Source organism: Trachurus trachurus (genome assembly GCF_905171665.1).
Source record: "Trachurus trachurus genome assembly, chromosome: 1".
Taxonomy (NCBI): domain Eukaryota; kingdom Metazoa; phylum Chordata; class Actinopteri; order Carangiformes; family Carangidae; genus Trachurus; species Trachurus trachurus.
The window spans coordinates 17571162-17707024 of NC_139891.1; the positions used below are offsets into that span (position 1 = coordinate 17571162).

Here is a 135863-nt window from a genome sequence, read left to right on the forward strand (position 1 = left end):
GCGTCCGCTGATGCAATCCTGACTTCTTCTCAAAAGCCAAAATAGAATTTTCCAGATTCTTTGGCACTTCAGGTGTGACTCACACAATGTGTCAGCACAGCAAGTCTGTGCTCTGAATGAATATTCAGGTTTAGTGCTGTAAAGTATGGACAAGTGATGTCACTTGTGCATCTGCACTTAACTCTAATCCTCCCCTTATCACTCTCCTTCACTTCTCTCTCTCATCTGCGAGTCCCTTGAGCGATATTAACATAATACTGTTTGAAGCCTTTCTCAGTCCTTCACATATTTGTCACTAAATGAAGAATAATAACTGTTACTAAACTCCTCCTAGTTAAGCCAATTGTGATCATTTCCTGTTGTCCTCACAGTGCTTAAGAGATTGTGAAGACACGTCTTCTCTAATGCACTCGCTCAGCCTGCTGTGTCTTTATTATATCAAGAATTGATTTGATTCTAATGATCAGAGAGACAAACTTCAAACTGGGACGTGACAATGGTGCCTTACTGGTGCCGGCCCAGATTAAACTTCTAAAGGCAAGGCAATCACTTCATCCTCATGATGTTCAATTTGTGCAAGTACTAGATGACAATAAAGAACTAAAAAGTCAATATAGTCTCTACAGTAAGCGTAGATAAAATAATCGCTTGTATACAAGCAAATACTTTCACACAAATGAAAATCGCCATGGCATCGCTTCATGTGAGGATCCATGTCATATGTCTGTCATATTGCTGCTCATTAACGTCATATTGAACACTCTGCCCCGTCATATCTGTGCAATTAGTCTGTGTTCAGCAAATGTCACCATGATTTTCAAGACAATTTCCCCTCTGAGTGAAATAATTTTACTCCTTTAATTTTTGACTAATGCATCTGGTAAATGGGTGCAAACTGTCATATTGCTCTGCTATGCAATTTGTCTTGTGTTGCTTGAAGTATATCCAAGTGTTGACTCTAGGGATAAAACAATGTATTAATAAAATCAATGGTTAATGTGTTTATGATCTTCTCAGGGTTTTTGATTAATTGTTCATTTTATAAAATGTCCCCACATTTTATAAAATGAACAATTAATCAAAAACCCTGAGAAGAAATAATCTGGAAAATGGGTGGTTCAATTTCACGAGTTGATTTGTTTTGACTGACCAACACAGATATTGACCATTATAGAGATCAAGTAGAGAAAATCAGCAAAGATTCACATTTGGAAAGCTGGACAGAGACAATGACAAGATGAAAGGGACTAGTAATTGGCATTTTGTCAAACATTTTGCTGATATATTTTTTGTCAATTCACCAATTCATATGAAGTTAATGTCTGGGCTTTTTTAAAGCACTCATGCCAGTACAGTATATGATCTGCCTTTGCAACACAGTCATTTGGAGTGAAGTTAATAAGATTTTATGAATGATCTTTTATGTTATCCTCTGTATTGCCATAGAGTAGACTCGAAAATGTCTAGTTTTTGTAGAAGCCATGCAATCTCAAGAAATCTGGTGGATTCTTAATATTAAAATAAAATAAAAAAATACCAATAAGATTCAGCGCTTCTCTGTTGACTTCCATATTGCTATAACTCACCTCTAGTGCATCATAAAACACTGACTTTCTTACTCACGCTGACACACATGCGTTTAGCTGCTCCCAGATAAAAAGCCAACAGTTTAGCCAATATTCCTTCCACATCCAAACACAAGACTGAACCCAGTTGGAAACATCCCTGCTCTTTCACCATGTGAAGTTCCAGTAGTTAAACAGATTCTCTCTCTCTCTCTCTCTTACACACGCACACACAGACACACACACACGTGCGTTCAGATCCTACTCACAGATGAAAACACAAACTACCTGTTCCCGTCTTCAGTATCTCCTCTCATTCATTCATTCATTCATTCATTCATTCATTCATTCATTCATTCATTCATATTGATCTTATGTAAAGACGCCCAAATTCACTGCTTGTATATGCCCACATGCAAACCATCACCAGCAGCATGGTGCTTAAAAAAACTCATACGCTCTCACACAGATACATACTTGAGCACGCGCACACACACACACACATAAAAATAGCCATATATCCACAAACACATACCCAGGGACAGTCTTCATCTGTGCCAGCACTCCATCTTGCCTGCTCTCACGTCCTCTGTCTCTCACACACTGAGGAGCATGTACACCAGCTCTGAGTCAATATATCCCTCTGTACTCTCTCTCTCTCCCTCTCTCTTTCTGTCTCTGTTCATCGTTTGCTCTCCTCTCCTCTCCTCCATCCCTCCCTCTCTCTCTCTTCCCCTTCAGCTGTGACGTATGCAGTTAAAATCCCCATCAGTCGTTCGCAGACTGTGCATATATTTCTGTCACTCACTTTCTCAGCAGCGAGGAGATTTAAGGAAACCCGGGAAAAAGAAGTGTGCGTACGTGTGCGCGGTATGTGCGTGTGTATGCTTTGGTGGTGGTGGGTGGGGTGTGTCTGGCAGGTGGAGAGAGAAAAAGAGAAAGTATATAAAGACGGACAACAGATCAAGACAGAGAGGCAGATGAGACAGACTGAATTCATACAGACACATGGACAAAAACAACGTCAGGGCAGCAAACACACCATACACAGAGGTAGCCTACACATCGCCTACTGTATGGAGAGGATGATATGTGTGAAAACAGAGAACACACGCAAAGGGAAATATTGCCCTAGGATGAAAAAACTGCACCAGCTGAAGGACAGAGAAAGGAAATTAAATTCAACACGTTGACTGAGCTAAACAAAATACACTGCCAGCCATACAATCACACTGCCAGATTACTTTGTGTTGGCTGTGGTGGCCAATATCAGCCAAGCACGTGTGTGTGTGTGTGTGTGTGTGTGTGTGTGTGTGTGTGTGTGTGTGTGTGTGTGTGTGTGTGTGATTCTATTTTGTCTTTATGCGTCCAACTGTGGCAGCCCTCATAGTAACGCCTGACACCTGCCACAGTAATAAAATGAATCAGTGACAACAGAGCATAACAGAAGAACTGTGCAGGGTGACACTGCAGTAAATTACTGATGGGGACATAAATTAATGAATGACAAGCCTAAAGTTTAAGCCATTTTAGCTTAAAGCAAAATAGGGTTATCATACACAGTAGGCATATAGCAGGGGTGGACAATATATACTGTAGATTTTTTATTTTTTTTCCAGAGGGCCATACTGACTCCGTAAGTGAAGGGCCACACAATTGAAAATCAAATTGACACATGAAATGCATAGTGCTGAATTGTGTTAGCTATAGCCTATGGCATGTTATCTCAAGGAAATTTAAATCAAATGCAACTGGACTTGGTTAGGCTATTTGTCTAGGAAGACGTTTCACCTCTCATCCAAGAGGCTTCATCAGTTCATGTACGCATCTGACCAGGACTGGTCCAACTATCTGGTGGAGATCCAGGTATTTAACCTCTGTGAGGAGGACGCCCTTACAGAGGTTAACCCTCTTCCTAGACAAATAACCAAGTCCAGTTGCATTTGATTTAAATTTCCTTGAGATAACTATGACCTGGACAAATGAGAATATTCACAGGTATATGACATGAATTTGGTAGACAAGGTTGTTACAGTAATAGCCTATTTGCCAGCCCAGAAGACCTGGGTCCTTGTTTGAAAAAACAGTAACTTTCTGTTAGACAATACAGTACTGACTTTTCTGACGCCTGGGATCCACTTGGTATTGTTGCTTTCGCCATGACACGACACGTGGGCTAGCTAGCCTACTCCCCGTTCATTTCCTATGGAATGCAGAGGTGGGTAGTAACGCGCTACATTTAGGCTACTCCGTTACATTTACTTGAGTAACTTTTTGAATAAATTGTTATTCTAAGACTGGTTTCAATGCAGCACACTTCTTACTTTTACTTGAGAACATATTTGTTTAGAAGAAGCGGTACTTTTGCTTACATTGAGTTACATTCCAGTCGCTACTCGCTAGCTAGTCCTTATCGATCCAATGCGCAATGTTTTGATGGAGACACTTCCAACAGAGGCTCTGTCACGTGACATGACTGCGTTTCACCAAATGTAGCCACGAGCGACGTTTGCCTCCGTTTAACCAATCAGACAGAGCCAGGCAGTCACATGACTGCGCACATAATCTCCGCGGTAAACAGGGGAGAAAACACACAGCGGCTATTAGCTAAATGTGTTCTGGCTGTGAATCATGGACTGTAAAGGCTGTGAATAGGATGGTACAGCGCTGTCATGTGAGGGATAATGGCCTACGAGGTGAACACTGATCAGAGATTCATGGGCGACGTGGAGACGTGAACCGTCCGACGCGAAACGTAGGCCACACACACACACACACACACACACACACACACACACACACACACACACACACACACACACACACACACACACACACACACACAGACTTAAATGGACAGTTCATAGACCTCTAGGCCTATGTAAGTTATTGTGACTTGTGAATTTGTCTCAATGTTACTTTGTAAAAATGTCATTTAGGCTATTGTCTTAGTTGTTAAATATTGTTCTTTGGCAATTTCTGAATTTTTCATTGCTATTTTATATTTTTGTGTGTTTGATTAGGCCTAGGCCTACATTCATGCGCAGATCATTAAACAAACAAATCAGTAGCTACTCAGCAGTTACTCAGTAGGCCTACTTGAGTAGCTTTTTCACCGAGTAGCCTACTTTCTTACTCTTACTCAAGTAAATGTTTGAATGGGTACTTTTTACTTTTACTCAGATAACATTATTCTAAAGTAGCCTATACTCTTTGAGTAAAGTTTTTGGCTACTCTATCCACCTCTGATGGAACGCGTCAAACCCATGGATCTACATCAACCATTGCTGACACCCCCACGCAGCATTTTGGGTAGGCCGTTTGAGCAGTCAGCACGTCCAAAATTGACTGTGATTCAACTTTATGGAAATGAATCCTTAAGATGCGAGGACACTGTCCAGTGGGGGGCAAGATGGAGAACAGCTCAAGGGAAGTCTGTCGGTGTTTTATGGTGTTTATCCACTTTTCGTGCCTCAAGTCAACTCACCCATCCCGCCTAACAAAACGTCTGTTTTGGACAGGCGCCGCACCCATCAAGAAATCTAGGTGACGCAAGTGGATCCTATAGGTTAAATGAAAAGACTAGCCTACTTACATAACACAATCCACATAGCCTAACTGTTTTATCAACTTCTAAATCAGCCTACACATCTTCCCGAGGTTACAACTAGTCTGATAGTCATTAACACTGTCAAACTGTTGAAATTTCTCACTCTCGTCAGTGATCAAACCACCAATGGCATTACGTTTTACCTGATCAGGAGAGGAGTGGGACGGGTTCTCACATAAGGGGAAGTGGGATGATGCTGAATTCAAGACGGAAATGGGCTACAGGACAAACCCCATCCCATATTGACTCAAAACAGGACGCGCCATTTAATCTTCAAATAGGCACTACAGGACGTTACCGTTACCGTAGACGGGTGACAAACCCAGTGGCAACACAGACATGAACCAGACTATATACACGGACAGGTTGCGTGAGTTCGGTTTTTTTTTTTTTTTTTTTACGTGTTATTTTTTCCAGATTAATTGAAAGCGTTAACGAGTTCTATTGGGCAGCCCTGTACAGAATTTGCTGGAGAAATACCATAATTTTATAGTCTCTGACTGAAAGTTGTTATGCAGTTTTTGTGTCACTGTCTGTTTGAGAGAATTAGAAATAGATATATAAAAAATTAGACTCTCTTGAGAAAGCGAGCTAAAAGCACTTTGCCTTTCTCAACTGTAGGCGGGGAGCTCCTTTGATACTCTGTGACAGAGCAAGCTAAGCCACACAACATCTCAGTGATGTACCACTGGAAAAACCTATTAATTGTAACTGTGTTATTTTTCATGGTTGAAAAGTAACGGATGAACAACAAGCGTGGTTAATTAAATAAATGGTCAGCTGGAGAGAGTAGGGTGTAGATCCATGTGGATCCATGTGCTTGTCTATGTGTAGCCTAAATGTTTCAATTTACTTTGTTCATCTTCTCATTAAGAGTTTCCTCATCAGTGTTGGGTTAACAGACCATTACACTGTATATTTATTAACGTGCAAAGAGAACATGGGGCTAAATGAGTTGAAATGGCACGAATGGGTTCTCAGGCTAGTGATGCTAAACTATTAGTCTATAAATAGGTGCTTTAGACATGGGCCACATGCTTTCAGTAGCCTGAAATTAAAACACAAGAGCTCCAGAAATACACCTCTAAGATTAATGGATGTCTGAGTTCTTGTCACGCACACAAGAACAGAGTCCTCTCATGTTCTTCACTGGTTTCTACAGAGATGCTCTTGCTTGTAATGAAATTGAAGGAAAAAAACATGTACAAAGGTGAACTACAGTAGCAGCCCTCAGACAACAGCTGCTGGTCCCAGCCGACCTGACAACCAACTCTCACAGCTGGACAGCCAATACACACTCTGACCAGAAGTCTCAACGTGTTTAGGTCATTGGTGATTTACAATCAATTTCTGATGTATTTCTGTAGAGGTGGTTAACCCCAAAATCCTACTCAGTTACCCTTTTTTTTTACCAGCTGGAGTCTAACTATGAGAGTATTATAGATCATATCTTTACTGGCACCTTGTGGACTTTACATTAAAACCTTATACATGGTCGAGGGCTTGGAGCCAGAGGGGCGTATGTGGCTTTTGACAAACTTTACAGGAGAGACAAAACAAAATTTTGACAACACTTCAATCAACTCTTTTCATTAACCTTAAACCACAACATTGCAACCACAGACATACATATGAATGAGTATTTAAGAAATAAACTTATGGCATATTCATTTAATGAACATGTTCTAAAACATTTTAAAATAAAAAAATATGGCAAAAAACGTCAGATACGCCTTTTTAGGACCCCTTGAAACCCCTTGAAAAAGGGTCCTATGTTCCCCAGTATGTATTTTGCCGGTTGATGGACTCTCTCTGGACTCTCTCTATCTATCTGGCCTGTCCTCTACCTGGTCTTTTTACTAAACTTTACCAACTCCTTTCTTCTTTGCCTAAACCCAACCAATGGGACAATTCCACTTCTCGCTCAAAGACAGTAAGACACAACTCAACTTCTCAGTCAGACATACAAAACAGTGAACATAGGACCCTGGGGAACGTAAGTGACCCCAGCAAGGCTCTCAATGCATGAGTATGTCTTACTGTCATCATTCTTGTGAAGACATGCATTCAAAAACAACTCTGACTCATCTTGGCTGATTTAGTCTAGCTGACGATAAGTCAAATGAATTGATAGAGGGTTCGGTTTGTCCACAAGAATGGTTTTACTGGCGGTGTGAAGAGGATTTGGAACAATTAAAATAAACTCTTACTTTACACACCAATAACCTTCTAATATCAATTTAATTTGGTTAATAATTAAACTCCAGGGTGATTTTTAAAGGAACTTAGTGGGAAACAAATCAGCACTGACATTTTAGAGTAAAATAAAGAAAATCTGAGAACTAGAAAGGAGTCTCCTCTCTCTCTCTCTCTTTCATTGAGAGGATCTCTCTTTGATGTCTGGAGGGTTTTCTACTTTCACCACAGAGGTAAGGTTTTTACCTCTGTTGATGTTGTTTGTTTGCAAGACTGTGCACCTGACTGCTAATGGGAATCTTGGGATGCACCATGGAACAATTCTGGATAATTTTTGTGCAGGTTTAAATATTTTTCAACCTTTTTGTCAATCATTCAAAAAATAATGTTTGGATCTCATGACTAGAAATATGTGTCTGCTTTCATCCAAGCTATGGCGCGTCCATCTCTGAAACTGTAAATGCCACCCCAATGAACACTCATCTGTTTAACACACTTCAGGGGTTTTCATTAGAGCTATGCACTTTTAATCAAGGAAGTTGATGAATTATGTTTTTTTTCTAATTGTTTAGTGTAAATCAATTATGTGGGACTAACGGTAGCAGCTAGGAGGAAGGAGGAAAAGGAGATTTCATCCAGAAACGATTGGTGAGCAGCTACTAACAGCAGATTTTAGAGACTATATCAATATGTTCACATTTCCAAACAAAATGAAAGCAAGAAAGCTTAAATCAAAATTTATCCTTGCATCGCCACCCTGCCTTTAGACAATATTTTCAAAATTAAAATGAACGGGTCACAGGGATGGGCCCCTTTAAACAGGTAATAAGTAGCCTATATTTGACAGGCTTAATTGACACTGTTCTCCAATCACATTGACATCAAACCACATGGATTTGTCTAGTTTTCCCGTGTCCATGCCAGTTCAGCGGAAGAAATGCAATCAATAGCGCATGAGGAATGAAGTCTGGACGGTGGCGCTGTGGTATTGATCTTTCTCAGGGATAAACATTAGGTAGCCTGTCAGATGGATATTTAACATAGTGGCATTGCCCATGAGCTGACAAAAGTAAAGAATAATCAGCTTCAACTGAAGAGATGAAAGATATGAGATTTAAACCAGAGGAAATAGATTAAGAAGATACACACTCATATAAAACATTATGACTGCCTCAAAACTCCATGCTTGATCACCAGGCATCTGTCCCACTGTCGGCATGATTAAAGCATTCACACCACACACGTGTATTATATACTGTAAGTAATAAACATCTACAATGAGAGAGAGAGGATGACTGTTGGGAAGGAGGGAGAGTGTATGAGCAATTTGTGGAGCAGCATTCATCCAGTCCTTCTGCATAGCAAGATAATCTCCTCCCATTACTCCAGCACAAAGCAGTGCAGGCTTTCCATTAAGTATACAAGCACAACCTCCCCTGCCTCTCTGCCAGCTATTAGCTCTAAGATTACCAAGCAAACTCGTAGCCGTAGCACATGCTGAATTTTTCAACATTTGGCAGCACACAGGATGGGAAATTGCATACATTTTCTGATGAAGATCAAAGGAGCTGCTCGCCATTGCCCTGAAAGTATCTGCTGTTACTCCTCAGCATTTTTTGACCATCTACTATTTTTTTTCTTGTGTTATTTACATGAATGCAATGGTGTAAAAACTGAAACTGAATCTAAATATACATACTGTACATACACACTCGACGAGCACTTTATTAGGAACACCAGTAAAACCGTTAATTCACACAATTACCCAATCATATGATTAGTTTAAATAATAAAGGCACATGGGCAGCATCATATAAAACAACACAGAATACAATTATAATAAGTCACAGTGTAGTGCAAAGCACAAGCAACAGACGATTATTAAAGCAGAAGTAAGCGATCTGGTCGTTTTGGCTAACTTTCTGTCAGCCGATGGAGTTAGCAGTCCCCGCCCTCGTCCCTACGTCACCACATGCACGCGCGTCCCTTGGCTGCACACAGAGAGGACCGCCCCTTTATGCCATTCTCTCTCCTCATTGGATAAAGGTTGTAGGATACAAGGAAAGTTTTCTCCTCGGCTTACAGCAGAGCAGAGTGACTGACAGACCCGTGTTTCAGACCAAACACTCTATATAAGTGATTGCTGTCGGAAGATATAACTATTTAAGACTTATATTAACACAAACATCCGCTTACTTCTGCTTTAAATAGAGAATTGAAGAAACTATAAAAGGAGAATAAAACTGTAGCGCTCAACTTGTTATAAATTGTAATACATAATAATAATAATACTAATAGGAGATTGCAAATGGCTTCAAGTTAATGTTAAACAAGATGGGGGGAGGGGGCTGTGTGGGGTGTACCTGTAGCAATACAGAGTCCAGTGCATAGTTCTTGTTGTGGGTGTGTTTGAGAGTGGTTGGGAGTAGTTATGCACGTATGGGTAGTGGGGGTTAAAGTGCTAAAGTTTGAGAATAAAGGGGGGGTTGAGGTTACCATGTAGTATAGCAGCTATCAAATGGATTGCTCCGTGGTCGGGTGATAGCCCAAGCAGTAAACAAAACACAACCAAGATGAAGAAGAAGAAAAAAAGAACAAACTAAATGAATAAGTGAATTACCATGCAGAAGCTATCAGATACACATACTACATGATCGGGAGGTAACCCATAAACAGAACACAACCAAAACGAAGATAACAAGCAAACCAAAAAGGAGGTCAAAGTCATGTATCTTCAGTTAGTCGTGGTTAGTTGGTGGTTGGTGCCAATGGAGGAGAAAGGGGGAGGGTGGAGGAGGAAAAAAACACAAGTTGGCAGAAAGGTAAATTACGGTTGATAAAGCAGTCCATGTTTCTCACGAGACGAGATCTAGGACACCAGTTGGAGGTGTTGATCTTACAAGGTTTGTTTTCAGTCCAGAGACTCTAGGTGGAAGGCAGAGAGCCTACATCATTCCCCATAACAAGTAATTTAACCATCACAATTACACTGTTTAATTAAGGGGCAAATCTTGCATAGTTCCTCTTCAATGTTCACATTAAATGTGACTGTTTCAGACCAGAAGGTCAATGGAAACGTTCCAACTTCTTGTGGTGGCCATGTCACATAGACCCGAGTCTGTTCTGAGAGATCAGAGAGGCCCTGACTTTTATTCATTTAGTTTTTATTTTTTGCACTGACTCCACCCCTGGCATTAGTGACCTTTGTGCCACTGATAATTTGTCTAAAATGTGTTGGTGAGTACAAAACACAGTCTATATTCTCACTTCACTTTTTTCTTTTAATGAGCCCTGCAGTAACGTCTTAAAAGCATGCTGAGTTATAAATATGTGATATTTTAGGCACATGTGGCTGAAGCTCCCCAGACTGTCTGTGTTCAGCAACTGCAGAGCAGCAGCGAGTTCAGTCAACCAATCATCAGCCAGATGGAAACATCAGCTCTGATTGTACATACCTACACTAATCACTAGGTATCTTTCCATCCACCTGCTTTTAAGCACAATTTCACACAACACAAAACCTTGTGAATGTTTTTGAATGAATTTGTAGAGGATCACACAACTTACTAAAATGCTGATGTTAGGCTGCCTAAACAACACTGTCCCCATTGCTCTTGGATCAGTGTTGAAAGGCTTTGCAGTACATCAGGCTCCAGTCAGTGGTACACAGACAGTTGACAGCTTTTCTGCTAGCAACAAACATCAGTCATTCACTGCCCTGGGAAATGCACCTGCCTAGTAGCTGACTTTTAAGGAGAAAAAATGGAAAAACATGCACAATAGCTGCAGTGTCACAAACTAATAATTTATATTCCCTTCCAAAGAATAGTGAGATGAATTACAATTTCAGTAAAGTGAGACTGCATAAACTCTGTGCCAAGACAGCTGCTCTGTGCACAAGTTAAGACGGTTGGATAATGTCAAAGTTACTTTTTCTTTGTTTCCTAGTCTTCTCTTCAGCGTGTTTTAAATCCTTTATCATTGTTCAACCTGATTGATTGCGAGAAGCCACTGAACTCAGTCAGTAACGTCAGTTGCACTATGCTATCTAGCTAACATTTAAAGGCGAACTAGGCAAACTTTTCTTATTAATAAGCACAAATAGGCTACAAATGTACACACATTGGACTGTAGTATTTGTCAATGTCTGTGTTTTATTTTGAAAATTGTTTTAATTTTGTGTTTCTTTGTTTGACTTCCTGCCAGGATTGACGCGCACAAAATAGACCAGATGGCGAAACGATCGCTTTAAGGGCGCGAGCCGCCCACGGAGGTGCGCGCCACGGTACATCTGGTGTGAACGACACAATCGGTTAACATGGGCGCCTTTAACCCTCCTCCTCCCCCCGGCCATGTGCATTTGTTTTCAACAAAGCAGGTGAGTAGGCAATCCATGGAGCGATGTACCGAGGTGGGTAATGTTATCATATAATCATATATATCATGTATCATCATACAAGTTTTACGATGTGTATACTTTGTACTAGACTTATCTGTCATAAACAAGATATTATGGATTACGGGGCACATTTGTGTAATAGTGGCATGAAGCTGTCCATGTTTCTCGCGAGACAGATCAGAGGTAGGCCTACTCTACTACCAGATCTGGGACAGCGGGTCAGAGGTGCTGATCTTGCAAGGTTGGTTTTCAGCCAAAAGACGCTACTGTAGGTGGAAGGCAGAGAGCCTCCATTCTCCCCATAACAATACATTTAACCATCACGATTAGGCCTACCCTGAAGCTGTTTAATTAAAGCAGAAGTGAGTGATCCGGTCGTTTTCGCTAATGCTGCGTTCCAGGCAGGCTTTCGAAATCGTAAATTACAGCTTCAAGTCACGACTTACGACTTTGTAGCGTTCCAGGCAACCCACTCGTGTTTTTCCGACCTGTTTTACCGGTGAAAGTCACTATAACGGCCACTCGTAACTTCTGACCGGTGAACTCGTACCAGATCGAACTGGTACCACTTCACGGTCGGAAAAATACGAGTTGCCTTGAACGCACCGTAACAGTCCTCGTCGCTACGTCACCACATTCACGGCGTTCCTTGGCTGCACACACAGCCCTGCATGCCGTTCTCTCTCCTCATTGGATAAAAACTGTAGGATACGATAAATGTTTTCTCTTCGGCTCAGAGCAGAGCAGAGGGACTGAGAGACCCGTGTTTCAGTCCAAACACTCTATGTAAGTGATTGCTGTCGGAAGATATAACTATTTAAGACTTATATTAACACAAATATATCACTCACTTCTGCTTTAAGGGGCAAATCTCGCAAAGTTCCCCTATGTTTTTGACCAACGTTAGCTTGTTGTCATATCAAACAAAGTAAGCCAGAGAGTGTGGGTGTGTTTTATTGCTTGTGAAATTAATTAATTTTTCAAATAAGGTTATTTAATATCGTTTTGATGTTTAAATAAGACACAGTCATTACATCCCAAAACGAACTCAGTCTCATCAAACGTATTTTATTTCATAGCCAGTGTGTAGTTTTTAACAGGTGGCTAGTTGCTGATATTCCCACAGGGTGGCATTTGGTGTCAAAGGTGCTGCTCGCACTACACATCACTCTGCTTCGGGGAGAATCATTGGTCGCATTGTCAGAGAGTGCTGTTCTGTCAAGGTGCATTATTCTTTTCACCGCATCACATTCCTAACTTTATCCCTGTGTGGCTCTTGGTCTTGCATGTACAGTAAAGGAGCTCCCTCTGTCTTTTCCCTTTTTTTCCCCTGAGCCCCACGTCCCCATTGCTCTGCCACCACTGTCAACTTCCACTTTCACCTTTCCCTCATTTTATCAGTTTTTCTTCCTGTTGCTCTTTCTCTTTGAGGGCTGTTCTGACACAGACAGACCCCATTAACCCCACCTGTGATTTGTCCTTAACTCTGACAAGCAGGGGCGCACATGAAAAGAACAGATGTGGGCTTTTTTAATCTAAATTCATAGACACTGCCACAGAACAAGTTTTCATTTTTCTAATGTTTTGTGACAGGCCCGGCCAGCAATGCAAAAGAAAGAATGGCCCCTGTCAAATAAAATGACAGATTGTCAGAATGACATTCCCTCAGGTGAAATGTGTTATTTCATTCTTTGTTTATTTTATACTTCTATTGCTCTTTTGTTGGGTTTATGTGTAGCTACTCTTGGAGAAAAAAACAATAGTTCCCCGTGGCATTTAGATGATGTTGTTTTGGACTCAAACTGAAGGTTTTCAGGTAGAAACGTGCAGCTGAACTTGAGGGCGTATAGAGTTTATCTTATTTTGTGTTTTATCTCTGTTTTATCTGAGACTGAATTACTCTCCTGCTGATGCCGATCTCCGACCGCTCTGTTCCAATGCCAAAGCGAAGCTCAGCACTACCACAACCACATTATTTGCCACTCACTGACCCAATTTTGTTCCTGCATAGATGCTGTGATATTTCTCGCTCTCCTCTGTTTTTCCTCTCCGTTTTCAGCCTATTCATATTTTTTCCTCTGCTCCTTTTGATGAATGGCTTTGCTTTTTAGGACAAATGACAGCTCTGTGATTAATTGTGGGTGCTCTTTCACTCTTCCACCCTCTCACTTCTTTTTCGATTTCGATTTCTGTTTCTCAACCTTTAACTAGAAAGAAAAATACTATTTTTACCTAGGTTTGCCCCATCAGCATATTCCCATAAATAAAGGGGGGGGGGGGGGGGGGGGGTGTTGAGGTGGTGTGGAGATGGAGGGAGGGAAGTGTGGCCCAGAGGCGGGTCAGTGGGCATGTGCGAAATGGAGGGGTGAATGGACGGAGAGGAAAGGGGAAAGACGAGCCAACTGCTCCAGATCATGAGTGTGAAGGTGACTGCGGTGAATCGGAAAGAGAGACGGAGATGAGAATGGTAAAGAGTTAAAAAAAACAACAACAGTCAAATGAAGAGATAGAGAAAATATATAATAAAATAAAAAAATATATAAATAAAAGCAGCGCAAAGCTGAGATGGAAATTGACTGGACCGTTGAATAAAAGGTGGACCGCAGGAGGACGTCTGACCGATTTCCACACCGAGAAATGAAATCCGTGAACAAACCTCAGATCTCCATGTCTTTTTAAAACTGAAAGAAAAAGGGCTCTCCTATCGAACAATGAAAAAGCAGCATAAATGCTTTATCATGGCAGAAGAATGAACGGAAAAGCAGGAGAAGGAGGAAAATGGGGTCACACTGAGATAGCAGTGATCGTAGTGAGGTGTGCAGCCATTGCCCCGTGGCAGGATGTCATGCTGTGCTAAATGAAGCAACAGTAGAGGCAATTAGTTCCTCATGTGACATTATCAGCCACCGATAACTGAACACATCATTAACCAAAGACCCCAATAACCTCTCTCTTTACCTCTCTTGGTGACATAACCTGCAGGTTATGCATGTGTTTCAACATGGAGTGCAATTTTATTATCAATCAAATTAACTTTATATAATGCTTTATTTGTTTTCAGCTGTTGTGATTATGTTCACAGAAAGCACTTTTTTCAGTCAGTAAAGCGCAACATGCACTGCAATTAAGTGGTTGAGACTTGGTTTGTTACAAAGAGCCACTTGTGAATTCTTTGTTGGAAACTGTTTGGGACAGTGCTGGTACTCTCAGATAACCGTTGTAAGGCCACTGGATGAACCATCTGTTTGTCATAGAGCATAGTAGAAGAAACTCAGCAGTTAGCCATAGCATCTTTGTGGGCAATTGGTGTTTTAGGAAAATTAATCTCTTCAAATATCAAAACAGCTGCTTTGCCTTAGCTCTTTCTTCTCTCAAGGAAACACTGTGGTTCAGCCACAAGCATATAGCTTGGGTCCTCGCAAGATGGAACCAGCTGCTTTCTGGTGAATTGAGAAGGTGGGCTTACAAGGTGTCAGACCTCGACATACAGCAGGGTTCACATTTTGACATCAAGAGAACAGTGAGTGCCTAAACAAAATTTGACCCTTAAATGTGTTCATTTCCTCATCATGTTATGACCTGCAGTAGAAACCATATGGCTGCATTCATAACAATTACAGTATTACTCTTGTGTCCATTCACACATACTGATACTGTTTGCTCAGTATGTATTGTGCCAATTTCTGTAATATTGAAAATGTCAGACGTTACTTGATGCTGAAGCACGTTACATTTTATTAATGTGTAATTAACACCATAGTGCTTTGTCTGACCTTTGCCTAAAGGTAGGATGTGAGTGTCTTCAGTATTTAACTCGTTGTATGGTCACATTTACCAAAAGATGCTACTGGTAAAACTAATGAGAAAAATATGAATGTAATTGCAGGATTGACACATGTTGAAAATGTCCTTATACCACCGCACCTTATCAATGACCAAATAAGCAGCATTTCCCAGATCTGGCATCTGGTCAAAACTGCAACACTGCCTCCAGCCAAAACGGGCTGACTGCAAAAGTTTATTTCTACTGAAGTAAACAATTCAAAGGTCCACACTCCATTGGGAGCTGACTGGTGCATGAAATGCACAACATTATTGCTCTCCCTTGTCTTTTTCTGAGAAGGTAGGGGGTGAAATAAGTTACCACTTCAAAAAAAAAAGAAAAAGAAAAAAGCAAAGTGCTAAATAAGGGCTTTGGTTGGATTCACTAAGCATATTTGAGCATGGCGAGAGTCTGATCACACGGGGGAATTGGTTCCTCAACAGGCACCCAGCGCAGCACTGCCTCACTGGGCAGAGGGAGGGAAACAGGGAGACAAAGCATAAAAGAATAGATTATGCCTCACCTGCAGTTTTTTGTTTTCTCATGAGCACAACAAAGTTGTTTGCTCTACTTAGTGGACTATCATCTACCTGATTAAAATATAGTACACTGCTTAAGTAGATCTGCTGGGTCAGACATCTGCAAAATAACAGCATATTTTCACTGATATGACGAGGCAGAAAAGATTTAACAACTTTAACGTGAGGTGTGACATTACTGTGAGTAATGGGTCATCCATTGAATCGAGACAAAGATAAACTATTGACCAGAGAAAAGAAAATGTCAAGGAGAGGAACAAAAGAGAGTTTGTATGGACAGTTAGACATCTCTTTGCTGAAGGTTTATCAATTATATTGCATTAATGCAAGGTCATTGATATCCACTCCGAGGCTTTATGTACCGTTTTATCATAGACTGCAACAAAGGAGAGGACCGTCCTGACTTTGTTCACAGGTTAAATTTGCAGTGTCCTTTCAGCAAGAATAGTAAGCATGTTTGGGGAACATCAGCAGTCAATCAACAGTGTAACGTTCAATAGGAAATGGTCCAAGGGACCTGAAAACCCTCTACTCAACCAACAAACAGCAGTCAATCAGTGAACTGAGGAAAGGTTGGACAGTACAAACAGGAAAAGCTGATCACTCAAAACATGTGTAGCGCGCGCGCACACACACACACACACACACACACACACACACACACACACACACACACACACACACACACACACACACACACACACACACACACACACACACACACACACACACACACACACACACACACACCTGACTGTGGAGACAACTTTACAAAGCACCATTAACTTAAACCTCAAGAGCAAGTCCACTGTCATTATACTGCCAACATTTAACACCCCACTATGGGGACTTGTCACAAGATTAAAAGGACATCGACATCGTTTGAGCTGTGAGTTAATTAACCTTTTGAATCTCTTGAATTGTCTGTGTGTATGCCCTCTTCATCGACTTATATAACACTTATTCATACTTACTGCCATTATACAGTATATTCCTTATCTTCCTCTAATAGCCAGTGAACATCTAGAGATGGCTGCAACATGACACCAGACTTTCTCTGAAGTCAAATGTCAAATGACTCAACATGACATCTTTGGGGTCTTGGTGTGAAGACTTTCAGAGCTGTGCTTCTCTGATATTTGATACACATTATTATTAAATCAGTGCACACACTAATTGTATTATGTACTTCCTGCTGCTGGTATTAAATGCCAACAACCAGATCATAAACAATACGAAATGTCTGCCAAAGCAAGGCGGGTTTGGGGGGAGGACCCCCTTCATTAATTGCAGTTAGTTTGCAACGGTTTTTATTGAAGTTTTGCTGGTTTATTGTTGTTTACTTAGTGGCTTGTTTGTCTGGTATTTATTTTTATTTATTGGTTATTTGCACATTTTGTCCTTCATCTGTGTGAACTTATTTGGATATATACACTAATATGCCAGTATCTTATTATACTGAGTTTTTGAAATGTCAGCTCTGTATGCTATAGTTTTTTTTCTTTGTTTTTTTGGTTAGTGTTCACTTTTGCCCTTTTCCCTCTCATTCTACGAGTGAATAAACATGCACCCTCTTAAATAATATTAAACCTGCTCCTGTCTCTCTGCCTACAACACACAATGGATGTCATGTAAAAATCGGCCATACATTAGGATATTAGAGAATTTGTACGACTCATCAGAGAGGCCTTTTGGAGGTGCACTTTAGGAAGCATATGGCCTTTCCAGCTATTTTAGACCACGAAGGCCAAAATGAAATGAGATGGTCTGACCAACAGAGGATTTTCGCTTCACGTAACCATCTGTGCCATTCTGTACAAATGCACCACTCCTGTCACCTAGCAACATGGCCAACACCTACGTTTGTTGTACAACAATTCTAAGATTTTAAGGCTAGTCCTTGAAGTCTGAACTGTTCTCTGCTTTCTGTATTATTTTGTATTACCAGCACACAGTTAATCTTGGGATAAGTTGGGCCACTAAGAAGCAGTAACAGGAAAAAAGGCCATGTTTTCAACTGCATTTGAAGGAGCCTTCAAAATGAGGCAGCCTTGTCACACTGCTGGTCTTCAAATGCAGCTTCAATGGATGCAGACATTGATTTGGGACACAGTCATATAGCCTTTCTTCACAAAGGGGAAATACACTTATTTGATTTAATAAGTTGAATCATGGCTTCATATGAATGACTTTGGAATGTGAATATGATACCAAAATCAATTAAATAATATCTACAACAAACTTAATGCAAAACCAATATTCTGTTCACCATATCTTAATTGGTTTGTGTCTTATATTATGTACTCTGCTACTTGTGAGACTTTTGCTTGTTATTTCAGCAGACTTGAAAGTCTGCAGTGTGAAACTCTTTTACTCTTTGTTTGTGAATGAAACTCTGACACAGACGAAGCAGAACAGGCAGCCTTAAGTGGCAGCTCTACGTTGGTTATGCTAATGATCAAATATCTCACGAGTGAGCACCTCCTCATTAACAGGTGGTATCCATCTGTTGAAAAACAACAACACATTTACAACAAATTTGTGCAGCTGAGAAAAGAGACATTGCAACAGTAGGAACACTTACCTGCATGAGACCCATTGTTTTAAGTGCTGATGTTCCAGCTGCTTTAGTTTCTCTCCCACTTGTGTAAAGAGCATATAGACACTTTCTTAACTCTGAATTGGTAACTCGCATGAGTTGTTATGTGTTTGCTTTCAAATTCAACGTTTTTCTCTGGATACTGACATTTGGATGTTTGTTGGCGTTGTAACTGTCATGTGACTGTTTGTTGTGTGAGTGTGTTATTTGCTGCCTTATGAGAATGAGTTTCCCTATACCTGTGTTTTGATTTTGTCTTTCTGTCTCTCTGCTTGTCCCCCCTTCCTCCCCCATTCGCTGTCACTTGCCCATCATTGGGAATCAACACATCAGCCCGCCATCAAGCCACTTTAAGTACCTTGCACCGACAGGCAGTCCCCATTATGTGCTATCTGGTTTGTTGATGTGCCATGCTTCTAGCTCTTACTAGAGAGTATCTACCTGCCTGGCATGTTTGTTAGTTTGTTTGCCTGCCTGCCAGCTTTATCTTGCACCTGGCCTCCCTGTCTTCAGGCCAGTTCCCCTCTGCTAAGCCCCCTCTCCCCTTCGGCCTCAACTTCATCATCACCGCCTGTCTGTGGTAGAATAAAAGACAACATTGGTGTTTGGATTCTTTTGAAAATCTGTAGCAGAAACTTTGAATCATTGACTAGAATTGTAAATGAACATATAAAGGTTTTGACAGTGCTTAATGGATCCATGAGTCATTCAATAATGATATTGTGTCTTGAGGCTGAAGACATTCAAACCAAAATAAAACGAACAGAATGAAATATGTTAATCCAGCTGCCTTCACATCATATCTGCAGTAAGACAATACTATTGCCCTTTTTGTTCTTGAGGACGGGGGCAGCCAGTTACATCTCTAATCCAGACATGTTTAGCTGGATAATCACCTTTCGTTGTATAATCCTCAGGTTAGGTTAGGCTCCATACAGGTACACCTCATTCGCATCTGTCATTTGAAACAAACAACCATAGCAATCTGATTAACCAGAATAAACACAGAGTAAAACCATCTTTTTCTTCCCTTTCTTTTGGTGGCAGAAGAAGGTAAGCTTGTGTTTAGGTGTTACTCATGATTTATAGTCGAGCGTCAACTTGTTTTCTCTGAAATGTTAAATAATTCAAAACAACTGGAGTTGCTATGGTTCATTTGTGATATGTCTGGCGCTGAGCATTTTGAGGCAGCCCACTTAATGAGATCGACAGGCGTCTCTTCTCTGCTTTATCATTTTTGATATATCTGGATCTTGAGTGTATTTTTCTGTACAAGCCAACAGATGGCCAGCCCACTGTTTGTATTTGTTTTGGTGCAATATTAGCGTCCCTGTTGCTTAAGTTGCTACAATGCAATTACATCAACAGGCTTACTCAAATGAACTCCACTGTGTCATTATGGGGCAGCCTTCTAGAAATAAAAAGCAGGAAGGGGTTGTAATTAGACAATAATTATACAAATGCAATATACAGATTTTCCCAAATGAAGAGACAAGATGTCAGTGAATGAGAAAATGTATCTCATTGTTGCCCTATGTTCCTTTATATCTGTACCCATAGTAAAGGCGACAGTCTAATTTCAGAGCTGTGACATGAAATCAGTGCTGGGTGGGGGTTGAGGTGGAGGAAGTGGTGGAGAGGTGTTAAAATAGGTGACGATAAGATGGAGTGCCAGACCAGATTGCATTACCATCGGTTGTTTATGGATCAGACACAGGCTTGTCGGGCCCTCTGGGATTGATTGTCTTCTGACTGGACAGCAAGCGAATAGAAAGATAATACGAAGACAAAGAGAAAATAGAGGGAGAAGAGAGAGAGGGGTGCAGCCACACCTGACCCCGTGGCCAATCTGAGCAGAGAATTGCAAAATGCATTTTTCTTCATGTAATTCTGTGTTGGTTTTTTGTTTTGTTTTTTACACTAACTGAGAAGGTGATTTTGTTGTTGTAATTAAATTGGCATCTCCCAAACATCTCAGTGACATTTTTTGAAATAGGCATTTATCAGATTTTTTACAATTATGAAAAATGCAATGCTTAAAGAGACCCCGAGGAGTTTGTTTTTGGTTATAAAAGAGTCTCATATTAATGTGGATGGATGTATGTTACCCACACTTGTTAAAGGGATAGTTCACCCTAGAATGATATTTCGCTCATTATCTACTCACCCTCATGTTGACTAAGGGCTGGAAGAATTGTCAGAGTCCACCGTCCCTTCTCTGAGTTACAGGGGGTCTTGGCGTAGCAGTGCATTTCAATGCAACGGTTGCAAAGGGACACCAGAGCTCTTCGTAAAAAAACACACACAAAAAAACATCCAAATACCTCCATGATGCTCGTATGTAATGTCCGTCTTGTGCTGAAGCCCCACATTGCGTAATTGTCCCGAAAAAATTAAATAAGTCTATATTTTAAGCTTGTTTGTAGCGGAAGCTTCTCGAAGCTCCTCTTCCTGGTCCGTCCAAATCTCGCGTGATTTGCGCCGGCGTCAGTGCGGTTACTGCGAATCACGCGAGATTTGGACGGACCAGGAAGAGGAGCTTCGAGAAGCTTCCGCTACAAACAAGCTTAAAATATAGACTTATTTAATTTTTTTCGGGACAATTACGCAATTTGGGGCTTCAGCACAAGACGGACATTACATACGAGCATCATGGAGGTATTTGGATGTTTTTTTGTGTGTGTTTTTTTACGAAGAGCTCTGGTGTCCCTTTGCAACCGTTGCATTGAAATGCACTGCTACGCCGAGACCCCCTGTAACTCAGAGAAGGGACGGTGGACTCTGACAATTCTTCCAGCCCTTAGTCAACATGAGGGTGAGTAGATAATGAGCGAAATATCATTCTAGGGTGAACTATCCCTTTAATGGGTCCATTTTCGATAAATATATCATTTTGTCTTCATAGTTATTTTGATATTATTATGTAGCGGTTGACTTGCCCAGCATCTTTTCGGTTTCCCGGATGCTGCCGCGGGTCATGGGAATAATGCCGCCAGATCGCTAGTTAGTAGGCCTATCGTTTATGGTCGGAACTACGACGGTATCTGATTGTCTTCGAACCTCCGACTTTCATTCTTGATTAATGAAAACATTCTTAGCAAATATTTTCGCTTTCGTCCGTCTTGCGCCGGTCCAAAAATTTCACAGTGCACGCAGAGGCTCATGGGAAATGTAGTGTGAAAACACTTCGCTTTCCTAAACTCTTCGTAGTCCCTTTAAAGGGAAACACCAATGAATTTGTACATTAAACTTGTTTCCAGGTGCTCGTGTGAGCTCTGTGAAGCTGTATAAAACCTCAAATGATGTCACGAGGCAAAAAAAATAAAGAAAAGTGTGTGCAGTCGCTGCTTGAAATGAGAAATTTGAGGATGTGAGTTCTTGTATTGCATTGTGGGTAATGTAGACAGGACGTTCTGAAATATGAATGTATGGAGAAGATCTGTGGCTCTCCTACATAATATTTCTGTTTTTCTTTTTATCTGTCTGATGTAAATCCAACAATTTTATAGCAGTGCAATAAGTCACTAGAATATTTATTTAATTAACAGATTAATTGATTGATTCATTAGCAAATTCTCTGGCCATTTCTAACAACTATTTACTTTTTTGTGACCTAAAATATAGTCAGATTTCTTATGTGGTGCTACAGCAACATCACAAATTTAAACTATCCTTCCACCCTCATTCAAAGCCTTCATATTCCCCACTGGGACTGAGGTATGCTCCGGAAATCTGGATCACTATCATCCAATCAGAATGATGCCTGTCACTGCATATATTTAGATGCAGATTTCACATTGAGATGCAACCCCCCCCCCCAAAAAAAAAACAAAAACAAAAACAGTTTCTGTCGCTTTTCATTCCATCTGAAAAACCTTAAAATAACAGATCAAAAGAATGGTGCAGTGCCTTGGTGAAGTAATCACCTCTCTGAGTGCTTTCTATTTTCTGCCTGTTGTGTGTGTGTGTGTGTGTGTGTGTGTACACTGTATGTGGGTCTTGTTTGTTTGACATACAATAAATCTCGGCACCCTTCACTCCAGTGGCTCTTGTGAAATATATTTAGAATTTCTTTTTGGTGTTTAACCCCTAATGCTCCAACCTGCTCTCCATCATCAGCTGTGTTTGTTTTGGCCCGGTCCACCTGGCCCTCCATTTCATTACTTCAATTAGCGTGATTAGGATCTAAAATTGCTCGTGTTGGCTTGATGATTGACAGCAATTGGCCACTTAGGGAGGAGACACACAAAGTGCTGCTCAGCGGCTTGTGTGGTGTGCAGCATGCATGTGTACATTCTGTGCGTGTGAGCGTGCGTGTGTTTGTTTACCCTGATGGGAGTTGTGTGCTCACTGAAGACGAGAGCAATTCTTGAGGCAAACAATGTGAAACCACCACTACAAAGTCCAGATATCTCGCCTAAACCACATGTGCAACGTGAATGCATTTTGGGGAAGTGAAAGACACGTGCGTGTGTCTATGTGAGAAACAGTGTCTGCTTGTGTGTGCATACTTGTAAATCCAAGACTTTGTAAACATTTGAAGTATCAGAGCCTGGATGTATGGATAAACTATTCCTGTACCATGGACATAACAGTGTAGCAGCGAGGGATTATATAAATACCGTACAATTTGAAATGAATGCCATGAGTGTAATCATACGTGGACATGAAAATGTCTTCCTTCTCCACCCTTATGGCTTAACATGCTCGAAGCGTGTTGCAATCAGCATGCATCACATGCTCGCTGATTGCGTGAAAGTGTGACAGACAGGCAATCACTACTCAGTCATGGCACGTTTCGTTCGGCCCAGTGGGAGTTAGGGAATGCGGTTCGTTTGGCGGAGGCACATTAAACGGTCAGGCGTAATTTAGAGGACTGGCTGGTCTTCATGTCTCTTCTCATTATGGCCCTCGTGGTCTGCCCTGACTAGCGGCCGCAGGAGAAGCTCTTCAGTATCCGTCTTCGCACCATTTTTGTGGCATGTGAGACAGTGGAGTGAGGCATTATGTTTATAGCACATCAGTGCCAAGTATGGCCGTTCATCATAAGGCGCTGATAGCCAGAACAGCAGAGGTCCATGACAGAAGATTAATCTGCCTCCGAAACAGACAGCCATAAATCTCTCCTTCTCCTCCCCCTGCTCCTCCTCTGCAAGTCCAACACATGTGATTGTCTTTCACTCCCTTTTTCTTAATCTTTCTCTTCTCCATCTTCTTCCATCTCACAGTCCTGTGTTTCTATTTTTTGGACTCACTGTGCCCAGCTCATGTTCCATTCATCTTGGCTGAATTGAGCTTTCCTCCCACTCGTTTGCTTTGTGTATCATTTAGATTTTATTGTTTGGGTGTGTGTCCTCTTACAAATTAATCTGTCTCTCATCTGGGAAGTGATTTCTCCTCCCCCAAGATGTACCAGTCATGCTTTATCAAAGTCGAAGTCCATATTTGTTTTTTGTTTTTTTTTGTTCTTTAGCACATTGTGAGAACTGTGAACATAATTTTGGATTATGTAAAGGACGTCAGTCATTTTTTGGTTTGGCTAAAATCCCACACTACCCAGCACAAAATGACAGAGGTAAAGTTAGAAACTAAAGCCAGATACAGTTAGTATGACTGAACTCAAAAATGAAAGTTATTCCTGCTGCGTGTCTGCTGGGTCATTCATAGGCAATTGTTTTGTCTGCCATAACAAATTTACAAGGTGATAATACATAAGTGTTGTGTATAGCGTTTTCCAAATGGCCAACAATGTTGAACATTATGGTTCTTTCTGCCCATAATCCATATGTGGCTTTTTGGAAGGACACTCTCTCTTTGCTTGTCTGTTTTTCATCTCTTTTTATGTGCTCACATTCCTCTCCATCTCTTCCAAACAGGATGTCATTGAAAAGTTCAAAGAGTGGCTCAGACAGTAGACCATCATCTGCTGCCAGGTCAGTGACAGCATGCAGCAACCATGGTGAAGAAAAATGTGTAGTACATTGATGAATAAATTCATACATTGTAACAAAAAGCTTGGTCAGGGGTTGGTGAAGTTGTGTAAACTCACAATGTCGGACTGCTACATAATCAGTAGATCCATCTCTACATTTTTCTTGTACAATAGCAAGAGATGAGAAAGACAAACTTCCTAGATACAGTATTGTCTACCAGCTTTGGGAAGTTGTTTTTGTAGTAGTCTTTGAGAAATATAACCTTTAGATAACAAACAATCTTAATCCTATTGCTATCAGCTGTCTATCAATGCAAATCTCCTCCACAGGATGCTCTATCTAAATGGCAATCCACAGAGTTCAGTTGATTTAGGCTATATTATTGGTTATAACAAAAAAAAAGTATTCATTTCACTTGCATGACATTTAATGCACTAAACTGAATACTCTGTCTTTCTCTCCTAGCATGTCTCCACGAGGAGGGAGGGGTCCGTCAGCTGGAAGATCATCGCCTGCTGCTGGGAGATTCAAAAACAAGGCACTTCAGCTGAGCCTCTCCAAGAAATTCTGGTTATTATCATTCTCTGTTTCTAATCAACATTGACTAGAATGAGGGGAGTGGGTTGTACTATAGCGCTGTGTATCCAATTACTGTCATCGATTAGTAGACCTTAGTAGCCTTTAGAATTTCAAAATTGTCCTTAAAATAAAAAAAGGCTGACTGATGTAACCTCTGATGTCAGCTAATTGGTCTGTTGACGTTTTCTTTTTAATCATTTCACTCAGGCTAAGCAATTACTTTAGAGGAAGCTTGACAGAGTACCTTTCTAAGAATATCACCCAAAAGGCACTTAAGTGTGTTTGTTAAAGTAAATTAGGAGGGGAAATTATAGACCTTGCGTTGATGATGACTGTTCTCAACACTTCACGCAAATGCACACTTCACAGCTCAAAGTCACAGTCCCCCAAAGGGAAGGGCCCTGATGAAGACGAGACTCGTCGGCGCGGTAGAAGGAGCCTCAGCAACAGTTCAGCAGTGGCAGCTGCCTACATCTCTTTCCTCAATAAACTCTTTGGACAGGTCAGTTCATATACTCATTGTTTGCACCAAAAGAGGACAGAGTTGCAGTTTCAAACTTTTGGTTTCATAAAAATCTAGTTGGAGTATGGTTTCACTGCATCCACTATCATCTTGCAATGAGGGAAAATCTCTCTGGCTTGTTTGCATTTCTTTAAACCAATCATCACCATCTCAAAGCAGCAGTGAACCCAGTATGCAGCTACTGTACGGTCCCACTGCAAAACGTTATTTGGTGGAACACTTGCCCAAGCTTTTTGTAGTTGGTTGACTGCATTCATTGTATCTGGGATAAACAAGTCCATGTAAATCTTTTCTTTGCCACGTGTATCCTATAGCATTGCCCTGAGAGCAACTCAAACATGGAGCCGGTGTGTTTTATCATTGAAGATTGTTAGAATCTCCTGTGTGCACAGCTGTGCTGTAGAGGCACGGCTGTTGTTGGCCGCGTACCACAGTTTCCTGCATGTCTTAATCATGGTCAGCATGTTTTTATGTCCTACAGTCAATGCCCAGACAAGACAGAATCAAAAACAAGGATACTCTCAGTCAGGCTGGCACTACTTTTTTCCAAAACATCACATGAAATTACATATAAAGTCAACTTTGTCTCTGTGGCATGTCTCCGTATTCCCTGATTTCGCAAAATTAAAATGGTTGACAGCTTCCACTGTTCGGTCATATTATCAGTTGTGAGTATGGATCTGCTTGGTTTGCTTTATTTTTCCAACATTAATCAACAATGAACTGGGTCTACATAATAGTCTTGTCTTGGAAACCTGAGTAAAATACTCGAAGATCATGATCTTTATAAAGAGCAATGACATCAACACATGCAATACAAGCTTAAAATTGCAGTTGTGCAGCAATATTGGAGATTAAACAGCCCTATGTGACCCCGTGTGTTAAAAAACAAACACATCAGCGTGTCTTTAATAGGCTGTTGGTGGGCAGTCAGCTCAAAAACCCTTGACCCGGTGCAAGACCTGCCCTACATCCAGAGGCTGTTGCAGGAGTCGCTTACATGAATTTGCTATGTTAAAAGCTGGGTTAAATCAACAATAAAATCTGTCTATTATTTTTTTTAAATTCTTCATTTCACATTTAATCAGGTCTTTGTTTGTCAATCAAAAAATAAAGGCAAGAGCTAGTTATGTGATTGGCTGTCAGATCCACAAGACCAAAGCAACAGCTTGATAGAAACTGATAAAACACTGCTAAATGGTTGCTATTGTGATTGTGAAAAGAAAGATACTGAAATGATGTTTCATAAGGAATTAGTTTTTTTTTTTAAATTATCTTATTCCACAATTTCATGGTCAATTAATACATTTGCTCAGGTTAGAGATGTGCAAACACACAGGTTGGTAAAATAGAGGTTTGTAGACTTAAGGTAAACAGAATTGAGTTGGAAAATAGATCCGTTTGTTCAACAGATTTTAAGTGGTAACTATTGATTGGAAATATAAACAATGATTGTAGCTGTGGCGCCTGAATAAGCAGTGAACCATGAGAATCTAAAAATGAATGCACTGTCTGTAAACCAGTAATTGCTGATGTCAAAGGCAACAGGAAGTCAATAACATCATCCACCTCTTTCCATTCAAGATGAAGCCCTCTGATCAGGACTGCAGGCTGTTACCTCATCCTCTAAATCTGAAAAGACATCCTTTTAAGGAAGTCACTCCCATAATTCCACTTGACAAACGATTTACTGCCCGGACACTGGGCTGCCGTCCACTGATGCACTGTGTGGCTGAAGTTAAGTATTGGCTCTGTTCATGCCTGATACCATGATCCCAGATTCCTGTAGGACCTCAGAGTATTTGGGAACATGACAACTGGACATTAGCCAATAAATGATCCATCTCCGTGTCACCTTCCATGTCCCTGTTAAAACCATTAGCTGATTTATGTATCTCATACCACAACAGTATAGGTTTAATATAGGCTACTATAAAATAATCTAAATGACAACTCAACTACGCAATTTCAAGGGCTTCTTCTATTTTCTGAAATTAAAACTTCCCATGTGGATGATCACATTCTTATTTCTTGCATAATAAATTATACATTTCAATCAATAATACCTAAAATCTAAGAAGAACAATATTAAACATTTCCAGTCAGCTGAAAAACATACAGCTGATGAATGGGCCAGTGTTGCATGAGTGAATTAGTTTGATGTGCTCCATTATGGCACACCAAAGCCCCGGAAAACATGCTCTATTACTACAGGAAAAGTATCTTTTACCTTGGCTACAAAGTAAATTCATAATCTAGTTTCTAGATTTTACAGAGTTGGCTCCTGGAATATCTATTGTATCTATAGTATATTGCTCATATGCATAGGATATTATTACTAATACTAATTTAATCTGTGATCTCATTGGTTAAATCAGATGCCATTTGTTTTAGTGTTAATTGTGTAAGTTACGTTTAGAGTGGTCCTTGTATCATATTATTGCTAATGTCATTACTATTGTTATTCACTATTACTATTATCACTATTGTGCTGAGACCCTGGTACAAAGCAGAGCCAAAGGGTTTTCCATAAATGCCTTCATCAGAGGGATTTACTGTAAAAGATAACAAAAAGAAATCTGTGCCAAAGGCTGTTGCGCGTCCATGAACCTTTTAATGATGTTTCATAACTAGATTTCTTAATACCTAGTGGGACCGTTTCATTGTTTTAAAGCAATTTATGGAAAATGAAAACCATTTCGCAATGACCTTGGGCTACTGTGGACTGCTTCTCTGTATCCCTCCGTGAGTTACTACCTCACCTGCCATGACTGATCTGCCTTGTTTTACTGTGACAGTCCTTGGTTTGAATTTAGTAACCAGGGAGAGAGCTCTGCATTGTTTTCACAGGAAAGGGGACACACCGTTTTGGTTTCTTCCCCAACACTTGCACAGGGAGACCATCCACCCTGCAGCATTCCTAATCCCTGCCTTAACACACAAGTATTAATAACCCCCTCAGCAAGGTTCACTGTCAACACTCATTATATCCAACAGGAACTGAGAGAGACAAATAGCTAAAGAAGGACAACTGATGCATTTACATGTCAGACAGAGCCACAGAGGATGCTTGGCAAAATAAACTGCCCCTATCAGTGATTACTTTCTATGTGTATGCAACACTGTAACTATACGGTGACATGAAGTGCCCTTACAGTCTAAGGACCATATGCGTTAATGTGAAGTAACCACATGCTTGTGTTCATGCGTCATGCTTACAAAGCTGTAGACTGCTCAATGGGCCATGTGAAGGCAGGCAGAATGAAATTAACTGTTAATGGGCTCGTTCTGACAAATGAATTGAGAGCATGCATGGCATGCCGTCTAATCCTTTTTGGATGAAAAAAAAAATCCAATTAATGTGTTGACCTTGCTATCTAAATATGCCCTTGTAGGATGACGGATCCTGTGCAGGGTAAACAGTGGTGCTGCACTCTGGGCAACAGTCTTGCTCTTCATGCAGAGGCATAAAAAAACACATCACATGATTTTAAGGGCTTATATGAATCATGACTTGAGTGTTTAATAACAGTAAGAAAACTTTTGATGCAATTTCTTCTTCATTGCATTTGTGTATAGACTGTGCTGGCAATATTGTACAGCGAATAATGATTTGAACGCCTGCCATGCGGCGCAGCTTCCAAATAAACCACGGTGCCTCTTCTTTCCTGCAGCTATACTGCACTTGAACAGGATGACCTTGCATGATTTATGTATTAGCCACCCTGAGTGCCAACATGTATTAGGATGTATTAGGAGGAAAATATTGCAGTTCTCTTTGCATTTCAGTTTCACTGCTGCTCTGATTTCCCTTTTTATCTCTCATTTTTTCAGCAGTAAAAAGAACTGAAGGTTGGAAATTCATTGTGTTTAATAAAAGTAACAATTAAGTAATGGAAATGGACACCTGATTAAAAGTGCAGTCCTACATAAAAATGTAAAAGCACAAAAGTAAGCCAGGCATTAAATAGACTTTAAGATCAAAGGAAAAACACTATTCTTTCAGAATCTGAAGTGGATGCAGTCAAACTATCTGAACAGCAAAGGCTGTCCATCTCCTCTACTTGCTTGTGTTCCGCGCTTGGGTGCTCTGTTGTAAGTTTTTCTGTTTCATATTTTTATTGATGTGTATACAAGAATAAGGGCGCATTGGTGTCAGCTTTAACAAGTTTGTATACACCCTTAAATTTAGATTTGCACATTTTGCAACGATTACAAAAAATAAAACCAAATAGACAATAGGTCTACAATGAAAAAAATATTTAGACATGATAGATAAATAATAGTAAAAGAAAGAGAAAAAAAGGTGTGTGTGTGTGTGTGGGGGGGGGGGGGGGGGGGGGGGGTACATTGTTGCATAAACGGTTGCAAGAATTTGTTCAAGTTCACTTGAGCTACTGAAAGCTATTACTTCCAATTCTTACAGAATATTGGGTATACTCTACTGGAAAACCAAAAATGCCAATGTGTGGTGAAGTGTGAATAATCTTTGAGAAAACCTTAGACATGGTGTTGAAGTAAATTTGCCAAAAGTTCGTCAGAGCTGGACAAGAGAAAAACATATCTCTGTTGTAAGTTTTTAATAAAAAGCCACAAAGCCGTAATTCCACTGAAATACAGCGGAAGAAAGGAAACGTCTAACATATCAGAAATATGCCAATATGAAATAGATGCAATTTGTTTCTTTCAGCTAAGCAGATCTTCTACTCAGTTTCAATACTTTCCTTACTGGATGACAGTGAGGAAAAATAAGCCCATAGCAAAGTTGTCCACATTTGTGCGAGCAATAGTCAGAGCTTTCAAATGCTTGTATGTCATTCTTGTTTCTTTGAACTTATAGATATCCTCGGGCTTATGCCATCTTTATGATGAGTGATATTTCCATATGCAAGGCTCAGTTGCTCTACGCCAAGACAACAGAGTTTCCATGTCTCTTGTTTTCCCTGTGGATGTGATAATGTTTCTGTGCAGAACGGCACATCGTTACTAAGCCTTGGAGTTGGGATGCTGCAGGCACAACCACAATTTAAATGAATCAAACAGCAGGCAGCTTGCTAAAGATACATTGTCATATTGCTTTTAAAGGACAATTCATTTCAGGATTGTATTTCAATATTGACTGCTCTACATATGCAAATTTAAGTCAGTACAAGTTTACAGATATGCTAATTAGAATATAGTTTCAAGGCAGACAAACCACATGATGGATTAATGTGAATCTCTCAGACCTCTAATCTAGTCCTTTTAATAGGCTACTGAGTGCTTTTCTTGCCCGAGGATGCACTTACAGTTCAGAGCAACAGATGGCCAAATTACAGTGTGTTTTTATCAAAATTGTCAGTTGCAACCAATGGAATACATTATCGTATAACTTCTTTGAGCCCTCAGCACACCTAAGTCTGACTGCCATCCATTATGCTAAACAGCAATGTGGAGACTTTGTTCCTAGCTTCTAGCGCTGCCTCAACTTCCCTGAAAATGCATGAAAAGATGAGGGAAAGAGAGACACAGAGAGCAACAGAGATCACCCTGAGCAAATGTCAAAATAAGGCAGAGAATTCTGAATGTTCCACACACAAGGCTATATATGCAAATTACATGTCTTGTGTCTGTGCAGGCAAGCGTATATGTGCATGTATCTGTGTGTTAGTTTTTGCAACACTGCAAGGTTTGTGAAACTCACCATCACATGGCCGTGCATGGGTATGTGTGTGCATGCACATACGGAATGAGCTTATGCAGCATCTCCCTTGGGATTCTGCAGATGTAGTGTGTGTGTGTGTGTGTGTGGTATTGTGTCATTTTGCAAATTAGAAAAGACATGTCGCTGGGTGAAATCCCATTAGAATTTACTGTCAGCATGTACCAGTGTTGACATGATATGCATGTTATTCTAATTTGCTAGTCAAAACCAGATTATCACTGGGGTATTTCTCAAGAGAATTTTCTGTTTTAAAACCCACCCTGATTTTACATCCCATCCTCCAATGATGTCTTGTGTTTACTCCCAATGTCTTTCTTTTCTTTTCTTCTGTGCACTGCAGGAGAGGGAGCTGATGCCTGAGGAGTTAGATGGTAAGATGTTGCATGTGTAATTACGATGCAAACATGATAAATGACTAGTAAATTCCAGAGCTTCGTCAATGGCATCGATATTTCCTCTTGTTACGTAAACTGGCACCTAGATTGAATGTTTCTCTCTTTTCGCTGTGAAACGCTCTTTACCAATTACTCAGAGCTACAAAAATCAATTAAAAACAACATAACTCACTGTTCTTAAGAGCTGGCTGTACTTCTGTCTGCTGAAGTTAGCAACTTACTGATAAGTTTACTTTGCTGAGAGCGCAACTATTCAGTGTCTACGCGCAATGTGTTTCACTCTTGGGAAAAAAATATTTTACCCTATTTAATGGTTTGTTGCAACTGCTGTGATTTGTGTGTTTGTCAGAGCTGCAGGTGGCCTTTAAGGAATTTGACTATGATGCGGATGGCTTCATCCATTACAAAGACATCGCAGACTGCATGAGGACTATGGGCTACATGCCTACAGAGATGGAGCTCATCGAGATCATCCAGCAAATCAAAATGAAATGTGTGTATTTATCTGTCTGGTGGCATGTGTGTGCATGGTTTTCATTTCTACTTCAGTGGTTAAAGCATGAGAGCATGACTGATGAGTCTTTCTGAAGAGAGCAGGAGTGAATGTGTGAGTAATGTGTCTGTCTGTGTTGCACAAACACCTGTGCTGGTATTTGTGCATGTTCCTTCCTAAGAGTCAGCGAGGAACTGATGTTTGTCTTTGAAGTTGGGGACATTAGAGACGATTTAGCAGACTGATTAATGGGCCTCACACTGCAGGTGCAGGGGTCTATGAGTGTGAGTCTGCATGTAGAGGTGTGAATTTGGTGAGACCTAACTTTCCTCTCCTCTTAATGAGTTTGTTTATTTTTGCCTTCTTTTTGAACGATCAAGTATAGATCTACTGTTTAGTGTTTTTCTGGATTTCTGCCACGAGGCTGTGTCTGCAACTCCTACATGGTGTCAGTGCAAAGGTCTGCAAATCTAAACAAACAGAAGTTTCTGCCAAACTTTACATAAATCTCATGGGGCAAAGACACGTGGAGCACGCTCAGAGTGTGATGTTTTGTAATATATCCTGATTCATAATATTTATTGACGATGGCTATATATGTACTCAGTAGGTACAGTATATTGGTTCATTCAGTAATCACTAGGTTGGATAGCTCCTAGCGACAGGTTGACGTGTCCTTGGGCAAGACACTGAACCCCAAATCGCTTGCGATGGTCTGGATGGTACTTCACATGCCTCACTGTCACTGGTATGCGTGAGTGGGTCAATCATAGTTAAATTGTAAAGCACTAATGTTATCTAATGTCAGTAAAATTTACACAGATAGTGTAGAGCTAACCGGGGGTCTCCTAACTTACACACAAGTCTTCCTGCACCTTAGCTCATTGAACAGGCAACCAAACAAACATTTAAACTGCATAAATATGTGCAAACATCACTTTGGTCCGTTTCAGTCAGTATACGTATGTATATATTTGAAGTTCTCTGCCATTGCTATCTTGGCACTGCATGAGTCTGCCTGGCAAACAAGTGCTCAATCTCCTATTACTCAAGGCAACACAACCTCAATTATGCTAAATTTAAATTAAGCCTTATTAATATTTATTTATTTGAAATTTACCCCAAAATTTTCTATGAAGGGGCAAATCAGCCATTAAGACTGAAACCATTTTCTGTGCACAGTACATCTTTGCTGTACTGTTCAACATTTTTTACATGGCAGTCTATGGGGATTGACTCCATGATGGAGCCAGCCTCATTTCTCAAACCTGGTGCCTCTTAGTTGAGATGTTACTCAACATCGACACAATTTATGCATGTTTGTTAACTACCGGCTCTGTAAAAAAATACTGAACTAAATCAGTTTACACATACAGTACAAGTGCATGCTAGCATTGAGCCCCTAGGATAATAACACTGATAATGAGAAAAATATTGGATGGGTCCACAGTGCAATTGTTTGGCCCAAAACAGTTACATCACACTAGGTACAGTAAGTCAGTGTTTATCAGCTGTGATCCACAAGGTCAGGGTGCAGCTGGTTTCTCTCTTAGCAGCTTGTTAATTAGATTCACTTGGTGTCCCATGTGTAAATAATCTCCTGATTAGATGGTTCGAATGACAACAGCAACAAATGTTGAAAACCAGGCCCACACATCAAAATCTGACACAATGTTTCACACAGATTTATGAAGCACAAGTAAGCGTTAAAGCCTACAGAGGTGTATTTTAAACTCTTTTCAAGATGCTAAGAATCCCAAAAGTAACAACTGCATCATCCTGAATCTCACTGTACAAAAAGTAACTCATACCATTCTGACTTTACCAGAAATTATACGTTTCATACACTATAACTTAGTTGAACAAAACAAACTAAAAACAGACACTCAGTATGTGATGCTTCAAACAGGCTTTGGTGACTGCGACAATTCATGGTTGATGCTAGTTTCATATACTGTATATATGTATAGGAATTATCCATCTGTTCATTGATGGTTTAATTTGAGGTATCACGTATTCCAAGTTTATTATGAAATTCCATCTTCCTTCTATTGCACTTTCAATTAAAAAAATAATAATAATCTCCTAGGACCTCAGGGAGAATTTCTCTACACTGTGATTATACACTGACCCACTTAAGGCACAGAAAGTCTTAAAGGCGGTGGCAAGAACCCTCCAGACTGTTGTTCCACAAGGGTAAAGCCAGTTAGCCAAAAAATATACCTTACCTTGAGGCCAGTATGGAAATCCTTAGAATGAATTTGCCGGGAGTGGTCCTTTATTGCAGAGTCCTAGCCCTGACGTAGACTGGTAGATGACAGTCTGAGACATTAGCTTAACGATTCAGCGCCATTAAAAGTGTTTTCCGTACAGACCCACTTCTGATTCTTATTCTCGACAGTGCTGAGACTGAGAGCACTGATTAAATTTTTGAACCACAAAATGACCACATGGCTTTATTGAGTCGTGTTTCACATCCACCAAGGCCCAGATAATGAAAACAGACCCAGCCTACTGGTCTACACTATCAAATAAGCCTGTCTTTTGTCAGACAAATAACATAAGCCTTCCCAATTGTATCAGTCTGTTTTGATAATTACCATAGCGATCAAACAAAACAAAAGTTGTTCAAACTGGGTTGAAGGTAGCGTGATGAGCACAGCTCCACTCACTGAGCACATCACAAACTTTTCACAGACAAGCATGACGTCAACAAGGCTGGCACTGCTACCAACTTTACCTACTTCTCCTGGTTTTGACAAAATATTTTAGGGAGGGACATATTGTATGTTATTATATTTATTTATTACTATGTATTATTTATTTGACACCTACAGTATCGTTTAGTGCAGTGCAGTATCAAAGACAGATGGTGTACATAAATTGCTTACACTTTGAGCTGTGCTACAGGTGTTCTAAGGACAGAGAGATTTGTTTTATTGGCCAAAAAGAGAGCTATCGCTCCAAACCCCTTATGACAGGGTGAGTTGGCACCAGCATGAGCTTTGACCATAGGAACAGCCAGATTTCTGTGTAGTGTAGTAGTTGGAGGAAAGGCATGATGTGGAAAGAGGCCGATGGAGCTGCCTGGCCCTGAATAGTGTGTAAATGTGGGAGATAAAACTAGCTCCAAAAGCGAAGCCCAAAGGCGCTGCTGTATCACAGGAAAAGCATGGAACAAACTATCCACCTGTGATAGTCTGTCTGGCGACCAATTGAGCTCCATAGGGTCTCCTCAGCTAAATCATTGTGGAAAACCATGATGTACTTGCACACTCTGGATCACTGAAACATAATTTCTTCTGCAAAGAGGCCAGGTATAAGGAAAACGTAGAAGAGTGTCTTGCTGACCTATTCCAGTATGCTTTTAGGTGAGCCTCAGTATGTTAGATTTGTTGAAGGGAGACAAAGCGTGCGCTGCTTCCCATTTTCTGTGGGATCTTTATGAAATGAGAATAATAACCCTCAACAATGGCTTGTTCAACTAAGCAGTCTCTCCCTGTGATGACATTACTGTCTCCATATTCCTACAACTGCTCATGGAAAACAAACCTTGCCACTTTGAGTAACACTCAAGAGAGAAGAGCCTTTTGCTCAACATTGCCAATGGGAAAGCAGAGCCAAAGGGGCCAAGGCAGAGTATGTCAGTAAGAACATGAAGCTCTTAACCTAAACCATATCATGAGGAGAGACTGCCACAGACAGACACTGAAGGTTCAGTGGTGTGGGGGACCGCCACTGTTATCCTTCTCTTAGACAAGAGGCCAGATTTGGTTGTGACTGTGAGACAGAGGACAGTGGCTCTCCAGCTGACACAAAATGCACACAAAACATGTGTGAAGGGAGGATGGATGTTAATGGCTGCAAAATGCTCAGAAAAGAAAACCAAACTGGGTGTTCTGAAGCTGCTTGTTCATTTCCTCCAGACAGACATATGTTCCCCGTGTCCCATCATTTCTGGCTCAGGAGGAGGGTCAGACCATGTGTAGGCTGGACACTAGCTCTTGGCACCGGTGTGGTGAGAAACAAGCTGTGTGGTTTCTGCAGGAGGTGGTGGACACCAGGCGGGATGTTACTGTAAAGCAATAGAGTGGGGCTTCATGATTCGTGACCCTGATGCTGGACTGTGTCACCATGTGGCCATCAAGAAAGCCAGAATCATTGCCGTGGCCATTTCTAGTCTCCTCAGCACAGAGAGGAAAGCCCTAAACTGAGATGCGAAGGAGAGAGACAAGGAGGACAATACAATGTTGATTGCCATCCATCATTATCATCATCTTCTTGCTCCCGAAGTGCCACAAAGTCATCTACTCCGATGTTTCTCTGCTACTGGCAAGTGTGCACAATGCTGTGCACGTGGCCTTGAGAGTTAGGGCTTGTAGCCAAGGGTTTGATGCAGTGGTCGAAGTCCATGATGTCACCAGCATGGCAGCAGGGGCAAAGACAGGCGCCACTGGTCAAAAATTGGGTTGACGTAACTCACACACTGAATAAATAGGGGAGCAAGGGTCAGGTCATACAGGTGATATACACTACTCACAAAAAATTAGGGATATCTGGCTTTCAGGTGAAATTTACAGTATGGAAAATGTGAAAAGTTCACACTACAGTGATATTATATCATGAACGTAGAGCATTTCAGTAGAAGCATGCACTGGTTATTTCCTCATCTCAAACAATTTATTGAAACAAAAGCCAGCAACAGTGGTGGTTACAGTACACCACAACAAAAAGATTCTCAATAACTTGTCATGTGCCCTTGAGCTTCAATTACAGCTTGACAACGACGTCTCATGCTGTTCACAGGTGGACTTCTTGTCTGCTGAGACATCCCACTCTTCTTGAAGGGCAACCAAAGGTCATTCAGGTTCTGGGTTACAGAGTTACCAGCCTCTACACGGCTGATTGATTGAACAGTTGATCAATTGTTAGGTGTCGTCTTGGTCTCATGATGTCAAAATGTGGACAGCTTGATGAGGATGAGTGTTTAAACCAATTGGATCAAAAACCTGTTGTGAATTTTGCCGTTAAGTTTCTTGTCAGAGAACAGCAACTCGTGCAAAAAGTATTGAAACATTGAACAGTTGGACATGTGCATTCAAAAGTTTAGAGAAGGTCACATTAAGTTCACCTGTAAAGGTTAGAATGCATTTTAGCTTCACCCTGAAATTTCACCTGAAAGCCGAATATCCCTAACTTTTTGTGAGTAGTGTATATAGCAGATACGTGAGAAACAAACCCTACAGCAACAGCTCTCAAAAGGGAGAAGCCTATTCACAGTAACATTAGAATTTATTTGGCTTCACATTTGTCTACCTAATAATAATATAGCTTTTTACAGCTTCCTGTTGTTGTCGAAAACAGCCCAATGACAATGGTGACAATGAATCAAAACAGCCAGCCAAACAATGAGGTGGAAATTGCCCAAAGCTGTGCAAGACAAGGGGGGCCCCAGATCCTCTGTAGGTTCATCACTTCGAATGACAATTGTCACACAGTCAGCCAGGTTATGAATAGGATTTAAATACTTCTGCCACCATTGTCACTTAGTAGGTAATTATACATGCTATATTTGCCAGTACCCCTGACACCTTAATGCTTAATGCATGAATCCATATGTGTAGCACAGCAACACAACACTCCAGGAGGCAGAGAAGTTATTGTTTTGTAGTCAACTTGTGCATCTGCATATACTACGTATGAGCTGCATCCATTTGTGTGTCTTTTTGCAGGGGGTGGTCACGTAGACTTTGATGATTTCTGCGAGCTTATGGGGCCGAGGATGCTGGCGGAGACGGCTCATATGGTTGGGCTGAAGGAACTCCGCTGTGCCTTCAAACAGGTAAGAGGTTGCCAGTTAGAAACTCCACAGAGGTCTGAATTCAAGCAACTGTACTTTGCACAGCGGGACATGTATTTAGAGAATGCCAAGTGTGAATGGCTCTTACTTTAAATAAATGTGAAGAAAGAGTGCTGACTGAATATGAATGCGCAAAGGGGTTTAAGGGGAAAAGAAAATATTCATATTAGGTTTTTATATAGACCATCCAAAGATCCAACATTTACACTGCATTCTATTCCTCATTTGTGCTCATTCGCCATACCCACTTTTCATGGTGCCTCACTGGTCTGGAGGAAATGTTTGAGTTGCTCACTTGTGACGTCATTACAGAAGCAGGTACACAAGCAGTGATTTGATTGTTCCCGTGAGCCAAGCCCCAGTGTGCTGTAGTCTCTAACCAGGCAAAACAAATGTGGTGATGATGTTATTTATAAACGCAGCTTCACACACACCTGGGTTCAGCCATTTAACACAGCATAGCATGATAGGTTTTCAATGGTTGCTGCAAAACAACTGACAACACTGATCATGTGGTCTTATTTATTACAAAGAACATATCGGAGTGCACAGCAATTTAATGCAGTTTGTTTAACTACTTTTTTTTATTTATTTTTTATTTTTACATAACAGTCTTTAGATTAAGCTTTCATGAAAGCCTGTAGGCAAGATATCAAAAGAACCATTCACCTGCATTTAATGGTTTTAAAAGTGGACGCTTTCTCCTTCACACATGAGTCATCATCAGGTTGTGCGTGATGTTGTCAGAGGCCACAAATTTACATATTCTGATGTTTGATTCTTTGTTGAGAGTAATAAATTGCCTCTCGATTCTACCACATCTGAATAGAAACCTCTGGAAGCCTCATAGTCTATGTCCTGAATTAATGAAAATACAGGTTTAACTCATCCCCATTCAGCCTTATAGTCACTTCAAATTTAAATTTGCATGTGAGCATTAACACCTCCTGATTCACCATCTATCTAAAGACTAAACTTGTTTTCACACTTCCAGGGAAGTTTTTCCCCCCCTCTGGTTAAAATAATTATCTTGATAGCTTTCTCTCTCTCCCTCCCTCCCTTTTCCCACCATCATCATGTACTCAATGTGTCGACTCCATATTAGCCCAAAAACATGTATTGTCCTCGTGTCACCTTGTCTTCACCTCTGAACTATTTATTACTCACTACATCTTCATGTCCACAACTTGTTGTTCTCCACTAACCCTGCATGCTGTAGTTTGACTGTGATGGCGATGGGAAGATCACATCTGATGAGCTGAAAGAGGGCATGAAGACCCTCCTGGGGGAGAAGCTGAAGAAAGGCGAGCTGGAGGAGATCCTCGGTGACATTGACCTCAACAAAGATGGCAACATTGACTTTGATGGTGAGCCTTTATGGACTTATGTAAGTGAAGAAATGTATAGGGGGAATGGATGGACATCATTTCTAGAGAAAGAGATAGAGAAGACTATAAATTACGGACTAAATTCAACTAAGAATATAAATGCATATTGAGTACATTAGCTCAAAAATAGGAAGGAATTGTACGATCTGTGTTAAATCATTAAATTTGGTACACAAATTGTTTTGGTTATCTGCCACACTAAATAGATCAACACCAAAATCTGCATTACCTTGGCTTGTCATGCCATTGCATTTCCAGCTCTTGCTGTGTGCAGAACTCCTCGGTTCAGAGAAAGGGTTAACCCTAACCTAACCTACCACGCCCTCAAAGCAGAGCCTATCCTTGCAATATGAATTTTGATATCTTACCTGTGACGGCAATGTTACCAATCCCTTGTAAGAGGCCTGATGAAGCTCATTGTGCAAACATTCATTCATCAAACATTTGAATTATGACCCTAAACCTAAAACGTGCAAGTTTGTGTTATATCATTAATATCTGATACTTTTAACAAAGAATGGTAAAAGATAAAGCTGATTGGCAATACTTTTTGGAAATTTAAATCTATTCACAAGCCACCTATTGATGGATTCAGGTCATTAATCATAGGCTAGTTGGCTACATTAGATGTAACAATAATACAAATTAAAAAAAAAAAGAAAATTTGAAAAAGGCTAAATTCTGATATTGAGTTTAATTAACGAAAAATGGGTATGTCATTAAATAAATTAATATTGTAAAAAGAATAAACATAGTTATTACAAATATCATTCGTTTGCATATTTGGACGTCTGATTCTGATAGAACTGTGACTAAAAATGTTGGGAGGGACCAGTGCACATGAGGGAAGAGAGACCAAGAGGAAGGACAAAGCAGAGGGGTCAGTAAATGGCTTTAAAATGAAGGGGACAGAAGGGGATAATTAGTAAAAAAAAAAAAAAAAAAAAGAGGCAAGGAACAGGTTAGATGGGAAAGGAGAGATGGTTAAGTCAAGGTGGGTTGGTTGGAAGGGCCAATCCAATCTAATCAGTAGTGCATTAAGCCAATCAATACACAAGCCTGGACACCTGTCACGTTACACACAAAGAACACACGGCCGTTGGACAGCTCAAGGACTTTGCAGAAATTACATTACCATCTTAACTCACAAGCAAATAAACAATACAATGGAACACAACCACACACACACACACAGGCGTTGATGTGCACATGTGAAAGCTCCGTCTGCACCGCATGGATGTTAGAGATATGGGCTGCAACACACAAAGGGCTTAGAGGTGTGATCCTGTTTGTCTTGTTTCAGCAGTCCAATCAATTACAATTATTGGGAACATATGAATGAGGTGTTTCAGTCTTAGAGAGGATCAATGAGCAGGTGCTTCTCATTTTCATCAATTAGCCCCTAGGGCAGCATTTGGGCATGGCTGTGCAGAATAGCCCAGAATGCACCTGGCCAACAGGCATCCACAGAAACTGCTGTGAAAACCTTCCACTGGCAGGTCAGGCGATTGGGACAGGATTGCTGCTCCGCTTAGTTTACTTCTTCTTTTTTTTAATATAGTGGTTAGAGGAGAAGCACAAGGGGATAATGTTAATGGGTTAATCTGGAATTAAGCTTTAGTACTCAGTAAATCAATAGAATCACACCTACAGTTAGAAGTCTTTCAGAGCAAAGTGCTTCAGGAAGACAATAGGAAATGGAAGACATGATGATTGACTGGATGGATTCAGAGAAACCTGCCTCAAGCTGTCAGCCACCACGTTTCATTGACACACGCACATCAATAGTTGTCTTGATTGACAAGTGAATCCATGATAATAGATACAGCGAACTGGAACAAGTGGTAATCAAGGTGATTACTAGTTTCGGGAAGAGATAAACACAGCCTGGGAACAGGCAGTTATCACATTGGAGTTGTTAACCTTTTAAATCCACCTTTTTAATTCCAGCCCGGAAAACCAGACAAAATAAAACTGACATATTAAATGCTTCTCCCCTTGATTTTTTATATTTTATTTACTCATCAACCTATTACCTCACCAGATTTTCATTAACGTAGTTATAATGGAAACATTTTGCCATTACATCACACTGAGCTTCTACCACAACAATGAGGATGTGGCTCTATCACATGCTGTCCTTTATGATATCAGTGTCATTAGCCCTTATCAGTGGATCTGCTGTCCCTGTCTCCCTCCACAGAGTTTGTTATGATGCTTTCTGCACGATGACCTCTGATGGAAGAAGATGGAGCAAACAACACTGGATTCATGAGCTGTGTACCAACTCGTGACGGCTGTCTCGTTCCTGCTATTCTAATGCTTTCCCTGTATATTTGAAATGTCTGACTGTAAAAAAAAAAAAAAAAAGACATACACATAATGGAGTTAAAGAAGATATCTGTTTATATTTTCATAATAAAAGTTGAGGTTGAATAAGTGCTTGGGGTAAGGAGTGAGTTATGAAACACTCAACTGGGTGTAACAAGAATGCTGCACTGTTGCCTCCTTGTGGCCCGGACGTGTACAGACTTTTAAAGCCTACTAAATGAAGCTATTTTGTTTTCCAGACTGACTTTGGACTCAACATGGAAAAACAGGTTAAAGGCTCATGAGAGCACCTTCTAAAAATGCATCTTGAGTGATAGCGTTCTTCATTAATATGTTATTTTCTACCTAAATCATACCAGTTCTTTTGAGTTACAATTCTCTATTTTTCTTTATTTCTTTATTGAGCCAGACTCTGGTATTGGTATTTGGAGGAGTGAACTTCAAGCCAAGAGTAGAAGCTCTGTACTAATACTGAATAAGGCCTTTGTCTGCTCTCCAAACAACCTCAATTTCTTGTGGTCTGGATTCCTCAAGATGTTGAAAACATTCCTTTGAGATTCTGCTCCATGTTGACATGATATCATCACACATTTGTTTTTGCAGATTTGTCATACATGTTGCCAATCACCCGTTCTGTCACATCCTCAAGGTGTCCTACTGGATTTGGCCCTGGTGACTGTGGAGCCCTATACTCTGAACATATCATTGTGTGAATGAAATCAGTTTGAGACGAGCTCATTGTCATGCTGGAAGTAGCCGTTATGAGATAAATGTAAATTATGGCTGTCAAAAGATGCGCATGGTTGGCAATAAAACTCTGGTGACTGGTGTGCCAGGAAAACATTCCCCATGCATAATTGCATGAATGGGTAGATTAACAGATGTACAGTACAGTGCATACAGCAACAGGGCTTCAGACTAACTTTTATAGGAGCACAGTGGCCCCTAACTTAAAATTTTAGGAGCGCACGCAGCAAATTTAGGCACGCAGTTAATATTCACATTTCCTTTTCCTCACACATTGCCCTGCCACCTGTAATGACAGATTCTAAACTCTCTGAGTCATCTCTTGCACAAAACAACCTCATTTAGGGCAATCTGGAGCCCTGAGCTACTTATACTGTGAAACAATGAACACAGACACAAAAGTTGAAAAAAGAGGTGCATTTTCTTTTATTGAAAATTGATAACTTAAAACATCTGCGCAAAAAGCAAATCTGTTCAAAAAGCCTTTTTACAAATGATTTACATATAACAGCTTTGACTTGAATTTTGTTTTCATGTTGTTTTGTTTGTTTTTTTACACACATTGTGAACACAAGGTGTCAAACAGAGAGGAGAAAAATACAATGAAAACATACTTCATACAATGGCAAAAAGGAATGGTAACCAAGCCAATGCATTGTGTTACTCAAAACACAATGCAAAATGGTATAAGGCAAACGCAGTCCCCTGACTGAAGCACTGCAGGTTATCTCTCTTCTCCAAGCAGACAGAGCAGCTTTGGATGAATAATAATGCAAACCCACTGATGTTATACATGCTGTTTTTTTGTTTGTTTGTTTGTTTGTTTGTTTGTAATCTTGCACTGATTTGTCATAATATTGCCAAGACCCCCTCAGAATATCTCTTACAAACACATGGTCAGAATGTACAAATATATTCTATCTTATAAATTAATTCAGTTTAATTTAATTAACCGGGAATCTGAATCATAAGGTTTTGAGGAGAGACAGACAATATAATAACAGAACCACTGAAGTCTTAACACTCTCATTTCAAAACCTCACACTCCAGGTGGTTCTCCAAAGGTCCATGACAAACAAAACTTTTGGAAGATAGGGCTGACTAACTGTGAGAGCAAGAAAAGTGTTTACAAATCACAGACCCAAGATGAGACTTCAAAGCCACGACTGTTCCTTCAATATCATGTTAGGAGAGAAGGCACACAACAGCCCATCTCTGCATGACAATGTGGAAGAAACTCAATGGTGAAAAATGGAAGAAACACTTTCTTTGGACAGAGAATGTCCTCCGGCAGCGTAGGAAGCTGTGCATGGTTGTCATGTAAGGGAGGCGATTAAGAAGGAAAACTGATGCTCGGAAGAGATGGATTAACACTTTCATCATGTGTTGAGACACATACGCAAGCCTTTAGTCATGTGTGGTTGTTCAAGTTTAAAGTTAACAAGTTACAGCTTGCTTTCACTTTTTGGACTTCAGCATTTAGGATTTTGCCGCCTCATCTCTTCTCCATATGAACAGAAATCTTACAGCCAAGAGACAAACTTAAGAAAAACCTCCTTTTCACAACACAAACCATAATAGATACTCTCTTCACCTCAACTCCGTACTGTAAGTGCTATCTATAAAAGAGGCACGCTCAAAGGTGGTCCGTCAGTGTACTACTGTTTTCCTCAACAGTACCAAAAAATATTAACCAAGAGGAATAATAACTGCTCTGCTCATTTTGACAAGATGCCTTACGAAGTTCTTTAATTGAAATAGATCTACATGACAAAAAAGAGCAGATGAAAATATGATATGTCATTCATTTCTGAAAATCACACACAAATAGTGCATGTGCGCGTGCCATGGAAGTCTCCCTGAGGTGGTTTGGCCATATCTCTGGTTTCAGAGATCCACAGTTCAAGGACGTTTCAGCTTTGTGCTGCTCTTGTGTAAGCATAATATGAACGGAGAGAGTAATGAGAGTGCTTTATAGCTGTAGAAATGAAGGTTTCAAGGATCACATGGTTGTGGAGACTAAAGGTGGTGAGATATTGATACAAGGTTGCTTCAATGTTGTTGAATAGTCCAAAAGGAAGTTTATTGTGGTGAGTAGAGGAAGCTCTAGTTGTTGGGGATGCTCTGCAGATATGTGAGGATCTGCTGGATCTTAACCAGGCGTTCTTTGAGGCTGGTCATGGAGAGGACAGAGAGCTGGTACCGAGGGTCGATGGGCAGGACCGCCAGCAGCCACCAGCAGCAGGCTGGACCGTCAGGAGTTGCCTAGAAGATAGAAGGAAAACAAAATTATAAGGCTGTTGCTTTCACTACTGCTTGTTTTTCAAGATCACATAAATCTTTCTGTGATCATCACTGAGGCAAATGAAGCTTCATGTTACCGCTGTAAAGGTTTCTGGAAACGACGAGGTGATAAAATTATTTTAAATTTCTGTCAAAATGTATTTCTAAATATTTGAAATAGTTTGGTTGAAGAGACAGAGTTTTGTTTCCCTATTAAACCAGCCAAGAAATAAACGACTGAGCCTGTGTTAGAACCTAAATCTGTACAGTATATTGTGTTTCATGTATAATGAGTATCCCACAGCAGAAGAGTCTGGATCTTAAACATATTAAATGAATCAACAATCAATACTTTTGTATAACCTGAACAGCTATCAATACGAGTTTTGTGTTACGATTCTTGGTCATGCAAATCATCTAACAGACAGAAGATAAAGAGAAATCCATTCATCCCAGACACTGTTTGAAACTAATCTGCTGATATAACCCTAACCCTTTTTTACTGCACTTTGAACACACATAAGGTAACCGGTGGCTGAATGAAGGACCCACTTTGTGTTGATGGCATTTCAAATGTGATGTACTGTATATACTCAGCCCTGAGACCATGTAACGAGTGTTCAACCATAAATGACAATTAACAGTAATCTGCCAGAAGAATGCATGTCTGGGAGTTACTGTATATAGCTGAAAAAGGTCCCTGTTTCTTGGAGATAGAGAGTCTGAGCCAGTTACAAAATGTGCTTAACACTTACGAGGATTTTAGGTGACTGGTGTTTACTACGTGTGTGCTACATTTTAATTCAAGATAAACGCACAACCAATTAACTTAAGTAACGCTGTGTTTCTCCCTGGAACAAAAATTTTATAAATTACATAACTGCACTGAACCTGTGGTTTGGATGCTTTACTTTCTCTGAGCATGTGCACGTGGTTGAATTGGGGATTCTCCTCATGACACTCCTCTGACGCAACACGGCCAGTGGGATTAAGTATGAAGCACCCATAAAGCTCTTTAGCCTATATTGTCAATAGACTCCACCCCGTGGTTGTCCTAAGAGCAGAGCTGTAATCCCTCTCAGCGCTGCAGAGTGCAGGCTGCAGCCAGGACTCAGCTCAGATAACAATTGTGTTCCGGTATTAAAACCTCTGTGGCAGGTGAATCCATGGTAATGTGGGTTTCCCCAAAGACAGGCATGTCATGAGATGATCCAGTTTCAGGTTAGGAATTTACAGTGTCTAGCCAAGTCAAAGAAAGTAATAAACGTTTTGCTTAGCTGCCAACTCACTGCTGCAGAGAATCTTTCGAATGGATCACAAACATCATAAATACTGTTTTGCATTAGTTGAAATTCTGGGGACTCAACACAAGCTCTGCATAATATTCTTGTATATTAGTCATACAGCTTGGTGCCTAACCTGACAGATACGAAGCTGTATTGCTCTGTATCTGTCAGTGTGTTGGTGTACTGACAGAAGCACACTAAATGTATTTCATTTGCTTAACTATCTCAGATATCAGTGCAAATATTTGCGCTTATTAACTTGTTCTGACTCAAACATCTACAGAGCTGCTTTGAGACTAATGCAGCGATTTTAATTCAGCACCATGTGACACTGTGAAGTGAAGACTCCTACTGTGTTTTAGATATAGTCCTCAACGAGGCTAAAGTGGGAAGGGATTGGTTTATTCTACAAGATGGCAGCAGGGGGACACTGGATGTTTACCTGGATATCGGCTTCTGGTTCTGGCATGGGTCCAAAGTGCTGCAGGATCTGGTTGTGGAAGCGGATCTTGAGGTTCTGGAACCAGACGCGGGCCTGCTCGTACACTGCATCATGCAGCTCTTGTAGTCTCTGTAGCTCATCGCTGTCCTCCACCTATGAAGCACGAGTCAGTTAATGAACACACCAGTCACTTTAACATGATCTGAAATTAAAAATTAAAGCAATTTGCTGTGACGCCCAAGCAAAACCTGAGTGGTTCCAGTTTCTAATTATGAATGGAGATTGGGGAATGCTTGTGAAAGCAAAACATATTATTGATTATTGATCAAATAATAGCCACGGTGGTTCTTACCCTGGTATCCTCCAAATGTTCGATGTCAGCAGTGCTATAACCATCCTTCATTCCCCGGGACAGGACACGGAAGCGTTTTCCTCCAATGGTGTCCACTACTGATCTTCCATCAGGGAGGAAATGGACGCTCCTGATGATCAGCATGCAGCCATAATCTACAAACCTGCATTGATAGACATTAGGGTTAATTTTTGATTTCGACAAAATTTTCAAGACACATCGATTAGGATGTACAGTGGAATTTGACTGTAATAAAGAAGCAATTGATTGCCTCGTTGATTTCATAACTGATGTTGTATAAGGAAACTCTAATCTAGATGTACATGTATGTACATATGCCCAGTTCAATCAAATATAAACCATGTTTGTGCTTGCAAGCTTACCCGGTCTGGGGATCATTGATGCACATCCCGAACTGCCGCGTGCCTGTGTCCATGCAGCGGCGAATCATGAGGCGGTATCGTGGCTCAAAGACATGCAGGGGGCAAGGCACGGTGGGGTAAGCCATGGTGCACACAAAGATAGGCACATTCTTCGTCAGACTGCACAGAGGAAGGAAAAGAAGATAACTAGTTTAGATCATTGATGATGAACACTGAACACTGAAAACAACCCCCAAAAAAGAAAGTAGAAGAAAATGTTGATGAATGGAAAGGCTGCTTACTCAGAAAGTTCTCTGGTCTCTTCTAGATGAGTTTTCGTCCTCTCTGCGTACTCCTGACTCAAATACTGTTTGATCAGCGTGTCCAGGATAGTTGTCACCATGTACTTCCTACATGCTAGATACTGGAGGGGGCAGGATGCAAGTTAATAATTAATACAGAAAGCAGGGAATACACATATCTACTTGTAAAGCTACAAAAGAAGGTTAAAATCCATATGCAACAGACTGGTCTCTTACCTCTTTCAAACTCTCTTTACAGAGGGGACACTGGGGTGTGTGGTCTAAGCAGCGTTCCAGGCAGTTTTTACAGAAGGTATGGCCACAGGGTGTAGTCACAGGCTCATAAAACAGCCTGTATTGATCACAGAGATGCAACTTTTAACTTATTGTTTAAAAAGTGCACTCGTTTACAAGGGTAAATTGAGAGCTGTTATGTTATATCACACAGCATTATATGTTTTCTTACCTCATGCAGAGAGAGCACTCTAAGTCATTGGGGTCCAGCAGACCTTCAGGAACACTTCTGCAGGTTTTAGCTTTGGTAGCCAGCTGTTTGGAGCCTTTCACATTACCTTAAGTAAAAAAAAAAGAAAAAGAAAGATACTTTAAAATGTACAGATATGGTGCATCAAGTGAAACTGAGTGTAAATGTATTAGAGTGACAGAGTAGGATAGAGAAGAACATGGGTGTTAAGCTTTTTATTATGCCCCATTACTACAATTATATGATCTGAGCTCTTATATAAGACATTATCATGACAACAGAATTTGATTTGGAAATTATAGTATAATATAATACACCGGGTAGACTGGAGAACAATACAACAAAGGGCTTAACAACTGACCTTGCTTTTTATGTTTGCTACTTCCACTGTCCACGACACAGGGCTCTGTGTCCGACACTGACAACTTCCTCTTCAGCAGACTCCCTTTCTCCTGGTCCCCCAGCTGAGGAGCAGAGCAAACTCTCTTCAGACCCTCCTCACCACAACTGGAGCCATGCGTCCGAAGCGAATGAGCTCGGCTCAGGCCAGGCCGCTCCAGACTTTCCCACCGTCTCTGGAGGATGACAAAAGGTCAAGGGTAAGAAGATGATCATGTGTAATCAACTGCACACAAATCCATGAATTGCTATTCAATATCAGCATCGTTATTCAGTGGTAGTACCTCCTGGCTGTCCGTGCGGGGGTGTGCAGAGGCAGCTCGGACCGGGTGTTGTCTTTGGATTGGGCTCTGTGGTTGAGCTTGGGAATCGTCCACGAGGGTTTTGCTGCGCAAATGTGGCGAAGTGTTGTGCGTTGTTTCCCTCAGGCCGACCTTGACATTCTCATCAGCTGGTGAGAGCAGGTCACACAAGATCTGTAAAAAGAACCCCAGTTTGTCAGCAAAGCAGAGCTACTGAACAGGCAAATATTTAAAGTTTCCACTAAAGTCAATGCAATTCTGACCACTGAAAATGAGTCTACACAGAAAAGTATACATGGGCAGTCAGTTGGTGCAAGCATGTTGCCCATTTCATGATATATTACTTAAATGATCATAAAGGTGGAGTTCCCTGGGAGCCTAATGGATCTGGAGCATACCAAATAACCACAACAGCTTTTCTTCTAAAATAGTATCTTGTAGCATTCAGCAGTCACTGTGTTTGAGAAGGTGTTGGTTTGTGTTAAAAAATGCTTTGACATGTTTTAAAGCAATACATCTTGGAAGTTTGAAACAGTGTGTGATTAACAAAAACTTTCTATAACACAGAGGTTATTGATGATTTAACTGCACAATACTGTAAATATTTACTGTTGGTCTATAACCATGGTCAAAAGCCAGTTTTGTTAAAATACACATGGAGATGTGAGATGAAAAGAGAAGGTGAAGTCTGCACAGCTGTGTTCTGTGTTCACAACAGATATCAGGATGACCTCAGTTTAACCTCAATACACGAAGCAGCACCAGAGAACATCAACCTTACTTTGCAGTTCACTTGAACCTTAAGGCCCTCAACTTTGACCTCTCAGCTACGGATCATTCTTAACACATGGTATGTATAACTCGTGCTGTACTGAAACCAAATCAAAAAGACTCATTCATTAATCCTCACACAACTCTTTCCTCCCTGTACTTGCATAATTTTCCTAGAATTTCATCTTAAAACGACTGAGTTTTCTATCTCTGAAATTTGTTCATAATTCAATTAAAATGTTTTGTAATAGTTTGCAAAGCATTTCATTTTACTTTTAAGATTCTAGTATGTTTATTCTCACTAACTCTCAGTGAAAGCAAAAAGAGCGGGGGCTGTCATTTTCATTAATTAGCTGTTTTCATTACCGTTTCATTTTCATTACATGGGTACTGGGAAGTCCTTTGAGGCTGTAAGCGTGATTACAGGCTGCACAAACATGATCTGACATTCTACTGATGCACACTGTCTGGCTCCCACACTATTTTTTTAGACTAAGGTCTCGTCTGAGTAGTGTCTCCCTCAGGATCTGAAGAATGAAGACTCCAGTCAAGATGCCCACGCAAGCCAACAACATTAAATAACAGGCGCAATCAATTTCACACACTTTTTTTTTTTACAGAAAGAAAACTGAACTGAACTGAACTAAAACCTAGAGCTGAGCTGACTAATGTGATTATGCATGCTTCTTATACAATAATGATTCACAGATGATGATTACACAAAACTTGACCAGCATTAGCGACTGTTTTCTAGCTAGAGTTTTACCCTGAAACGGCAACAAATTGTCATGTTATTCTGAGAGTGTATGTCGTTCTGTTCTGATCAAAATAACAACTTTGTGGTCCTTATGTAACTTGTGATGCCGTGGTCGGCCTATCCAGCGGTACTAATGTCATTACAGACAGTCACAGGACCAGATTCTCAAACAACTTATGCAATTTTATGAGAGATGATCATGATAGAGAGAATGGACAATGTTCATGGCTGAGAATGTAGATGTACACATTATATTTGTCTTAACACACATTTATTCGTTTACTTGGCAATTCTCATACGTAATCGCGATGTAAGGGTGTGGCATAGTAAGCAACAAGTAGAAGTAGTCTTCAGCTCCGGAAAGCCACTTTTCATATGGTGTTTGAGTCATGGCCATCGATCATTATATCTTTCGGAGCATTTCAGAAACAAACTGAACTGAATGTAAAGCCTATTAATGAACGAGATGCTTTCATCTGGATGAGTATAAAACACAACATCACTACCTTACTTTAACTTTAAGCAACAAACACCACTTTACACTCAAGGCTATCCAATCAAAGAGCTGAAGTAATGATGCATTGAATTCCCTGACGTCAGGCTGAAGCAGTAAAAGTTCCACTTAAATCTGTAGCTCACATAATATTGAGTCTAACTCCACAGGCCTGCGTGCATAACCGCCGTGTGACCTCAGCTCAACTGACAACAATTTTGTCTCTTTCTTATCTCATACTGCCAGCAGATTAACCCCAGCCCTTTGGTTTTCTCACCTTTTCCACTTGTCTTTTAGCACAGGGGAAGTCCTCATCCACAGCCAGGCAGTGGAGAAAGACTTGGAGCGACTCATCCACCTCGCCCATCTGATGTAGCACCATGGCTTTCCTAAACAAAGTCTGAAAATGAAGAGAAGAGCGACAGAAAAAGGATCAACTATACTTCTGTGCCAGCATTTAGGGTGTCCATTTAACTGTGCACATACATACAATCCATTTTAAACAGCCAGCAGATCACATACATGCTGTATTTCTATGCTTGTCAATAAATCAATATGAACGAACCAATTATGCAAGTGTTATACATGATCTACTGACATACACCATTGAATAGCTGAGCCAGACATTCGGTCTCTTGTAGTAACTGATGTATTAGTCGCTAATGGCTTTGACCTTAATCACTGCATACTCTGTTGTGGTCAAGAAAACCTTCTGATTCTCTGCATGATACTCTTTTGCAGCCTGTCTATTTTAAGAGTAAAGGCTTTTATTCAGTAGTAAAACAGCAGTAAAAAAAAAAAAAAAGCCTTGTAAACAAACAAACAACAAAAATCACATTTGTGCACCCAGAGGTTAGTTGTAAACCAGTGTTATGTTCGTATAAGACAAATTAATGAATAAATATGATGATGATGTGAACTGGTCCACAACTATTTTTACAGGTCATTAACTTGTAACTATAATCCAATGAGACGACCAATGAGGTGCACCCTGACCATGGCTTCGAGGGCAGCAGTCTTAAAATACTCCTTTTCTTAGTAATGGCCTGTTGACCAATATATCAGCACTGAGTGACTGACAGATTAAACAAATGCCAGACTCTGATGAACAAAGGCAGGTGTGTGAGTGTATGTAAACAACCCTTCAATGCCACTATCCTCCTGGAGGCAAATGTTGTTTGTTTGACCAATAACAACCAAATGCTTGTGCAATAGGAATTTACCATACAAGCTTGATTTTTACATAATATTGTTTCCTGTTTTAACAGTGATCTAATAAATGACTGCAGTATCGTTGACCTACTTCAGCAGAGCTGTTGGACCCTTGACAAAACTCTGTGTCCTCCAAAGCAAGATGGTACTGTTTCAGAGCCATGTACGCCTCTGCTCGAGACAGTCGCGCCACCACTGTCGGCTCTGGCTCTAAAAAAAACAAACAAAGGAGATAGAGAAACAAAGCAGGGAATGTAAGGTTAAAATCTTTGTGGTATACTTTCAAGCCAAACAAATATCATATTGTTAATAACACTTAACTAGGCAATTGTACGGCCTTCATTATGTGCATGCATATGTAGTATTAACCTCACCACATGTGTTACAAAATCTGTCATTTCCTGCAAGGCGTACATTGCATAATCACATGATATATTACCTAAATTCTGTATAAACAGAGAGATCAGTGCATTTCCTATGTTTGCTCCCCACCGCCCCCTGAGGGGCAGCAGACAACATTTGGGAACCAAACATCTGAAGTCTTCACACTTTCAGTAATACTCAATTATAACTATTAAAAACAGTAAACTGAAGATGGCCATATACTTAGATATGCAGCATTCCCCCCACGACCAAACAATATCAATCTTCTGGTCTCAGCCTTTTGATACAGCATCCTGCCAGCAGATACCACTGAATAATGAATTTAGTTAACCTGCATTTCATCAAAATGTTCAATCAGTTTCACTTTCCTCATGGACTGATTTGTATTTTTTCTGCACATGGCATGTCATCAATCCCAGTGATGTGTTACCTTTCAGTGAGACACATGGGATTTAGCTCATTTTTCTGATGGCAGATGCTAATGTGAACAGGGCCACAGGTAGTTTGTCTAGTCATCTGTCCCTAATTATCTGGACGTGTCTGCCCTGCGTCATCAGTTGTCTGCGGCGCTGCTGAGGGACTTTGCTGTCAAAAGCAGGTGGTATGACGGTATCAGTCCCATTCCTCACAGTGGGAACAATCTGCACCCACAACCCAATGTCAAATGACAGTTGTCCTTTAAGAAAGTGATATGAAGCTCATATGTCCTTGCTTTCCTTCATCTGAGATCCACAGCACAGAAACAGAGCGATCTGTTTTGTTTTTGTCAGCAACCGATGTCCTAAAGCAAGACAAGTTATTCTACTTTAATGCCTCCTTTGGCTAGAGGGTATGTTAGTGCTGCAACTAGCCTTCATTATCATAACAAATTAACCTAATGATTATTTATTTTCATGTGTAATTTAGTTTATTTGAAAGTCAGAGAAAAGTTTAAAATATTCACTATAGTTCCCCAGAGTCCAAAGTACTGGATTGCTTGTTTTGTTCATTCAGCAGTCCAAGACACAGGGACATTAACTTTACTTTCATTAAATGATATGATGATAGGACAACTAGTAAGTATTAACATTTGTATATTCAAAAACATGTGTAAGGCAGTAATTTAGGTCATGTCTTTCACAATGCTGTTTAGATGGAGGAGATGCATAACAGGTCAGCAGGGATATACCATGGTTACATATATTATTACTACATCACTTGACCCAAATACCATGGATGTCTCCCTCCATAAGCTGAACTCTCATAACCCAAGAGAAGCCAAGGAACAATTATCGAGCCATATTCCAAGCAAAGTACATTATGACTTCAATGTTATTCTAAACCGGTGCACACTGAGATATTTGAGGTATTTTTTTATCTTTAGGGACAGTGTCTTATCCACAATGTATCATTCTTTTATTGTTTATATAGATACGTTTGTCATTGGGGTGGGCATTACTTTATACCCCCTTACTAAACCAACACCTGCACAGTGGACTGACTGAGGCAGGTGGGCGCTGAATGATTTGCTCAAGGGCATAATAAACCATAGATGTTATAAAGGCTGCAACTAAGAAGTATTTAATTATCTTCACATTTAGGTAATAAGCTTATTATTAATTTATTTAAGGTGACAGGGCTGCACTTTTAAGCGTCACCTTGATATATTTTGTTTTGCTCAATCAAAAGTAAATGCCAGATCCACAGCCCTCCAGAATAAAACAAATATTAAGAGTTAACAAAAAGTTTATAATTCTACAAGAAAAGTGATCTTTGGGAGTGAAATCTACAAGCATATTAAATAAATCAGCTGATTGTTTTAGGTATAGTACTGATTTTTCTACATAAGAAGCTGAAACTATCTAATATTTTGACTTTTTTTCTTTCTTTTTTTTTAAACAGAGATAAAAGATTTACCCAAAATTCAAACCCAAAATGTTTTTCTGTCTATGAGTTATCAGAATAACTGAAGCTTCAGGTCTACCTATTGTATTCACTTTATCAATACAAACTTGTACAGTAAATGCAGTTATTTGAACCAGCAGCCTTTCCTGCCACAAACCTCTTTTATCACAAGTTTTCTATCGAAAATATCATCTGCCACTTAACTACCATATCTTTCTTCTCAATTGCATAATGTATATTGCCTGTTACAGAAGCAGAGGCCATGGGCCTTACAGTAGTGTCTGTCTATGTGGACCACCAGTCTGTGCCCCTTACTCTTACACTGACCCACAAACGGTGCATTCAACCCTTCTTTTGAAACATCAATTAAACACTGGGTCGTAGCAGCCATAATAATTACAAAATACAAATGCCTTCCCTCCCCCCAGTTACAAAACTGCCCCGATGTGTGTCACGACCTGCCTTATGCAACTTGCACCAGACGCGCATGCGCACTTGGTGTGAAACTTTCGTAAGCAGGACCTGCCGGTTACGCAGCCGTCGGTGGGAGGAGACACCGGGGACAACACATGTGCTACTGAGGACACACAGTTATCCCAAAAAAATGTTGGTCAGTGGAACTCAGGACACACTGCCAATAAACAATAATGGTGTTGTAACGTAGATAGCATCTTATATCAAGTCCACACGACGTCTCGGTTGCACGTTGACGCAGCAGGAAACACATTTGTGGTGTTCTCAACATGGTTGTGTTGTTCAGAGTAAGATGCTAACACTCACCATTGTTGATAATATCGGTTGCTAGCGACACAGCCTCTTGGTATCTCTTCCCCTGACACAGCTCGTCCACTTCACATAGTGTTTTCGACCTTTTCAGCTCCTCCGGGAACCATTTGTCTAAAAGTCCGCACAGGGTGACATTAACTTTCTCCCCTTCGCCCCTCACGGCTTCACTGCACAGTTTGCACTTGGAGAGCAGCCGCCGTTGTAAACACCTCTTACAGTACGAGTGTCCGCAGGCGATGGTCACAGGCTCACCCAGGAAGCCCTGACAGCTGGGGCAGGCAAACGCATCGTCGCCAAGGCTGTGCCGACCCCGGCCCGGGGGTGAGTCTGGCCCAGCGGCCGCCGCTTTCCTCTTGAAGTTTCGGAGGATACAATCCACGAAAGTGCTCAGTTGCTCAGGTCGCACCGGGCCGTACCGCATGGCCACTGAAAACCAGCCTATGGCTTCTTTGAGGCAGTTTTCCGAGGCCAGCGCGTTGGCTTTCTGTAGTATTATTTGATGGTGGTCCTCCTCTGCCGAGACGTGGTCCGGGTCTGCAGCAGTGCCAATGAAGAAGGAGCTCCTCTCCTCCGCGGCGGCCTCCAGCGACATTATAGCGTCTATTAAAAAATAATAATAAGAAGAAATAAGTGTTATGATTTATGAAGATCTTGTTTGTCTTCTGTTAACCTGTCTATGCATTTCTGTAGCTGCCGCGGTCCATCACAGTGCAGAGACCGGACTTTCCCATAGACACCCATTTGTTACATAAAAAAAGCACAGTCACGTGATGGGTGAACTCGGGCTCTGATTGGTCAGAACGTTTCTGTTACAAAACCTGCGTCGGGAAGTTTCATAACTACGGAAAGGACGTAAGACGGGACGGAGCTGAGTTCAGACAGCCTGTAACATAAAACAACAAGATAATACACTTGAAAAAAAGAAAAAGTAGAACATAATTTCTTTTTCATGTATCTAGCAGTAAACAGTCTGAAAACTTGCTCAGAAACCCCTTTTTATAACTGGTTGTGTAATAACATTTTATAGCACCTCCCGAGTTTCTTGTTTAGCCTATTTGTTTTATCTTACCTGGCTGTGCTCAGCCACTGAGATATTACATTACTACTTTATTTTGTAACCCCCTTTTGTAAATCACTTCTTCACTGTTTTCATGTAAAATGTTTTTTTTTTAATCTCACTTCTCACTTTCAACTTATATTCATATTTAAACAATTTTATTTTCTTATTACATCTACCTTACTATGGTTCCTCCTGGTCTCAGTTGATGTTGTGAGTTTCTCATACTGCAAAGGACTCTTATGGATTTTATGTCACTGTTGGGTTCTTCTGCCATCGGTCATGTGTGTTTCTACCGTTTTGTCAAAGCACTTTGTAATACCTATATATAATATATTGACTGTTCTCTTGTGTATGTGAATGTGTGGCTGCAAGTTCAGACATAACTGTTCAGACCTGTTATGTCATTTTAACTTGCACTTCCACAGTCTCAGCAGAGATTTGGTCCAACCCACCCACCTTTTCAAACCCAGTGTTGCTTAACAGAGAAAGCTGCGTGCTGCAGATCTGTGATGATGTCAGCCTGTCTGTCACCTCCTGTTATCACCTGTCATCTCCTGAGGCCATGGGCCACTGCTCCAACCACAGTGCTTCTTTTTACAACACAGAGGCTTAAGTAAACATGTAAAATAAAAAGTGGAAAAACCTTATACAGCTTCTCAATAAACAAATAGCCCCACACAAAATTGATTTTTTTTTCTTTATTAATAGTGCTCATTTGAATGGCACTACTCTATGACCTAAAATAGGCAGTAGGACTTACACAGGCATTTTATCACAGACTTGATGGCATTAAAACAACCCTTTCTATGGAAACACATCATTTTTAAGAATTTTGGGCTAATCAACTGGAAAAGAAAGTATAAAAATGAAGTGCCACAATACATCACATCAGTCAGAAGAAAAAAAACAAAAATAATCTTATGCAGCATTAAAATCTTTGCCATAAACACGATGTTCATCTGACATGTTAAATTATTAGAGTTATTTGGAGTGTAGTTGGTTAATTTATGAATCAAAGCACTTGTTCCTATAATTATCTATACATTAAATAATGTATGAAGTGCAATAATTGTTTGGAGACACTTTAGAAACACATTTGCATAATGTTTTTGGGGTTGTGTGAAGCCAAACGGGGTGTGAACGTAAAGGAATTTTGATTATTGTGGAGTGACACTTCCCTCCAGTGGTCGAAGTGAACAATTACATACAGTCACACAGACACCTGCACCATATGGCAAGAAAGGCAGAACTACTATTACTACTACTAGTACTATTTTGCCCCCTCACTTTCTTCCAACTCTTTTTAGGTCAAAAACATAAATAGTATCTAATCTTCTGCAAATATAATTACAGTGAAAATAAATACATTTAATTTGCATTAAAATACTCGTATTGGAATCATTCTGTACTTTCAAACCAAGTGGTGTAGTATAGGCTATTACTGACGTAATAGTGCACCATGGTTGCCATTATGAGTGAGTTTGGATTGTTTTGTCTTTCTGTAAATTTGCTTACAAATATTGGTAGTTAGCTTGTCTGTTTTAGTTATGTGTTGTTGCCATTGTAGTTTGAGATATTAATGAAAAAAATGTTTAAAAAGGAAAACAGATACATACAGACAAAACGCAATTCAGAATATCTCAAAGGAGGTTAAATCGAAAGCAACTGGACTTAGTTATTCCATTATTATTATATTATTAGTCCAGTTGCTTTCGATTTAACCTCCTTTGAGATACTATGACCTGGACAAATGAGAATATGCACAGGCCAATTCAGAATAAAATTTACAAATAGGGAAACAAAGTCAACTAAATATATTCAGTTCTTTACAGATGTCCATTGTTTTGTTTTGCTTGGCTTTACAATCTTTTACACCATCTAGTGTCTTAAAATAGTATTGCAATTGTATTTAAAATTGTTGGATTCTGGGTATCATATGTGTCCAACAGTATATGAATGTAATGTTTACCATATAAAATGAAGAGATTTAAGATGTCTTAATTGAATTTATTTCACTTCAATTTGAGATGAGAGGACAGTCCAACTGTTTGGCCATTTGTTTGTCCGTTCACATTGGCCTCACACACTTCTTAGGGGTGAACAGAAAATTGACAATAAAGATTTTAAAGTGGCTCTCAGCGTATTGTGTCATTAAAACTGATTACTGCACAAGAAAACAAAAAAGATTTTTGCACAAGCATGTGTACAGGTTTTAGGGCATCAGAAGCATTTGACCCAGTGAATAAATCACCTCATCACTTGGACAAATACTGTCATATAGGAACAGTGTTTTCCACTAAAACGTAGAGTTTTCACTGAGGTCTCACTGTGAGTTAATCTGCCAGTGCAATATGATTATTAAGATATTAAAGTTAGCAGCTAATTATTTACATTAGCCTATGGTAAGAGCGTTTAAAGACTGATTTCAAAAGGGAACTTCCAAACTAGTAAATGTTCTCATTTTTAAGTAGTATAATTAAAATTGCACAATTTGCAAGTTGATCTAGAATTTCAAAGTAAAAGCAGACTGTGTTCCATGTAAATTCAGATAGATATTAAAAACAAAATTCCACTTCAGACTGATAGTAGGACTCCACCTCAGGGTGTCACGCAGAAAATCAGGTCAATCACATGTAGAATTTCAAAATAAAACCCCTCCATATATTCATATTTAACTGTGCCTCGTCTAAATTCATATTGATATTGAATGGAAACTATATGTGTTTATTACCTAACAATTTCCCGTCAGACTGATCAAGTCAATCAGAGGTAGCATTTAAGCCCTCCAAATATTCAGATTTCCCTGGGCTTCATGTAAATTCAGATTAATATTAAAAGCAAACTACTTCTTATTGCTGAACAGTTCCACTTCAGACTGACAGTAGCTCCACTTCCATTTAGCTACTTGTCATTTTCTGACTTGCCATCGGAGGCAGTGAGGAAGTCCTCCACCACATTTGTGTACTTGTATAATAAGGGTGTCACAGTCTGTATATATGTCTATGGTCACAGTCCTTGTGGTGAAATCAAGAAGCAATTCAATACAAATCCACTAGTTCCACTACCTCCACAGCTGGCAAAGGAAATGATCAGTGTGTTAATGTATTGTGTGTAGGAGATTGGATTGAATCTGTTTAACCAGGAAACCACAGGTCAGACATTGGAGGAGCTTCGTTGTACGTGCATGTTATTGAGTCTGTTGTGTTAAATTTGATACATTCTTGTTATTTGAGTTGGAGGGGTCTTGTAAGGACAGTTTTGCTATTGGTTATATGATATCCACTATCAGTGGCATCCACTAGTTCCCAGTACTCCTCATTATCACAGCTAACTTCAGTAAGCATATTAAAGTTGCTCTCTGCTTCCTAATTATTAAAAAAAACACAGATGCTCCCAGTACCATGGATATATCATTTGTTTATTATTATCAAAACAAATAAATGATGCTATCATCTTCACAATAATAATTACATACATGAATCACTCTGCTGCAGATAACACATAAAGCCATGATCAACATTCAGAAGCGATGGGTAGGAGCACATTTCTGATCCTGAGGCCCTCAGGCAGCTCATTAAATGGTGTTTTAGTTCATAGAGGAGAAACACAGAGCTGTGCATGTCATCATCTCCTTAGACTGAACTCCCTCTCATCCTCATCTGGCATCATCAGGTTGTCCACAGGGTGATGGGCGTCGTCTCCCACAGCCTGGAAGAAATACTCTTCACTCTCGCAACTCTGAGTGCCATTCACACAGTCTGTGGTTTTTATTTGCTGCAGCTCCGTGCTGTCACTGGCATTACTGTCCTCTGTGCTCTTGCTGTCCTCGCTGCTCTCGCTGCTCTCGCTGCTCTCGCTGCTCTCACTGGTTTCACTGGTCTCGTTGCTTTCGCTGCTGGAGCTGTCACTGGTGTCTGCGCTGTCGCTGGTGGTGTCACCGCTGTCGGCCTTGTTCTCCACTACCAGCAGGTCCGGTTGGCCTTGAGTGGTGTTGGTCTTCTGTTTGAGGGTCGTGCTGGTGGTCAGGTGGTCTGTTTGACCTTCGACCTCTGTGCTGTTGTCCTCCACGCTCAGGGCTTTGCTGACACTTGCAAACACTTGAACCCAACTCTGAGCAGACAAGCGAATGGGATGTGAGTGTTTCTCATTTTTAATCTCAGTTGTGTGTATGTTTGAAACCAAGTGAGTGTTTAAAATGTTTTCTCACCTTACGGACATTCTCCTCGCTGCCCATGCTGTTATCACTGGTCTCAGCCATAGAGTCAGCCTGTGGAAATACGGTGAACAAGATGAGCAAAGTGCAGAAATATGCAATATTATATGGTAATACTTGGATAATTAAATTGTTTTTGGTAACAGCATTTCATCTTACCCCATCATCCTCATCTGACTGGCTGTCGCTCTCCTCTGAAGTCTGTAATGTGTAAACTTTCTGTTAGAGTCAAACAAACAGGGCACAATAGTAGGCTACTTGTTTGGTTTCAGTAATATATTTAATACTGGCCTAATCTATTCAAAGGGCTCGTGTTTTCTTTCTTTCCTTTCTTTTATATTTCACAGTTCTACTTTATCAGGATTATCGTCATTTTCACGCACTGTTTACAAAAAAAGGACTCTGATTCAACTTACCGTCTCTTCTGATGAGGATTCTGATGACTGAGACTCTGAACTCTGGAAACAAAGAAAAACATACAAATTAACACCATTAGATCAATAACTCAGAATTATCATTTTTTCTTCTGGAGTTCTGCTGCTGACAGACAAACAAAATGACTCACTTGATCTGAGGCATTTTCTTCAGAACTCTGAAAAAAAGATGAAAGAAAGACAAAGACACGTCCATTTAGATGAAGCTCAGCACTTGAGATCAGAGTCTTCCACATCAGAAAACAACATTTACTCATTACGGGAGTATATGTATATACAATACCTGAAGCTCTGAGGTGCTATTTTCAGATGATTGTGAAAGAGACAAACTTTCAGTCTGGGAAAGAAAAACAAAGTGAACACACAGTACATTTAATTACACCCTTTCAGTGCTATGATCACATTCATTTAAAATCCATTCACACATGCATGGCTGCAGAACTACAGTGCAGTAAACAATAGTCTCTGAAATGAGAATTGTCTGAAGAACGTTTGAGTAACCACACATATTGTTAGATTTTATGCTGACGTGTATGTGTAAACTTTGTGGAAGGTTAAAGAATGGCAGTGTCACCAAAAATGAAATTAGACAGAGTTTGATGAGAAGAGTTAAATTCTCACTCACCGTGTTTGATTCAAGCTCACTTGAGTCCAAAACAACATTGTATGAAATCTGGCAGAAAGGAAAGATAAGGCTTTAGGAAAATATGATACATCTGATGGTAGTACAGATGGGTGCATCACCTCTATGTGGATTTGTAGGAATTCAATGGGAGGCAAACTAGAACACTGGAGGACAAAGGCAATATTTTGCACTCATTTGCTATAACTACGATTGTAGTAATGACTGTATGCATCTCATTTGACCATATACAGTATAACCATATATGACCATCCTATTTGACCAATAAGTCTGCAGATATTTTATATTAAATGTGCATAAAAATACAAAAATGTTTAAAGAGTTTTATTTACAGAGCTTTGTACTTACTGGGTTGGCAAAAACTGCTCCCAGCAGGCAAAACATTATGATGGTGAACTTCATTCTGCAACAAACACATACATTGTTTATTCTTTTTGATTTGACGCAAACTGGTTTGAAAACATAAAACACATCTGAAATATGCATTAACTGTCCAAAATGAATAAACGAAAATAGAAACATAGAGCAACTATTGTGTTGTAATAGCAAAGGTACATTACACTTTAGCTGCTAAATATGTTTTGTAAAAATAAATAAATAAAAAAACTAGACAAATTAATTGATCATTAAAATACGTGTTTTTTTTTTTTTAAAGAACAAAGCATTAGAAACATGTACTGAAACTACACAGAAATTGTTATAATGAGTAAATAGATGATCATTTACCTGTTGTTTTGTCTCTTAGATTCAGAGCTGTGAGAGATGTTGTCAACAAACCGGAGTCTCTATTCTGAGCCACGTATGGAAGCTGGCAGTTGAGGCAGTTGAGGCAGTAGAAGCACGATGTGTGGAAATGCTGGAGGAAACTCCAACGACCTCTTTATATAGGCTAAGTCACTTCCATTAAGGTGGTTGCATCACTTCCTTCCGGACGTCTGCTCTCCTGTCGGCACGCGAAGGTGTGTTCGTTTCCGGAGAGAAAAGTCAAAACAAGTATACGTTGGCATGATGATGACTGCAAATGCACACATACACACAAACTCTCTCACACACACACATACAGTAGTCACACACACAGTTATTTCATTCAGTCACTAAATTTTCTCCACCCCCTCTCTAGTCCTTAGTGAAATATAGCTGAGCAGACCAAACCATAGGGTTTGTGGGCTGCTGAAAAAACAAACTCACCCACTCACAGTAGAAAGGATAGCCAGACAGGGTCGTGCTTGTTTCCGGTGAAGTGGATGTTTTTTATTTACTATCTACTGTAGTCACTCATTTGATTGATAAGTTTTATTGTTGCTTCATAAAAGAGTACATAGATCAGGTGAGAAGTAGTGCCTTGCTCAAGGGTAGATTAAAAAAAACACGCTTGGACAAAGAAAAAGTAATGATTTTGACATCTTTGAAATAAGAGGGTTAAATGTGTGACAGCCTCACATACCTGGAGTTACATCACACCTGCACATACAGGCTTAATTCACTTGTGATATTCTTAACTGAAAAACAAAAGCATGTTTTATAACCATGGTGTCCTCACTATTACATGATGTTGGAGCCAGACCTCGTTCGTGGAAATAGGGCACGTACAGTAGAAAGCCTAAATAAAGATTTCTATATTTCCTTCCTGAGGCTCATAATTGTTTCCTGGATATCCTTATATGGCCAGGCCCAAAATAAGATTAGAGAATTCCTTGTTTAACCTCACTCTGGATTCAGACCATGCAAAAGAAACGTGTAATTAGACTGGATGTTCAGCAGTCTGGAGCTGTTTGCCAAAACCACAGCTACCAGTTGTTGTACGGCCCAGCTTTGGTGAGGGGAGGAGGAGGAGACATGATTGATGCTTGCTGGCACAGATACCGTCAGTTAGCGCTGTCCGCACATTCACCCTGAGGTTACTTAAGTTTTTATGATGCGTTAACCCTTTCAGCCAGGCATCTCACGCATCTGTGGCCTTGATTCTCCTGAACGTCAATAGATTTACAGCAGCTCAACTGATAAGGCAGAACTGGTTCTCAGATTAGTCCTCAGTGTGTGCTTCTCTCTGTGCTCTAAGTATTTTTGCTTGTATATAAACTATGTCAGTAAAGCCCAAAGTTTCTGCACTAATAATAATGCAGACCTTCTGATGTTACTAAAAGCAACATCACTGACCAATGACCTTGAGTTCTGGCATCACAGGCATCTATTGAAACCTGATGAGCAGAACAATGCGGAGTTCTCAATATGTCTTGATATGTGTTTATAATCCCAGGTATCAGTTGGTTGCTATACAACACCTTACTTCATTAGGTGAAATTTTATCCTGAACAATAATGGGTGAGATGCCGTATGTCACTAAACTCTGTGCACTTGTTCCCACCTTCGAGATGTCACGTTTCCTGTTCTTTTCTCCACTTAGCTCGTCCTTGAAAACAACTCATAGTTTGTGCTTCCCCTACTACATCCTTATCTACAAGGCCTTGGTAACTGGTTACAGAAATTAATGGTTTTAATAGAATAAAATACTATTTTGAAGCTGAAATTATCGATTTGTCAAATATGAATCAAGTTTTTCTCAAATATTACTTTGAAAGGGGATATAAATGGTGAGAAATACACACAATGCATTTGCTTCTCATCCCTTTTTTTCTCCAAGTTTATTTCCCACTTGTCCGCACCATTGCATCATTATAATGTATATATGAGAAAAAAAACTAAATATATAATGCTAAATAAATGTCCAAATATGTATGCCTGTTGATGATGGATTATGAGTTAAGTTGAACTCTTTTGGTTTGGTTAAGACTTGGTCGACTGTCTCCAGCTGCTGTTGATAATCATTTTATTCAACTGAAAGCTCCTGAACTCATGGACTTTGAATGGCCCCTAGGGTGTAACGTTTTCATCAAATGAGCAATTTAAAAATACAAACACATTAAACTAAGTGGCCAATGGATAAAAATATGTAAAATATTTTTGTCTGATTGCAGTGGTGGACAAATATTATTTGACATGCTTCACTACACTGAGTCATTTAGCCGATGAGGGAGGGAAGTTGTGAACTTGTGAGTCTTAGTGGATTTGGAAACAAAGATCTGCAACAGAGAGACATCTAGTGGCTGAAACTATGCATTATTTCTGTCATGAAACCTCGTTTGATTCAGTCATACAACAACCTGCAAAAAAATGAACACATCCAAAAACAACAAAAAAGAGAGGATTTCATACACAAACATATTAAGTGTTCATGTGATATAATCACTTTATCTTTAACAATGAAACAAATGACTTACATGATTCTGTCTTTGTGAAAAACATGGACAGTTTTGAGGCAGAGCATGAAGACCCTCCCTGAGTTAGAAAAACAACTCTGTGTGTGTGTGTGTGTGTGCCTGTGTGTGCGTGTGTGTGCGTGTGTGTGTGTGTGTGTGTGCGTGTGTGTGTGTGTGTGTGTGTGTGTGTGTGTGTGTGTGTGTGTGTGTGCGTGTGTGTGTGTGTGTGTGCAGCATGCCAGTTTGTGTGGACAGTGTGAGCGCTGTCTTGAATACAAAAGGACATCTTCACAGGTTCACCACAGGCACAGACTGGTGTTTGTGCTGGATTTTTCTTTCTCTTGCAACTGCCAACCTCAGGTAAATATCCCAATTACTGAGACTTTTGTATAGTTTGGACCTGTGGAGGTGTATGTGTGTGTTTCTGATATCTTATCAACCAATTTAAGTTGCAGTTTAAATTGTTTTATGGTCCATGCAGCATCTCCTGCTTTGGTTTTACTGTTGGGCTTCTTTAAAGATGATGATGTTTTTGCTTTAATGCTCTGAAGTAACAGTGATATGTGGGTTATTTTTAATACAGAGATAGTGTATATCATAGTAATGTCAAGTAAAGGAAAATTTAAGTTTTTTTATCTACCTTTGTCATTTTTATGGAAATATTTAATGGAATTTTAAAATAACCTCAAATAAATCTGTTTAAATTGTGTAGTTACATTGAAGACTGTCATGTAACCTGGGTAGTGCATTAACAATGAAAAGTATTTGTATGGATTTTGCAACATCGTCTCATAATTATCAGATGAAATTAAATCAAAGTTTATTGCCCTTAGTGAGTTTTCCTGCATGCACCCCTCCTGGGGTATTTGGGCTGAACCAGGGGGCTATTGTTCCCCTGGACAGGCCCTGTAATGTCTGTTTTGTTTCCGTCCACAGAGACAAAAAGTTTGTGGACTTAGTCAACTTTTTCCAGTCTGGTAGCTTCTGATGTTTACTTTAGCTCTGAATGTGACTTTTGAGAGAGAGGCGCATCTCACAGGACTGTTGCCGTGACAACAGCGGAGACCAATTCGGCAGCTCGGCTCGTCGTGAACGTGCTGGCAGCATACAGATGCACTCATGTGTTTTAACTTTTCACATCTTTGCTGTGACCAGTTAGAAGTCGAGAGATAATGTATTGATTGTTTACTATTGTGCTTTTTCCCTTTAGATATTCAGTTCTGTAGTGCTTCACAATAACATAAACTACATTCAATCAATTTCCATTTCTGACCAGCCTACTTTAAGTATTGATTTCAATGTTTCAGGTATGAGGGCCTGCTTGGTTTTCCTTTGCTTACTGGCAGCAACACTTGCCCTGTCTGTGAGTAGCAAAGCTCCTATTATTATGTATTTTATTGCAGTTTTGGCAACTTAATTAAACAGGTGATGATTGTTAACAATTCCTGTGGTGTCCAGGTTAAAAGTAAACCTCATGGAAAACATCATGGATTGCGCAAGACTTCACACACAGCCAAAGAAAAGGTAAGACGTGACTTTATTTTAAAACATTTTTTTAGATGTTTCATTTGTATTTGATCATTTCATACTGTCTTTTCTCTCTGTTGGTTCAGGATGTTATCACAGAGGAGGCCAACAAGCCACAGGTTTCACCCACTTTGGTCTCGCTTGAAGCCAGCAGCCAGGAGCAGGAAGATGAAGAGCTGAGCTCTGAGGGTAATGCTAATGCTAACAAGGAGGACGGAGGGATTGCGGTGGCTGAAAGGAGAGATAAAAGCACTGCAGTCCTGCTGAGTGAGGAGGAGCTGGTCGACCTGTTGAAGAAGGAGGCAGAGGAGGAAGAAGTGGAAGAAAGAGACCTGGAAGAAGAAGAAGAAGAAGAAGTTGCGTTGGACAAAGTCAAGGTAGAGTCCAGTGAAGCTGGTGAGATCAGTGAGGATGATGAAGCTGAGGTGGAGGAAAAGAAGTTGGAGGACAACTTGGAATTGGATCACGATTTGAAAGAAGAGGGAGAGATGCTGGAGGAGAGTGTGGAAGATAAAGTAGAGGAGGTGGTGGAGAAGATGTCCCATAAGGCCAAGAAGGAAGAATCTGCTGCCAAAATGACTGCCAAAGAAGAGCAAGTTGCACTGCTGGAGGAAACAGAAGGCAGCACAGAGTCAGAGATCCCAGTGGATCTCGACTACGCTGCTGATAGTGGCATCTTACAACCGCTTCAGATGATTTCAGCCAAGCTAAAACCCCACACCAATGACGACCAGCCTCTTTCCAAAGCAGATCTCCCCACCAAAGACGAGGACTATGACCACGACATGCAAAACACTGAGGCAGCAGACAGTCAGGAGCTGTCTGATCGTGACAGGCTGCAAGAAGATAAAAACAACAAAGATTCAGAAGCTAAATCTAAAGAGATGGATCAGGATGTGGACCCTCAAGAACCAAGGACCAGTGGGGAGCTTGAATCGGGGTCCCGACAAGGTGGGAAGGAGGAGGAGAAAAGTAAGAACAACAGTGGAAGCCACAGCAAGGGAAAGACAAGGAAGCAGAAGAAGAACCAGAGGTCAAGGAAGCACTCCCCACCGAGAGAGGAAACACAATCTGGACAAGAGCTGAGCCAACAGGAGCCTCAGGAGTCTGAGAGCAGCAGCGTCGACAACACAGTGCACAAGGCAAAGAGGAGAAGGGCAGGAAAATGGGTAAATTATACATCATTTGCACACATGTTTTATTTACAAAGCATAGTCTGTACTTCCCAATGTCATTCACGCCCGTGTCACTTTTCCAGGGTCCTTTGGTTGGAATGAATCCAGTTCAGATAAGAGCCACGGTGGATCTCTACCCCAGCTCCAGGCCCTCTCTTGGTGGAAGCATACATCACCCAGAAGCGCCTGCTGGTTGGTTGATTCATTAGCTGTGCCGTTCACTATTCTCAACTAATTCACTATCCCAACAGTCTCAAACGGGAATCTGCTGACTGGGTCATTTTGCTAAAACTTCCACATGAATAGTGCTACGGTCACAACCAAAACAGAGCTCTGCAGGCTTAAGGAGTGAATAAGAGAGATCAAGTCGAATTTAATCACTGTACAAACTCAAACGACAGAGGAATGTAGGGCATGATGTGGTTGTTGCCTTCATGTCCTCACACTGACATAAAACGAGAGCAGCCGGGCAACAGATGATTTATAACCCTGGCTTTAAAAAATTCAGATGAAGTGTAGCTTAAAGGTTATTACAGGCTTTGTTTTTTTCTTCTTAGACCCATGTGATGATTTCCGCTGCAAGCGTGGGAAAACATGTAAACTTGATGCTGACAATAAACCAGGCTGTGTGTGTCAAGAACCGTCACAGTGTCCTCCCAGTGTGACTGAGTTTGATCACGTGAGTACGAGTAAACTGTTCATCATGGCTGATCTGGAAGGTTTTGTCACTGTTTTGCATTTAATTGTCAAAATAACATCAAAATTAGGTTTGTGGGACAGACAACAAAACATACGACACATCGTGTGAACTCTTTGCTACCAAATGCAACCTGGAGGGCACCAAGAAAGGCCACAGACTTCATCTGGACTACACAGGCCCATGCAAATGTGAGTGTTAACCACTCTACACACTGGCAGTTTTGGCATTTTATAATGTTTAAAGCAATTTATGGTGCAAGAGAAAACAATTTGACCTTGCTCCTTCTCTGTCCATGCTCTTCTGTCTCTCAGTGATACCTACATGCGTGGACACTGAGCTGGTCCAGTTTCCTCTGCGAATGAGGGATTGGCTGAAAAATGTGCTGCTGCAGCTCTATGAGCATGACTCCATGACCCCAGGCTTCCTCACTCCAAAACAGCGTTTTAGAGTAAGACACAGTGCTGTTTCTCTTTCTGCTTCAGTCTTCATAGACGTTAAATGAATACTATACTCATTTCTGTTGTTTTATTTGTATCAAATCAGTTGGTTACTCCAAATAACAAATCTAATTTGGGATGTTCTGTAGGTGAAGAAAATCTTTGAGAGTGAGCGACGTCTTCATGCTGGTGATCACTCTGTTGAGCTTCTGGCACAAGACTTTGAGAAGAACTACAACATGTACATTTACCCTGTGCACTGGCAGTTTGCTCAACTGGACCAACACCCTTCAGACAGGTTTAACGTCTTCTTCTTTGACTGTATTTGCAGTTTTATCTAGTGAACCATACATTTTATATCTCAAGGAGAAATATATGCATAATTTAATTATAATGTAATATATCAAAATATTACACATCTGACGTGTTAATGAGACAGAGAAACGTATTACAATAATTGTAGTGGCTGGTGGGATTAGTAACCTCTTTATTCATGACCTTTATAGTGCTAAAATTAAGAAAAATAAATAAATAAATAAAAACTCAGCAGATATGTGGTGACACCAACCTTTGAGGTGAAACTCCTGAGTATAATTTGTGGATGAGATTTTTTTTCATCCCAGTGTTCATCTTGTTTTCATTAACCTCACCTGTTTTCCTGGAGCACAGTGACCTCCGCTGTGTTATACAGGGAGTAATTGTTTTGATGCTGTTATGACTAATAATGAACATCCAGAGACATATCTCTCCTCTGTTTTGTTAGGGTAACCAAGGTCTTGTAGATAGGGGAGTGGGAGGAAAATACAAACTTAGAGAGTGTTGCACAAATCTAGTCAGAGTCAAGGATGAGTTAAGTAGGGAATAGAGCAGGAGACATGCTTGTCTGATTATAATGCATAAAGCAGAAATAAAAAAACAGCACGCACATCCAAAAAACCCATGTCGGGTGGGTGCTGGACCAACACAAGCAAAGCATGAAAACAAAAAGAAGGGGTCCGCAACACCATATGGCTCCAGTGCAAAAAACTTTGAGTATTTAATACATTTTTTTGCACTGGAGCCATATGGTGTCGCGGACCCCTTCTTTTTGTTTTCTTGATTATAATGCATACACATCGGATTCACATAAAATGCTCTTTTATATTTTGATGGTGGTCCATTCTGCGCAGGTTGTTGTCCCACTCAGAGCTGGCCCCACTGAGGGTCCCTCTGGTACCAATGGAGCACTGCACCTCTCGCTTCTTCCAGGAATGTGACGCTGATAAGGACAAGCAGGTGTCCTTTAAGGAGTGGACTTCCTGTTTTGGAATCAAGAACGGTGAGAGCAGCAGCACAGACACAGACACAAACACTGATAACTCAGATATGTAACAAATACAAGGCTGTTCACTGAATTTAAGAGGAAGTTCCAAGAGATGTTTCAACACTTTATCCTTTATAATACATTGATAATATAATATACCTTTTATACTTTATAAACATGAACTTGATGATTTCACATGGAGTTAGAGAAAGAGAAATTGGTATGTTTGTATGCAAATCCAATTTTCCATTATTACACTTTAAATTCCATGTATTTGTTTTATTCTCTCCACAGAGGATATGGATGTCAACCTGCTTTTCTGAGCTTCATTTCACGCCTCATCTTCTACTAAAGGTTGTGGAAGCTGCTCCAACAGTGCAGCTTGAGACAGAGGCCTCCGTCAACCGTTTGGCTACTGTTACTTTGTCATATCTGACAAGTACAGGTGTAAGAAACTCATTTTACCTCCTGCTATATAAAGGACATGTGTTGGTGGTCAGTGCTGTTATATTTTGTGTCTGGCTAAGCTTGGACTTTTGGATCTTTGTTCTGTAATTTAGACTAAGCTGCTAGAATTGTTTTATTAGAAAATAAGAAAGAGTTACGTTTAACCAGTTTTATCCAGACACTTCTTTCTAATGCATTCCAACCTGGGGAAAAGTTTACAACAGCTCCACAGTAGAAACGGCCCCAGAACAACTGTGGGTTGTATGTTAGAGTCGTTTTAGTGCAGGTTTACACTATAAATCAAAATAAATGTAGTAAATGTAAATCAATAAATGTTTTGCTTAATTTAGTAGAAAATTCTGTAAACGTTTGTCTGTGTATCTTATGTTTCATCACAGCTCTAATTAAAGCTTTTTGGATGGCAACGGTCTTCACAATATCACCCTGTTGTTAACGACGACTTGTGTTTCTTTATAGTCCTGAAATAAAGTTATAGGATCGTGTTGGTGCATCGCAGATGACCTCAACAAACCCCTGGATGCATATCTAATATCATGTCTGTATCTGTAGGGTCATTTTTCCTGATGCAACTATGACCTCTGTAACAATGGCTATGAGAATGCAAGTCACTGATACCTGGTTTGCGTTTGCCACATAAGCCTGAATAATGGCCCTGCAGGGAAACAAAGCAAAAAATAGCTTGCAGCTTGGTCATGATGATTATAGTGACTTGTTGTTTTGAGATCAAGTGCAGGACTCTGATTGGACCTTTCTTGGTGAGCACGGATTCTGACGCTGTCCATATAAGTGAAGTGAGAACGAGCTCCTCACCTGTTGACTGTCTGCTGCTGCCACTGAGATAAATCATGTTCTGTACACTGTGGGTCATCTTTCAGACCTTGGCTGTTGTGGTGGAGGGTGGTGCAGCTTCAGAGAGTGCTGAGGCACTTGCCAATGGGGGAGTAAATAATAATGGAAGAGCGGCAGCAGCAGGCAACAACGCCAACACTGGAGCTCAAAATTCAGTCCCGCTAAATGGTGAACCGCTTTTGGCACAGGTAGTCCAACTTGGTGGGTCATTTTTTATCCAGCCAGTCGGTCAGGTTCCCCTACAGCAGCTCATTCCCATTGGTGCTCTCCAACCTGCTGGGGCACTTCTTACAAGGCAGGCAGGTGGAGCTAATGTGAATCCACAGGGGCAGAATCCTCAGGCTGTCAGAGGTGGGCCGGTCACGCTGTTTGCTGTGCTGTCCCAGAGGAACGCCGGAGGAGACCCACAGGGAGCCGTCATGACTCCAGGCCAAGTGCAGCTCGTCTCCAGGGCCGGGCTGACCAATCAGCAACAGCTCGGAGCTGCTGGTGGGAATGCAGCCGGCAGAGGGAGGTTTCTGCGCTCAGTGGCAGCTCGTCTCAGGGGGACTCAGTCTACAGTGACGAAGGTGATGGCAGATGAAGATGATGAAGACTGCTCTGGGATGGAGGTGGAGGAGAAGCAATGAGACCACGCAGCTGTCAGACGACACACACTCATCTTACAGTGATTCATCCTTATGTCTCACTACAATCTGATCATGCTTCATTGTTAACTAATCAGTGTCCGAATAAATAAATGATTGAAGTGACTTTTTGACTCTTTGTTTAATTTTTATCCCAAAATATTAACATTTGACGCACATTTGAATTTTCACTACACCTGAATGCCTGTTTGTGCAAAACAGGTGTCACATGTGGCTCCTATGATAGCTGGTACGGATATACATAAACAACTATGGTTGTAACATGGTCATTCAAGTCTCTAAATATGAAAACATCCCAAATACTTACATCATAGCAATGCCCCTGGTTTAATGTTTTTTCTTTATTTTGTAAAGCTTGTGACAAAATGAAAAAAAGCCTCCTCTACAGAATCTTAATCTGACACAAAAGATAGCAAATACAATGAAATAATCTACACAAATTTACCTTTAAACATTAAACTGCAAAACAGGATGAAAATGTGTCCTAATTAGACATGCATGACAGTGTGTAATTAGTATGAAGCTCCAGACCAGACTTCAGAGGCTGTTTACCTGCTCTGCCCTGTCAGCAGCAAAAAGCCTTTTCCCAGACAGACTCACTATGTGACAACACACCCAGCCAACCACAGTGGGAATCAATGCAAGGGCTGTAAACAACATGGGAAAATGTGCTGATGAAATATGAGACACACAGAGTCTGTTCCTGTTCATCAGTAACCTCTGAGGATTATACAAATGAAGAGCGGTTTGGTCTCATGGTCACTGGGTTGGTTGAGTTGGTTGTATGATATAAGAGGTTATTTTAGGGCTGGGACAAGTAAAAAAAAACAGTTTGAGAAAAATCATCATAAATTACAGTCGGACCTCAAACTTTGACTTAAATTTACCCTTAATTGCAGCAGCAGGAAACACGGCATTTACACTTCTCACATAAATCAAATTATGAGTTCCCATTTGTACGCAGCTGTTTTCCTGAAGTCGTTAACAGTGTGCTATTTGCTCTGTCAAATCTTTTAGTAGATTTAAGTGTAGGCATATATGAATAAAAGCTCTTGATGATGACGTCAGCTGTTTGGCTCTTGTGACCACAACCCACAGCATTTAGATGATTCTTACTGGTTCTTTAGTTTCCACAAAGCTGCACAAACTCAAGACACTGAATCACTGTGTTATTGTTGGTGGTCACTCAGCTGCATTGAGAACAATGCCGGACAGCTGAGTTGGGTCGGGGTCGGGGGTGTCCTTTGAAAACCGACAGCTCACAGCATCACACTTCTTTTGAGTTCATATTTTAGAAAAAGACGATGACATGATCCACAGGTGACAAATATAGTTTGTCAACAAGTCGCTGTTCTCCTCTCTAATTGGCTCATAATAATCTCTGGGACTGATAAAATGTCCCAACAATCACAGAGCAACTGTAGTTGAGTCCTCCTTGGCACATATTACATTTGAAGGAAGCTCAAAGAGACAAGGTATGATATATTCTGGATTTTTTTTAGACAGAAATAGAGTAGATGTGTAAAAACTGATCTATCCTGGTCTTTTTTATATGTTTTAGGCCACAAAATGAAGCTGCTCCTTGCCACACTTCTAGCCACGATCTGCTATGTGAGTATCTATCTATCTATCTATCTATCTATCTATCTATCTATCTATCTATCTATCTATCTATCTATCTATCTATCTATCTATCTATCTATCTATCTATCTATCTATCTATCTATCTATCTATGTAATTAACAGTATATTTAACTTTTGGTCTCTTTGCACACTGCAGGTCAGTGCAGGCAAGGTACGTTACATTCATAATTACGTAATCCGTACAATACAATTCAAATGAGACGATGGTTACTGTGATAACTGACACTATTCTTCCCTCCATGCAGACAGCGAAGATGATAGCAGCCATGAATGCAGCAATGATGAATGGTATGGTCGGAGTTAACCCTGGGATGGTCGGAGTTAACCCTGGGATGGTCGGAGTTAACGCTGGGATGGTCGGAGTTAACCCTGGGTTGATGGCTGGAGGCCTGAACCCACGCATGGTAGCTGGTGGTGGGGCAGGGCTCGCTGGGCAGCCACTGTTTGCACAGGTTAGTTCACCAGGCTGTCATTTTGATGAGGTCGGTTTAAAGTTATGGTGAGGGAAAATTATTTTTGTAAATGACATAAATTCGCCATGCAATAGGAAAATAGGAGAGGCGGAGATGAGATTCCATGGTGGCTTCGCATACATGACCATGTTTATAATCAGGTTTATGATGATAAATCAAAAGTTTATGTAAATAAAACCAAGACATGTCATGGAAACCAATGTGAGAAAAGGGGAAAAAATGTATGCATATAAAGGAATGAATGGATATAAAGATTGTCTGGTTATTTCCATTACTGTTACCAACCACAAGATGGTGCTCTCCTGTTGGCTAATCGGTTTGTTCTTGACAACTTCAGTATTTCACATTCTGTTTATCAAACTGTCTAAATTATGGTTGCTGTTTCTCTTGGTCACATTTTGACTATCTGCATTCCCCTGATCTCTTCTTTCATGTTAGCAATTTCACAGAAATGGTACACTATAATGAAACTCATATGAAAATTTACTGTTATTCTTGTTAAAGTTTGTCCCTGGAGTTCCTGCTTTTGCTGCACCGGGCCCCGTTCCCAATCTGTACCCTGTCCCTGTGGCCAATGCGGTAAGTGTGGCTGTTAGTGCTAATGTGATATTACATCATGTTTTAGAGCACCAGACCAAAACGTTTCTCTTCCTCACATAGTATCAGCCTCCTTTCATGGGACTCCCTCAGATGGCACAAATGAATCCTCCTCAGCAGCCTCTCATGGTAACCTGCATATTTTCATTTTAGGTTATGTTATATGTAGAAATTGAAGAAAACACTAGAATAACTGAATCTTGCTGCCTGTTTTCAGGGGATTGTAGGTGGTGCTGTGCCACAACAACTTCCCCTTCAGCCTGATCCACTCCGAAGATTCAGGGTAAAACACAATAACTATATTAGTGGTGTCCTATGAATGAAAACTGCAGTGACTCACTGTTCTTTGACTTTCCAGCGTCAGGTTATGAAACAGGGCAACACCATGAAGACCACTGTGGACACTCAGGTAGGACTGAGTTAAAGCAAAGCAAAGAAGCAGGCCGCCGTGAAGTGAATGAGACCTTTAGTTTTATCTGACTCATTGTGAATTCTCCTTAATTTCTCAGATTCCAGCTCCGACCGACACAGTGACAACAACTATGTGTGATGAAGGTGACCATCATCATGAGAATGATATATAACAATAAAACATGACTTGTATCACTTGTATCACCAATCACAAATAATCATGGAAATTGTGTGAATAATGTTTTGAAACCAGTGGTGGTGAATCTCCGGATGGTTGACTGTACATGTTCACCTTTCAATAAAAATAAAGCCTAATTAAAATGAAAGGTTTTCCATATGGCTCTGATTTCACACCAGAACACAAGACAACCAGAAAAGTATAAATTAACTACAGTTTGAATAAAATCTACGCAATGTCTGCTGCCATCTAAAGGATAAGAAGTATAAAAACAAAGGTAATAGGAAACCACATTATAATATAATAAAAACATTTTTTTAGTTTATTTCGCACCAATAAAGAATACATTGACAAAAAAACAATAGGTGCAAGCCGAGACAAGAGACCCAAAGGGCCTGTATAAGGCCTCAGCATATAATATAATATAATATAATATAATATAATATAATATAATATAATATAATATAATGAATTCATATCATGCTGTAATTGTGATGATTAACACCTGTATTTTCCCAAATATAAGTTACTGTGCAGCATGTGATAACTATGCAGAAAAAGCATAAACTCTGCATTTAAAATAGATTACAACATAACATGACTTTGTGTTTAAATATTGTAACTTTCTGCCATAGTCAGTAGTTTTTTAATTGATGTCTAAATTTTCCAGACAGGCAGACTCAAAAAACATGCTTTTCTTTTTCTTTTTTTTTCTGTGTGTCCTCAACTTAAATCCCAAGACAGTCACCAGTAAAAAAGGCAACATCAGACTGAACACAATGAATAACTGTGACAAATGTCTGATCATAAGCTCATGAGATGCTGAAGCCCAAACTGTCAAATTTAACATCTGTAATCACACACTTAAACATGTACACGTGAACTCAGTGAAGGCTCAAACCATTATTGAAGAACTGGTGCTTTGCATGTGAACGGTGCCGGTAAAATACTGTTTCAGGGACTTGTTAGAGTAACAACTTGACACAGACCATGTCACGGCACTTAGAGACATGACTTACACCTAATAACATACTTACCTGTCCCATGTTGTGAGTGTCTGAGTCTGATGCCATGAGAAATGTCTACCACACTGACCACACATCGTCGGGACAGGTTGGTGATGGACTACAACAGCTCACATGCAGAGAATTTAAAAGGGGCCTGGACAAGGTGAGGAGACACGAGCTCAGAAAGGAGAAACAGAAGCAGAAAAACGGTAAGAGGAGCTTGGAGCACTCACTTTACAACTTCCCTGTCCTGGTAAAAACACATTAGATATTTCATAAAGCTTGAGGATAACATTGGTAGAACTTGGTAACTCTTTTACAGTAGACCCTCACTCTTGTTTTTGCACACTGTAGGACATCATGGAGCTGCAAAGTGCCCTTCTGTTGGTCTGTCTATTGAAGACAAGCGTTGCTCTGCCAGTGAGTTCCATCTTTATGCTGCTGTATTATGCATTGCTCACATGGCAGCACCTAAAATGACTGGTAAAATGTGACTGTTTGTTTTACAGCTGCAAATTGGAATCATTGCAAGCAACAGCAATGAGGTAAAAAGCATTTTATGCATTGATGTCTCCTGGAGATAAATTATTTCTCTCATTTGAGAAAATTGGTTGATCTAATTCAACCCTTTGTGTGTATTCAGATCCTGAGACTGAATGGACTAACTCTTGCAGCTCTTGGACAAGCTCAGGTACAGTCTATAAATACATGTGCTATACTCTGATACTACTGTACCTCTACAACTGCGTGTTTCCATCTTTGCTCTGGAAAATAATATGCTCAGCTGAAGCACTTCCCCTTTTCCTCCAGGCGTCTTCAATATTACCCCAGTATGTGCTTCAGCAGCAGCAGCCCGAGGTGCTACTCACTCCACAGGTGGTGAACTTGAACCCTCAAATGACAGGACCTTTCGGCCCCCAGGGGCCTCAGCTGTTGTTCCCCACCCAGGGCAACCAGCTCACACCCATGTTCATCCCCAACGGCCAGCAGGAACAGCTCGGGCCTCCACAGGACCCCAATGCTCCTAATGTCCCTCAGCAGGCCCAAAACCCTATGCAGGTACAACGACGTGTCGTTATTGGCTTTACTGTACAAAACTCCTAACAGTCACAAATTAACACTTGTAAATCTTCTTTAGATGTATCCACAGTTTCAGTACCCTGCCTATGGATTTCCTCAGTTTCCCAGACACCAGGTACAATGTCAAACACACTGACTTGTTTGCATAGGTACTGTATGTCAGTATCGTCTTTTATATGCTTGCTTCAGATTTCAATTCATTTGATTAACTGAACCATCCACAGGGCTTCCCCTACTTTGTGCCTTCCTACGGCTACCCCCAGCAGAGGAACACTATGCTGCCGCAGCCAAACAATCGTCAGCAGAACCTGGAGAGAACCACCCAGAGACCACAGCTCCCCCTGCAGGTCAGACATTCAAAGCAAGATTTCACACAAGTAGGGAAAAATATCGACTTAACAACAGAGAAAAAGAAAGCACCGTTTTACTTTAGCACTTTGAATTGTGTCTCAACTTATGGAGATGATGATGACAAAGACAAGATGTACTGTAATAATAACATCAGAGCTGCAGGTCTTGAGTCATGGCAGTGTAGATTTAGTGACTGTGATGCAACGGCAGCTGTTTGTCATGCAAACCACACTGTCTGTCTGGCTGCTGGAAACAAGTCATCTCAGTCTTACTTGAGTGTTCAGAGAAAACTCATTTTTTGTAGTTTATGCATACTCATTTTTTGTTATCTAATTTTCCTGCATATCATATCATTTCAGCAGGGTTCCCAGCCCAAGGTGCAGACAGAAAAAGTGAGCATACTACATAACCTCTTCATTTTCATAATTCCGCTGTTAAAATGAAGATGGAGACAGTTAAAGTCTAACTGCTGTTTTGATGTTTGTCTCTCTCAGATATGGCCCAGTGGGGCACAGAAAGAGTCCACTACAACTACTCCTGATCTTCGTGGTGACACTTCAGGCCCTGGGATCGATGAGGTTCGATTTCACACAATGACACTCATCATTTAAAGTTTTCATACATTCAAATGTGTTTGTGACACAGGAAAAACTGGTTCCCATTACACATCGCTTTCATTAACTGTGCAACTTTTAAATTTGAATGACTGAAACAGTTGCTTTTCTGTTGTTTCTCCAGGGTCACTCCAACTTCCCCTTTCTGTTTGAGCCTTAGACGTCATCTGGGAAATAATAACAATCTGATTTGATGTTTGGCTGCATTCACTGCAAACACATGCTGTTGCAGTATACACTGAAGTATGTTGTTCTTTTAAATGGATTTTATTTGTATTCAGTTATTTGTCTAATAAATTGAAAGTGTCTAGCTTGTTTCGGGGATATGGTCCTCTCTCTTTCAAACCCTTCTAAATCAAATAAAGATATTTGCCAGAAGATAATTGATTCAGATTTTTATTGGTGAGCACAGAGATTTGGGTTTAACAGGAAAAAGGAATTATATTTCTGCAGGATGTGCCACAGAAAATGAGCCATCATCTCCAGACTTGATCAGACTTGAAGAATCAAATTTAGAGTTTTTGCTTCTTCCCTGAGTGGGAGACAAAATAAGTATCAGTCATCACATGGATATTAAGGTGATTACACAGGGTGCCACTGTAACATATATTACCTTCACCTTTTACAAGTCAGCTTCCTCTGGATCATCTTCTTCTCCAAAAAGCTCACCAAGGTTCATCTTGAAATAAGAATGTTGTTCAAATTAATCACACAAACCTAATGTTTACCAGTGTTAGAGACATTTTAGTGAACAAAATACCTTAATATCTTAATATATGTTAATACCCCACACCACCACCACTACCAAAAGAAAAAGAAAAAAACAAAACAACAACAAAAAAAACAATCTACATGAAATATACAGTAGTTCAAGACAAAAGCACATGCTCTGTCTAGAGTCGATGACCATGTAAGTAGTGCTCAAATAGATTAAGGAATTACATGCAATTTGGTATTGAAGCATTAACGTGACTTTCATAATACTGAATTGAGAAAATGGAACAAGACAAACACATGGTGCAACATTATGTGAACAAACAGTCTGTACTTACAGGTTTCACAACACCATACTCAATGGAGACTTTGTTCTTCATGAGGTAGGAAAAAAAATGATGATAATTGTTAAGAAGATAATAATAAACAAAAAAATATTCCCACATAATAATTTTATACAGCATAAAAAGATTACCAGCTGCGTGGCGTTGTAGATGAGCTTCACGTATTGCTGAATTATGAGGGGATACAAATATCACAATTTGGTTGTATTAAATATTTAAAAAGAAATGTTAAACTGAAGCCAAAACAAACAAATAGATAAAGTTATTTTATACATATTTGACTGTTAATATACCACATTCTCTGGAGGCCCATGTCTTCCTCCCTGTAAAACAAGTAACAACAAAAGTCAAACTTATTATTCCAAAGTGTCTTTGTTTTTATATAACCATGAATAATGAAACGGCTCATCTACCCTGTGATGGTGAGGTCCTCTTCCACGATGCTGTGAATGTTCAATCATTGACAATGATGACAATTATTTCTATGATCATAACTGTGATTATACTGTAAGTGTGGATTTATTTTTTGCTATATTTTCAGTCACGTACCTTTGGCATCACAAATACACTCTCCCCCTGTAAGACGTTGACAGTGAGTGTTAATGGAAATTTAAACATTGATGTAGTTTGGAAAAGCAGCTCAAAAAGTTACCAAATTACACTGTTTACCTCCTTCAGAGGCACACTGGTGATGTTCTAGGGATGAAAAACACAGATTTGTTGAAAAATATAAATATTCAGCGATACTTCTAAACACTGAAAGTTTCATTTTCCTGTATAATAACTTTATACTGTAACATTTTCAACCTCTGGTCTCACCTGAAATGTCACATTGTCAACCTGAAAAGGATTATAAGAAATTATAAGAAAGTCTACTTTTTGGACAGCAAAATGTTAAATGTATGAATATTATAATAAGCCTACTGTACCTTGAATGCAGGGGAAAATGCAATATTACCCTAAAACAAGAAAGACAGTATTGTAAATCATATTTTATCCTGACACAAAACCAATTATAATGCCAGTTCCCAATAGATGTCAAACAGCACTTCACAATAAAAGACAAACGCAACAGCAAGAACATTTCAACACATCACAAGAGTAAAAATGAAAAGGTATAAAAACCCAACAAAAGCAAGTTTAAAGAGGGGAGGGGGGCCTAAAGCTGCTGTTATAAATTATTACATTGTCAGGGCTCAGTGGGTGCTCTCTCAAAGAGAGACGCCTCCAAACAGAGATTTTCTCACCTCTGTTAAGGGTTCAGGAAAGACCTGCTTTAATAAGATTAATTTTTCTTTTCTTTTTTCATTCCAGTGTTGCTGTAGTGTCAGTGTGTTTCACTATGGTCTTACCGTAACACCGGGGTTTCTCATGTTAGGCCGTCCGCCTCTCTGAGGCACCCTGGGTCTCCCAAAACGTCTGCTTGCCCCAAGCCCAAAACCTGGAGCCTTGGTGAAGCAAAGATAAAGAGCTCTGTAGAGTTAATTATTGCCTCAATAACTGTCACAGAGAAAAATAGAAGTATGGAAATGTACTCAAAAGGGTACAAACCCTTGTTGCTCCAGGCGTACCTTTTTTAGAGACAATTTTGTAACCATTGGTGCCGGTACATTTTTGTACCTTTTCAAAATGTACCAGTTTAAGTACAAGCATCTAAAGGGTTTTATACCCTTTAGATCTAAAGGGTTTCTATCTACTACTATCTAAAGGGTTTTATACCCTTTAGATGCTAGGTGCACAATTGTACAGTAACTTGTACATTATATACTTGTACTACTTGTACTTGTAACTAGTGTGTGTGTTTGCTCTGCGACCTGCCCTGAGCGAGGATCAATCCCACGACCTCCTGCACTGGAGGTGACGATGCTAACCGCTTCGCCAAGAACTTCTCCTTACTAGTACCTCATGACTGTGGCACACCTGCGGACTTCCGTTACATACAGTATATTTTAAAAAAAAATTACTAGTTGAATGTTAAATTATTATCCCTATGTTAAATTATATTAATAGTCGCCTCATAGGTTACCAGACTCCTACTTAAGCTACTAAGTCTCTGATAATGTACCTTTAGGGGGTAAATACCTGTACCGTAAGAGTCATATATGTACCTTTTGCCATTCTGGAACATTTATGTGCCTTTTCTACCCCCAAAAGGTACACATAGGTACTCTAGAGTACAATAATTGGCCCTATTAGGCTACAGTAGGACAGAACTGTACCTTTAAGTACAGAAATGTCCCCCTTCTGTACCCCTATTTTTCTCTGTGGTTGCAGTATTTCAGCAGCTCTTTGTGTAACCTCTACTGTATATTTCAAATGTTAAAACAATATTCTGACATATATTCAGATTTTCCTGAAATTTACATCGGCACCACTCATTCAACTGTGTGTTAAGTTTAAAGTTTATGTGGCAGTACAGTTACCTATTGTTAAAATAAATTACAAAATCAGTCAAAATACAGTTGTTAGAAGAAGGCATCTGAAGTGAATGTGTGAATGTGTGAGGTTTAAGTACAACGCTGTCCTGCATCACATTCAGTTCCACAAACTCCTTTTGTGTTGTTCTGAGCAATGTCCTCACATCATCATCACCCGTACATGTACACATTTCACTTCCCTGCCACTTGTAATGTTTTTTGTTGGTTTGTTTTAGGCCTGTAGATAGCTAAACTGACAGAGGGAGAGAGAACATGATCAGTACTGAGGACAGAGCTGAAGCTATTCTCACTGTTATCTCACAAAGATAATGGAGCATCCAATTTGTAGACGTATCCCATCATGCAATGAGTGTGCAGTCACAGTGGCTCATTGCGATAACAATAATAAAGATGATAACAAAAATTTTGCATTTGCCAATACTACGTCATGCTTTGTGATACGTTAATCAGTGACTGGTCGTTGTGATGCTGCTGCTGACTGATCTGTCTTCATAACTATGACCTCAGATTGCTGTGCAGTTATTTCTAAGCAGGTTTCAGTTCATGTGCCATGTGTCTATTAAGGCAACATGATGTCTATCTGTTATTTTTGATATGCATGAACATATATTTCTGCATGCAACATGGCTGTTAGAGTCAGTTTGATGGTCCAAATAATAACTGACAATAGGTTTTCAATCTGCCTGTCCTGCAGAAATAACACACTATAACTGGTGAATTGATAGGAGTTGACTGACTTTTTCCCTGACCTCTCTTTTTCCCAAAGTAGGAAGCTGCTGAGATTTCACCAGCTGCTGGTTGGTCCTATCACCCACCTGCATGGGTCCCTGTGGATTTCCATTTCCTGGTCTTGCAGGTGGTCTGTTTTGTAGCCAAGGCGGCAGGTCATGTGGCTGCCCCCAAACAAGAACAGAGCCTGTGTATTACTGAATCAGTGACGCTGGGATCAGTTAACCAGTGACCACAAGATGTAACACGTACCCGTACTGGATGTCCAGAGTCTCCTTCTCCACCTGATACTCCATCTCTATCCTCCGGGGCTCGTGTCACTGACTGCTCCCTGTCACCACGCTAAACAATAGGAAAATTCAATAAGAGCAAACGGACACAGATTGTAGATGCAAGTTATAGGACCTGTGTGAATTCATGTCTATTCCATGTTACGTTAGGCTCAGCATCCAGTTTGGGTCTTCCTGCAGGTGGAGACTTCCCATCCTGCCGTGGTCTCCAGGAATCTGGCTGAAAGATGAAATTAAACAAAACTCAAATTTGAAAGTGACTGATATCAAGCACAATTTTTTTTCTTTGTAATTTTACAGCACTAAATAAATGAACTTTATACAATACTCACACGAGCAGCTACTGCTGACACAAGTAAGGCGGCGATAAACAAAAACTGCATTGCTTATGAAGAATCTGCCAAATAGATGAATAATAATAAAATTAAAAAATTAAAAAAACTAAAATCAAAAGATTAAGTTCAAAATGAATCCAACTGAATTCTTCCCTATGTGTTGTTTGTCACTTGTACGTACTATAGGGTAAGCATCTACTCTACGTTCCCACTTACCTGCACTGTGCGAGTACAGGTATGTGTGACCTTTCAAGCATTGATACTTATATCAGACATCAGATATTGAGACACAGATGTTTCTCAAAACAAAACATCTGACTCATGCTAAGTTGTTTTCAAAACAAGTATGACTTTACACATTGGATTATGAATTAAAATCATTGTATCTACATATGTGAGTGACTAAAAGCAGAGGGGCCTCCAATATCCTGAAATGAGCAAGCAGACAAAGTGCTTGCTTCACTGGGTGTTGCCTGTAAACAGTCTAAGCCACTAAGTCACTTGATTTGTAATCTTAAGACCAGGTATTTCCAGGTATTTCCATGTGTGGTATCTGTTGACTAATTTGCCAATACGGAAGGGTGGAGAACAAAGAGACTGGTGTGACATAATTGTTTTAATATTGAAAACATTGTCAGACTCAACTTAAACTAAATTCAGATTCAACTTTTAGATCAATCAGTAAATGGTTTAATTGTAAAATATTATTTATGGTATGACTTATTGAATTAATATATATATATATCACAAACACATATCACGTGGTCCAGGCTCTGTAAGTTCAGTAGACACACCTTGGCACGTGGAGGTGGAAGATTTCCTAATAACTGCAAACTACTCCTGGAGCTGTATATAAGGGAAGTAGCATCCAGAGCATCACTACAACAACCTCCTCAACCATCTGTCTGCTACTCCTGTAAAGACTTGACGGTAACTATATCATTAGAATTTATTTTCCTTTATTTCATTCATTCATTGCCATCTTGTTTGTATTTCTGAATGTTTTTATTTTTCAGTTTCTGATGGACTTAATATTAATGTATTTGTTGTTTTCAATAGGCGTGATCACTGAAACCATGCTGAAGGTAGTGCTTGTGCTTGGATGCCTCCTGAGCCTGACTCTGGCCAATCCTGTACGAGATATAACTCTATATTCAATACTCTCATTTTTTTTATGTTATTACTTTTACTGTAATAGTATAGAGTTAATCTTATTTTTTTTTTGTTGTTGTTGTTTTTATAGGTGGATACGATCCACCAACGACTTGTCCGCTCAAGCTCAAACTCTGGCTCTGACTCCAATGAGGTGCGTATCGTCTTTCTCTAAAAAATAAATATCGAACACAATTGACTTTCTGTAACTTTAACTCCTCTGCTGTGGAACTGATAATCAATGTTTCTGTTTTTCTTGAAGGGTTCATTGGGTTTGTCTTCACAACAATTACTCCAGCTCCTTCTTGCCCTCATCCAGCAGCAACAACCTGTTACTGCTGCACCAGCAGCAACTACAACAGCTGCACCTACAACAACTACAGCAGCCCCCACCACCACAGTCGCACCCACCCCGGCTCCTGGCACATAAAAAAGAATAAGATCAGCAAGAGATTGATGAATGATCAATGCATCAATGCTATTTTGTGTCAGTTGCCTCGTTCATCTTTTCAGTTCATGTAAACATGTGGATCAAAATCCTTTTACTGTCTGTAGTAGTCTCTTCTGAATAAAAGTCATTAATGGAAAAAATGTGCACTTAATTCGTTTTGTCTTAATGAAACCTTTGTGTCACTTTGTATATGGAACAAGTGCTGATACTTTATCTCATGTAAAAAAAAAAAGTAATAACTGGGGATGTTCCCATAGCTGTGAAGCATAAAGCTGTGGTACATAAGTGATGTCCAGCGACCACCACTTTTTTGTTTCCCAGCACCAGTGAAATTAGCTCTCTAGTCTAGCACAGAAAGCAAACAACAAGTTTTACAGATCATCCCCTGAAATATGTCAAAAATCCCAAAGCTTTCCAACAAGAAGAGAATAAACATCTTTGACATGTGATTGGATGACTGGGGGCAGAATCTGCTTAAAAGGTTAATACAAACATCTCAGGTCAATTCACCACTGAACTGAACTGTATTTGTGTCAACATTAGTATTGATTTTGAAGATTAGACTTTCATGTCTGGGGACTGTTCGTAGATTTACAAGTACAGCCTGCAGCAGTTTTATTTTTTCCTTTTCTGCTTCTGCTTTGAACAGTTTTGTATTTTCAAGTGATGAGGCTGTGCCTATGTCTAACACATGGAAATCTGAAAACATTAAGAAGAAGATGTAGGCACTCCTCAAACTAGTTTTGTGAGAAATCCAGTCTGAAAGATTTTGAAAGAGTCTCACCTACCAGCCAGGTAACAGTGGCTGCTCATTTGCGTCACACTTAGGCTACATAAGTCCTGGTCCAGCTGTCAGTGACATCTGTTAGTCCACAGGACAGAAATTATTGTAGTAATGTGAGAAGGTGAGCAACCTTCCCCCCTTCTCACATCTCCGGTGGTGAACGCCATTGTGTGGTGTGGCCCATGGGGGAGCGAAGAGAGACTTTGGTCGGAAATTTGTGTGCACACGCACACACACTTATACACCCACACACACTCACACATATTATTCAAAGGGACTCAATAAGGACGCTATTACGATTATTTTTATTAAGTGCATGTTGTCTGCTTTGTAACATGTGTGGCTTCCACTTGGCAATCGAATTATCTAAATATCGATAAAATTATAAATGCGAATAACGCTGGTGCAAAAAAGCCGTGCGTAATGAAGTCATGTGCTGTTTTGCAATCATATTGGTGTCGAATTGTTTTCTTGCAATTTAAGGTGTGTCTATTTATTTTGGTACTAATGTGACTGACGTTGTCTGGCCTGCCCTGAGTGAGTTTCAAACCCGGGTCTCCTGCACCGCGGGCGACGATGCAAACTGGTTCGCCAAGAGGTCAATGACCACTTGGCAAGTGGGTTTGCACGTCTTTTATGGGCGAGTGAGTTTAACTTCAGTACCGCTAACCGCTGCACGTCGTCACTTCTCCTCACTGGCACCTCGTGACTGTGGCTACACCCGCGGACCTCCGACTTTCTAAACCTGATGAGTCATTCAGCTACATAGGTTCTCCAACTCTCATCATTATCAGCAAAGTAACCACCTTTTTTCTAAAACTTACTATAGGCAATATTTATGCCTAAAGCCTTTCTCGTTGTTACCAGTCAACATTTTCACAGCTGTTCCTTCACCTATTGTTTATCAGTGTTGTTCCCACAGTTCATGGTGTTGTTTTCCTCTCTTTCTCTGTATGAACAGAAGATCAGTTCTGCTTCAGCATCCCTGTGAAGTTGTAAATGCTGGCATCCACTTTAACACAAGAGTGTGTTAATAATCTTGGCAAATTCAACTTTGAATTGCACATTTAGCTGTAAAGTTCAGTTTAGATTTGTCAGTGGGACATTTTGTAGACTATCGGTGCGCTATCATTAGTGATCTGAGCCATGTTATTAATATGTAGGCTACCATTGTATGTTATTGTTATTTTTTTAATGTAAAGCACCTTGGTCAACCAAGTTGTTTAAATAAAGATGACCTTGACCTTGACCTTGAATTCATTATCTTTCACCATCAGCCATCTATATAAATGACATTAAATTCATAATAATGCGAAAAATGCTAATTTTCTTCGTGGGAGTTGTTGGGTTTTCTATGCATAGGATCATGTTGGTGTATGGCAATGACCATGTGTGTATAGCAAAACACATAGTACTGTTTCATGAACTAGTAATTAATTATCTGTATGCGGCTAATTCAATTAATTTAAAGTGATTTCATTCATGTTTATGAAACTGTATTTCAAGAAATATTAATTCAAAACATATGAAGTCCATGTTGGTTCAATTGATTTTTATTCAGCAGATGATACACATCGTAAAGTGATATTCACCCACATGTTTCCTTGAACTGGAAAGATCATTGTGGGAACAGACAAAAATTGCATTGATTTCAATTTTTCATTTACTGGTTCATCTCTGGTTGAATTGCTGCTTTAACCTGCAGCAGCTGGTGCAGCGGTGACAGGTTGACGTAGCTGGATGAGAGCTAGAATCAGCTGCAAGAGCTGTTGTGTAGATAAGTTAGACGTCGTCGTGGTCGTGGAAGCCTTCAAGAAAATCAGAAACATTTAGAGTCAATTAAAGAGCAGAAGATTTGACAGTGACAGACAGTCTGAGATGAATGTTTGATTTCTGGAGAGACGACTCTCACCTCATTGGAGCCAGAGCCAGAGTTTGAGCGAGCAACTCGTTCATGAGCCATGTCCACCTGAGGCAATCCAAAGGTTGAAACAACACTATATTATATTACAGCTGATTGATTCAGAATTTATTTTTTCCGACAACCTTCTCTATTGTCTGAGACACAGACTCTACAATACTATTGCAATTATAGTCATACCGTTATATTATTTCATTAACTGATATTGACTATAGGGATGTTCGACTCACAGGATTGGCCAGAATGAGGCTCAGGAGGCATCCAAGCACAAGAGCTACCTTCAGCATGGTGATCACACCTGTTGAAAACAATAAGAACAAGAAGACTTGTACATTCTGCCAAAATTATTGATTAAAAACACTAAGATTACAAATAGTTTACAAAATATTACAATAATAATCAAATAAATGTCTAACAATATAATTACAGTCAAGTCTTCTCCGCTGTAGCAGACTGTCTCGCAGGTGGTAAAAGAGGTTATTGTAGTGTTGTTCTGGTTGTAGCTTCTCTTATATACAGCTCCAGGAGAAGATGTTGTGTCATTGATGAACAGTGTTTTGTTGGGAAATTTGATTTATTCAGGAATCATCCACCTCCACATCATCAGGGTGTGACCACTGATTAGAAAAATAAACCACACCTGTTATAATTTAAATCTAGATATTAGTTTTGATATAGTTAGATAGATTTTTGTATCACCACAGATAAGTTGGCACAGTCTATTTCCACCTATTGGTACTGGCAAATTAGTCAACAAATGCCAAATATAAATAACACCTGATCTTATGATTATAATTCATTAACTTAGTGGCTTAGGCAACACCCAGTGAAGCAAGCATTTCTGTCTGCCTCCTCGTTTTAGGAAACTGAAGGCTCTGGTATAAGTTCAATAAATTCACATCACAGGAAATGTTCCATTTCATTATATATTTCATAGTTGTTAATAATTGCTCCCTGCATGGAGCCAGTTTCATGGGGCCCTTAACTGCTTCTGTGTCTTATCAATGTATCACATTTCACTCTATTAGTAATACACAGCCATGTCTTTAATGAAAATAATCGAACCCACTGTAAGTTATCAATGTAAACGCTTCACAACATTGAGTTTGAAGTGATGCTAACAAAGATGCAAGCAAAGTAAAAAAAAAAAGTGCCATCAGTGAGTATGAAGCTGATGTTTGACAGTTGTATTGTATCACTGATGCCCTAAAATGACAGTTTAATTCAGATGTATACAAATATTTCTAATAAACATGTGAGAGAGCATTATAAAGTCCTGATTCTTCGTTTTGTGAGACCAAACGTCCTTGATTAAATTGTGCAATTATTGCTTTCTAAGCGTGCATGAGGAACTTAAAGTTGTTCCAGTTCAGTGGGCACCACTTCACCATCTCTCAACAGCAATAACATTAACTATGTCTCGCACCAACAGTGGATGACATACTTTTAAGATAAACCTCCCTATACAACACCACAACCAATTTATTTAACTTTTTATACTTTATTCTGTATTGACATTACTTTTGACTTTAAAATATTTTTTTTATCAAGCATTGGCTTACTTGGTAAATGTATCTGTGTGGCAGTAAGTGATAATGAAATTTGTTTTTTTAAATCGTATGTTGAAAATATCTTCTGATCATTGCATTCGTTTTCTACTCTACTGAGTGACTTCATCCAGAATTGCCACAAGTTTCCTAAATTGAGGAAGCAGACAGAGGTGCATGCTTCACTGGGTGTTGCCTGTTACCAGCCTACGCCACTAAGTTACTCGATTTGTAATCATAAGCCTGAGTAGGCTTACTATTTCAGCTTGGCATCTGGTCACCAATGTATCAAGGTGGATGATTTCCCAATGATTGCAAATTCTCAATGACAATGTGCTTTTTTATCTACATGACACATCATCTTCTCCTGAAGGTGTATATAAGAGAAGCTGCATCCAGAACAACATTACAATAACCACTTCACCCATCTGCAGGACAGTCCGCTACAGCTGATAAGCCTTGACTGTAATTATATCATTAGAAATCTTTTTAATTGTAACATTTTGTAAATAATTTGTGATCATAGTGTTTTTTTTATCAATACTTTGGACAGAATGTCTTTAAAATTTCATTTTTTATTGTTTTCAACAGGTGTGATCACCATGCTGAAGGTAGCTCTTGTGCTTGGATGCCTCCTGAGCCTCATTCTGGCCAGTCCTGTGAGTTGAACATGCCTATCATGAAATAATATAACGATATGAGTATAATTGTGTCTCAGGCAATAGAGAAGGTTGTCTGAAAAATATAATCTGAATCAATCAGTTGTAATATAATATACAGTAGTGTTGTTTCAACCTTTGGATTTTCCTCAGGAGGACATGGCTCATGAACGAGTTGCTCGCTCAAACTCTGGCTCTGGCTCCAATGAGGTGAGAGTCGTCTCTCCAGAAATCAAACATTCAGCTCAGACTGTCTGTCACTGTCAAATCTTCTGCTCTTTAATTGACTCTGAATGTTTCTGATTTTCTTGAAGGGTTCCACGGCCACAACGTCCACCTTATCTACACAACAGTTGCTGCAGCTGCTCCTTGCCCTTTTACAGCAACCTGTCACCGCTGCACCAGCTGCTGCAGGTTAAAGCAGAAATTCAACCAGAGATGAACCAGTAAATGAAAAATTGAAATCAATGCAATTTTTGTCTGTTCCCACAATGATCTTTCCTGTTCAAGGAAACATGTGGGTGAACATCACTTTACTATGTGTATCATCTGCTGAATAAAAATCAATTGAACCAACATGGACTTCATATGTTGTGAATTCATATTTCTTGAAATACAGTTTCATAAACATGAATGAAACTACTTCAAGTTACGTGAATTAGCCACATACAGATCATTAATAACTAGTTCACGAAACAGTAGCCTACAATGTGTTTTGCTATACACACATGGACATTGCCATACCAACATGATCTTATGCATATAAGTCTTATTTAAAATAAGTGCAGTTTATACTTTCTGTTCAATTTCATCTGTTTTTTTGTCAACTCATTATCAACTAACAGGGTGAAGTCAAGACCTCACTTTATAATAGAGGAGAACCCAACAGCTCCCAAGGGCAAACACATCGAGACATGAAATCATGACCAACTGATCACTGGGACTTCATCACATGTAAATAAAAATTAGCATTTTTAGGATTGTTATGAAATTTATATAGATGGCCGATGGTTAAAAATGATGAATTAATAACATGGCTCAGATAATGACTAGATAGCCTGCCCTGAACACCAATATCACAAATAGTCTCTACAAAATGTCCCACTGACAAATACTGAACTTTACAGCTAAATGTGCAATTCAAAGTTGAATTTGCCAAGATTAATTACTGCTGCTGGGTTTTTTCAATGTATCACATTTCACTCTATTAGTAATACACAGCCATGTCTTTAATGAAAATAATCGAACCCACTGTAAGTTATCAATGTAAATGCTTCACAACATTGAGTTTGAAGTGATGCTAACAAAGATGCAAGCAAAGTAAAAAAAAAAGTGCCATCAGTGAGTATGAAGCTGACAGTTGTATTGTATCACTGATGCCCTAAAATGACAGTTTAATTCAGATGTATACAAATATTTCTAATTAACATGTGGCAGAGAGCATTATAAAGTCCTGATTCTTCGTTTTGTGAGACCAAACCTATATGTCCTTGATTAAATCATGCAATTATTGCTTTCTAAGCATGCACAAGGAACTTAAAGTTGTTCCAGTTCAGTGGGCACCACTTCACCATCTCTCAACAGCAATAACATTAACTCCAAATGTCTCGCACCAACTGAATGACACACTTTTAAAGCAGAAGTAAGTGATATATTTGTGTTAATATAAGTCTTAAATAGTTATATCTTCCGACAGCAATCACTTACATAGAGTGTTAGGGTTAGAACCGAAACACGGGTCTGTCAGTCCCTCTGCTCTGCTCTGAGCCGAGGAGAAAACATTCATCGTATCCTACAGTTTTTATCCAATGAGGAGAGAGAACGGCATGCAGGGCTGTGTGTGCAGCCAAGGGACGCCGTGAATGTGGCGACGTAGGGACGAGGACTGTTATGGTGCGTTCAAGGAAACTCGTATTTTTCCGACCGTGAAGTCGTACCAGTTCGATCTGGTACGAGTTCACGGGTCGGAAGTTACAAGTGGCCGTTATAGTGACTTTCACCGGTAAAACAGGTCGGAAAAACACGAGTGGGTTGCCTGGAACGCTACAAAGTCGTAAGTTGTGACTTGAAGCTGTAATTTACGATTTCAAAAGCCGGCCTGGAACGCAGCATTAGCGAAAACGACCGGACCACTTACTTCTGCTTTAAGATAAATCTCCCTATACAACACCACAACCAATTTATTTTACTTTTTATACTTTATTCTGTATTGACATTACTTTTGACTTCAAAATATTTTTTTATCAAGCATTGGCTTACTTTGTAAATGTATCTGTGTGGCAGTAAGTGATAATGACATTTGTTTTTTTAAATCGTATGTTGAAAATATCTTCTGATCATTGCATTCGTTTTCTACTCTACTGAGTGACTTCATCCAGAATCGCCACAAGTTTCCTAAATTGAGGAAGCAGACAGAGGTGCATGCTTCACTGGGTGTTGCCTGTTACCAGCCTACGCCACTAAGTTACTCGATTTGTAATCATAAGCCTGAGTAGGCTTACTATTTCAGCTTGGCATCTGGTCACCAGTGTATCAAGGTGGATGATTTCCCAATGATTGCAAATTCTCAATGATAATGTGCTTTTTTTCCTACATGACACATCATCAGCTCCTGAAGGTGTATATAAGAGAAGCTGCATCCAGAACAACATTACGATAACCTCTTCACCCATCTGCAAGTCTGCTACAGCTGATAAGCCTTGACTGTAATTATATCATTAGAAATCTTTTTAATTGTAACATTTTGTAAATAATTTGTGATCATAGTGTTATTTTTATCAATAATTTGGACAGAATGTCTTTAAAATTTATTTTTTTATTGTTTTCAACAGGTGTGATCACCATGCTGAAGGTAGCTCTTGTGCTTGGATGCCTCCTGAGCCTCATTCTGGCCAATCCTGTGAGTTGAACATCCCTATATTTAATCTCAGTTAATTATATGTTATAACAGACGATAATTGCTATAGTATTGTAGAGTCTGTGGCCCAGGCGGTAGAGAGAATCGACAGAAAAACATATTCTGAATCAATCAGCAGTGACAGGAAGAAACCAACAGGGGATATACAGTATTATTAGTAGGCCTATAATATCAAACCTGCAACTTTTAGTTTAGGAAGAACATGATCTGAATTGAATTTTAATATAATTATGAAAATATAGTAATATTAATATGACAATAATGCAATGATATTGTAATAGTATAATGTTGTAACTTTTGGATTTCCTCAGGTGGACATGGCACATGAACGAGTTGCCCGCTCAAACTCTGGCTCTGGCTCCAATGAGGTTAAAGTTGTCTCTCTGTCCTAGAAATTAAACATTCAACACAGATGACTGTCTGTCACTGTCAAATCTTCTGCTCTTTAATTGACTCTGAATGTTTCTGATTTTCTTGAAGGGTTCCACGGCCACAACGTCCACCTTATCTACACAACAGTTGCTGCAGCTGCTCCTTGCCCTTTTACAGCAACCTGTCACCGCTGCACCAGCTGCTGCAGGTTAAAGCAGCAATTCAACCAGAGATGAACCAGTAAATGAGAAATTGAAATCAATGCAATTTTTGTCTGTTCCCACAATGATCTTTCCTGTTCAAGGAAACATGGGTAAACATCACTTTACTATGTGTATCATCTGCTGAATAAAAATCAATTGAACCAACATGGACTTCATATGTTGTGAATTCATATTTCTTGAAATACAGTTTCATAAACATGAATGAAACCACTTTAAGTTAATTGAATTAGCCGCATACAGATCATTAATAACTAGTTCACGAAACAGTAGCCTACTATGTGTTTAGCTATACACACATGGTCATTGCCATACACCAACATGATCTTATGCATATAAGTCTTATTTAAAATAAGTGCAGTTTTTTCTGTTCAATTTCGTCTGTCTATTGTCAAATCATTGTATACATGTCAACTAACGGGGTAAAGTCAAGACCTCACTTTATAATAGAGGAAAACCCAACAGCTCCCACCAAGGAAATTAGCATTTTTAGGATTATTATGAATTTAATGTCATTTATATAGATGGCTGATGGTGAAAGATGATGAATTCAAGTTCAAGGTCAAGGTCAAGGTCACGTTTATTTATAGAGCACCTTATAAACAACCTAGGTTGACCATGGTGCTTTACATAAAATGAATAAAAATCACATACACTGGTACATAGTAATAACATGGCTCAGATAATGACTAGATAGCCTGCCCTGAACACCAATATTACAAATAGTCTACACAATGTCCCACTGACAAATCTAAAATGAACTTTACAGCTAAATGTGCAATTCAAAATTGAATTTGCCAAGATTATTAACTGCTTCTTATCAATGTATCACATTTCACTGTGTTAGTAATACACAGCCATGTTTTTAATGAAAATAACCTAACCCACCATAAATTATCAATGCAAACATTTCACAACATTGAGTTTGAAGCGATGCTCACGAAGATGCAAGCAAAGTAAAAGTGCCATCAGTGAGTATGAAGCTGATGTTTGACAGTTGTATTGTATCACTGATGCCCTAAAATGACAGTTTAATTAAGATGTATACAAATATTTCTAATAAATGTGACAGAGAGCATTATAAAGTCCAGATTCTTGATTAAGATTTTGTCCTTGATTCAACTGTGCAATTATTGCTTTCTAAGCGTGCATGAGGAACTCAAAGTTGTTCCAGTTCAGTGAGCACCACTTCACCCTCTCTCAACAGCAATAAAATGTCTTGCACCAACAGTGGATGACATACTTTTAAGATAAACCCCCCTATACAACACCACAACCAATTTATTTTACTTTTTATACTTAAATCTGTATTGACATTACTTTTGACTTTTTTTTATCAAGCAGTGGCTTAGTTTGTAAATGTGTCTGGTTGGCAGTAAGTGACAATGAATTTTTTTTTTTTTTAAATGTACGTTGAAAATATCCTCTGATCATTGCATTCATTTTCTGCATGTACTCTACTGAGTGACTTCAACCAGAATTGCCACCAGTTTCCTAAATTGAGGAAGCAGACAGAGGTGCATGCTTCACTGGGTGTTGCCTGTTTCCAGCCTACGCCACTAAGTTACTCGATTTGTAATCATAAGCCTGAGTAGGCTTACTATTTCAGCTTGGCATCTGGTCACCAATGTATCAAGGTGGATGATTTCCCAATGATTGCAAATTCTCAATGACAATGTGCTTTTTTATCTACATGACACATCATCTTCTCCTGAAGGTGTATATAAGAGAAGCTGCATCCAGAACAACATTACAATAACCTCTTCACCCATCTGCAGGACAGTCCGCTACAGCTGATAAGCCTTGACTGTAATTATATTATTATAAACTTATGATAACTTAATTTCTGTTTTCTGATAGTGAAGAATAGTGATCTTAGTGTTTTAATTGATAATTTGGACAAATTGTCCCTAAATCTTCTTGTTCTTATTGTTTTCAACAGGTGTGATCACCATGCTGAAGGTAGCTCTTGTGCTTGGATGCCTCCTGAGCCTCATTCTGGCCAATCCTGTGAGTTGAACATCCCTATGTTCAATATCAGTTAATGAAATAATATAACAGTGTGACTATAAATGTGTCTCAGGCAATAGAGCAGGTTGTCAGAAAAAGATACTCTGAATCAAGCTGTAATATAATATAGTGTTGTTTCAACCTGTGGATTTTCCTCAGGTGGACATGGCTCATGAACGAGTTGCTCGCTCAAACTCTGGCTCTGGCTCCAATGAGGTGAGAGTCGTCTCTCCAGAAATCAAACATTCAGCTCAGACTGTCTGTCACTGTCAAATCTTCTGCTCCTTAACTGACTCTGAATGTTTCTGATTTTCTTGAAGGCTTCCACGACCACGACAACGTCTAACTTATCTACACAACAGCTCTTGCAGCTGATTCTAGCTCTCATCCAGCTACGTCAACCTGTCACCGCTGCACCAGCTGCTGCAGGTTAAAGCAGCAATTCAACCAGAGATGAACCAGTAAATGAAAAATTGAAATCAATGCAATTTTTGTCTGTTCCCACAATGACCTTTCCTGTTCAAGGAAACATGTGGGTGAATATCACTTTACGATGTGTATCATCTGCTGAATAAAAATCAATTGAACCAACATGGACTTCATATGTTGTGAATTCATATTTCTTGAAATACAGTTTCACATAAATGAAACCATTTTAAGTTAATTGAATTAGCGGCATACAGATCATTAATATCTTGTTCATGAAACAGTAGCCTACTATGTGTTTTGCTATACACACATGGTCATTTGCCATACACCAACATGATCCTATGCATATAAGTTTTATTTAAAAATGACTGCAGTATATACTTTCTGTTCAATTTTGTCTGTCTATTGTCAACTAACAGGGTAAAGTCAAGACCTCACTTTATAATAGAGGAAAACCCAACAGCTCCCACCAAGAAAATTAGCATTTTTAGGATTATTATGAATTTAATGTCATTTATACAGATAGCTGATGGTGAAAGATGATGAATTCAAGGTCAAGGTCAAGGTCAGGGTCACGTTTATTTATAGAGCACATTATAAACAACCTAGGTTGACTAGATAGCCTGCCCTGAACACCAATATCACAAATATTCTACAAAATGTCCCACTGACAAATCTAAACTGAACTTTACAGCTAAATGTGCAATTCAAAGTTGAATTTGCCAAGATTATTTACTGCTTCTGTCTTATCAATGCATCACATTTCACTCTATTAGTAATACACAGCCATGTCTTTAATGAAAATAACCTAACCCACCATAAATTATCAATGCAAACAACATTGAGTTTGAAGCAATGCTAACAAAGATGCAAGCAAAGTAAAAAATGACAGTGAGTATGAAGCTGATGTTTGACAGTTGTATTGTATCACTGATGCCCTAAAATGACAGTTTAATTCAGATGTATACAAATATTTCTAATAAACATGTGGCAGAGAGCATTATAAAGTCCTGATTCTTCGTTTTGTGAGACCAAACCTATATGTCCTTGATTAAATCATGCAATTATTGCTTTCTAAGCATGCACAAGGAACTTAAAGTTGTTCCAGTTCAGTGGGCACCACTTCACCATCTCTCAACAGCAATAACATTACCTCAATGTCTCGCACCAACTGAATGACACAATTTTAAGAAAAACCTCCCTATACAACACCACAACCAATTTATTTTACTTTTTATAGTATATTGACACTACTTTTGACTTTAAAATATTTTTTTTTCAAGCAGTGGCTTACTTTTTAAATGTATCTGGGTAGCAGTAAGTGATAATAAAATAAGTTTTTTTAAAACGTATGTTGAAAATATCTTCTGATCATTGCATTCGCTTTCTGCATGTACTCTACTGAGTGACTTCATCCAGAATCGCCACCAGTTTCCTAAATTGAGGAAGCAGACAGAGGTGCATGCTATGGGTGTTGCCTGTTACCAGCCTACGCCACTAAGTTACTCGTTTTGTAATCATAAGCCTGAGTAGGCTTACTATTTCAGCTTGGCATCTGGTCACCAATGTATCAAGGTATTTCCAAATGATTGCAAATTCTCAATGACAATGTGCTTTTTTATCTACATGACACATCATCAGCTCCTGGAGCTGTATATAAGAGAAGCTGCATCCAGAACAACATTACAATAACCTCTTCACCCATCTGCAAGACAGTCTGCTACAGCTGAGAACTTGACTGTAATTATATTATTATAAACTTATAATGATAACTTAATTTCTGTTTTCTGATAGTGATCATAGTGTTTTAATTGATCATTTGGACAAAATGTCCCTAAATCTTCTTGTTCTTATTGTTTTCAACAGGTGTGATCACCATGCTGAAGGTAGCTCTTGTGCTTGGATGCCTCCTGAGCCTCATTCTGGCCAATCCTGTGAGTTGAACATCCATATGTTCAATATCAGTTAATGAAATAATATAACGGTACTATAATTGTGTCTCAGGCAATAGAGCAGGTTGTCGTAAAAAGATACTCTGAATCAAGTTGTAATATACTGTAATATAGTGTTGTTTCAACCTTTGGATTTTCCTCAGGTGGACATGGCTCATGAACGAGTTGCCCGCTCAAACTCTGGCTCTGGCTCCAATGAGGTGAGAGTCGTCTCTCCAGAAATCAAACATTCAGCTCAGACTGTCTGTCACTGTCAAATCTTCTGCTCCTTAACTGACTCTGAATGTTTCTGATTTTCTTGAAGGCTTCCACGACCACGACGACGTCTAACTTATCTACACAACAGTTGCTGCAGCTGATTCTAGCTCTCATCCAGCTACGTCAACCTGTCACCGCTGCACCAGCTGCTGCAGGTTAAAGCAGCAATTCAACCAGAGATGAAACAATAAATGAAAAATTGTTCCTTTAATCTTTCCAGTTGAAGGAAACATGTGGATCAATATCACTTACTCTCTGTTTTATCTGCTGAATAAAAATCTACAATAGAAGAAATCTGGGCTGAATATGTTTTTTCTTAAATATCCAGTTTCATAAACATAATTATAATAAATAATGGTGTGTTTTGCTATATTGTTATTCATGAGGTGTTCACAACTGACTCTCAACTTATAGGTGCAAACAATGGAGCTATGGTAGTTCGAAAGCCACATGATATGTGTCTGAAAAGAGGGACCTGAGGTTAGGTTTTGCTTTTTGCTTTTTCTCGTGAATATTATTAAACAGATAGATTTCCGATAATATTATAACCAAGAGCTTTGTAGCTTCAGGCTTCCTGGATCTACATATTGCTCACATACAAAACACAAATAGTATGCATATTTAGAAAACATCTTAATCAACATCACACCAAATGCACTGCAAGAAATAAAAAACTGGGTTGGACTCGAACTGCTGCGGTCAGGATTGTGTCTTCCTGTGGTTTAAAATCCCCAAATTTGTTTTAACACCAACAAATCCATCGGTGTGAAATAGTGAGTGGCCAGGAACAAACAAACCACCTCCCCCTGACCTACATCGCACATCAACTGTGAAGGAACAAGTCATGACCATCACCTTGGAAATCATCAAAAACTTGCTAGGACTTCTAAGACTGCTATGTCTTTCTTGCGGGTGAATGTGTTGAAATTGATCGTGGAGCTTTTGTGTTCAGTTTGTTTTTCTTTAGTTTTTAAACCTGTGGACCTGAGTTATACAATAAAAGTGTACAGTTACACAAGATACTGTTTGGAGGGTTAGACCACGAAATATTGACTCATTTCCACCTTGTCTTTAATCTCCAATCAGTTTAATCCTTGTTACTAATACAGGTGGGTGTTTTCTGTGCTTGAACATTGAGCAACAGCATGAAGAGCTTTAGCCAGAAATTATGCAGTTTTAGGCAGCAGTGGAAAAAATGCTGTGAAGTAGGAATGCTTTAAAAATATATAAAAAATAAAGGGTGGTCACAGCAAATATTGATTTCTCTTCCGTTTATTCACTGCATTTTGTTAATTGATTAAACTAAATTATTAACACTTCCATTTTTGAGAGCATTCTTATAGTTTACAGCATTTTTTGTTTTACACCTGCCTAAAACTGCCTAAAACTTTTGCACAATACTTCAACTTCATTTATGTCTGTAAAGGGCAATTAGTTGTGTAACAAGACAAGAAGAGACAGACACAGTTACACATATTCCAGTCAACAACAAGGATGATGAATGACATTGAATGCAATGAATACAATAAATGCAATTAAATATAAAAGATAACACTACATGCTTAAGGGTTTATCTCCTCCCCTGGCAGAGCTGTATACATAATTTTTCTTTTGAATATGAAAATAATACAGTGACCTCAATGTGCTAAAACAGATGAGAAACAGATATCAGTGTCTGATTAAAAACTGAAAAATGAGGGGTGCTCGAGTGGTTAAAGGAGCATTATCGCAAATACAGCAGTAATAGCATAAAATAAGCTGAAATATGCAAAAAGATGGGTCGGGGGGAGCCATAACTAAATTTACAAAAAAAATCGCCAACAGTGTAGTGTCCATGGGGCAAATGCAGCATTTGTCTTTGTTATGATCCAAGCCGGCCCGGCGCTTGCTGCGTTCAATTGCACTCGGAACTCGCAAATCCGACCTCCGAACCGGAAAAATGCAACAGTAAATAGTAATGTAGCAGTGTTAGGCTGCTTACAGTCACTGAATCGGTCGGTAGAACACTTTGTCTCCACGTCCCGTGTCTTTCTTCAGCTGTCCTCTCAGCGTTATTAAGGAGGAGGAAGTTGCAGTTGCTGTTGTTGTCGTTGTTGTGGTTGTGTGTGACGTAGAGCTGCCGCTTCCACTAGCGAGTTTTCTTTTTCCCGCGATTGCACGTTCATTCAGCCTGGTGAGGGAGGAGGAGGGGGGAGGAGGGAGGAGGAGGAGGGGGGGGGGGGACTAAACGAGGCTGCTCTCTCTCTCTGACAGCTGCCCACTTGTTTATATCTGATAAGCTCCGCCTGGCTCCATCTAGTGGCCGAATTAAGAATTTGGATTTGCGATAATGCTCCTTTAAGACTTAAGAGCATATCCTGTGTTCGCAATGATCAAGTATATCCTGAGGTCAAATTGTTTATATAATGCTTATTCATTTACAAATTTTAATTTTGTCCACAGAACATCAGGGCATGACTTATAAGTAAATGTCAAAACAGCTTTAATTTCACTTCAGCCCCATACAATTGATTTGAAATAAGAAAGCTTACTGAATTATTGTATTTCTATTTTATTTTCCCTCAAATAACATATACAACTGTGGAAAATGATAATGCTCTTAGGGAAGTAACATTTACATTTTCATTTCTTTCAGAAACTGTGTTGTTTTTATATGTCTAAATAAGTATGCATGTTGTGTTAAGGTCGGACATGAGTTAAACATGAACTGCATGTTTCTACTGTATGTTTCAGTCCTTCAGGTCACAACAGTTTGTATGGTGTTTAATTAGTCGTGCATGTAAAAACAGTGCACATACTACGTTAGGCAATAATAATGTCTAGGAGAAAGGACTGACTAAAGCATGAAATATTTCACCTTAACAAATACTTAATACTTTAATAATGTTGATGCATTGTACTATGCTGTAATAATCTCAACAATCACTTCTGTGTGCTCAAAGCCGGTATCGGTCTCCACACCTCTGCCCACCATTGGGAAATAAAAGCTTTTTAAATCTCTACAGTCACATCTCTGTGTCTAGATGACACGTGCAACAGGTCATTAGATGCAATGACTGCTGTAGAGGACATACACGAGGTCCACCATGGGTAAACAAGAAGATTACAGTCTTTTGAAAAGATTGGGCAAGTATTATTTTGCAGGAGGAAACATAGCTCCAGGCAACAGATATTACAGTTTTGCAAGTAAGATGTGCTTGAGCAACAGTACATCAGTCTTCCCTGAATTTAACAAATATTTGAAAATCTTTATAATTGTATTGTGTTATAACATGTTGATTCTCTGCAGATTATTCAGAATTCAAATAATCATCCGTGTGCATGTGTGTGTGTCTGTTTCTGTGTGTGTGTGGGTACAAACTGGGGTTACTCTACTTAATGACTATCAGGATTATAAACAGGCTGTGAACCTTAATGTTACAAAAACACAACACTGGTTGTGTAACTGAATTGTGTTCACGCCTATTTAGGTTTTGTGTCCGGAGGCTGCCAGGAGACCGACCACGTCTGAGATTAAGTAACGCACCTTTAAAGTGTGAGACCAGCGTGTGCTGTTTTAAAAGCTAATGGAGTTTCATAAAGGTACCAGCGGGAAGGTAGAGAACAGACGCCTGCTATTTAATTCTGTTCAATAAGCCGTGTACACTCACACTCTGCAGTTGCACGCAGGCAGCGACAACTTTCAAGGGATTTGAATTGCTCCTTGAATTGCAAGATGAAATTTTTTCCTTTATTGATTTTCTACTTGATCCATTCCCCTCTGGCAGTAAGTACAAAAAACCTGTGCTTTTCATGTTGTAATTCCTGTGACTTATAACTGATTTTCAGCTAATTCAAAAAAAGAAAAAAAAGAAATGTATTCTATTTGATTAGATTTATTTATTTATCTATTTATTTTTGCAGAATTGTCATCACTCTAGCAGTGAGTCTGACAGTGATGAGGTAAGAATTAAATTGATCCTATTGGTAGTGAGCATGTAACAAAACATATATGTTAATATAAGTTTTAATATTCTATTGTGTTTATTGCTGTAGGGGGGGCATCGCTGGCCCAAACCACTTCCCCCCTGGTTCACCCTCCTGTTTTCTGCTCTGTGTCCACGGCCACCACCTGCTACTGTCCCACCTCCACCTCCCTCGACACCAAATCCACCCACAACTACAGTTACAGGCCCCCAGACCACAGTCATTACTACAACTGAGGCAAGAGGAGACAGTGGGTGAACTGTGCTGATCTGAGAGAGTGAATAGCTGATTTTACTTTCATTTTCAATCAACAGAAAGGTTACTCACTGATAAAGAAATGTTTTTGTTTTTGTTTTTTGCATTTATATACTGTATGAAAAGGTAATTTGTGCTTCCTTTGATGCCATGTTTGAAACAGATTTCACAGACTTTAAAAAATATATATATACATACCTGCAATTGCTTCCACATTTCACTGTCGGTTGAGCAACACAATCTCAGTTATCTCTTTTATGACTATCACTTTTCATATCATTTCAACCATTTCAATCAGTCATCTCATGTCATGCAATCAATCCAAAAATGTAAAAAAAAAAATTAAAAAAAATAAAGTTTAATTACGATTTGTAAGATATAGTAGTAGAGACAGGTATTAGGTCGGGGTGCAATTATGAGTTTTGCAGGACGTTGGTGTTGGCGACAGCTGTGTGAAGATGCTGATGACACACCACTGTAATATCCACTCACTGTGTGCACTCATCACCCTGCCAGGATCAACACGGCTTAAGAAAGGGATGAGTGCTGATCCTGTAAATACCCAACTCTCTGCTTCATCAGTGAAGTCTGCTGCTCCACTATTCTTTTTTTTTAATCATGACTCAGCCTTTTTCCTATACACTGCTCTGTCTACTCTTTAATTTCCAGAGTTTTTGACAAAAATATGATGAGAGTGTTCAGATGTTCAGTAATATATCACACTTATATATCATACTTCTTCAATATGTTATATTTGTGCCCTAACAGGGTTTTGCACAGCTACTGATTATGAATGTAATCAAGTTTGTTTTTCCATTTTAACTTTGTTGAATAATGTCAGACAACAGAGACGTGGATGGTTTATGAATTCTGCACTGAATAATGTTTTTCAATTTGTGTGGTTGATATCAAGAGTGTGAGGGTTTTGAAAAATAAACTTAAATTTTAAACAAGTTGCTTGTGGAGGTGATATTTTTGTCATAAAATGTAAATGCATAATGGATCTTGGTGTTCAGCCATTACATCAGTCATCAATGTCGTGCTTTCCTACAAAAACATTATGGCAGAATTATTCATATGTTATAGAATACAATGAGTGGATGCACCTGCGTATGGACATTATATACATGTGAGCTGATAAGTCTTTTGAACCAATGTTGTTTCATCACTCACATCAGGTTAAATGTTCATTAACTGCAATAAAAAAGCAGGGAGGGACATTGTGAAATATTTCATGCCATGTAACATCTTGAGCACAGTGTGTGAATGTGTTGCGATCTCTAAACAAAACACAACTCCGCCCACACCATGTACATCTTTCCCAGAATGAGGAAATAAATTAGCTCAACAAAATGCTTCTTTATAAAAGAAAAATATATATTTATATAACACACAGCATAAAGACACATGCGTAGCTGAGCATTTGTGATGTGTTTGTGAAATTATCCTTTATGTTATCCTTTACGTCCTGCAGCATGTGTGTTTTATTATTAAGGTTCATGCCTTAACCGAAATTTATATTAACTGAATGTCTAACTTTTTACAGGTTTTAGTAGCATTAACAATGGTTATTTTAAGTGCTTTTCTAATGCACACCTGATTTTGAGGAAGGGAAATCAAGTAAGAGAATTTTTTTTTCAATTTTTACAGATGTGCTTCAGTCAAGGACCCTAGCTGTCATTTGATTGGCTTATCTAAAATAACATATTACTGAACTAAATGATCTTTTGTATTATTTGAAGTTGTGAATTTGATACCTGAGGACGACATTACAGTATGTGACCAAAACACTCTTTTCTCCCATTTCCTTATTCATCTTTTTTTCTCCTCTCATTTCAGTTGCACATTACACACATTTGGTTTGACCATAATTACAAGACTGTGTCTCTTGACACATCAGCCGCACCCGAAGGTGATGAGACGAACAGGAAACCCACAAGTCCTCAGTCCTTGTGTGTTTGCTTATCCATTTCTGTTGAGACATTACAGCATCGCAACTCAAGGAAAACAAGCAGTTTGGAGCTTCCAGTGGATTTTCTTTGGTTTCTACCTCACTGCTTCATTCACATGGAAAGATTGGGTTAAATAAGTCTTTTTTTCTGTCATGTGATTGGTCGTTTGAGTCTGTGAGTTGCACATAAGTCAATGCTCCCCTCCACACATTTTCATTGAATTTTGCTCTAAGCAGAGACTCTTGGACAGCTTCCATAGACTCCATTGGGACAAATTCAAAACAATATTGATTTTGTTTAGTTTCTGGAAATGATTACTGTGGCCCTGTTGTCATGTTTCACCATAATAGTGTCTGCAGCACCAGTAAGTACAGTACACTCAGTCACAGTTATGACTTTATGTATTTTTCATAGCAACATTTGTTACTTGTTGATATTACTTTGATGTTTTCAGGTGACGCAAAGAGCCCAACCTGGTGAAGCCACAAACCAGAACCCTGAGCTTCAGACTCAAGTGCCACTTTCCCCGCAAGTGGTTCAACCACAGGCTGGCGTCCTTCAGCAGGGTGGCCCCCAGCTACATCCTTCACTGCAACACTACACCTGGCCTCCGTTTGGGAACAGTCTGATGATCGTACCCCTACAGCCGAGCGTCCATGGAGCTCAACCTGCCCTCCAGCCGGCACTCTCACAGCAGCCTCTGGTATAGGACCTGAGCCAAATAAAACATTGTATGGAGAGAAAATGCAACACTTTTTCCCCTAATTTCTGGCTGATTTTACGTTGTGTTGCTGTTTTTAGGTGGTCCCTCCTTATGGATACTTCCCTCTGTTTTCATCACCATACAGAAATCAGCTGGTAATATATTATTAAGGAACACACGGTCTATGTTTTGTGAGACAGAGCTTTGTTCTATACAGCGCAGACAGTTGAAACACAAATATTTTCCAACCACAGTCGAGCTGACAGCTGTCACCTGGGGGGTCTTTAACATATTTCTATAGTACAGTGCAGGATCATTTCCCCCCTCCTTACTTGTGCTGTCAACATGTACGTATATGAAAACTGAAACAACCTGAAACTATTTCGTAACAGACAGTGTTGTGGAAATAAAGACTCTGTAGTTTTCCTGACAGTTGATTTACAACTCTCAGATGGAAACCTAGATGCTGTTATGTTTTGCACGTGATTTTCCACCACAGGTGATGTTGTAATCCTGATCTCTTGTTTTGAGTATAGAGGATTTAAATTGAAGTATTGTCTGCTCTCTCAGTGCAAAAATTTAAAAGGTAAAAGCTCTGTTTCTCTCCACCAGTTCTCCCCCTATGGATTCCCAAGGATTCTTGAAGCACCTCTCTCCCAACCCACAGCTAATCTCCCTCCCAACAGCCCAGTCTTACCTGCAGAGACGCTCTCTGTAGCTGCTCCTTCGGGAGATGTCCCTCAGCCCATTCAGCAACAGCAGGTGTCTGGTTTGCCTTCATAAAGTCTGACAGCAGAAATCATACTGTGTAACATTTTCTAATGGAAATATAGCAAAACCCAAGGGAAAGTAAAAACTGCATTATAACCAGTGTTATTTTCTTGCACAGAATCCCCAAATCCTATATATGCTCCAGCAGCCCATGGTGAATACAGATTTTTTTTTTGTGTGTAACCATGAACTTAATCACCAGCCTTTGTGGTTTCTTTCTAATGGTGTTTTATTTAATTGTTTGTATTTTCTTTTCTTTAATAGAGCTCTCCACTTGGCAGTGTCAGCTCAGAGGAGCTTCAGGTATCGTAACACAGCCAAGATTTTTATCTGTCTCTCAGCTTGTTCAAACAATCCACTCAGTGAACTCAGTGATCCCCCCTGATGATATAACCGTCCTCTCTCTGCTGCATCTTCCCTCCTTTCTCTGCTTCAGATGGCTGCTAGGGTGGGACAGCTGGGTATGTACGTGCCCTCTGTGCTCACAAACCTGCCTACAGGAGGAGGACAAGGAGGAGGAGTTGGAGTTCAACCTGTGAGCCAAGCCTCCGGGCTCACAAACCGAGCAGAGGCAGTGTCGACTGTGGTGACCCCGTCAGCTGGAGTGCCACAGGCAGAGGGGTGGGCCAGCACCAGACCGCAGCCACAGGACACTCACACTCTCCCTGTGGGTTTGGAGCAAGCAGCGCAGGAGGCAGCCACCGTCCAGTCGTCTGTTCAACCCGAACCTCAACCCACACAGGGAAACCTGGTCTGAGCGTTCGAGACAAAGAGAAAAGATAAAAACTTTACCGATAAAAAACAAAAGCTATTCATTTTCTCAACTTTTATATTTTAGTTTAGTTTACTAGGTGTTGAAACTATATTGTCTTACTGAATGAATCTTATCTAATAAAATTAACAGATTTATTCCACCTGAACTGTTTCTCTCTTGTTTACTTTTTTTAAACCACGTCCAGCTCTGCAACAGTCTACAAGGCAAGAAAGTAAATGCATGATCTTTAAGTTGAACTTTTTTAAGCTTTATAAAACTGGACCTCTTCCCACGCCTATACCTACTGTGTGAGTGAACCTGAAATAACATAAAGTACACTGTAAAAAAAATTCCGTAGAATTTACGGTAAAATACTGGCAGCTGTGGTTGCCAGAATTTTACCGTAGAAAATACGGTCACAATGTATGAGACATTACGGTATGCTGTTTTGGCAACTGTAAATTTCACAGTAGAAAACTGTTATTTGTTTACGGTAATTTTCTGTAAAAATAACGGTTGTAGAAGAAAACTGTTTACGGTAATTTTCTGTAAAAATAATACAATTACACCCGGTGCCACAAATTATACTCAACCAAGTGTTGTTTCTGCCCAGTAAGAACATAATGTAAGGGGAGTGGACACAGCGGTTCACTAATCATCATGCTGAGGCATTTTCAGTTAATGGAGTTTGGCCCAAGTGTGGCACTTAAATGTCCCCACAGGCTAAAATGTATAGTGAGTAGTTGAGTAAAGCATTTTCAAGCTGTCAGCTAAACATTAGCCAGCTTACAAAACTGTGGGTTTATGATGAGATGAGATTTATTAATATTTATGCACAACCATGCTGACCTTTCTTTGTGTTAAAGATGTTGCAAGAGGCTGTAAAACACATAATTTATGGTTCAAATGACTGATGTGTGTATTCAAGCCAAAAATGAATTATGAGATTTCTCACAGGAATACAGCTGCCAATTTGCAATCACACAAAAATGAAGATACTGGGCATGTCATCAATATCCGTCAATGGTTCGCTCATCCTTTGTTTTCTCAGCAAATAAATAGGAGTAGATTTCCCTCCGCTAATCACATCACTCCTCAACAATCCTTCAGTACTCGTGTGCTGCGAGAAACGACAGGTAATGTAGACGACTAATATCATACAATATTTCTTAAAGGAAAGCTGTTGAACTCAATGATGTGAAGTATAACAACCCAAATTCTCTTTGACAGCACTAGCCAAAATGAAAATCCTCCTTGCTGCGTGCATCCTTGGGATGGCTGTCTGTGCTCCAGTAAGGAAAACACTACTTCTAAATATTTCATAATAATATATTTATTTTCATTCTTTCTCACATACAGTGCATTTCACAACTGAATCCCACAAACTGACAAATATATGTAAATTTAAGGTCAGTGTGTTTTGGGACAAAATGGGGGGGAAAGGGGAAAAAAAGAAATATTAATGTATTCTGAGCATTACAAGGAATTCTTGACCATGTTGGTGACTGACTACAAACTTTAAAGAGTAAAGGTTTTCCTGGATATTTTGTTTGACTCAGGCTACCTTAAATCCACTAAGGCTGCAGTATTTTCTCTGAATCCTCTTTTACAGCAGCAGATGTTCATGGAGTTTGACATCCATCGTGCTCCAGCTCAGGTACAGTGAGGCACAGCTTACATTCAACACTGTAAATCATGACATAACCCAATAAAAGATACATTTTCAACCATCACTGAATAAGCTCCGTACGCAGGTCTGCTATTTATCTGTTCACCGCTTATGGTCACGTCTGCAGCTGAGACTTTTGACAGCTATTTTATTTGGAATTTGCTACTTACACTCATGAAAATGTTAACATAATGATCCTTACAGGCAGCCCAGGCTATCCCTGCTGGAGCCGCTGTTGAAAGTCTGGATGTTGTAAGGACTGCATTATATTCTGTTTTTTGCTTTTTTCTTTGTTGCCTTTTACATGCTAAAATTTGGTCAAGTTGTGTTGAGAAGCACCAGGTGCTGAGAAGTAAACACAGATGTCCACAAATCTTACCGTATACATGTGTATATTAGTCAGATTTTTGGAAACAAAAAATGATCTTTTTCACATGTTAATGTACTGTTACTTTTTATGTCACGTATGTAACTTAAGGTGCATGTGGGTTTGGGAATTGCACACAGGCTGCAACAGGCTGAAAAAGAAATGAAGCACTTTTATTGTTATGTGACCTAAATCCAGTTGTCCTCATCCAGGATTTAAAAGTGGTTATAATTTTGACTGTTTTCATTTCCCAGCTGCTCCCGGTTGATGCCCAGAGACAGCCTGTGGGAGGACCTGTGAGTGTCACATTATCAGAATGATATTCATATCAATATTGAGCGTGCATATAGTTGCCACATGATTCATTCAAAATTGCAATAAAAGCAGTTAAGTGTGTGTGTGTGTTCACATGTATTTTCACTGAAAGGTCCGTGGCTTCATCAAACAAGAGGTCCTCATGCCAAATGGCATAGACACCGAGGATCTGGTGAGAGTCTGTAGATTTCAATTTATCTGACATCAGAAATCATGTGAGATCCTAATAACTTAATGATCCTCTCTCTCTCATCTTGTTGCAGTACTTCCCCTTCGGTTTTGACAGTCCAGATGCTGCGGCTGCTGCCGCTGCTGCTGCTGGTGTTCCTGCTGCCCCTGTCGCTGCTGCTGCTGCCCCTGACGCCGCTGCAGCCCCGGCTGTTCCTGCTGCTCCTGCTGCTCCTGCTGCTCCCATACAGCCTATCATTGTTGCTGTGGCTGCTGTGAGAATGATTATGATTATAATTATTTGCACTTTAAGCCATTCAAGTCTCTTGAACCAGTATGACTCAGTAACCACCACTGAATAGGCTTTGATATGAAAGAACATTATATGCCTCTGACACCAGCTGGCAAGAAACTGAAGTTGAACTGAAGTGTAGTAGAGAGCAACGAGTTCAAGCTAAAAAAAAATAATTATTGCGTCAGAGAAACAGTTTTTTTTTTGCTGAGCTGTTGGGAAACATCCCGTCATTGGCAGACTGTCCTCACTCCTGATAGGCTCATCAGAAACCTCTGTCATTTCAGGCTGCCAAACCCAGCACTGCTGATGATGATGATGACGATGACTAAAACAAACTGAGGCAGCAGGATGTGAAGGTGTGTGCTGGTAAATATACACACAGTGAGGTGTATAACTGCGTAATTCTGACTTTCAGGTTCTAACAAAAATAACTTCTAAAAAATATATATTTTATGTATTTATTCTTCTGTCTTTCAAAATAAGAAGGTTTTGTCAGGGCAGGAACAGATGTGTTTACTTCTCTCTCCACTTTAGGTGACCAGTGCTACAAGACCTGCAGCTCCAGTATAAGATGAGCAAACAACACTGGTGTTCAAGGAAAGTCTGAGAAATGTGGTGTCACGCTTTTTAAAAGACAATGGTGCTGTGCATTTTAAGAGGGCACTAGTGCTCTGCTGCTTTATGTTGCTGTGCTTTTCTGTGGAATAAAAATTCTGGAAATGTGCTTTGTCTCATACAATAAAATAATAATAAAAAGGTACAATGCAACATGAGTGTGTTTTATTTTCATCCCACGTCACTCCCTCTAAACTGATACACTGTTCAAGAGACAAAATCAACATGCAACAAATTCACTGTCTGCAGAACTTATTAATTCTTGTTACTTTGATATTGTTGAAAACAAATAGTCAAGTCCATTATTGTGTAAAGCTTTTTTAAAGAGCTATAAGCACTAACTTCTGACTGAGGCTCTTAATCAACTCTTCCCAGTGTTTTGTCTAGGAAATAAAGACAATTGTGTAAGATTGTTATTGTTCTCAATTTCACCATTTGAGTGATGCTTGTTCTGGTTATTCTGTATACATTGACTGTTACACAAAACACTGAGATGTTTATTGTACAGAGCTGAGCTCTAACTACTGGGTAAGAGTATAAGATATAGTAGTAGTAGTAGTATAAGTAGTGGTAGATGTTGTAGTATGTCATCAAAATGAAATTTCATATTACATCACATTACAATTAAAGTTATATTCTCCATATTGAATAGTTAATGAAGAAAGCACACATCCAATAAGATTTGAAGACTAATACATGAAGACATTTCCACTGCTCTCAGTTGGTTTATCTAATTTTCTCCTCTGTGTTGCTAGACTTATAGGTGAAGTTGTTCTCCTATAGCAACTATAAACCAAACAACATTAATTTAAATTTTATATGAGCAATCGACAGGATGTTATCATGCTGCCATTAGTGCAGCAGTATAGATGCAATGACACTGTTGTTATGGCAGGATGAGGAGCGAGCAGAGTGAAGGTGGGCTCTGCTCTAGACAGTGTCATCAAACAGATGCTGCAATTACACAGAAAGTGGATTTGACCACTGGTCATTTAGTAAAGCTGAAGACTAGACACTTGGACTGTACCTACTCATTGGGTAGCATCACAACCGTGGACTGTGATTGGCTGCCAGGTGAGCTGGAGCCCTATAAAAGCCAAAGTAACTCAGTGGAAGATACAACTGGCATCACCTCCAACATTGAGCCACCTCTCCACTGCTGGTCTCTTCTTACTTTTCCTCTATTTGAAAAAGGTGAGTTGAAAATGATGCCATGGTCACTCTTAGCTTCAAGTTTGCGATTGATTTGATTTTTAAGATTTGTAATGATTCATGTCTGTAGGGCTTGGACTCTCTGCAAAAATGAAACTGGCCCTCCTCTGCCTCTGTCTGGCCAGTACGGCCTCAGCTGCACCGGTAAGTTTGGTTGGGTTACTCTCACTCAGTGGGAACTTTCTGTCACTTCAGGAAAAGTTCTGTTTGATATCAGTATTGTTTAAATTTTGTTATCTAACTGTGTCTGTTTTGTCTTTGTTTTCAGTCGCCCTTTCATTACCTGCCTCATTACACGGGATCCAGACAACAGCTGCCATCTTCACAGGTAACAGGTTGCTGTTTTGTGGACTGTGGAAAAATGACTAACACAGTCCTGTGGATACAGATCTGAGTGGAATGAACTGACTGTGCATCATGTTGACTATCTTACATCCACTCAGATGCCGAATCCCTTTGCAGCTGCTCCACCCCCACAAACTGCAATGCCTGGTGCTTACAGTGTGGAATTAGTATGTCACAGCTTTATTTACTTACATTTTTTTTGTAATTAAAATATTTATCTTGTTGTGATTATGAATTATGCTCACAGTAAACTCATGCCTGTTTGTGTTTTTCCAAAGCTTTATCCCCACAATTATGGTGTAGCTGGTGGCATGGTGAGCAAACACATATTTCTGAACCATATCTTCCTGTGGTAAAACATTACACAACTGTTCACTATTTTTTACTGCTTTTCTTACAGACCCATGGTTTTGTCAAATACTCCATTCCTCAGCCGCCTGGCAGACAAAGTGTGGAACTTGTAAGTTGTATTATTATTACTATTTGGCCAACAGTTGACATCGGGGACATGTTTGGTACAATAAATTCACTTAAACAAATATTTTCATTAATATTGCTTGTGTCTTGTGTTGCTCCATTTGCAGTACTACCCCTATGACTTCTCTCAGCAAAAGGTAAAGATCTTTTTCACATTCACAATGTGAAATGACTTCTGTATGTTTTTACATGGTACACTACTAAATAAATGTATTAACTTTTGTTTCAGATTATAACAAGCATCTCACCAGTTTCAAACATGCCTCAGGTGAAAACTATGAGATATTATCTATCCATAATCACAGCTATGACTTAAACTGTCTCAATTTCTGTGTGAAAGCATTATATTAATCACCTGTGTTTGTTTCATACCTGTAGATCTTCCAGGCTGAATATCCTCCTCCTCCTCCTCATCCCTCTATTCCTCATATTCCCCAGCAAACCCTGAATGTGAGAAAATCAGGAAAAACAGAAAGATATTATCTGATTTTACATTTAATAATCATATTTTATTTAGTTGAATTCCTGTGAGTCTTTCTTCACTTTTCTCTCATTAAGTTATTTTTTTTCTTCTTTTTTTTCCAGATTCCATCATTTGATGCCAACCCTCTCCCATCCCAGGATCCCCTGCAGCCAGTCCAGCTGGACCAGCCCGCTCAAATACAGAACCAGGCAATTCTAAATCTAGATCTATCACTAAAATAAGAGATGTATTGCAAATAAATGCACATATCAAAAATGACCTGGGAATAATGACATACTGTATCTATTTTTTCTTTGCAGATGCCAGCGCATGTGTGAAGTAGATGAGCAGCAACATTCGTCCTGATACCTGTGACCTTCAATGATTTTATTCAGATGAATGAATATCTGCTGCATATGTTCTCACTAAAGTGGAATTAAAATGCTAGGATGATAGTTGAATAACCGCCACTGTAAACTGTTACAACATTGTCATTTGTTTAGAATGAAACATTTCTGAGGACTGATGTGCCTTACTTTGTAGTTGTCATAGATTAACAAGAACCTATTGACCTGTAGATCATCTGTAAACCCCTTCAGCAGCCTTCAAGTCCAAAATTAGTTTTTGACTGTATTGTGGAAATGGAGAACTTTGCACTGCTGTCTAATTTTTATGTTTCATATCTTAATCCATTCTCACTTCCCTTTAAATGTAATTCCCTTTTTAGAAATAAAGTTGACTTTTTCAAGCAAACCTTTGTTTTATTTAGAATTACAGCAGCCTGTAGTGAATACATTTGTGAAGTGATTTAATTATGCATTTTTAGTCAGAGGAGACAGATTTGGGGACAAACTTAGGCTAAGATATCTCCTCTTTCTCCTCTAATTGGGAGGATGCTGACCTGAAGCTATGGCAGGAAATGTACCAATGTACTGTACCACCATGGGGGCTGATGGGGGAAAGTCGCCATATTGTGATGCCACACTATCATAGTAGACGGTTATAGACAAGTGCAAGGAAACTAATTAACCTAGACTCAGGGAAATTGTTTCAACTGTTGTGCTCTTGCCCATAGCCTACTGAGTATGTTCTGACTAGATACATGAAAATGTCCGGAAAAGCGAGGGGAGGTAAAGCATCAGGGTCGCAGATCCACTGCTCCTTTGGGATCTCATAAGGATCCAAATTTCCAACCTGATTTTTTCAATATAGCATTTCTTGGCCTTAGCATAGGATTAAGAAATATGGCATTTCTTAATCCATAGTGTTTTGAGATATTTTTTAGCATAACTGAATCATTTGGCCATCAGGCCATTGCCTTAATAAGAATATATTCTTAGCAATTCTTGCCTGGTAAAATAAAGGTTTACTACTACTACTACTATTTGGCTAACTGGAAAACTCCATAAAGGTTGCTCTGTATATCTATGAGGAAATGTTAAACAGTTTCCATGGCATCACAATATGTCGCCCCCTCCCCACAATGCACTGCACAGTGACGTCGGTTGCCAAGCTCTAATTGTCTACCTAGTGAAGAACATAGTACCTATGTGGATTTAAGCTGCATGCCTCACTGTCTCTGCATGTAACTCCAGACTGATGCTTTCCATTAGAATTGGGAAATCAGATTTTCATGTTCCCAGTGCAACCCAACGCCCAGTCAGCTCTGTCATCAGAAATTCCCCCTGACATCAACATTTCAAACTGGAAACATGGCATGAAAAAACTTGGCTGATAGGTCGCTAATTCAAGACAGTTGTATGGATGGACTAAACAGAAATCTGCTTTGGTGTCATGTCTCATGTGCAGTGAGTTTTATCACTTCTCAGCGTGAGAAATGTCATGTTTGGCATGTGAGCGTGTGAACTTATTGAAATTCACGACTTGAGAGCCCTGCTATCATGTATTGTTGTTATCCGCTGGTATTAGCTGAGGATGCTAAGAAGAACACATTTTCCAACTTGTTACTAATGTGTAAACCTTGAAACTGTCCTGTATGTACGCACACCCCATAATACCAACGATTGTAACATTAGGATCATTTCAACTTTCCGTTCTTGTCATAAAACACCCCAGAAACTTAGATGTAACTGATGTGTGTCTCCCTCCTTGTTCTGCTGCTGAGCTGCTGGAGTTGGCTCCAACAGGTGCAGAGCGTCAGTCTATTTGGAGAACATGTCAACATCTAATTAAAGAGATGGCTGACGTTTCCAGGCAACTGTTCCTGATTGAGCAAAGTTCAGTCTGCACAACGCTCTGTAGCATCATGATGCTGGATAAAACTAAGACTGGCAATGGGGTTAGAAGTTTGTTTCGTTGGGTTTATTCACATTGTCTAAGTCAATTCTACAGAAGCACGGAAGACCTGCTTATTTTAATATTTTAAATTGAAAGCATAGTGACAGGACCGTCAACTGTCACATCTCCCCCCCTCTTTTCACAAGCACGTCCTTGTGCGCCACGCAGGCTGCCACCCATCAGGAATCCATGGACCCACCACTACACCACTAGTGCTACATGGATCCTGCCAACAACGCCAGAATGTGGCAGGACGAGGTTTGAACCCTAGTCTCCTGGGTAAGAGTAGTTCACGCTGATCATTCGACCAAAGGGATATCCGTGTGGCCAAGTAGCCAGGACACATGATCAATTGGAGGCATAGTGACAGGACCGTCAACTGTCACAGCTGCATGCAGGATTTTCTCAGGTTGAGCTGTCAGTAACTTTGAACTCAGCATGTCTCCACCAGATCAAGTCAAGCAAACCAAATCAGAGAAGCATGGAAATGATTTAATCCCTGTTGTAATGGCACCATTTAAATCTGACAAAGTGGCACAACAGAGATTTACAGATAAAAGACATGCTCATATGTAATCTTAGGATAATGGCTAATGGCTATTATATACATCAAGTATAGAAGAGAAGGAATAGAACTGATGGGGGTTTGGACATACATATGTGTGAAATGACAATAAAGAGTCTTAAGTCTTGAGTCTTGAGTCTTGAGTCTTGAGTCTTGAGTCTTGAGCCAGCAGCCCACGGACATCAGTGTTGTAGGACAGTAGGGATGTAGGAGACACAATAGCCAGAACCTGCTGTGCTTTAGATGTCAAACTGCTGAAATAGCATAGCAAGAAGCCTTGACAGATGTTTTTTTTTTTTGCAGTACTGGTATTGGCTGCAAGAAATTGTTTGACATTTCACATTCCACATTTCCAATGTTAGATTTTACCTTGCAGAATGACAATGAAAAATGTTCAGAATAGAAATAGAAAACAGCAGAGGACCTGACTGACCTCTGTGGAACACCACAGGACAGAGGGCAAGGGGGGGAGAGGAGCTGCAGAATGAAAATGATAGAAAACCATGCTTCTTTTGATTGCTGGTATCAGATACAGTATCAGTATTGAGTGCTTAGATATTTGTGATAATTAAAAGCACAGTTTATACGACACAGGCACAGTCTTTCATATTGCATAGATAGACTATTATGGTACATAAATCCATCACACAGTGGTTGAGCACATTTCCTCACAGTGAAATGCAACTGTCTTAGAAAGATAAATACCACAAAGGGAAAAGATCATCCTGATCCTCATGCCCCTGGGGACAAAGTCCTGTCACAACATGACTTAATTTTTATCTCTTCAAAGAAACTTAAAATGCACAGGCGCCATCCTCTCACGCTATGACTGTCTCCTCTTCAGAAGCTGTCTTTCCTGGAGCTTTAGATTGCACATGTTCATAACTTCTATCACCCACTGCTGAGGACATGTTGACAGCAGGTTGAAAAACCTTAATTTGACTTGTCACAGCTTCAGCATGACTGTCTGACTCTTGTAAATGTAGTTAACCACAAAACATCTGTAGGTCTGCAAGTCATATTTAAACATTTGGGAACAAAACTCATATGCATTATCCAACGTTGAGGTACAGTAATTACTTCATTCAGTAATAAGCAAACAACTTACTGCATCATATCTTTTCTTCATATAGCCCATATCTTACAGTATTTCAGCTGGTTGTGTCTCTCTGAGCAGGCGGTGCATGGTGGCTGTCGTTCAGAGATTTTCAACTGTGGCCTTGACACTGATACAAAGCATGAATTGGCTCATAGCAGAGCCAACTTCAGTTTGGCCTTGTCTCTGCACTGCACATTTTAATTTCATGGAACAGTTTTCAGAAAAATAATACTTTTTTGTGACATAATTATTGTAAATATGGGGGTTTTAAAAATGTTGACTTCATACTGTATGTAGTCTTTGCTGCTGAGCAACCAATCTGAGCCTTTAAAGACTGTTAAAAGACAAACAAACTTTCCACAATCCATAAATCAGCAGTCAAAAACTAATTTCATAGTCACAGAGGTCAATGTGAGTACAGTATGTGTCTGTGTGAGTGAAACAGACTTGGGGAAATAAAGGATTCCTACTGTATTCTTCCTCTTCTTCTTCCACATCTGCCATGTCAAGGCAAGTCAATCTGCTCATTCCCATGTTCACTCTTTAAAGAGGAACTAAGCAGGATTGCTCCCGTGGCTATGCTCCATTTTTACCCTAATTAAAAAGCTCCGGAGTAATTGTGATAGTTGAATACATGACTTCAGAAAACCAACCTTGCAACATCAGTGTAGTCTCGGCCGCCGCCACAGTGTCCCAACTCTCCTCTCTGCTCGCTGCGACAGCAGCCCACAATCTTTTGTTTATGACAGTTACTGTAAGACTACACAATATTAGGGGGTTAGCAAAACAGAGGAAAAGTGACCAGAGTTGCATAGTTCCTCTGAACCTTCACCTTGAAATGAAAGTTGCTGGTAAGATATGAATACCGTAATTCCCATTCTACTAGAATTCAGTCCTCTTTACTTTGCACGAACAAAACACTTTTCATTTACATAAGTTGTCAAAAGCCTTGCATTTTTGATTCCACATTAAAAAAATATTTTTTTTTGTAATCCCAATCCCCCTCCCCAACACACACACACACACACACACACACACACACACACACACACACACACACACACACACACACACACACACACACACGCACACACACGTCATAGCAAACAGAGATAGTATGTGCCAAGATGGCAACAGTAAAAGTTCTGGAAGACAAATAAAGAGATTGTTATCTTAGTTGAACTCATTAGCTCAGCAGGTTTGAGGAAAGAAAGCCCAGAATAGTGGAGCAAGTCTTTCATTATCTGATTTGGAACCACAAAAAACAAACATAAGAAACCCACAATGTTGTGCAGGCACGGCAGCTAAAACAAACAAGGATCAGTGAAAACTTAGACGCCTTAAAAGAGGTGTGTGTGTGTGTGGTCTGGAATTTGAAACCAAATAGTGTGCAGTGGCAAAAGAAATATTCAACATACAACTATGCATGTAAAAGTCCTTTATTTAAAAATTGTTCTTAAAGTACAGAAGTACCATTGGTATCAAAAGTATCAAAGTAAAGTCAGAATATGATATTACAGTAACAGACTGTTTTAATAACCTGTCAGGATTTCACTGTTGCAGCCAGCTACAGTGATGGATCAACCCAGAGGCACCTGAAAGATGATGAGGGGCCCCATAAACACGCTTTTCTCACATTTTCCTCAAGGGATATGAGCAAAAATGTGTAGAAACCAATGGTGTAATCTTTATAGTAACAGTGCATTGTAGCTGATGATGATGCTAACCTGAGAAATTAAAGAGTGAAAAGTACTGTATCTAGGCTACTGTAATAAGTAGTGCTGAATATACTTCCCTAAGCACATACTATAGCCATCACACAGTCTGTATCTGCTGCTAATGTCCAGCTGGTGTTTGTTAAATAGGAGGCAAATACATTGTAGTATTTGTAGTATGATCAGTAGACCTTCCTAAATCTGAGAACTACATGCTTTTCATACAATAAAGATTTGACTTATACAAACCAAATGATTTCTTGTGTGTTTTCCGTGTGTGTGTGTGTGTGTGTGTGTGTGTGTGTGTGTGCGTGCGTGCGTGCGTGCTTTACGTTTGGTTTCGGGCAATAAAGACAAGGGCATGTGTGTTTCACCAACTCACAGTATGTAATTAACTGTAAGAGGGGCCTTAACTCTTTTTGAAGTGTAGGTAGATTTCCTCAAACACACGGCTCTCTGTGTTTTACTGGATGTGATTGGCTGACAGGGGATGTTCCAGCATATAAATGTCATCCATGTTGGTGATGAAGTAGATTAGTTTTCATCCTTGAGGAGACACATATTCAGCCGTTCTTTGCTCCAGGAAAAAAAAGGTGATGGATTTTCATATGGAAGATATTTTTTTTTACCTGTTAAGATACATAGGATTCCATAGCCAATTATCTATATTTTTCATTGTTTAGTATTTTAAATTTCTGTATACTGTATATCAAATGTAATTAAGGGAAACATCATTTTATCTGCTAAATCATATGTTTTTCTCTATGAAGAGTCATCATGAAGCTGCTGGTGGTGATGATGTGCCTGCTGGTTACAGCCTTGGCTGCTCCTGTAAGTTTAATATGCATCTGGTCTGTTCACCGATTCCTTAAAAAAGGAGAAAAAAAAACATTTAAAAACCGCACTGCACACTATTGCTCACTGTCTAAATTTTAATTTACAGGTCCCAGACAGTGGAAGTAAAGAGGTAAGAAAGTGTTTGTATGTTTTTTCCATGAAGTTTTGTATGTGTGTGTTGCAGCGTGTCATACCATGTTTTTGTCATGTCATCAAATGTACAGACTGATAGATGTCTGACAGAGAGAGGATAATTGGCTTAATTGCAGAGCATGTCTCGAGATGTCTGGTATTTCTTCAGCAGGTTGCAGCACATGCTAATGAGGCCCTGAGGTGGATGGAGATGTACAGGCTGTACCAGCAGCAGGTAGTGGGGGTTCACTGTAGTTTCGCAAAAAAAAAAAAAAAGAAAGAAATACTAAAAAACATATGAATTCAGGTAGTTTGGCTTTAGTCATAATCACAAATCTGTATTTTTTCAGGGAGTAGTTGGAAACCCCTTCCTCCCTGCTGCTGATGCTCCTGTAAGTTTATTTATACAGTCCACTGTTAGACTTTGGCATTCGAGACTTTGTTTGTTGCCTAATCGTGAATTATTTGTTCATTTATCCAGGCTGATCCAGCTGTGGCAGCAGTGGTAAGCACACATACAACACCATGACATCTAATCCAACACAATGCAGTGTGACTGAGTTTAAAGGGTTTTGTTTACACAGGTGGATACTGCACCAGCGCAGCCAGCTGACGTCCCCCCTCCAGCTCCTGTTGCCGGTGGAGATGCATCAGAGGAGGAGGAGGAGGTACGGTTAGGAGAGATGTACTTGATTGTAAAGTGTATTTCAGTGCAGTACTTTATGTGATGTTTACTTCCACACACTATTACTCCCACTGAGTGAGCCAAGCTAAAATAGGCACCCAGTGATAATTATGATTAGCTTGAAGACTTGAAATGAGTAGAGAAAACATAGGTGGAGCCTGGGTCAGCAGACACTGTAAAAACAGCACACAGGCAGTGAAGTAGCATTCAGGTATTCAAAGACGAGACAGGTGAGTCTCCTGTTGTCAGGAGTTAAAACCAGACCTGTGGTGTGTTTCTTTCCCCAAAATAAAATGCAGGACCAACAGCAGAACTCCCGTGGTGTGAGACTGTGTGGAAAATTCAGCCGATGCTGCTTTTGTTACGTGTACTGTTTTTGTTTTGTTGATTGCAAAAAAAGCTCTGTCAAGAGCTGCTTCACTGACAGTGACAGAAGAATTGAAAAGAAATCAGCAAAATTGAATGAATTGAATGTTTAAAAAGTGGTCCTACTTTAGTAGTGCACCTTCATTAAAATGGGAGTCCCAATAGAGAAGCCTTTCGAGAAATGTTAGAAACTGAAGAGTTCAGGATATCCTGAGCTTTAGAGTCTGTGTGGGTAAAGCTGCAATAATACTGGATCCTACACTGTGGGATTTTTCATTACACCCTGTCTGCCTAGTAAATGTCCTCTGTGCCTACTAAACACCACGCCACCAGTTTCACCCAGCCTCGCTGTTGAATTATGTATAATCTCCACAAACAAGCTTAGAAGAGTCACTTGAGTAATTTTCTCACTCTTAACAAAGCTTCTAAGGAACCACAAAGGACTTTATACAATTGAGTCCATTTCCCATGCATACTAATCTAAACTTTTGTCAGCAGAATAAAATGAAATGAAAATCAACTCTAAACCAGTTCCTTATTTTCCCCTGCACAGGACGGGAATCCTGCCCCGAAGGCTGCAGCTCCTGCTGATGCTGCCGCCCCCCTGAACTCTGATGAGGTAGAGGAGGCTGAGGAGGCGGAGGCAGCTGAGGCTGAGCCAGCTGTGGTTGAAGCAGCACCAGCAGAGCCGGCAGCAGACCCCGCAGCTGCTGTTGAGCCAGCTGTGGTTGACGTCCCTGTAGATGCTGCACCAGTTGATGCTGCAGCTGTTGATGCTGCTGCTGCGCCCCCCGTGGATGTAGCTCCTGCTGATGTGGCCCCGGCGGCCCCTGAGGTGGCTGTTGATGCGGCCGTTCCTGCCGCAGCCGATGTCCCTGCTGCTGCTGATGTTGCTGCTGCTGATGCTGCTGCTGCTGATGCTGCTGCTGCCCCACTGGCAGCTGAGGCTGACACAACTGGACTGGTGGAAGATCCTGCTGTTGTTTAGTTACCTCCGTCTTGTTACCAGCCCCAGAATGCTTCTTTATAAGTAATTAAGACCACAGTGGGAGCTGTACTGTAGTTGAAACAAATGGTGAAAAACTGTGGCATGCTGAAACATGACTACCGTATGTAAATGTGAAATAAAAAGCAGCTTGTCATAATCTTTGTAAAACAAAAACAGTTAAGTGTGTTTGGATAATAAAAGCATTAATTTGTGATCATTTTCCTGTCTTTATTCAAAATAATTTTTGCAATAAAGAACTCAGTTGTAGTTTAGTAATCACTGACTTGACTAACTTTGTTGATACTGATATTCATTTTTGACATTGTAGGGGGTCATGTAGAAAATAGAATAGAATACCAGTACACTAAAACAGCTGAATGGAGTTCATCCATCCATCACCTATATCAATTTTCCATAGGGTCCTGGGAGCTGGAGTCAGTCCCAGTGGTTCGGCCTGGAAAGGTCACCTGGCTGCCACAGGGCACATAACCAGTGGGGACCTAATGAACCTTCTCCCTGTGAGGCAACAGTGCTAACCACTGAACCACCTGGCCGCACTTACATGCTGTTTAACCATCAAATAATTTCAGGCACAGACAGTGAAAGTGTATAACCCCACACCAGCCAACAGGGAGAGCCACAGAATCACAGGATATCTATAACACCACAGGGGAGGAGGATGCTTTTAGGACACAACACTCAGGACTGACAGAGGGTCAGATTCAATCTCACTGTCACGATTCTTATTCATATAAAAGAGACCAGATCCAGCTGATCTGGAATCTGTAATACCCGGCATGATCTAATAGGATCAGAGCTGGATATGGCTGAGAGTGCTGACTGAGCAGGAGATGCTGTGTGCAACACAGACTAAATCCTCCACTGGTCCACACTCAGGGGAATTACAGTCTGTCAGATAAAAGAAAAGAAAAAATAAATATATAAAAGAGATGTCAACAAAAAATGGTTTTCATTGTTGTGGATCCTTGCCGACAAGTTAACTGAGCGTTGTACAAACTTCACTTGGATGTTTGTTATCTCCCCCTGCAGTGGACAAATAAGGCGGATGAGTGACTTTGCCTCTCCTCTCCTCAGCCAACTCTAATCCACAAATCCTTATCAGGGTCACTGAGACTTTATGACACACTTAGTTAGACTCCAATGCCTATAGGTGTCCAGCAACATTTTGATATTATTCTATTATAATTATTAGCATACAATAGCATCCGATGATTGATACAAGAAACCTGCTGCTATTGTGAGTGGCCACATTCCTTAAAAGACCTTAAAAAACTAGAAAGGAATCAAAGGAAAATGGACTTCACATTACACTGACAAGTTGAAAAGGTAGGTCTCTATATAGCCAACTATTTATGCATTATTCAATTCAACTGTTCTGCATTTTTAAAATATAAGTCTGTGTATTACTGTCAGGGCGAGTCTATTACTTGATGTGAATAGCATGGCACAAGGTTATGAGTTTGTTAATTTTATCCTCTGTTTTGTGTATCATCATTAAATTGGAGCAGATGTGAACACATGATTTTAATGACAGGTTTGAAAGAGGTTGAAGGAGCTTTTTGTTACAGTACAGAAGAATTCCAGTGCTTATATTACTCTTTACTTTTCTCTCTGACAGTTTATCAAAACCGAAGAGACAAGCACAAAGGCCTAATCTTAAATTAAGAGCAAAACTGAATTCAGAAAATCTTAAATATTCCATAACAAGTTCCCAGAGAGCACCGTCCGATTCTTTGAAAGTCTTATTTTGTCTAGACAATTAGTCTAGAACTCAAATAATTCTGTTTTGTCACAGAAAACACAGAAATCGACCAAATCACCACACTGTCGATGCTGGTTAACATTTGTGTTTAAGATTGTTGATGATTAACTGTTGATTGACTAATCAAATAAAGGACATGTAGAGTTTCAGCTCTAATTGGACATAACGGGAGCGTATCTATGTTACCCCTGCAAAAAAGGTTACTGTATATGTTCCCTGCTCACCTGAAAACGGGTTCCATGTTCCCCGCTTACTAGAAAATGCAAGAAACATAGCAGTAGCATAAGTGTGCTGTTTTAACATCTCTAAACACACACAACAGATCATAAACCCTAACCTTAACCCCTAACCCTAATGCTACTGCTATGTTTCCTGCCTTTTTTGGATGACCCTTTTTTTTAGTAAGCGCCGGGGAACATAGAACCCTTTTTCCGGGTGAACAGGGAACATAGAACCCGGGGAACATAGGGATGACCGCCTCGTGATTTACCTCTGCAGACTAAACTGCAGATCTGCCGCCATGGCTTCTTCAGCCACCCATCCCCACCTCCTTGTGCCGCCCAACACCGCACAACAGGTGGCCAGAGACAGTGAAGAGGACAACGAGGCTGACCTGTGAGCTCAAACTTCAAAACACACACACAAATTCAGAGGGTTTACAGTACATTAATAAGGAATAACAAAGTCAGTCGGTTTATCAGTTAATTAACCTCCTGTTTAACATGCTGTGCTTGTTTCAGACGTGCTCCTCCATCAAATCCCCATCGTCTGCTCAATATGAATAACAGCAACAATAAGAGTGAAGAAGAGTGAGTACCACTATAGAGTCGGGAAGTGATAAGCAAAGCCTTAATAAAAGAGTTTCCCTTTGACATTTCTTAAAAGTCACTTCAGTAAAGCTCATTAAATGTGTTAATTAGTGTTTTTACATGAAGAAATAGAAAAAAAAGAAGAAATACTGTAGTAATTAGGTTTATGTTATATAACAAACATTTGGAATGGGGAATGTTACAGTAAGATTTTGATGCACATTTGTTCCTAATGTACTGATGTACTGATTCAAATTACAGGAAAAAGGAGGATGACAAGGAAAAAGAAGAAGAAGAGAACGAGAATGGAAATGAAGAAAATGAGAAAGAAGAAAAGGAAAACGAAGAAAAGGAAAACGAAGAAAAGGAAAAAGAAGAAAAGGAGAAAGAAGAAAAGGAGAAAGAAGAAAAGGAAAAAGAAGAAAAGGAGAAAGAAGAAAAGGAAAAAGAAGAAAAGGAGAAAGAAAAAGAGAAAGAGAAAGAAAAAGAGAAGGCGAAAGAGAAGGAGAAGGAAAAAGAGAAGTAAGTTTACATTATTTAGACCAACTTCCTCTTCACATTTTCAGGTGTTAAACTTTCACTTGTTTCTGCTCTTTTTATAGGCCCAAAGAACTATTTGTGATTAATCCTGCTGGGAATTTATATTACAACTGGCTGTTCATCATCGCAATGCCAGTCATGTACAATTGGACCATGATCATAGCCAGGTGACGTAAAGAATAATGATTCTTATCCATCATTGCAATTTCCCTGTGGTTCAAATGTCCTTGTAATTGTGATCCTTATGAAGCTGTTGCACATCATTGAAATGTCAGTGGGAGGAGGAGGGGTTGGGTTGGTTGGCTGGCTATGTGCAGGGGAAACAGCTTTGTTCTTCCTTTGATTGATGTGGAAAATACTCCATCAGTGACTGCTACAGTTTGTGTTGACACTGGTGAGATTGGCACCACATCGCCTGCAGCAGTAGCAGTGTAGGACACAGAGGAGGAGAAGGAGCAGTATGGACATCATTCATTTATATCTTTATAAAATGTGCTGCTGTGGCCTTGTTCTTGTGCAAACAGGGCTTCCTTTGAGGAGCTGCAGCATAACTACATCATTTACTGGATGGTGTTGGACTACACCTCAGATGTAATGTACCTTCTTGATATGCTCGTCAGGACGAGAACAGGTAAACACTGAGAGAGGCTAAACTTTTCAAACTACAGAGGGCCTTTTGGTTTCCATTTGTATATGTTTCACATCATTTTCTTTCATTGATGAAGGTCCCATGTGTTATGAAGCTAGTATGTTAGCTAAGCTACACAATACGAGCTCTGAAAATTACAGCCATAGTAGCTACAATATTCCCTCTTGATGTGTTTGTCCTCTCCTAACACTATCACCATCCTGAGGAAACACTCACAGATTTCCCAGACTGTGCGTTAGCCACAGTCAAATGCATTTTTGAGAAACTGTGGACAAAAATTGGATTTTAATTCACAAGATGAACTGTGAATTTCATCCTACATTGCTTATAGTGGAACTGAGCCTTTCACACAGTGCGGACAAAAGGAGCAATTGCCAAGTGTTTTAATGTGTGTTTCGGCATATTAAAATAAATAAATAATAAATTAATATCTAAAAGAATAGAGATTACGCCTGTGAAGTGTAAATACTGTACATGGTGCTACTGTGTTGACAAAAAACTATTCAACCATTTTGGATTCATTGCTTTGAAGTTTTGGAGGGAGATACTGATAAACAGAAAACAAATGTGTGACATTACAATATTCCTACAGGACCTGAACTCTCTCATAACCTTGTGAATAATGTGCCCATAACTTTGTACCTTTTGAAACACAGGTTACCTCGACCAAGGTCTGATGGTGAAAGATAAGAAGCTTCTACTGGATAGCTACATGAGAACCTTTCAGTTTCGTCTCGATGTCATCTCCATGCTGCCCACTGACGTCTTCTATTTTGTACTCGGCCTCGACTACCCAGAGATCCGCATGAACAAGCTGCTGAGAATCGGGCGCATGATGGAATTCTTCACGAGGACGGAGACCAAGACCAACTACCCCAACATCTTCCGCATCGGTAACTTAATTATGTACATCCTCATTATCATCCACTGGAATGCTTGTTTCTACTTCTCCTTCTCCAAGTCTATTGGTTTTGGGGCTGATGACTGGGTTTACCCAGCGCTGGATGATCCTGAGCAACCTGACTTTGGGATGCCTATGAGGAAATACTCGTTCAGCCTCTACTGGTCTACTCTGACCCTGACCACCATTGGAGAAACACCACCTCCAGCTCTGGACTCAGAGTTTCTCTTCCATGTGGCTGACTTCTTAGTCGGAGTCTTGATCTTTGCCACAATTGTAGGAAATATTGCCACCATGATCTCCAACATGAACGCTGCCCAAGCCCAATTTCAAGCCCGGATTGATAACATCAAGCAGTACATGCAGGTAGATGGCCGTCCACTTTCCATTATAGCATTTTTTTTTTACATAATTATCATCTGTTGATTGTGTGGTTGTTTTTTTCCTTCTTAAAAAATCAACACTTTCTCCCGCACTCACTTGAAGCTCTTTTATTTAGTCATTTAGTCAGTCAACGTTTCGGTCTATTGACCTTCATCAGGACCCAGTATTTTACTTCTGTTGTGTGACTTCCTTTTAAAAACTAAGCACACTCATGCAATTAACTGATCACAGTTGTGTGTGGTTGTCTGAGGAAGTGACATCATTAAAGACAGAGAGAAAAACTTAGAGCTTAACACATTCAAACATAATCCATTTTGGGCCGCAATAGAACATAATCTAGAAAAGAAGAAAAAAAGGAAGTCACACAACAGAAGTAAAATACTTGGTCCTGATGAAGGTCAATAGACCGAAACGTTGACTGACTAAATAAACTAACTAAATAAAAGAGCTTCAAGTGAGTGCGGGAGCAAGTGTTGATTTTTTATGTTGAACTTGACTGGGGATCTGCTCCCAGCACCACCCAAAGGAGAATGTGCATGCTGATTAAGCCTTGATTATATTTCCCCTTCTTTTCATTAATAGGTTCGAAAAGTCAGCAAGGAACTTGAGATACGAGTCATCACATGGTTTGACTATCTGTGGAATAACGGCAAAGCTCAGGATGAAAGAGAGGTGCTGAGATATCTTCCAGACAAGCTAAAAGCCGAAATCGCCATCCAGGTGCACATGGACACTCTAAAAAAAGTTCGTATTTTTGCAGACTGTGAGGCAGGCCTGCTGATCGAGCTGGTGCTCAAGCTGCGGCCTCAAGTCTTCAGCCCGGGAGACTACATCTGCAAGAAGGGCGACATTGGCCGTGAGATGTATATTATCAAAGATGGAAAACTTGCAGTTGTTGCCGATGATGGCGTCACACAGTTTGTTGTGCTGGGAAGCGGCAGCTACTTTGGCGAGATCAGTATTCTCGCTATTAAAGGCAGCAAGGCAGGAAACAGGCGCACAGCCAACATCCGCAGCATTGGATATTCTGACCTCTTCTGTCTGTCCAAGGATGACCTGATGGAGTCACTGACAGAGTACCCAGATGCTAAAGCCATGCTAGAGGATAAAGGACGGCAGATTCTGTTGAAAGATAATCTGATAGAGTTGGACCCAAGTAAAATCTTGCCTGAGGCAGAGGAGCTGGAGGAGACGGTCAACAAACTGTATAACACCATGGAGCTGATGCAGTTCAAGCTGAAGAAGATTCTGGGAAATTACAAAAATGCTGATAAGGCTCTGAAACACCGCATCACAGACCTAGAGCGCCTGACTGGAGAGGAGGTAGAAGATGAGGATGAGGAGGAAGAAGAGCAGAAAAAGGCCCTGGAGATAAAAGAAGAGGAAAAAGCAGAAGAGGGGGAAGCAGATGGTGAGAAAAAGGAAGATGAAGAAAAAGGTGAGGAAGGAAAGCCTGCGGAAGAAAAAGATGAAGAAGGAAAGGGTGAAGATGAAAAAGAGGAAGGGGAAAAATAAACCCATAGTAAAATACCAAGCACTTTTCTATGTAGCCACACTAGAACCTCTCCCACAAAGACATATTTCTGACTGGAGAGACTCAAATACTGTAACTCACTCATGATTAAAAACTGCGAAAGACAAAAAAAAAAAAAAGAAAAGAAAAAAAGAGAGGGGCTGAAATACCCACTGGAGCTTGTCTTCAGTTTCAGGTATTGCCATTGTAAATATATTATAAAATTAAAGACAGTAATTCAGTGGACAAATATTGCCAATGATAATATTGACATTCAATTCAAATAAAGTATTGGTTTCAGTTGTCCTATTTATTGTGATTTCATGAGTCATATACTGAAGAACTGCTTTTCCCAGCCCTGCAGTAAACACTGGTGGCCACATGAGGATAGTAAATAGCAAGGATACAGGTACTGTATGTATATGACACAGTATGATACTAGGACACAGTAGCTCAGTCTTACAACTTAAGAAACTGTTGGAGCTGCAGCACTCACCAAAACAGTTAGACCAATCAATTATTGAAAACATACTACTCTACATACTACTCTATATAGTATACACAATAACAGTTCAAGTGATTTAGAAATTAATAAAGGAGACAGGATTAGAAAATATTCAGAACATAAAAATAATCATCAATGAAAAATTAAAGCAAGGAAGTGTATTCAATTTGACCAGGTTTGGATTTTGATTTTGTAGTGGTCATATGATTTGTTCCCTCCCCTGTTTGTTGTTTGTAGACCTATGTTACAGTATTTTCAAATATACTGTCTAACTTCTCGGTAACCAATGCAGAAATACAAGGACATATTGCATACATACTGTATGTCTGCATTTCTTCATATTGTTACCTACCTTAGAGTGGACATGAGCTCATCTTCTCTTGTTTTCATTGGAAAAGAGTTTTGGAGGCATGTAGAAATTAAAGTATGCAGCATTTCACAAAAGACATTCAAAAAATATATACATTATTTAGCATAATGACCTTTAAGGGGTGAGGTGTTTTGATGAAAACTTTTCTCATCATATTTTGTATTCACCGATATTGAGCTAAGGGAAAACGTTACCTCTAGGCCCCAAACAGTGATTTAAATGAAACCATCTGAGATGTCTAGATGATGGAACAACTCGTCAGCTCCTCTGAAATGTGACGCAAAGCACCAACAATACGCAGCTCCATGGAGTTTGGGGTGAGTGTATGGACTAAATAAGAAAAAGAAAAAGTGCACGCAATTAGTCAATTCAGACATGTTCACACTTAAGTGACAAAGATCTCTGGTGACCGTAGCAATTACGAAGAAGTGAGGTGACTTTATTATAGTGTCCACATGAGGGTGGATGTTGATGCGGATGGGTGCATTGACAAAGCTACAGGAAATCATTGTTCTGTTTCCAACCAACAGTGAACACTGGTTTATTTTTACCTTTAACCAGTTCCCTGACTCAAACCATGTTTTTCTTTTGGTAACCATGGCAACGAAGGTCAACTTACACTAGCAAAGTATGTTTTCGCCAAATCACAATGTTTCCCAAACCTTAACCATGTAGTTGTTGCACCTGACAATAACCATGGCATGGTCACAACATACTAGGCCTCCATATTCTACAGTGATTTTAGCAGCTACCAGTAAACGATATAGGCTACAGCCCTGTATCATTATTCTGTGCATTGTTATGGACAAATGATGGATCTTATTGTTTCTTTCTCAATGTTTATGTATTCAGTGAAGCTGCAAATACTGTGGGACATCTTGGCACTTGCCTTGTGTGTTTTACATCAAAAGGTCTCAAACTGCTGTCTCTTGCCAGCGCTTTTCACCTGTGAACACAACTGGACAGTTTATGCTCAAAGCCAAGACACAATCAAACGCCACACACACCCCTAACTCCCTCCCCCCAAAATAACAGTGTGAGTGCAGCAGAGAGGGTGAGACAATTGATCATCTTTTGTGTCTGTCTGTTGCCACTATTTGGCACCAGCAGACTCACATTCTCTCTAATACATTAATCAATGGCTCGATAAAGTCAAGAAGAAAAGCAACCAATTTGTGATAACTGGCGCAGCCAGACGAGTAAGACAGAAACGTTGTGATTTATTGGCTTTTGTGCAGGAGTCACATGCAGCACTGAATTATAACCGACAGTCTGGTACATCCTGGGGTGGAGCACCATCTTTGTGTTAATTAATGAAGACTGTCAGTGTGTCTTCATTAATGATGGTTGGTATTGCTGTATTGCAGATGGTAGCAATCAATAAAGAATAATGTTCTTTTTTATTATTATTCAATGGTTTCATGTCTAAACAAAAATAATTTCTCTTCATCACTTAACAGCATTTTTAAATATCTTGTTTTGCTGTATGCTGAATTAAAACCAAGTATTCATGTCGAATGAAAGAGAAACCTAACAAGGTGTCACAAGACATTAGAATCACTGAATATTTGGCATTTTTTCTTGATAAATTAAACATTTTCTGTCAATGACTTTGGCTAATTGTTTCAACATTAGTGGTAATTTGATTTGTGCTCTACTACAGCAGAATATTAACAGTGGGAAATGAAGAGGATCTTATAGAACAACATTATCCACATTCCCTCTGGTGTCCATTTTACCCGGCGCATTTACTTTGATGCTGGAAAATGTCAGTGTTATTTAATGTTCATTCAAGTCATTTAAATAAGTAATACTGAATGAACTGGACTCTTTTTTTTATTTTTATTTTTATAATCTTAACTCAATGTTCCCTTACCAGTTTTTTGTGGTGTTTTTAATCCAATCTCATTTTATGGCCTTCATCAGTGAAATATTTTTCTCTCTTGTGACAGAAATGTCTGTTATGTTGAAGAATGTTAATATGAAATCTCATTGTATTTAATTCCAAATACATTTACATTTAAATTGTAGAGGCTGCTTATATGTAACAGGTTTCGTCTCTTATCACTCGACCTGATCCTTTAAATATTTTTGCTTCTGTGTGCAGCCACACAGCACCCAGTACACTGGATAAATATTAATGTCACATAGCCTACTCAGCCTCTCTAATGTCATGAACTTGGTTGTGATAGCCAATGAAAATGTCTTCACAGAGCGTGCACGGAGAGGTGATCGAGCACATGCCATTTATCCCAGGGAAACTGCTGCCTATAAGGCTGATTTCCCAGGGGAGATATTTCTCCGTGGGAATCAGAGCCTGGGGGGGGGGGGGGGGGCACACTGTATCAAACAGTTTCAACACAACAATCATTAAGAGGATAATAAAAGGGTAATACTTTACATTAACAACACATGAAGACATGATGCACAATATTAACCTATTTACTGTACTTACACCTACTATATCTAGAATGTGTCTGAGAGGATTGTTCTATATCTTTGTCACTGTCAACAAATCCCATAAATGACCAAAACCAAAAGCAAATGAGTGTGTGTCCTCTCTTTGTCTGTGACTCTCAGGCACAGCACATTTGGTCTTTTGATATCACCAGACTTGTCTGAGAACTATTCGGTCACCAAGACTACCCTCAGTAATTGTCTTACTGAACCCCTCCAATTGATGATCATGCTTCTCACATAATGAAAATGTACAAGAATATCATGAGTGAAATAAGCAGTCAACATCCTGACTGTGTCCCCACATAAAAACATCAAGAAAAAAAATATAAAACTAAACTATATATATCATAACCTTTTAACGTACAGAGAGCTTGCATTAGCACAACCACTAACAGCCAGTTTTAAGGTAAAACAGGAAGTAAAATATGCCAACTACAATCACTGTTTTCATACGCCTGGTTTCAGTATAGACTCTTCAGCTGTGCCCTGATCTGACTGAAGCTCAAACATGAATCTTGGTCTCTCTGATGTTTCCTCCCTAGAACACTAACGTTACAAAAAGTAACATCATCACTAACGCCGGGTATTTTTTACCCGATATAATATACCCATAAAAAAATATTTCTCACCAAAGTATATTAAAATACAACAATACATGGCAAATTGAAGTACACTTCCTTAATTTTCCACTATACAATGTTTCACAAAATGAAAAAAAGGTATCATGGTGACCCTATGAAAAAATGTCCAAAATTTGTGATTTTTTTTGTTTTTTTAACAAAAACTTCCTTTAAAAAAAAACTAATGGAGCTGGGACTTTGTCCTTCAGACCACCCATTTGTGGGACATTTGAGCCTTATTTGGTGGAGTAAAAAGAAAAAAGAAACATTTTCAGCATCACCAGAAATGGTAGCCAGATTTAGATACATAAACACTAACGTCGGGTGAAATCCACCCGAACATGTGCCTGCTGAAAAAACTAGGGATGGCAGCAGGATAACATGCCTACCTTCAGTGACGTCAGTGAGCAGTATGAAGCTACCCAGGGACCCATGAAACTCAGACAACAGCAACATAATGAAAATTATGAAACAATAATTTCATGGGTGAAAATCACCCGACGTTAGTGTTCTAGGGTTAAATGCACAGCTCCATCACCTGTCACTGAAACCATGTCAACACAGAGTTTGAATGAACATAATCACCAACACTGTGACAGCAACTTCTGAAATAACTGTGTTTAATATGTCCTCTAATCCAGATTTTAATTTACTCAAACTAACACAAGCAGTGTGGTTTCAAAATGTAGTGGTTATTGTGTCTGCTTTACATGCAAAAGGTTATGGGTTCAATCCTAAGTGGAATCAAATAATCTTTGATCAATAATTGTACTGTTTCAATAACAATGAAAAGTAAACGTGCGGTTGTGCTTCTAGATAAAAATAAAGGAAATCAAAACATACTGTATGTGTGTATCTGGGTCTCTCTGATGTTTCCTTTACTGACCATAATGCCTTTTCTCTTCCACCTGTCAACCTAATGCAAGAAGCAAAGTTGCAGCTGACAGGATCATCTGTGGAGACAAATTCATCAGTATTGCAGTATTATGTCTGTACTTATTTTGCACCTCATTTATTTCTGAGGTATTTTTATGCCTTTTTAGGAATTTGATTTTGGAAAGGTCACGGGAAATGGAGAAAGAGAAGTTATGTCCACTGTAGGGTCTAGGGACATTGAAACTCATGGCCCCAAGGCCACTGAAGCGCTCACCTTAATCTGAATTACTTTTTGAATATATCTTTTTGAAAAATTTGTTTAATATTATTTCAGCTTTTGCTAAAAATATCAATCTTACCATGGATTATTTATATAAATCAATTAATGCTTACTACATCTATTTTCACTTTCTATTCTATTCCTGTGGAAATGGGAACTATCATTATTGCACAGTGTAAATGAAGAGATTTTAGAACATATTGGCCTGGTCTTTACAACCCAGAACAACAATCAGTACATGAAAGCCCCACTCCTGTCTCTCTCTTTTAATGGAGCTTTATTGACTTCAACTGCCAATAGTCCTGCCGAGCCCTTTTTCCCTAGGTCTCACAGGTCGTATAGCATTAAAAGTCATGCCCGCAGATCTGTATCAAAGTGTAAAAGTGCATGTATACTGTATCAACACTTACAAACTACAAAACCTTGTGTTAACTTAAAGCTTATTTTTGGTGACAGTATTGTGCTTCAGCGTATCTCATTGTGTCTCAATTAGGATCACTGTCTTCTCATTAACATTAAATATTCACAGATTGTTCCTTACGGCTCTGTGTGGTAGTTTGTCTTCAGTCTCCCTTTGGTTTACGTAAAGCAACAAAGGGTCTGGTCTGTAAAATGTCTCATCGTTCCTCAGTGCAAATTTACATTTATAATGACTGTGTCCAAATGTTTTAGCAACACAAAGATGTCCTTTGATGACCTTTAATTGATTAGTGTGTGACAGTCTGTTGTTGGTCAATAGTCACATTCACTTTGTGCACAAACACTGAAGTATAGTAAATCTGTCATGATATTGTCCTTAGGAACACAACACTCAGCTGCTAAAGTCTGCAGTAAGGATTCATTAGGAGATAATTGAGGAGCAATACTCTTTCATTAGCAAACAAATTGCTATCCATGGTTACATTTTGAATTGATTAGGGAAAACAGCCCCGAGCCCTGACACGAGTTCTGACACACCACAGAGGCAGCTGTGAAAATAGCTGACGACAACGGTGCAGCTGAAGCGACGTAACTGCTGCTCTGATATTTTTACAAGACATAGAAATGCTGGGAGAGACATGCCAAAAATGTCATTTCATGTCAAAAAAAAAAAAATTATTGCCTAATGACAATCGAGCCTCTGCAATGAAACACGCACATAACAAAGCCACAGCCAGGCAACGAGTCCACAACATCTCATTAAGCAGCAAGTCTCAAAATGATCAGAGTAGAAAACAGACGAGGGTCAGAACTGGACTCTGTTAAAATATGCATCACATGGAAATCAGGCATTTTTTAAAAACCCTAGCACTTTTGTCTTTGCAATGCAAGCCACAATATGCTTAATTATGCATTTTACATTGTATGGTAATTATGAGGATGTAGTTTGTGATGTGTGGACTATATTGCATCTTGGACAAAATAATACCAACACCTGTTAGTAAAGCACATTACAAAACAACCATAAACTGCAGCCTCCACAATTAAGTTGAACATTTTAACCATCGTGAAAGAAGGATGAGACCACATTATATCAACTGGCTGTTCTAACCAGTTTGTTTCCAGGCTGTCAACAAAGATTCAAAATGACAGGACAATTTTTGATTTCCTCCTCCGTGATTGTGAGCGTTAAATTACTCATTTCATTGAGCGTAGTTTTCATCACCATTAGGTGAATGTCAGTGTCAGGGCATTGTTGAAAAAAAAAGGTAAAGAAAAAAACGCAGAAAGCGTGACACTTTTTAATCTAAACCTATTTCAATTTTTCAAATTTCACTAGGTTTCAACTTGTCATTGTCAAATTTATTCTTCAGAGAACAGAGCCCAATGTCTCCATCACAACCATGCTATCTATTCAAGGGAGCTAAAACGTTCAAGAACTACAACATTTGGGATGTACAAAATGATGCTTTCAAAGACCAGGTCTTTCATCTTCTTTTCAAACTAGAGTTTTAAAATAAATGACTTGTCACTGATCAGTTTGAGAGCAACTCACTGCCCTCTCATTTGCTCCAAATGTGTACAACATGTACAAACTGAAATAGCCATTTAGGTGGAATCTGAATATATTACATGTTGTCATATTCTTTCATTTTCTGCAAGACTTCCAGAGTCTTTTGTTCCTGAATCGGATTTGCTCAGATCATACATTAGACAACTGGAAAGCCCCTCAGGGTTTTTAAAAATGATCAAAGACTCTTGTACAAGCCATAGAAATCATAACCATGCCTTCGGTAAAAGTCCACCTCCATACTAATAGTTTTTTTTTTTTTTTTACTTTTCAATTAATGGAGTGAGGAAAAAATAAGTATCTTACTTTGACGTTTTTAAATGTTTCCTTCAGAGTTCAGAGAAGAAGAAAAAATAACCAATACACTTCATGTTGACACCATACAAATATCCATGAATTCATATGAACTCAATCACTGAATATGTATGTTCTGCTTCACACTGTCTGATTATTAAATCCAGTCTCCACCCTGATACTTCCAGAAGCATCTACATCTCCAGAGGGAAGAAAACTTCAAAATTATGAGAATATGAATTCCAATCAGCATTAGCGGGATTACAGAGCAGAACAAACAGCTGGTTTAAGTGGGCTGGGCCTAACACAGACCCCTTTGTTTGATCACTTTTGATAACGACAAAAGTGTTAACGCTCATAACAGTTCAGTGACCTCTGACATCAGAGGTAACAGAGATTATATTTGCAGCCTACAACCCAATGGATAACCCAAACACACCTTCACACATAATGCCAAGGATATATCAATGTAGTGGTGTACTCGTGTTGACTGCTCTGTGCTATATAAATAAATTTTCCTTCCTTCTACAGACTGGATTTGTTTGGTTACTTTTTGCAGCTTCCCCATGCATCTGTATGTATGAACATTATAAATAAATAACTAAACATGAAGTTAAGTGTGTGGAGTGTGAAATGGAGTGTTTCTTTTTCCTCTGCAGTGAGCGATGCCTCACTCTGTTGTGGTACAATATAAAAAACAGTGCAATCACACACTGCAATGTTGCCTTATGTACAGAGACAATGTCTTTTACATAATATGTAATTTCTGTACAGATTCCAGCTGCGATTTAGTTTCAAGTGCGAAGAGATAGAAGCCAAAATGCAGGTTTTCAGGAAACGCCTGAAGTGGAGTCCTGCTGTATTAGAGCAAGGGATGTGTCTCAAAGAAAACACAATCACTCTGGGCGAGTGTGTTGGAAAGCTTTACTGGATTGATTGGATTTAATCAGCCACAGAAGACATGTAAATGTAACCCGTGTAGAGGTTACCATAGCTCTAAAGGCTATGCGAGTAGATGAAGGAGGTTTATCTGATGTGAACAGCCGGTTGTCTGGAGGCGACTTCAGCCTGTTAGTCGTGAATGTTGGCCTGACAGAGAAGGG

The 135863-nt window shown here is 39.7% G+C and overlaps 7 protein-coding genes across 7 annotated transcripts; 6 read left to right on the forward strand and 1 right to left on the reverse strand.

Annotated features, from left to right (window-relative positions):
- Positions 1-24608: 24608 nt before the first annotated feature.
- On the forward strand, positions 24609-41838 carry cabp4 (calcium binding protein 4; the record flags this gene model as incomplete). The annotated part of the gene is made up of 8 exons (XM_083972810.1): positions 24609-24664; positions 25130-25234; positions 25613-25745; positions 31811-31841; positions 32215-32358; positions 38091-38200; positions 39438-39585; positions 41810-41838. 8 exons carry the CDS (start codon positions 24609-24611, stop codon positions 41836-41838), a joined length of 756 nt encoding a protein of 251 aa, XP_083828936.1.
- Positions 41839-43104: 1266 nt separating this feature from the next.
- Positions 43105-55910, reverse strand: lonrf1 (LON peptidase N-terminal domain and ring finger 1). Its single transcript, XM_083979010.1, has 12 exons — positions 55178-55910; positions 52221-52339; positions 51195-51317; positions 48879-49070; positions 48557-48770; positions 48178-48283; positions 47949-48063; positions 47712-47833; positions 47431-47589; positions 47048-47210; positions 46696-46848; positions 43105-44949 (listed from the first exon to the last, which is right to left on the reverse strand). Exons 1-12 carry the CDS (start codon positions 55773-55775, stop codon positions 44791-44793), a joined length of 2223 nt encoding a protein of 740 aa, XP_083835136.1. The 5' UTR covers positions 55776-55910; the 3' UTR covers positions 43105-44790.
- A 10189-nt stretch (positions 55911-66099) lies between these two features.
- sparcl1 (SPARC-like 1) lies at positions 66100-70255 on the forward strand (the record flags this gene model as incomplete). Its single annotated transcript, XM_083977061.1, has 10 exons — positions 66100-66153; positions 66249-66314; positions 66404-67486; positions 67576-67684; positions 68050-68171; positions 68260-68380; positions 68504-68640; positions 68779-68927; positions 69799-69947; positions 70227-70255. 10 exons carry the CDS (start codon positions 66100-66102, stop codon positions 70253-70255), a joined length of 2019 nt encoding a protein of 672 aa, XP_083833187.1.
- Positions 70256-107278: 37023 nt separating this feature from the next.
- scpp7 (secretory calcium-binding phosphoprotein 7) lies at positions 107279-109720 on the forward strand. The gene is made up of 9 exons (XM_083973420.1): positions 107279-107311; positions 107406-107467; positions 107788-107832; positions 108049-108096; positions 108466-108507; positions 108639-108698; positions 108790-108969; positions 109274-109355; positions 109524-109720. Exons 2-8 carry the CDS (start codon positions 107417-107419, stop codon positions 109316-109318), a joined length of 471 nt encoding a protein of 156 aa, XP_083829546.1. The 5' UTR covers positions 107279-107311; positions 107406-107416; the 3' UTR covers positions 109319-109355; positions 109524-109720.
- Positions 109721-110906: 1186 nt separating this feature from the next.
- scpp5 (secretory calcium-binding phosphoprotein 5) lies at positions 110907-112343 on the forward strand (the record flags this gene model as incomplete). The annotated part of the gene is made up of 9 exons (XM_083983935.1): positions 110907-110960; positions 111085-111144; positions 111260-111328; positions 111440-111475; positions 111562-111621; positions 111746-111775; positions 111868-111906; positions 112017-112088; positions 112224-112343. The coding sequence occupies 9 exons, from the start codon at positions 110907-110909 to the stop codon at positions 112341-112343; spliced, it is 540 nt and encodes a 179-aa protein (XP_083840061.1).
- A 6212-nt stretch (positions 112344-118555) lies between these two features.
- Positions 118556-121860, forward strand: enam (enamelin; the record flags this gene model as incomplete). Its single annotated transcript, XM_083983946.1, has 7 exons — positions 118556-118609; positions 118722-118745; positions 118920-118982; positions 119098-119139; positions 119332-119415; positions 120352-120633; positions 121837-121860. 7 exons carry the CDS (start codon positions 118556-118558, stop codon positions 121858-121860), a joined length of 573 nt encoding a protein of 190 aa, XP_083840072.1.
- Positions 121861-123089: 1229 nt separating this feature from the next.
- On the forward strand, positions 123090-127367 carry cnga1a (cyclic nucleotide gated channel subunit alpha 1a; the record flags this gene model as incomplete). Its single annotated transcript, XM_083983955.1, has 7 exons — positions 123090-123184; positions 123310-123378; positions 123640-123900; positions 123981-124085; positions 124443-124549; positions 125224-125834; positions 126435-127367. 7 exons carry the CDS (start codon positions 123090-123092, stop codon positions 127365-127367), a joined length of 2181 nt encoding a protein of 726 aa, XP_083840081.1.
- Between the last annotated feature and the right edge of the window lie 8496 nt (positions 127368-135863).

What these genes read in the sequence shown, in the direction of transcription:
- scpp7 (XM_083973420.1), top strand. Translation starts at nt 107,417, where the DNA reads ATGAAAATCCTCCTTGCTGCGTGCATCCTTGGGATGGCTGTCTGTGCT. An exon ending in GGATGGCTGTCTGTGCTCCA is followed by an intron (nt 107,468 to 107,787) that starts GTAAGGAAAACA and finishes CCTCTTTTACAG; the next exon opens with CAGCAGATGTTCATGGAGTT. An exon ending in TCCATCGTGCTCCAGCTCAG is followed by an intron (nt 107,833 to 108,048) that starts GTACAGTGAGGC and finishes TGATCCTTACAG; the next exon opens with GCAGCCCAGGCTATCCCTGC.
- lonrf1 (XM_083979010.1), bottom strand. Translation starts at nt 55,775, where the DNA reads ATGTCGCTGGAGGCCGCCGCGGAGGAGAGGAGCTCCTTCTTCATTGGC. An exon ending in CTAAAAGACAAGTGGAAAAG is followed by an intron (nt 49,071 to 51,194) that starts GTGAGAAAACCA and finishes TTCTTTTTACAG; the next exon opens with ATCTTGTGTGACCTGCTCTC. An exon ending in GTAAAGAGAGTTTGAAAGAG is followed by an intron (nt 47,834 to 47,948) that starts GTAAGAGACCAG and finishes TGCCCCCTCCAG; the next exon opens with TATCTAGCATGTAGGAAGTA.